This window comes from Myotis myotis, unplaced genomic scaffold (genome assembly GCF_014108235.1).
Source record: "Myotis myotis isolate mMyoMyo1 unplaced genomic scaffold, mMyoMyo1.p scaffold_m19_p_6, whole genome shotgun sequence".
NCBI lineage: Eukaryota > Metazoa > Chordata > Mammalia > Chiroptera > Vespertilionidae > Myotis > Myotis myotis.
Window position 1 is genome coordinate 21,636,378 of NW_023416368.1, and position 122,613 is coordinate 21,758,990.

Below are 122,613 nucleotides of genomic sequence, written 5' to 3' on the forward strand. Positions count from 1 at the left end.
TGACTTGGTGGGATTTCCTGGCTTGGGTGGCCCCACCTTTGGTGAGGAAAGGGCTGAGGTGGCAATGCTGGAGCTCCAGTGTCGGAGGTGGAAGGGCTCCTAGAGACATCTGGTCTACCCCATCTTTCTATTTGATAGGAGAAAAAAACCGCGTCCCACAGAGTGGAAGAGGCTATAGGCTCCCCATGTAGGGGTTTGAGGTGTCAAGGTAAATCAGTGCCCAGGTTCGCATGAGGATGGCTTACGTGCCCATTATTATGGAGGGCAGTGTGGGCAGTGGAGAGAGCACTGGTCTGGGGTTTAGGAGATCCACAGCCCACCCCCAGTTGCTTGTGGTTTGCGGTGTGTCCTTGAGCAATCTGCCAAATCTCTCTGGTCTCAGATTCCTTCACGGGGGTGATCTTAAGGGCCTTTTGTCTCTCTGGGAATTCCAAGGCTGGAAAGCAAAGCCTGGGCATAGAGGCAGTGGGCAATCTGCAGGCTGATATTTTCTTCCCGTGCCTGGCCTGCCTCCTCTGCTGAGGCAAAGCTACGATGGACCAAGATAGAGAGGAGGTTCTATAGGAGACGGGGGTAGATCATAGATGGGAATCTTCAGCTGTCCAAATTGGTTGGGTCCAGCCCCGCACTGGACACACTGAGGCCAGAGAGGACCTTCTGTTCAAGATCATGCTCAAGGTCATGTGGACAGTTGGGGCAGAACCAGGAAAGAACCCGGCCTTGGGCTTTTTCCTCTATAGGAAGTCTACCATCTGCAGCAGCTGGCAACTTTGGGGACCATCTGTGGCCAGGAAAGGGGCCTTTCGGAGCAGAGCAGACAGAACTCAAGATACACCTTCATCGTCTGAATACCTCTTGAAGACAGGCTGTCCTGGCAGGTCGCCCACCTCTCCTTGGCCCCCCTCCCTTGGCTGCAAGCACCTTACCATGGTCTCATCTCAGGCTGGAAGGGAGGAAAGAGGTGAAGAAGGATGCATAGGACAGGGCAGCCACTCTGGCAGTGTGGTCTCGGGCAAGTTTCCCCTTGTTAGCCTTGGGTTCTGCATCTGTAACACAAGGAGACGGCCTTGAAGATGCTCTTGACAGAGCCCTAACAGGACTGTCACAAAGTGAGGTTAGCACTCAACACCAGGGGAGGTTATGAAGCAGGCACTGTGTTCACCAGGTGGATGAGATGGATCTAGTCACTCTCCGTTGCTTTACAGTGCGTTGAGTCAGGGACCCAGTGCCCAGGGTTCCTGGTGGCCCCAATCCTCTGTCAACTCTGGGAGCCTGGACTGGCTCTCTGTCTCCAGCTTGAACCCAGAGCTCAGGTAGCTCTGGTCTTGAGTGTCCAGGAATGCTTGTTGGCCTGATCCGTGTTCATGCCCACTCCCCAGGACCCTGCCCAGGACTTTGCCCTTCCCTCCACCCTGTCCCACATAGCTGCCCACCTCCCCAGCCCCTGCCTGGCCCCCCCTCCCCATCTGCCCTGCATCTCCATCTCTCCATACGCGGTCTTTTTGTGACTCAATCCAAAGAGGAGGCTCGCTTTCCTCTTCCAGCCTCCTGTGACTGCCCCCCCCATCCCGACCCCCCACCTACTGCTGGGGGTAAGGAGGGACAGGAAAGAAAGGGGCCTAAAATAAAGCATCTTGTTCTAAGCTTCCCTGTGACCCTCCTGGAATTTCCATGTAAACTCTCTGGGGCGTGTGAACAGGGCTCTCAGGGACCCTGGTCCCCTCTGCCTCATTCCTGCTGGGTGGAAGGCCATCGGCTGAATGTCCCCCAGAGACCCAGTCTCACAACCAGGCTCCAGGTCTCCCTGGTGTTCCCTGGGAAGGGCAGAAGGCAGCAGTGTGGTGAAAGGAAGTGGGAGGGAAGGGAGTCCCTAGAGGCCCCCATGCGCAGCCAGGGCAGAATTGATGTCATGCCCAGCTGGGAATCTGACATTCAGGCAGGAGCGGGACTCAGCCCCATGAGACTGGCCCAAGGCAGCCAGGGCTGTGATGTGAAGTTACAGTCCAGTGGTGGGAAAAGCCTGAAGCCTCATGTTTGACTTCTCGCTACGGTGTCACTGCTAAGGTTGCATACCTCTGGTGATGGGGAGCTCACTGCTTTCCAATCACCTATCCCTCTTCGGATAGACTGTTGGAGATTCCTTCCCAATATCCTGACAACATCTGTCTCGCTGGGGATGCACCCCCGTCCTTCCCTGCTCCTCAGAAAGCTCTTCAGATGGTGACTGCAGCCCTGGGGCTTCCTACGCATTCTGATCCCACCCTAAGGTCTCCCGTTCCCTTGGTGACATCTCAGTCGCCAGCGCCCAGGTCTCTCCCCTGCATTGGTTGCCTCCTGGTGGTGCTTTGGGGACGGGGACAAACAGGCTACAGAAAGGGACAGATGCCAAGAAGGACCTGTCCCCTCCTGGGGCTTTGGCCTCTGGCTATCCAAGCCACTTCATCGCCAGGCCTTCCCCACTTTGCCAGCCTCAAACCTCACGGAGTTCCTAGACGTTCCCTCCGTCCCAACCAACCGGGCTTGTTCGCTCTCCCCTGAAAATGTCTTCCCAGCCCTGCCTCTGCCTTTGCGCACAGAGCTCCCCACCTGGAACGCACTCTCCTTTCTTCGCTGTCTGTCCAAGGTGTGCCCCCTGCTACTCTGACCCCTACACCAGGTTTTCCTCCCGAGAGTCTGAGCATCACTGTCATCCATGGGGTCAACAGAGCTGTCCCCCTTTTTTCCAAATCAAGCAACAGCACAGCCTGAAGAGCCCAGAGGGATGGAGGAACTTACCCGAGGGTGTGGCTGCAGAGCCAAGGCCAGAGTCTTAGCCTGGTTCTCTCCCTTCCTCCCCTTCTATTCAGCTTAGCTTGGCAGATGCCCTCAGACCCAATGCTCTTGTGGGGCCACCTGCCTGAGGTCTGGCAGGCTCGAGGCAGACTGACCAGTGGCCTCCGAGGGTCCAGCCAGGGGTGGTGCCATCAGAGGCACAGCCGCCTTCCCTCTGGACGCTTCTCCCGCCCCTGTTGCCCCGAAGCAGGAGGAGGAGGAGGGTCCCCTCTGCCTCCCTGCTGCTGGGTGGAAAGCCATCCGCTTCCAGTTTGGGGCTTTCCACCTCCTTCAGACCATGGCTTGGGTCAGAGGAGGGTCTTTGAGGAGGGGGCTCTTGGTATAGGCTCTTGGGGGGAGCCAGGGGGAGCCTGCTTCTTCCAGCCTTGGCCTAGCTGACTCCCTCTTCCTCTAATCTCCCATGGGCTGTGCGGGCTAAGGGGCAGCCTTGACCGCTGAGGCCCCCAGGGCACTCAGCCCCAGGGTACTCAGCCACTCCACGGGCTGCTCACTGGTGACGATTGTTTTGCCAGGGTGCATCTTTGCCCCCAGCAGGCATGGGGGTGGGTATGGGAGGCTGTCCCCTAGCACAACAGTGACTAATCCAGAAGGAAGCATGAGGCTTCAATGGCCCCTCCCCAAATGCCAAGAGTTGGGCCTATTAGGCAGGGTAGGACCGGAACGAGTTCTTTCTCACGAACTCACTGGGGTGGTGCTAGCGTGTAAGCACACGGTCTCTGGAGTCAGCCGTTCCTGGGGTTGAGCCCCAGCTTGGCTTCTTACAAGCTGTGTGACTCTGGGCAAATGACTAACCTTCCTGAGCTCCCAGGTTCCCCGAGGGATGATTCTTACCTCAGAGAGCGCTGGGCAAAGGATGTGGGCAGAGTTGATATGTGGCAATTGTTGGGTGTTTTTTGTTTTGTTGTTGTTGTTAATCCTCACCTGGGATATTTTTCCATTGATTTTTAGAGAGAGTGGAAAGGGGCGGGGGGCGGGGGGTGGAGAGACAGAGAGAGAGAAACATAGGTTGGTTGCCTCCCGCACACACCCCGACCAGGCTGGAGCCTGCAATCGAGGTGCCCTTGACCAGAATCGAACCCGGGACTCTTCAGTCCATGGGCTGATGCTCTCTATCCACTGAGCAAATCCGGCTAGGGCCAATTGTTATTTCGGAGGGAACAGTTTATCCCCTCCCCAGGTGGAAACAAGATTTCGAGCCCTGTACATCCCCCCTACCCCCCAAAAGCTGCCTTTGGTATTCACAGTTTTGCAATTACATTTTATTGGAACTTACTATATGCCAGTCACTGTTCTGAGGGCTGAATGAGTTTTAACTCACTTAATCAGACGGCTCAATAACCCAACGAGACAGGTATTCTTATCACGTCCAAGGCCATGCAGGTCCTACCAGGCAGATGTGGGATTCAAACCCAGGCAGTCTGACTTTCCTCTGGCACCTTTAACAACCAGCCTACCACACCTCAGTCCCACTCTAGCAGCGCTCTGACCCTCGCCTGGTCACCTCACCACCTGGGCACAGGGATTCACCCCACATCTGAAGCCTCCTGGCTCCTCACCGGAACAAAAACAGGCCCGAATTGATCTCCATGGGGCCATGAGAGCGGGTGATTCACGCTGTCCATTAAGGCATGCTGTGAATTGGAGAAAAGGTTTCTGGTGACAGAGCATTGCCACCAACAAGCCTCTTTTGCAAGAGGGAAGGGGGCGGGCTCTCGAAATGTGTGGTGAAGCCCCATGGGGCCTGTCTAGACAGGCCCTTAGGAGGTGGCAGCCACTGCGGGCTCCTCCACTCCCTGCCCCCCTCCACCCCCTCCTGAATTCCTGCTGACCGGCCCTAAGGCGACCTCTGATTGGACCACAGCCACTGCATACTGCTGGGCGGGGGAGGGCCCCTGGCAGTGCCCACTGCCAACCAGGGCCTGCAGGGTACTCTGCAGCTTGGTACATATGTAGGGCGATTTCTAGATGCCCATGTGGACAGGACATAGCAGCATTTTTGTTTCTTCCTTACATTCTTTATTACACAAATTTGATAGACACAAAATAAAGTGTAACATATATACTTCAAGAAATCTGATCATTTCAAGTGCTGTCAAGGAGGGGGCCACTCCTACACTGCTGGTGGGCACGTCACTTGGTTCAGCCACTTTGGAAAATCATGTGGTGTTTTCCTGTCATGCTGACAGGCATGTACCCCAGAACCCGGTAATCCTCTCTCGGTATAAACCCCAGAGAAACTCATGTGCACTAGGAGATGTGGACAAAAATGGTCATAACAATGATCGGAAAAAGGATTTTTCACCGATGTTTGCAGGACTCCATGGCCCTGAGCCCGGGGGACTGTTTAGTTGGAAATTGCATTTGAGGTGGCCCCAGGCACAGCCCAGAGGTGAAGACCTCAGCGACCATCTCCCCAGACCCCTCAAGGCTCACACGGGAGTCAGAGACAGCCCGGAGTTTCAGTGGTGGCTTCGGGCCTGGAACTTTCTAGTCCTCGGGGCTGTGTGTGTCAGCTCGTCCCAGAACTGGCCAGGCTGGGAAAGGGCTGACTTTGCCCAAAGACCTGCAGTGTGGCTCTTAGGGACCAGTGGCAAGAAGACTCCTTTCGGTCCTGGGGCACGGCAGGGCGGAGGGAGAGCAGTGCCCCAGAAGACTTGGGTTCAAGCTCCATGCAGCCACTCTCTGAGCCTCAGTCTCCTCTGTGAGGTGGGTGGGAGCCCTTGTCACTGCTCATCTGAGAGTCACCAGGAAGTTCTGGGGTGGGGTGGCCCAGGGGCAGGGCAGGAGGTGGGAAACCCCTGGGGAGAGAGCTTCTGGGGCAGCCAGAAATTATACAGTGTCCAGGCTTAACAATTCACTAGCTGTGTGACCTTAGGCATGCTACTTAACCTCTCTGTGTCTCAGTTTCCTCATCTGTACAGTGAGGATGAGGATAATAATTGCACCTACCGCACAAAGTTGTTGTGAGGTTTAGACGAATTAATTTGTGCAAAGGCCTTCATAATCGCAGTCTCACTTTCCTATCCGTACCACCTAGGGAGCCCGGGCTGGGCAGGGAGACGGGTCCATTCTAGCTCTGCCGTCAGCTCTCTGGGTCACCCAGAGTGGGGCTTTCTGTCTGTGGATTCTGTTGCCTCTTTGCCAGAGTCCCAGGCTGCTTGCCAGCACCGCGTTCTCAAATCTCCATGAGCACCGGAGCTCACAAAGCAGAATCCGGGGCCGTCTCAGATTCCCTGTGCCGGGTGAGTGTGCAGTGGCTAAGACACCACACTTTGGAACACATGGCCCATGGACGCCCTACTGAGGCTCAGAGAGGGTGAGTGGCCTGGCCAGGGTCACTTGTCCATAGTAAACAAGCCAGAACTGGACCCAGGCAAGGCCTCCTTTTGAACCACAATGGCCTTGGGTCTCATGCGACCAGAAGTGGGGAGGTGAGGGAGCGGCCAGGCTGGCGCTGGAGGACTGTGTCCATGTTGGGCCCCAGATGTGGCCAGAGCTTGTTCAGAAGTGCGTCTCCCAGTCCTGACCTCAGGCCTCTGTCTCTACCTAGCTCTGCCTCCCCGATGCCCATCGCACGTTGCCTGCTTTCCTCTGAGTCCCCACTTTACCCCCCTGAAGTCCTCTGCTGTCCCTCTGTCCCCATCCCACACTACTGTCCTGGAGATCAGCCCCTTCCCCACCAGAGGCTGCCTGGGGCCAAGCCTGCGGTTAGAGCCCCTTCCGCTCCTTTTAATCACTTGAGGCCCAAACTCCAAAAGTTCCCACAGGCTACGGGCATCTGCATGGACTCGAAGCAAGTGGTCAAAGGGCAGACTCCTCTCAGGGCTCCTGGGGAAATTCCCGGCACTGGCTGCCCTTTAGCTTGAATGGGGCTCAGAAGCCACATCCTGCGTGGAGACTGTGTTCCCCAACCGCTTCATGTACAGATAGGAGGGTGCAGGTCGGAGAGGATAGGGCGCCTGCCCAAGGCCACCAGGCCCAGCACTGAGAGGCAGAGCTGGGGCTGGTGCCAGGCCCCATCCCCATCCCCCAGCCAGCGTGCCCATCCCACTGCCCTGGCCCAGCCAGTACCCCGGCCTTCCCGCCTGTCTGCCTGTCTGCGGAGCCTGAGCTGATACGGCTTCTCCTCCAGTTTTGCTTTTTGAAACCATTCTTTGAAAAGTTTTCCTTGCCAGGAGCCCCGGGCCCTTGGAGCTGTGAAATCAAACCTCATGGAACACAGAAACACTGTCTACTGAGGAGCCAGGGAGATGGGCCCGGACTTGGTCACGGCGGGGAAGTGCAGCCGGCAAGACGGGAGCAGTGTCCACTCCCCCTGTTTCCACCCCCTGCCCCACTCCCCCATTTAATCACAGACAACAGGACCACAGATTCCGCACATCCGTCAGGGCAGGAGGGTGCTTAGAGATCATCAAGTCCAGCCCCTGTGCAGATGGGGAAACTGAGGCCCAGAGAGGCGGAAGGCACAGAGCAGGTTAGCAAGAGAGCGAAGACTAAATGCCCAACACAGCATTCTGGGGAGGATGCTGTCCCCCCGCCTCCCCATCTGCCACTGGTGCTTACCTCTCCTGTGCCTGGTCCAGGTGTGGCTCCTTGTGGCCCAGAGATGGGGGGCAGCCATTTGGGGGATCTTTGAGGATGTCACTGCTTCTCAACTAACTTCACTGGGACTCTGGAACCTCTCACTGCTGCAGGGGCACTAGGCCCCCAGCCCCTTGCTCTCTGCTCCCTGGCCAGAGGCCCTCTGCCTTTTACCTTATATGAGCTGAAGAGGCAAGCCCAGTGTTGGGGCAAGGCGGGTGCTGAGCCCTCCCGGGGCCCCTGATTGGCTCAGGCGCCCGCCACGTGACCGCCTCGCCTTGACCTGCCCCCGGTGCCGAATGTTGCTTTTACCCCCTAAGGAAGGAGTGGTTGACAATTTTCATATTTCTTCTAAATTTGGAGATTTCAGACAATGCTGGGAGGCTTGGTTCCAGCTGCCAGAGGCCCATGTGGAAGTCATTAAGCCCAAGAAGGGGGGCCAGGGGAGAGAGGGAGGCAGGGAGAGGAGGAGGAGGAAGGGGGTGGGGGCCAGAGTTCTGAGGGTTGCCAGTTGTCAGCCTGGGAACATGAGCAAAGCCCTGGGAGTAAGCTGTGTGTGTGAGAATTTCCTTCCTCTTCTCCGTCCCTGTGTCCCAGGCCTGGAGTGGGAGTGCTGAGATTTTCTGGGAACCTTAAGCCGGGAAGACATCAGTTCTGGCTCTTGGGGCCTAGAGGGTGGTGGTCATGGCAAGGGACTGGGGACCATGAGGAAGCAAACCCACTCTCCAGAAAGCGGGGGCCCTGACAGGCCAACCCCATCATTGTGCAAAGGAGGCCAGGGGCCCAGGAGGGACAGGCTTGCCCTCGTCATAGAGGCGCTGCCACAGGACAGGAGCTTGAGTCCGGACACCCCAGTCTCTCTTTTCCCCACCATTCTAGTTGTCGGAGACGCCCATCTCTTGCCATACTCCTCCTTTCTCACGCTTCAGCCCCACTGGCCTCCCGGAGCTATCTTAGCATTTCTTCCATGCCCCAGGGTCTTTGCACTTGCAGTTCTTTCTGCCAAAAGTGCCCTTTCCCCAGAGCTGGCTCCTCCTGATTCTGGTCTCAGTTCAAAAGTCACCTCTAGCCCTAACCGGTTTGGCTCAGTGGATAGAGCGTTGGCCTGCGGACTCAAGGGTCTCAGGTTCGAATCCTGTCAAGGGCATGTACCTTGGCTGCGGGCACATCCCCAGTAGGGGGCATGCAGGAGGCAGCTGATTGATGTGTCTCGCTCATCGATGTTTCTAAGTCTCTATCCCTCTCCCTTCCTCTCTGTAAAAAATCAATAAAATATATTAAAATAAAAAAGTCACCTCTAGATGAGGCCTGGTCTGGCTGCTGTATTATTACCCACCACTGCCCCTGCTCTTGCTCTCCGAGACTGCCCCACATATGCCCGTATTTCACATATCTCCTGGGTTAGTTGCTCAGTGTCTAGCTCTTCCAGGGAGCGTGACCCCCTGGGCAGGGTCTGTGTCCCCAGGCCTCCCACAGGGCTGGTGCAAGATGGCCAGAAAGACAGTTTATGGAGGGGCAGCCACCAGCATTGGAGCAGCTGCTCTGAGGCTGGAGGAGGGCTCCTCCCAGTGGCCAGCCGCACCCTGAGCCCTGAGCCCTGAGCTGAGGGCTGCTACCCCATCCCTGCCCTTTGTTGCTCAGAACTTCCCTTCTGTGGCCAGGGGGCTGGACCATAGCTATCTCCATTCATATTCTAATTCCCGGTCCCCTGGCTCCTGGCTGCCCCCTCCCTCTCCTCCCTCAGGGCCCGGATTCCCTCCAGCACAAGACCTTGTGCCATCCTGTGCGGGGCCAGTGGCCCCGAGGGTTGTGGGATGCTCAACCCGACACAGTCCCTGACCTCACAAGGCCCCGGTTTAGCAGGGCATCCTCACCGCTGCTTCCTCCCTCTGAGAAATAATCCTCCTGATGTGGGAGGCCTGTGAGCCTGTTACTGCCCTGTGCTTTCCAGCCAGTCAGCTGTTGCTCTGAGCCTTGCCTTCCTCCTCTGTGAAATGGGATAACAAGGCCTGCCTTGCAGCATTGCTCTGAGGGTCAGGTGGGGCGGCCCCTGCTGTCCTGGGGATGGGTCAGGCAGGGGCTCTGCTACTGCCCACGGGTAGAGGGGGGCCTTGGGAAAGTTACTTAATGACTGTGAACCCTATTTCCCCTTCTGCAGAATGGAGTGAGAAACAGCAGCCCCTTTCAGGATTGCTGTGACCAAGAGGTGAGACTGTGTTGACGAAGGGTTAGCCCAGGGCCCACTTCATCGTAGGTGCTCAGTGAGCGTCTGGTGTTGTTAAGTGTTGTGACTCGGAGCTGACACATAGCAGACTCACCATTCATGTCATCCCTTTCCTTCCTGAACCAAGGAGATGGATTCCATTCATACGGCTCCCCCCTCTTCCCCAAGCCCGGGGTGTAAGACCATGGGCAGGGAAGGCGTGGAACCCCGCTCCCCACCACGCTCAGGGGGCCAGGTTAACACTCCAGGCACCGCCAACAGATCCCGGGGCAAAGATGAAGCCCCCCAATAAAACCATCAAGATTATGGAAAGTTCACTCTGGAGATTGTGAAACTTATGCTTCTGTTAGTTCTGCTACTGTATGAGCATCAGAGAGTTTTCATCGAGATTGAAAGGAAAAACAGAAAAACTTCTAGTCTAAGTTGTGTTGAGAGCCACCGTTTCAATGCCCCAAAATCTGGACCTGGCTAAACCCCGCCAGGCTGTTATCAGAAAGTTCATTATCAGAGGTCAAGACTAGGAACTGAAGCCACCCAGAGACAGACCCCAGGACATCCTAGGAGAGGAGGTGTCCTGGCACCAAAGTATCTTAAAAGGCTAGCTTAATGGCAGCCATTTGTGACTCAGTGTCATAAATCTGTCTCAAACATTTCAAAGCCGTTTTTATTTCCTCCCCTACCCCCTCTTGGGAGTTATGAGTGCTTTAGGTTTATTAATCACTGTGTGAAGTGGCTTTTCTTTCCAGACTGTGGCAAGCAGCTTTGCAATCCCACCATTCCCAGAGGAAACAGGTCACTGATACTCCTCGTATGTGTGGGTAAGGCGTCTTGGGAGGCAAAGGGAGGGCTCTTCTTAGGAGCTGGGGATGAGAGTGTGTGTGGTGAGTTCTGTGTCTTCAGACAGTGTGTGCAGTCAGGGGCCAGGGGAACCCAAAGAGGAGGGGCCTGGAGAACAGGGGACTCATGGGGCCTGGGAGAGACGCCTCACTCCTGCAGGTGATCAAGGAAGAGCTTGCGTCGGGACAATTAGGACCGTTAAGAAGATGGAGTTCAGATCCACATGAGAAGGACTTTGAGGGTGGTGAGCACACAATGCAATACACAGATGTTGTATTATAGAATTGTATACCTGAAACTTATATGATGTTATTAACCAGTTACCTCAATAAATTCAATTAAATAAAAAAGAAATTGATAACTCTTTTTGAATTAAATTAAAAACTTTTATTTTAATTATTTTAAACTGTGTTTTTTATTGATTTCAGGGAGGAAGGGAGAGGGAGAGAGATAGAAACATCAATGATGAGAGAGAATCATTGACTGGCTGCCTCCTACATGCCCACTACTGGGGATCAAGCCCGAAACCTGGGCATGTACCCTGACCGGGAATTCAACTGTGACCTCCTGGTTCATAGGCTGACGCTCAACTACTGAGCCACACCGGCTGGGCAAAATTGGTAACTCTTAAAAATGAAAAAAGGACTTTGTAAGTCCGTGGAGCTACTCAAGGATGAAATGGACTAAAGGGCTGTCTTGATAAAGTTGTGCGCTCTCTGTTCCTGGAGGAATGCAAGCAGGGGCTGAATGACAACTTGCAAGTCCCTCCTAGTGCTGAGATCCTACGAACTTCAGTACACACTTCATGTTCTCACTCCCAACCTGTCCCCAACCACCAGCCCTGACTTCACACCGATTTGACCCAAAAGGCATAGCTCAGAGGTGACCAGTGGGAGACAGTTACGTATTGAAAAGGGCCATAAGCTCTGAGTTAAAATCAAGCTTCATGTGTTTTCTTTGATGAGCATAAGACTTTTGTTTCATTGATTTAATTTGATTCTGAGAGGCAATGGTCAGTTAGTGAAGACATTTATAATTTGTAATCAAACCAATTTCTCAAAACATCATTCCCCAAAACAAAACAAACAAAAAAAAACATCATTCCATAGAAAGCTATGCATAGCATATGAATGAGGTTAAAATCATGGTACAGAAGAAGATATATGGTATAATCCCATTTAAGTAAAATGATGTGTCTGTGAAATTACAATGAAATGTCACTACAATCCTATTAGGATGGCAATAATTCTATATAATAAAAGGCCAGACCATGAGTGTAATGACCAGAATGACTGCTCGGCCAGTCGCTAAGAGGTGGTGGGGCGGCGAGGGGAACCCGCTAGCTGGCGGTGGCGGCAGGGCGGGACAAGGGCCTGCAAGGGGAACTGGGTTGCTGGCGGTGGCAGCAGCGGCCAGGGACTGGCGAATGGGGAGAAAATGGCCCTAATCGCAGGCTAGGTCTAGGAACCCTACCCGTGCATGATTTCGTGCGCTGGGCCTCTAGTAATAATAATAATAATGGAAGAAAACCTCCTAGTTACTTAGATACTTGCACACTGATGTTCATAGCAGCATTATTTATAATAGCCAAAATGTGAAAATAATCCAAGTGTCCATCAATGAATGAATGGATAAACAAAATATATTATATATACACACACATATATATGTACAATGGAATGTTATTCAGCCATAAAAAGGATAAATTCTAGTACGTGCAAGAACATGTATAAACCTTGAAAACATGCTAAGTGAAATAAGTCAGACACAAAGGACAAATACTGTACGATTCCACTCATCTGAAGTGTCTAGAATAGACAAAATCACAAAGACAAAGGAGGATGATGGTTGCCAGGGGCTAGGGGGAGGGGAATAACGTTGCTATTTGGGATGTTGAAAAAGTTCTGGGAACGAATAGTGATGATGGCTGCACGACACTGCGAATGTACTTAATTGTACACTTAAAAATGGTTAAAATGGCCAATTTTATGTTGTGTCTTTTACCATAATTTAAGAAAAAAGATGTGTCTGTGTGGTGGGGATAAGTGTGGGTGAAGCCGGGTGCCCTGCTGGAAGCAGAGTTTGACCCTCAGTTTACGGCACAGACAGGCACTGCAGTCACTGTGGAGTGCCTGAAGGGAGTGACTCTGGGGAAGGCAGGGAGGGTGGGTCTCCCACTGTCTTGGGAAAAAGACGCAACAAACCTTTTCTCTGGCCAGTGGGGAAGAATGGCAGTGTGTGTGTCGGGGAGGCACAGTGGTGTGTACAGTCCAAATCCCTGTGACCCCTGGCATTCCGGTGCCGATAGGAAGAGGGACAGCTTGCGTTAAAGGGCCCTGGCTGGTTGGCTTGGAGCCCTTCCCCAGTCGAGGGAGAATATTAGCTTCCACCTCTGTGGCTGCCTTGGGAGTTGTGAACTTGACCCATAGCTTGGATATGACTCACCGAAGCCAGCTTCTGGTCAGACATCCATGACCTACCACAGTCAGCACAATGACACAACACCAGGGCACCAGATGGGACTGGACACCGCCCCCACCCGAGACCCTTGGATGCATAAGAGGAAGGTGGTGAGAGCCTTGCAGAGAGCGGCTGCACTGCAGGTCTCACCTCCTGCTGTAGCCAGCACAGGGGCCTTGAACATCTGAACTCTTGGGGCCACTGAGTCACACTAATGGCATCCTGAACCAGGCAAAGGAACACCCCAGTAACGTGTGTGTGCATAGGATTGCACATGTGTGTGAAAATGCAGTTAGATATTTGAAAGAATGTGGGAACTTGGGTAATTCTGGCTTATTCTATTATTGTTATCTGTACTTGATTTTTTCCCCTAATTCACATTGAGCATTTGTTGTGTTCGCTATCAGAAAAGAGGCAATTATCACATTTTAAAAAGGCACATAACAGGTCCTTGACAGTTTACTTTGTGTTAGAACTTCCATATGCCAAGTGTACAAAACTAAAAATTCAACACTGGCTGTTTGACAAGGAGGGGCCGGTCAAGGTTCAGTTGTAGGAAGCCATTCCTGTTAGTTTAAGCAGAAAGGGATTTCCGACAGGGAACTGGGCGCCTACAACTTGCTGGAAAGGCTGGGGGAAGCTCCAGGCAGGGCCCTGACAGGACTGGGTCGGCCACACCACTGAGCTGTCCCTCTAGAGCAGCTGCTGGGGTCAGAAAGGGCCCCTCGGCTACTGACTTCGAGAACCCATACTGTGCTGAGTGCAGGGGCCAGGAAGCCATTCTCGCCACGGCCATGTCTGTCCTTCGACACCCACAAAGCCAGCGATGGCTCTAAGTAGTGTCTTAGGGCTGCCATGCCAAAGTACCACAGACTCCATGACTCAAACAACAGCATGGACTGCCTGCCAGTTCTGGAAGCAAGAACTCCAGGATCGAGATGTGGCAGCCTCGGGTCTTTCTGAGGGCTGTGCGGGGGAAGCCGTCCCAGGCCTCTCTAGAAGCTTCTGGGGGTTTGCTGGCAGTCTCTGGCGTTCCTTGGCTTGTAAATGCATCAGCCTGCTGTCTGCTTTTATGTTTACATGGTTTCTCCCCATGTCTGTCTGTCTCTAAATCTCCCCCTTTTATAAGGACATCCATCATATTGTATTAAGTCCACCCTACTTCAGTATGACCTCATTGGAACTAATCATATCTGCAACTGCCCTATTTCCAAATTAGGGGGTTACAACGTCAACATATGAATTTGGGGGTGGGGGGGGGTGGACACAGTTCAGCTCATACATGAGTAATGGAACATTGCTGTGGAAAAACCCATATAGCAGTGCTTGATGTCAGCTACAACGATGAAGCAGGGATATGACCTTCATTCAGAACCAGAGAGAGTCTGGGAAATGTTTTTAGCTTATTAGGCTCTGCAGTAATGAAGGCATTCTAGGAGTAGGTTGGAATGGATGCTCTGTCAATCCACCAAACCGCCCTCCTAAATCCAACACCCTCTACCCACCATCCACCCCCGGTCATTTTGTGGCTGGCAAAGTGCACACCACCAAGCACATGAACTTGGGGTACTAGAACAGCACTGTCCTCAGAAACCAGGAGTTGGGAGTTGGAGCCCTGGCCTTTCCCTCAACTTGTAGGGTGACAGCCACGGCTAACCAACACCCACTGATTGGAAGTCCCACCATCCACAAGCCACTCAACAAGCACTGTGGTGCTCACTGTATGACCGCACGCTAGAACCTTGTGCCGCACGCTGGTAATTCACTCCATACATTTTCCCCCACAGGCTGTCCCACTCAACTGTGTTCTTTTAGTTTTTCTTGCTGCCTTAACATTTTTTTTAAAAAGATAACTGTCTTCTCCCAACCATGACCAACTGCCTGCCATCGCTTACTGGGGGACATTGGGTAACGGATTACCTCAAGCTGAGCCTCAGTTAGTACCACAGTGGGGTTGGACAACTGGTTACTGAGGAAGGGACGGAGAAAACAGCCACACACACTGGCCGTGGTTGCTTCTGCTTCGGAGGGGTGAGGCCTGACTCACTTCTAGGTGACTCTGTTGACTCATGAAGGTGAGACCTCTTGGGCCCAACCTAGAGAAAAGGAAAAGAGAGGGAATGCAATGATCTTCTTCATATAGTGACAGGCATTTATGTATTTATTTATTCATTTATTAATATCTATATAACTATCTATATCTATATATCTATTTTATTGATTTCAGAGAGGAAGGGAGAGGGGGAGGGAGATAGAAACATCAATGATGAGAGAGAAGCATTGATCGGCTGCCTCCTGCACATCCCCTACTAGGGATCGAGCCCACAACCTGGGTATGTGCCCTTGCCTGGAATCTAACCCTTCAGTCCGCTGGCCGACGCTCTATCCACTGAGCCAAACCAGCTAGGGCTAAAATATATTTTTATTGATTTTAGAGAGAGAGGAAGAGAGAGAGAAAAACATCACTGAGAGAAACACCAATTGATTGCCTCCTGCATGCCCCTTACAGGGGATGGAGCCCGAAACCTGGGCACGTGCCCGGACCAGAATCGGATCTCAATCTCTTGGTTCATGGGTTGATGCTCAACTCCTGAGCCACACCAGCCAGGGCCTTTCCTGTTAGTAACAATGCTGCAAAGCCTGTCGTGGTACCTGTGTCATTCTTATGTGTGTGTGTGTGTGTTGTTTTTTTGGGGGGGGGGCTCTTTCGGACAAAGGCCTGGAAGAGCAGTTGTTGGATCACAGGTCGCATGCATTTGTGATTCTGAGATATATTGTCCCCTGTCCCCACACAGAGGTTGTAACCAGTATGTCCTCCCACCAGCAATGGATGATCTCTCCAGGCAGCCTGGGGGAGAGGGGGGCGGAGGACAAGAACCTGGGAGGAGAATACATAGATTAAAAAATAGAAATTAGGAACCCGGCAGTGTATACATAGAACCTGGCAGTGAATACATAGATAAAAAATAGGAATTAGGAAAGATAGAAATAAAAAATAGAAGAACCTAATATTTTTCCTAAGCCTGGAACAATACCCCATATTGGAAACCATAGGCCTCACTTTAAGAAAGCATAGAGCTGGCTTGTCCAAGGGACTTAGAGGTGTGTGTGTGTGTGTGTGTGTGTGTGTGTGTGTGTGTGTGTGAAAGAGCACATGTACTAACTCAGGAATGGAGGTGCTGGGAGAATTGGGAGGCTTGGGACAAGGGAGGGCTTGGAAGGGATATTCTTGAGTGTCAGGGGTCTGGGCTGAGCTTGCATTGGAGCCCTGAGTGAGGAGGGGGCCGTGGCTGTGTAGTAGATGGGCTGGGCCTTAATTGTCTTGGCTTGGGAACAGCTTGGCAAGATCCCTGTACCCCAACTTTGGCTGAATGAGTTGGGGAGCCTTTCAGCTTCAAAATGACCTCATTCCTCATCCTTAGAGTCCCCTTAGATAAGTTCCTTACCACCTTAAATAATGAGCTTAACTATGGGGACGTAGTTATGTATTATCTATATATATAAAAGCCTAAGCAACTGTTACAACTGGACAACCAGCCAATAGCTATGATGCGCCCTGAACACCAGGGGGCAGCCGCTCAACACAGGAGTGCACTCCCACAGCCAACCTCCCATGGTCAGCCAACCTCCCGCGGTCCCTCCCCCCGGCCAGCCGGCCCCAATCGGCACTGGTTTCTGGCCAGGCCGAGGGACCTCACCTGTGCATGAATTTGTGCACTGGGCCTCTAGTAATTATATATAACATTAGAGACTTCTGTTTTTATTTCTATCTTTTCTAATTTCTATTTTGTGTATGTGTATTAAAGGAATATAATATATTAGCATAATAGTACTTTACAGAATTTGTAAAGAATTGTTTTTAAAAATAACCTACTTAAAATTTATTTATTTAAATAGACATGGATATCCAGTTAGCCCCTAGCCCATTTTTCAGGAGAGGGAAGATGGCTTGTGCTAACAATGACTGCTATTGCAAGGGGCTCAATTTGACAGGGAACCCAAGAGTAATGCGATCATTGCTTCACCTGCTCGCTGTAGAACAAATTCATATTCACTGCCTATGTGTGAGAGGGTTATGGTAACAGGGGAGTTATTGGAGACAATTTCCAATTATGAGCAACCTGGTTGGTGGGATTAGGGAAAATTACATTAACGTCCCCTCTAGGCCTGGGCTTAAGTTTTGCATGTTCATCTCTCCCCTCCGCTGCTGAGGCCCCCCCCCCCCCGCCCCCCCGCCTCCCCACCTTCCTGCCCCCACCCTACCCATGTCTTTCCATCTGACACTCTTCAGCCAGCCGTTGGGACTGCAGGCTGACTCCAAGCCTTCGTAAACCACCCAGGACTGTTAAACAAATCCTATAATTAGAAGCCAGGTTTCCTAAACGAAGTGAAAAATGTAACGCTACCCTCTGTTTGTTCACTGGATGCTCAACGCATGTCCCATGACCCAGAGGAGCTGTGACTTTGGGTTTCCAAGAAGCCTTAATAAGGTAATGTTTATAAAGTCCTTAACTTTACAACTCCGCTGGAATACAACTCCACGAAACAAGGAAAAGCCACAATTCCAAAGAGATACCCCTACCCCCACCCGCACCCCATCCTGTCCCAATAGTAAGGAGTGTTGTCCCTTATGGGGTATGTGGAGAGCCCCAAGACTTGGATTAAAGTAAGTGAGTTCTGGCCCCAAGTCTGACCCTGAATGGCTGTGTGACATTGTATCAGCCTCTTTCCCTCGCTGGACTTTATTTTTAAAAGTAAATCTTTATGAATTCAGTAAAGTACTATTCCAGCCTCCCTGCCTGGAAAAGAGAAGAGATGCTAAGACTTGCTTGTTCTAAAAGTCCCTTCAAACTCTGACATTCTGCAGTCTCATTCTGTGCCTCTCTGCCATTGGGTTTGTCTCAAGCAAGGATTCTTCTCCAAATTCGAACTCCCTTCTCTGGACTCTACAAAAGCCCTTGGTAATGGAACTTGAACTGGGTAAATCTAGTTTGGGGTTGGCAAGACCCATAGGTATACCTCGTCCTCCCTTGGCTTTGAACACCTAAGGGCCTCTCTCATGAGATAAAGTGCACAGGAAATAATGTGAAAATAACTTGTGGAAAATAAAACAACAAAAAGAACTCTAACTCTTGAAGGACTTCAAATTGGTCAATATGAGGAGCAAGGAAAAGCACAGGGCTGTGCTGTCTGGAGATGGTAGCGACTGTTAACTTCCTGCTTTAACATTATGTTAACAACATAATAGCTGACATTTATTGGGTTCTTTCTATGAACCAGACTCTGCTGAGGACTCACATCCACCCTCTCAGTTAACCTCACAGCAAATCTGGGAGGTAAGTTACTTTCTCATCCTCCTCATTGTATGGATAAGAAACGGACAGTTAAAGAGATGAAAGAATTTTCCCAAAGGAAATAAGTGGTTGGAATAGAGACTCCAGAACCCATTCTTGACTTCTATAAATCTGTTGCCTACAAACCTCTGATCCTTTGTGGAAGTCAATGTCATGATGAAGCTTCCATTACTCTGTGTCCCTGAGTGAGTCTGACAAACAGAGCATGCCCGGCAGCCAACTTGTGAGAAAGACACCTTCCCTAGGCTAAGCCTCCAAGATCTGGGGGCTGTTTGTTACTGCAGCCCAACATGGCCCCTCCTGACTGATACTCCTTGTCATAGGGCAGAGGGAACAGCTTTGTTCTGTGTATTTTCAAAGAGCAAATTTGTCACCAGCAGAGGAAAGGGAGGTAGACATTTAAAACAAGTAGAGACTAGTAAGAGATTCAGGAGCATTGAATAGGAGCATCATTGAGAAGCCAGAAAAATGACCAGTAAGGTCTCGTTGAGCCTGGGACTGTAAGAAATGGTCTAAAAATTGAGAAGATTTGGAAGTGATTCTGGAATGACGAGGTCAGAGCTAGCTCTGTGGTTGAGATAATGCGACAGAATGCAAGGGAATCCCAACCTGGAAGACAACAATTATAGACATAGATAGCTATGTGATCACCAGACTGAAGAGCCAAACCAGCCCAGCTTTTCCATGATACACACTACTGGAGAGAAAGAGATCGGAATCCCAACCCTTGAATTTTCTCTGGAACTGACTCAGAAAACATTCTCCCTGGCACCAGGCCCTCTTGCCAAACACATTTCCCTCCAATCTAGATTTATCCATAGAACACAGCGAGGCCATGTCAGAAATCATTTGGATGACCTTTGGCCCTCTGTGTACCCTGCCAAATGCCCCCCTGTAATTGCTGCTTGGCTTCAATGCTCCTTTCCTAAGCTGGGGCAAAGGTTAGCATGGGTGGTGGTCAAAAGTGGCCTCAGGGGTCCAGGCTTTCATCCTAAGCTCTGTCCCCTTTGCTGTGCTATATGACCATGGGCAGGGTATTTCCCTTCCCTGGGCCTCAATTTCCTCTTTTGTAAAATCATTATATTTACATGGGGTTGTTACACACAGTAAATAAAGTCAGATATAAAAGTGCTTTGTAAACTGTCGAGTGCTATACACACGCCAAGGGTATCGCTCTTACCACCAGGGCGATGATCGGCCATATCTGCCTGGTTCCTGGGGCTGGACCATTTCCGTCTCCCAGGACCAGAAAGCTTGAAACTGTCTTCCAACCTAAAAACAGTTATGGAGGCTTCTTTCCTTGGAACCAGACTTTGGAAATGGTCAGACTCCACATGAGCCATTTCTTCCTCTTTCCTCACAAATACAATATTTATGAGAACTGACCTTCCAATGGAAATTTGGCAAGCTATCACATTCTGGAGACATTGTACCTTCCTCCACACGCCCCGAGGGCTGAGGTCATGGGCTTCCCAGGAGATCCCGCGGTTCCCAAGGATGCAGGAGGTACAGGAGACTGAGAGGAGAGGGGCCCAGTAAGAGTCCCTATACCGACCATAGGCTGACCCTAACGTACCAGTACGGTGATGTCTGCCATCCTCTATAAGAGCATCAGCTCAGGACCTGTTTAGCTGTTCACTCTGTTTGCCTCCAGTAGATGCTCAAATACATATCTGTGTCCAATGAAGCGAATGAACCCTCCTCAAGGGTCCTCACTGCCTATACTTTGCAACTTACAGTTTCCCAGACAACTTACCTGGTTTCTCAAGATCATCTCTCAACAGGTTCAGGCCACAGAGACAAGCTTCTGCACGGAGGCCAGGGCTGGGATACACTGGAGGCCTCAGAGCCTGTATGTTTTTGAGGCTGTTTTCTGGGGGGAGGAAGGATGGGGATGGAGGCCTTGGCAATGTCATCAAGGATCCTTGCTGAAGTGCGATGTGATGCTGCCAGTCACCCCAAGGGGTGGGTTGTGAGTGGCTCTTCCCCTACCAAGACCTGCCCTGGTCACAGGTCCCCAAGACAGGCAGTGAGAAGCCCATGTTAGCTGCCTGTAAGACCTTCAAAACTATAACAAAACGAAGCACACACATACAAGACTCCGCCCCTGAATTTGCACCCATACAGATACACACCAAACAAGTGCAATAAAAACAGCACCGCTGCGGCAATGACGGAAGCTAACATGTAAGGCAGACTGATAAATACCATCCATTTTTAGCTTGGTTCCGGGGAGCAGGCCTTTGAACCCAAGCTGCAAAGGAAATCTCCTCTCCCCCTCCCAGGACTCCTTTCCTACAAACAGCCAGAAGACATGGACCCCCTTCTTCTCCCGTCCTCCACGCCCAGGCTTCTTCCTCCATCGGGGTCCACACTCTGGGGGTCTGAAGGGAACATTTCTCATGCTGTGCCCTCTTCCTGCTTCCGCTGGAGGATGGAGCCTCCCACCCAAAGTAGACACAGACCCACCCTCCAAGAGGGGGGGCTGACAGCTCTGGGGGGAAAGCCAGAACTCTGGATCTTGTAAGTCCAGATGTCCCGTAAACTCCGACCAGAGTATAAACATCCCCCGGGACTGAGGGGAGGATATGCCGGTGGGCAGGGGGGCCGGCGCCTCGTCTCTCCTGGGGACAGGCTGTTTATTCCATGTCCCTCACGAGCTCTCTTGGGCTCTTTCCTGCCCCAGGTCTGGGCAAGTCCAGGCAGAACAGCCCTATATAGGGGTCTGGGAACTTGAACTAAGACTTCAGCCTCTCAGGGCTGGAGAGGAACTATCTATTAAAGCTCTGCCGAAACCAGTTTGGCTCAGTGGATAGAGCGTCGGCCTGTGGACTGAGAGGTCCCAGGTTCGATTCCGGTCAAGGGCATGTACCAGGGTTGCGGGCACATCCCCAGAAGGAGATGTGCAGGAGGCAGCTGATCGATGTTTCTCTCTCATCGATGTTTCTAACTCTCTATCTCTCTCCCTTCCTCTCTGTAAAAAATCAATAAAATGTATATAAAAAAAAAAATAAAGCTCTATCAGTCCAACCCTTTCCTCTTCTTGAATCTCCCTCACAGCACCCCAGCCGGTCTTCTGGCCCCCGGTCTTTTTGGCTGACGGGGAGTTCACTCTTTCCCAGGGCAATCCATTCTACTATTGGGATTTGGCAGTTAGAAAATTCTAGAAAAGAGCTGACTAGAATTGTTCTGTGCAACCTGACTGAGCAGCGCTAAAAGCCACGGGTACAGCAAAATAGCAGCAGGGCCATTCGCTGAGCACCGCTCTGTGACAGGCACTTACCTCATGAAACCCCCTTCCTTCTGAGGAGGACACATGGGCTCAGAAAGGTTAGGTCACTTGCCCAAGGTAACCCAGCTGTTGTGTTCAATGTTTGTGCTTTAAACCTTAGTCTACACTGGGTCTTCCCAATCAAAACCAAAAATAGCTCATACACCCGCAAATCACCCTACAACAAATAGGCACACACGAAAACCAACCAAGTTACAAGGAAAACAGCCCAAACTTGCCAAGTATTAAATGCCAGGCAAGTCATAATTTTTATGACAAATCAATGTTAACCCTCTGGGGAAACTGAGGCTCACTGAGGTTAGAAGACATGGACATGGTCATGTAAGTAGGGGCGGGGCAAGGGCCCAGCCACCATTTCTGAAGTCTGCAGTCTCCCACGATACCACATCGCATCACGGGGCGTGGTGGGGGGACTTTAGCCTAATGGGAGAAAACGTTTATAATTATAATGATCATTCTCACTAACTAGAGCTTTAAAATATGGGGTGTACATCTTCGGAGAGAGACCACCTCCCTGTACTGAAGGCATCCAGCAAAGGTGCTTTGGAAGGGTTTCCCACTCTGGTGGGAGCTACACAAGATATCCCTGAGGTTCTATGGGCGGCGAGCATTAACAAGAGACTGGGCACAGCGCACAGTATGCAACCCAGAAGCAGCACAAAGTCAGTGTGCAACCCAGAAACAAACTCGGCATTTTCAAGAGTGGATGCTGGGCAGGAGGGAGGCCTCGGCCACCCAGTCCCCGAGCACAAGCCCACCTCTAAAATCCTGCTCCAGGTCACACTTCCTTGATTGGTCCCCGTGGGGGAGGAGGCATTGGCACGTGGCCTGGGCAGAGGGTCATGTGGATGTGGTGCCCCCTCTGTACATCCCCGGGGCCGCCCATTCACCGAGGCCTTTCCCTTTTTTGAGAACTGGGAGCTTGCTGGCTGGGTCTGTTCCCACCAACAGTGTTCCCGTCCAGGGATCTTAAAATAGTGCCTCTTGGCTGGGGCTCTGCAGTGAGCAGTGAGGCAGGCATTTGTGCAAATATGGGCCTGGGAGAAGGACTCCTACCAGGAGGGTGGAGGGTGGGGTGGGCAGCATGGCAGGAGAGCCAAGACCTCCTGTGGAGGATGCGCCCTCCTGGCCACAGCCCCCCTCCATCTTGCAGCGGAGGCGCCGGACAGTCTCCTCCTGCCTCCCCCAGCCTTACTGGGTCCACTTGGACTGGTCTTTAGACTGAATCCCATGGGCCCTCCTGGCCCAGGCCAGGTTCCCGGAGAAGCCCACTATGAACAGGGGCCTCTACGTTTTTCTGCTGGTTCTGTCCTTGACCCCACCTAACAATGGCCTTCCTACCTGGGAACACCCCAGAAATATCGCTGAAGGCCCAACTCCAAATTTGTTTTAACAATAACAGTGATACTTGCAGCTGCCATCCATTGAGTGCTTACTGTCGGCAAGCACGCTGCTGAGTGCTTTGACATGCATGATTTCATCCGAGCCTCACGACCATCCACTGGGAGCCAAGCTATTATTATCTCCACTGTGCAGAAGAAACGAAAGCTCAGAAAAGTCAAGTGAGTTTCCCAAGGCCACAGAGTTGTGAACTGGTCGAGGCAGCATTAAAACTCAGGCCTGTCAATCTCTGGAGTCTGAACTCTTAGCCCTTGGGCTGCACCTCCTCCACCGGCTCCCTGCTGCTCTGGCCTCCCGTTCTCCATCCCAGCGTGATCACCCCGTGTGACTTACCACCCGTGTGATTCAATGCATGAAACAGCCAATGCCTGCGACGTGTCGGGAACATTGCTGGGTGCCATGCCCATACGCTGGGAGTCCTCAGGTCCCCTTGGGGGACTCTTGTTTGGGCTTGGGCTCAGTGATCTCCCCAACACGCAGGGTCCAGTTTGTTTGAGAATATCAGGGTGAGGCTGAGGCAAGCACAGACTCCCCCTTGATGACCAAGAGACCAGCTGGACATCCCCCCTCCTGCCCTGGTTGCAATGCTCCTCTTCTTGTCCCACTGTACGGAACAGCATGTGCATGAATCAAACTTTGGCTCCTCGAGCGTCAGTTTCCCCATTCTATATTTGGGAAAAAGTTAGGGCCTCACCACAGGGTGGGTGGGAGGATTAAGTGAAACTGTGCATGAAGGGCTTAGCACAATGCCTGCCAGTCAGTAAGTAGATATTAAGCAACAGCTATTATTATTACTAGTTGCTATTTTCTGGAAATTACGATGTCCAGGTGTCAAATGGCTAGGGCCTAGCACATACTAGGTGCTCCAAGTGAAGGAAATCACTCACACAGCAGACAGAAGCCCCCTTGCTCATCCTTTCCCCTCCCACCCCACCCCCTCCTGCGGCTGTGTCATTCCTGCTCTAATGAGGAAGGTGTCCTGGGCACTGGTCATTAACAATAGGGTCACTCGGGCAGCCAGGGGCGGGCACAGGTCCCAAACCCACTCTCCCAGACCCTCATTTTCAGCTCCAGGGCCCATTCCAGAGAAAAGCGTTGGTGTGGAAGTTCCATCAGGCTTTGCCAGGGATGTCTGGTGGCGCCACCTGGTGGCGAGCACAGCACTCCTCCTGGTCAGGCCTGTAGCTCTAAGTGCCTCCCCGCTCCTGCTCTGCAGCCCATCTGCCCCTTCCCTCATTCACAAGTACCATGTACTGACCACCTCCCGTGTGTAAAGACTTAAGGACCCCAACTTTGCTGTGGGGCAGAAGCCCCTGAAGTCGAAGTCACTATGCCTCCCTCTCAGGCCTGGCTCTGACCACACTCTGCCAGAATCCACATCTGTGAAGGCAGATGACCCTCCAGTGGTTTCTAGAAGCCAAGGCTGGAGGAAGGGGCCTCCTTCCTGGCCTGAGCTGGCCAAGATGGTCACTGAGCCCATCCTTGACTCCCTGCTGCCCCATTCTTCGCCCTGTCCCTCTGGCTGTTTCTCTGGTTCAAAGGACAGTGGCAGAGGGGCTGGGACAGCCTGGGGTGGGAGTGGGGGCCCTGTTGCCTGAGGAGGTATTTTCAGAGTCCCCCTCCCTCTGGAGTTTCCAGCGATAGAATGGAGCCCTGTCTAGTATTTGACCAAATAAGGTGGTATCTCTCGATGAGCTCAAGCCTCAGCCAGCTTCTCAGTTATGCTGTGGAAACCTGCCCTGGACAGATTAATCTTGTGACATTCAGGAGCGCCTCGCACCCTGCGTTCTTGCCCTAGCCCATTCCTGTAAATGGCCAAGAGTGGCCCCTCCACAGGGCGCCGTGATCCTGGATGTCTGTTCACAGTGTCCCTCCCCTGCCCTCTTCACACTCCCCCCCACCCTGCATCCCGCCACCCTGGGGGGACTACTCCCTCACAGTTGGCTGGGCTGTTCACTTGCGTGAGAGAGCTTGACCAGCAGGACTGGTCAGTTCAGCATGTGATTCCAGGACACATAGACCCCGGGGTCACCTGAGCTCACAAAATTGTGGCCAGAGCCTGTGAAACCCAGAGCTCTCTCAGCCAGGAGGCTGGGCCCGGGGCAGGGGGGGTGGGAGGGTGGGGGTGGAAAGGAGACTCGGCTGAGCAATGCAAACTGTGCTAGCTCTAAGAACAGTTAATGTTTATAAAAACAATTATAAAATTATTTTATAATAATTTTCATAATAAACAGTTAAGTGTTTATTGAGAAGTTACTACGTGCCAGGCACTGTGCCAGATGGACTATTTCTTTTACTCCTTATAATAGCCTCCAAAGGTGGATGCTGTGATGATCCCTTTTCGAGAGATGTGGGAACTGAGCCTCAGAAAGGTTTCAGGGAGAAATGGGCCAGGCCTCTGTCAGTTCCTGGGCATGGCACTCATTTTACAGAGAAGGAAACTGAGGCCGAGAGAGAATCAAAGTCACAGACAATCACAGGGGGCCAGGTCCCTGGCATGGAGACCTTCTCTATGCAAGGGAAGGCCAGAACGACTGGCCATGAAGTCCTCATGGAGCTGAGACTTGGCTGGTGTGAGAACACAGATTCAGAAACACATTCCCAGCAGGCCAGAATTGCACAGAAAATGTCCCAAGAAAAACAGCCTGGGCTGGTGGATAGAGCCCTGCACAGGACCAGGTATGAACCTCAGCTCTGTCATCTGTAACTCACTGTGTCATCCTGCACAAGCCCCTTCCTGCTCCAGCCTCAGTTTCCCCGCCTGTGAACTAAGGAAACAAAACTCCCGTCACCCAAGGCTGTTGCGCTCACCTGAGACCGGGTGAGGCCAGAGTGCCTGCGTCTGTTTCCCTGGGAGATGGGGTCTGTGTCCTGCTCCTGGCCAGCACACTCTGAGAACATTTGCTCTCCTGACCAACGGACAGCCCGTCCCTCCTCTGCCCTCACCCCCTTGCCATCCCCAAAGCAAACGAAGCTGATTGTCTTAGCAGGCCCTGTGGGTGCTGGCCGGCTGGCCGGCCGCAGGCCACAAACGGAGGTGCCACCCGCCAGAACCCCACCAGACACACAGGGCATTGTCCCTTAGTCAACAGCCCCTGGGCACCTCGGCCGGTTCCTGGCCTGCCCCCACGCCCCTCACCGCCTGCCACTGCGCCAGGCCCAACCAGCTGGGGGCCCAAGCCGATGACGAGCCCACCCACCCCCAGCAGCCCCCTGATGAGCTATAATTGCTTCGCTCCATCCTGTTGCTGCCATTCTCTTGGAGGAGGCATCTGGGGTTCCAGGCGGGCGGCAGCTGCAGGCCGACCGCCTGGCTCGTCGGGATGGACTGGCTGTACAACCTGGTACGTGGCGCTTCCCCACCCCCACCCCTTTGAGGGCCTGAGTGTTTCCGTACTTCTTTCCTATTGATTAATGTCTGGCTCTGTTTGGCTTGGAATCTGCCGAGTTCTCCCTCTGCCCTCTCCCCCAGGGCTGGAGAGAAACAGACTGGTCTCACAGCCTGCAGCCATGGCCAGTAGCTCAGGCTCCTGAACTGGGCCCGTCCACACTGAAGCCCTTTCAGGCCAAAGGCACCTGGGGAGATCCTGGCAAACTCAGTTATCGGGGTTTTTCCAACGAGTCCTTGGGTGCTGAGAGCCAGACGGCGTGACCCAGGGCAAGCCCTTCCGTGTCTCTGTGTCCCACCTGCAACATGAGAGAAGGGGCCTCGGGGTCATCTGTTCCGTGTTCCTCTGCACGAAGAGCCAGAGTTTGAGGACACCGAGTGAGAGACGCAGATGCGATGAGAAAGCCTATGGTTAGGGAGACATCTTTCTGCATCAGGATCTAGGACCCAAAAGGAAGAATGTAGTGACTTGACTCTCTGTTGTGGATTTTGCTCCAGGAAATGGCTCTGCCAAGAGGGACTACGCTCAGACTTGTTTGCGAGGGTCAAGACTTGCTGGGTAGCCTGGAAAGGTCAGGCGCGGGCCATGTGAACCGTGGGGTGAGGGACACAGGGCAGGCAGGGGCCTGGCTAGATTCCGTGAGGAGATGAAACTCCCCCTGAGGGTTTCCCCCATCTGCCAGCCCTGGCCCTCCCCCAAGCCCTGGCCCTTCTCTCCCCGGCTTCCTGAGAAGTCTGGGTTCTGCTGGCCCCGCCCCGGGCCTCTCCTGTGTGAGCCAGGGCCTTTCCTGACACTCCCGGCTCTGAGGGCAGAAATGGACGGCAGGTGAGGGTGGAGAGGGGTGGGCGAGGGAGGACGAGGGGTGGGGCAGGCAGAGGGTTAGGGGTGGAGGAGGAGAGCACAGGTGCCATGGAGTCCAACGGAGATCCTGGGCCTCCACCTGCCCCCCTCCCCAACTTCATCTCATACCCCCTCTCTCCCCCCCCCTCCCCCCCCCCACACACTCTACTTCGGCCTCACTGTTTCCTTCCAGCAAAGCTCTTAACCAACTCAAACCTCCTCTCACAGTTTCCCATCTGCCTCCCTCTTATCCTTCAAGCTTCACCTGACATGCCTGCACCCCGGAAAGGCTTTGCGGGACCCCACACTGCCACCTGGCTAAGCGGGTGGCCCTGTTCTTCTCTAACCACGTGCTGCAGGGTCCCACCATCTCACGTATCTCTAGGGAGACTTAGGTGTTTGCTTTCTTGTTCACCATCTGTTCTTTCTCCCAGACTGTGAGCTACAGAAGGCAAGGATGGTGACAGCCATTCATTCACTCAGACACAGGGGCTAGAACAGTGTGAGGAAACTGGCGCAATGCCTGTCCTCATGGGGTCTGTGCTTAATGGGGGACGGGCATAGAAGAGAATCACACTCAGAGACTGTAAGACTGTAGTCATGCAAGAGGCATGTGGTGTTGAGAGCCCAAGAAGGCCCACCAAGGCCTCTGTAAGGAAGTGACACTAGAGAGGCATTTAGAGGGCGAGGAGAGAGGCCCTCTGCAGGTAGTAGCCTGTGCAAAGTCCCTGTGGCAGGAAGGAGCATGGTGAGAGGAAGGGAATGAGAGAAGGCCAGAGGCTGAGATGTGAGTGTGAGAGGAAGCTCAGGCCCAGGAAAGTGACTTTACTAGATTTGCATTTCAAATAGCTGTTCTTAGCCTAGATGTGGAGAATTGATTTGGAGGAGGGGAGAGGGTCTGTTGAGATGTTCAGGGAAGTGAGAACGCTGATGCAGATAGAGTGAAGTGGATAGGTGGGAGATTTTTTTCCCCCCCAAAAGAAGAAAAACAGACTTCATTTACAAGTAATGATATTTAGAAAAGACCCATCCTTGGCCCTTAAAAACCTCTCCATCAGTTCAAATCGGCAGGGAGATGTTTGAAGGGTGCAATAGATAAGACTTAGTGATGAGTGTGGTGCATGAAAGTGTTGGTACACAGGAGTGGTGGGCTGGTGGGACCAAGACAGGGCATGGCAGGTAAGAGTCACTCCTATAAGGACTTTCCTCTTTTTTTCCCTCCACTCCGAGCCCTGACTCTTGGCCCCGAGGAAGTCCTGGCTCTCTGACCTTTGACCCATGACCTTCCTCCTCAGCTATTTCTTCTTACCATCTCCATCTTCCTGGGGCTGGGCCAGCCCAGGAACCCCAAAAGCAAGAGGAAGGGGCAAGGGAGGCCTGGAACCGTGGCCCCTGGGCCTCATCAGGTGCCACTGGACCTGGTATCGAGGGCAAAACCATACGCCCGCATGGAGGAGTACGAGAGAAACCTCGGGGAGATGGTGGCCCAACTGAGGAACAGCTCTGAGCCAGTGAGGAGGAAGTGTGAGGTCAACCTGCAGCTGTGGCTGTCCAACAAGAGAAGCCTGTCTCCATGGGGCTACAGGTAGGCCAGGCTGGGTGGCCGTGGGCAAGCTGCATTGCATGTTGCGGGTTGCATGGGGAGGGGGGCACCTTGCCCACTGTCCCCATCATTGTAAGAGTTAAGACCTTGGATGCAGAGGCTGACGCCTGGGCTGGAATCCTGGCTCTGCTTCTTACTTGCTGTGGGGCTGTAGGCGAGTTGCGTAGCCTCTCAGTTTCCTCAATGGAGGTGATAGAAGTACCTACGTCATAGGTTTGTTATTAAATGAGATATCCATGCAGGACACTGCTGTTATTGCTCATAAAGTCCCCGCTAAAGTACCCGCAAGGCTTTCCCTGAACGTCACTTCCTCCAGCTCGGGGTGTCTTGTGTACATCCCTCAGTCACAGTTACAGCACTTCCGGGTGGTCTTGAGTTGACTGTGTCCATATCTGTCTCACGCTAGACTGGGACCTTCTACGGATTCTCATGCTCCATCTAATCCAAACCTCCAGGGCTGAGGCCCAGAAGGTGGGATTTTATACATCTCCACGTGATGAGGATGCACAGCTAGGTTTGGGAGTCACAACCTGCTGCCCCTAGAGCAGTGACGGCGAACCTTTTGAGCTCGGCGTGTCAGCATTTTGAAAAACCCTAACTTAACTCTGGTGCCGTGTCACATATAGAAATTTTTTGATATTTGCAACCATAGTAAAACAAAGATGTATATTTTTGATGTTTATTTTATATATTTAAATGCCATTTAACAAAGAAAAATCAACGAAAAAAATGAGTTCGTGTGTCACGTGTCATAGGTTTGCCATCACTGCCCTAGAGGGAAGGGGTGGTATCTTAGCTTGGTTGTAGCTCCACTTCCTAGCACAGCCCCTGGCACTCAGAAGCCACATGCATATGTGTTGAATGAATAATGATGAAACAGACTAACCCTGAAGGGTCCTCTCACAAACTCAGGCCACACAACCGATGTCCAGAATAGCATGTTCAATAGAACATTCTCTGATGATGTCAAGTCCAACCAGCCTCATGTGGCTCTCGAGCACCTGAAGTGTGGCTGGTGTGACTGGGGAGCTAATTTTGATTAATGTAAGTAGCCACATGTGGCTAGTGGCTACCATATCTGGAATGTGGCCATTGGAAGTGGCCATTAAGATCCTCCAAAAATAAAATAAAATAAAATAAAATAAAATAAAAATCCTCCAAAGCTGGGCCTCTCACTGTACTGTGCCCTTGACTTTTTGGAGATTTTATAAAAATGCAGGTTCTGATCAAAAGGGGGTAGGGGACTGGGCGGGGCACAAGATTCCACATTTCTAACAAGTTCGGAGGTGATCCTGACACTGCAGGTCCACAAGTCAAGTTCACCCCTCACATTTAGCAGACGAGGAAACTGAGACACAGTGAAGACAAGGTCACACATCAAGTCCCCATCCTCTCAGCTGTAGGAGGGAACTCCTCTGAGCTGTCCATCCCTGAACACCCTATGCCAAGGACAGACTCGTTCCCATGGGTGGAATATTTGTTACGTGAATAGAAATTAAGTCAGAATAGATCCCAGGCCTCCTGACTCCTCTTTTAGTGAGAATTAGGCCTAAATGTTCTCAAATATTAACTTCCCGTGGATTGAGTTTCTCAAGACTATAAGTAAGGGGGTGGGGAGGCAGAGGGTCCTTAGCTTCTTTGTGACCCCACAGCACCACGTAGTAGTAGGATAAGGATCTTGCTGGAGGAAAGAAGAAAACTGGGTGACTGGTGTCCTTGAACCTGGATAACCTTGGGTGCCTGACTTGCCTTCCATGGTTCCTTTTCTCACCGGGGACACGGAGTTGATTACTGTCCTTCCTATGGCGAAAACACAGGCTTGCCTGGGAATGAAAACACGGGGTTAGGAAAAGCAGAGGGTGGGGCGTGGGGGCCCATTTGCTGCCCCTCCCCCGTCCCAAACACACCACCCGCAGCAGCCCTGCGTTCTCTCCCGTTCTCCTGCAGCATCAACCACGACCCCGCCCGCATCCCGGCGGACCTGCCTGAGGCGCGGTGCCTGTGTCTGGGCTGCGTGAACCCCTTCACCATGCAGGAGGACCGCAGCATGGTGAGCGTGCCCGTGTTCAGCCAGGTGCCGGTGCGCCGCCGCCTCTGCCCGCTGCCCCCGCGCACCGGGCCCTGCCGCCAGCGCGCAGTCATGGAGACCATCGCCGTGGGCTGCACCTGCATCTTCTGAATGGCCCCGGCCCTGGCCCAGGACCTGTGGGCAGCTGGAGAGTGCCCTCCCTGCACCCCACACAAGGCCAATGAAAAGTAAACGCTGTCTTTCTAAAGCAAGACCTTGGGTTTGCTCCTTGTGGCTCTGAAGCCAAAACCAGGGTGGGGGTAGGAGGCTCCTGGGAGGTAGAGTTCAGATCAATATAAAGGAGGACTTCCCATCGCTCAGCCTTCTCCAACACTGAAATAGGTTATTAAAAAAAACACTGCATTTGCTTCCACCATTTCGGACAGTCACATACTTCCTTTAATTTGGGTTTATAAGGCTTATTTCAGTCATGTCATTGGAGCGTGGTTGCTATCAACGTCTGCAGGAGTGACCAAGCGCGAACTCTCCCTAGGTAAGTGCAGGACCATTGCAAACAATCTTTTCGGAAGCAGTGAGGCCCTGTCTCTGTGAGGGTCCAGCAAAGGCTGAGCCGCTCAAGAATATGGCAGAGCAGATTCCTGCTCTAGGAGGAATATGGTCGCCTTCAACTCGGATTCTCTGCAGGTTCAGCCTTAGACCCAGAGAGGAGCCTCCGGGCTGCCAAAGGGCAGGGGTTTTTACCCTGGGCCATCGAGCCCCTGAAATGGTTGTGTGGGAATGCACTTACTCTGGTCTGGGGATCTCCGGCTTTGCACAAACACTCGAGAGTTGAGAAGCATCAACACAGATCATGCCTTCCTCCAGCCGTATCCACAGGGGGATCTGGTGAGATGGTTTGCTGACAGCAGTGGTTCTGAAACGTTAGCTAGCGTGAGAATCACCCGGAGGGCTGGTTAAAGCGCAGATTGCTGGGCCCCACACGCAGTGGTTCTGAGATGATTTGGTAGGTACGACATGGGGGCTGAGCCTCACATTTCTAAGGCAGTGTTTCCTGCTGCTGGTCTGGGGACCACCCTTCGAGAACCACTGGTTTATATCAAAGCGCTTTACTGATAAAAAAGGCAGTGTGGGTCAACTTGCCCGAAAGCTCCCCCCAAGATGCTAATTCCCACCCACCCATCAGCCCCTTGCAACTCAATCCTCCCCCTGCCCTCCTAGCCCCTGCACCAAATCCTAAATCAGCTGCTCCCAGGTCTAAAAATACCTTCCTGCCCCCAGGACAGCTGAGGGGCTCAGGCTGTTTTCTGAGGGTAAGAATAGCTGGCTCTTTAGAGATCGTTTCAATAAGAGGGCCATCGGCCAGTATAGAAATACGCGGCTGCTCTAACTTCAATGCTTACAGCAGCTTTAGCTCTGAATGTATTAAGGCTCCATAATTCATGAAAGGGCACTGGTTAGGTTAGGTATGTGTCTGTCTGGGGTGGGAAGTAACTTACCTTTTTTGGTATCGTTCTAGAGTGGATACTGGTTAAAATTACCCCAGGAAGCTTCGGCCTGGCTCCAGACACATGGAAAATAGACTTCTTGTGCCAGCCCATGCTGATGCCTCCAGCAGCCATGTCTCCTCCCTGGGGGGTTGCTTGTCTCTGAGGCCCCCACAGCCTGCTCGTCAGGCCTTAAGACTTGAGCCACACATGAGGGACCCGGGGCCTCCAAGGCCTCTTTGTGGGGTGAGGGTGTGGGAAGATTTGAGAGGCAAGATGGTTGCTCTGGTCCTGGGAGGAGACCCCAGGTGCCCTGGGCATAGGGATTGGGTGGGGAAACTCCTCACCTGGTGGGACTCCTCCCAGAGCACCAGACACAGAGATCCTCAATGAACACCAGTTAGTTTATTAGTTTTATATAGAGGTTGGCATTTCCTCTTTGCAGGTGTCAGTTTTCTCATCTGGAGCGTGGTCTCGTGAGCCTGGGTGGGCAGCTGGCCTTGGTTTAAAGGCAGCAGCAGCAGGGAGCTCGGGACCTTTGCAGAACCGGGTCCACACTGTGCCCCCAACCTCCTTTGGTTGGAGTTTAAATGTGTCTCCTGCTTTCCACTCTCTGGTGAGAGTCCCCCAACTCCGTAAGAATAGGGGCCTCATCTGCCAACGTCAGTGCTGCATCCCCAGCACCTAGCACAGTGCCACATTCAAAATAGGGGTGCAGGGCTTGGTGAATGAATGCATGCATGCATTCATGCAAGGAGGCCTCAAGGGGAGCCCAAGATCTGCCCCTAGCTCCCTCTGTTGCTCCTTCAAAGGTGGGTCAGGAGCAAGGCACTCCTCCCTCCCCACTGTTCTTCACCCACCCCCAACTCTACCCTCCACAGCCTTCCTCCCACCGAAGAGCTGAAATCCTGCTTGAGCCACCTGCTCTAGGAGTGAAGTTCCTTTGAGGAGTTCTAAACGTATACTACACTGCCCCCAGGATGACTGAGAATGTGACCTCTTTCCTGTTTTATCTGGTAGATGATAGGACTCTTTGTCTTTGCAAAAGCTCTCTCTTCTCCCCGAGGGCTGTAGGTCCCTGGGGGCTCCTGGTAAGCCTGGGGGCAAAGGTTTCCCCCTGGTTCTCATGCTCCCTTACGGATCTCTGCCCTTTCCTTGTGGGTGGGAAGGTAGTGAGATGCAACTCTCAGGTTCGGGCCTGGGGAAGTGGGCAGCATGGGCATTTTGGCCCAGTTTGTTTCTGAGCTGTTCAGGCCTGCGTACCCAGACAAAGGAAGTTTCTGAAGAAGCAGCCAGCTCCACAGCACTCAAGCTGGGCATGGTGCCAAATGCCAGCTTCGGGGATCAACTGTAACTGCCCTGGTTTGCCTCTTTTGTACACATCCTTAGGGAGGCAACAGAGGGGTGGTTATCAGGGACAAATTTATTGGCCTTGGTCCTCTGGCCCAAAACCAATGATCATCGGTTACTCCATGATAGCCCGAGGCATCTCCATTTTAAATATAAACCATGAAAGAAAGGATGCTATTTCACACTGATTTCACTGGACTTGAGAAAAGGGAAAGGTCACAGCCCCATCCTACCTGTGGCAGACATTGTGCGTTTCTCCAACACCCTTTCTACCCCTAGGCCCTTGTAGTTTGGATGAGACCACCTCTGCTCCAGGGGTGGGGCCTGACTGTTCTAAGCCAATCAGCATGTGGCATTCACTTGGCCACAGGAATTGGTTCAGCAGGGGCCCAACTGGCCCAGAGCCCAGACTTTGGCTCAGGGGTCGTGGGAGAAGATGCTCTCGCTCTGGGAGCTGTTGGCAGCCGTCCTTGACCATGAGAGAAGTAATGGCGCTGGCCCTGCACAGTGCCCTGAGCTGGGACTGTTATGATAACCAATAAAACCCTTTTATTGCTTAAGGCAGTCTGAGTTTGGTTTTCTACTACGTCAACCAAAAGCATTCTTACCGACGTGTCAACTTCAGAATCCCTGTAGTAACCAAGGGCATGTTTCTCTAACGTTAAAGGCACCAACGCTTTAATGACCACTGCCAACACCTCCGCAGGGTAAAACTTCAGAGCCAGTTTGGCCTCTGCCTACTTGAAGGGGACTGTGCCCCATGCTGAACTCAATTCATTAGGAGAAGCTCCAGATTTTAACTCTGTGAACTCACCAAGAAACCTTGGGCAAATTACTTCCTCATTTGGGGCTTTTATCTCCATCTCTTCAAAAAAAGGGAAGTTAGCCCTAGCCAGTTTGGCTCAGTAGACAGTGAGTTGGCCTGCGGACTAAAGGGTCGCAGGTTTGATTCTGGCCAAGGGCATATGCCTGGGTCTCGGGCTTCATCCCCATAGGGGACTTGCAGGAGGCAGCCTATCAATGATTCTCTCTCATCACTGATGTTCCTATCTCTCTATCTCTCCCTTCCTCTCTAAAATCAATAAAAAAGTATATTTTTTAAAAAAGGGAAGTTAGCCACATTATGAGTGTCCCTTGGCAGTGTTGTGTCCTCCTGGGCCCAACCCCAGAGCCAGATTTAGCAGGTCTGGGTGGGACTTGGGCATCCTAATCATGTTAACCTCTGAACTGCACCCCAGCACCTTTTCTTTTTTTACTCTGCTGGGGTCAGTGCTTGGGGGTCAGGTATGACTGCCTTATGCCCGTCTAGGGACTTGTTTCCATGCAAGACAGGTCACTGTTACATTCCTCAACCCCTGCATAATGGACAGACGGGTCAATTCCTGCAGGCGCCAAGGAAGTTTTCCTCTTCCTACGGCCTGGAATGTTTCCCATTTCCCAGTGGTTGCCAGGAAGCTTGGAGCTACACTGGCTGTCCCTCGGGGGTAACCATCTCTTCCCTGGGTCCTACCACAGCCATCTCTCCAACAAATGGTATTGCTGAGGGGCTTGGATGATGTCTAGTAAGTTATTTTTTTTTTAAATTGATTTAAGAGAGAGGGGGGAAGGAGAGAGAGGGAAACATCGATTTGTTGTTCCACTTATTTATGCATTCATTGGTTGATTCTTATATGTGCCCTGACCAGGATCAAACCCACGACCCTGGCATATCGGGATGATGCTCTAACCAACTGAGCTTCCTGGCCAGGGCAATAAGTTCTTAACCAGACACCTCACATCCAACAAGCCCTCCGTAAATAGGAGCTATTACCATGTCTTCTGTTTCCTGATCTTCCCTTCTTCTTGATTTGTGACCATCTGGTTACTTGTGTCATTCCTGGTGTTGCCACAGGTACATTTTGGGAGAAGGCAGTGAAAAACAACAAAGAAACTGGATTCAGAGTTCTGTCTTCTATTCATTCCCATCATTATCTCTGTCTCCTACTTAGAAAAGCCAGTCAGAAGTAGCTGGAGAAGATGGACTTTTATTTCTTCCTTTAAAAAAATAAATAAAATGAATACACTGGTCTGAATTTCCTTCCCTTCTCTTACTCTCTCTCTTAAAAAGGAACAATCGCCCTGGCCGGTTTGGCTCAGTGGATGGAGCCTCGGCTTACGGACCAAAGGGTCCCAGGTTCGGTTCCGGTCAAGGGCATGTACCTGGGTTGCGGGCACATCCCCAGTGGGGGTGTGCAGGAGGCAGCTGATCGATGTTTCTCTCTCATTGATGTTTCTAACTCTCTATCCCTCTCCCTTCCTCTCTGTAAAAAATCAATAAAATATATTGAAAAACAAAAAAGGAACAATCACTCTGAGAATCCTTAAGATAGAGAGGCAGAGAGCAGGTCGCCTGGACCCACTGGAGAGATTTCACTCGACATGGGAGGGGTCAGAAGGAGGCTGGGCAGGCGAGTGTGGCTTGCGCAGCCTTGGCTGCTGTGGGGGGTGGTCCATCTTCAGCGGGGACGGACACTCCCAGGCTCGCCTGAGGCCTCAGAGTTCAGTCTTCACCTTGTGCATCAAGTCCTTTTGGTCAATTTTGTCTAGGTCCTGGTACCAGCGATTGTAAGCGAGCAGGGCCACGTTCTTGGCAGCTACAGCCATGACCTCCACGGAGCTGGCTGCCCACTCCAGGGCATTGAGGTGGAAGAGCTGGTCGTGGAGTGCGAACCGAGGGAGAGTGGTGCGGGAGCCGTGGATGGGGTGGGCCTGCCACTCGGCTGTCTGCACTGAATAATAGGAGCGGAAGAGGGTCTTTAGCTGGGACCGAAGGAGAGGCTTGGGGGACTGGACTCGCCAAACGGCTGCCTCCTGAGGCTGCTTCCGCCGGAAGCTGGTCGAGATGTTGACGGGACAGATATTGTCCAGGGCACAGAAGAAAGTGGGGAAATCTGTGGTAAGGATGCTGGCGAAGGGGAAAAGCTTAGGGTCAGGGAACCCGAAGTAGGAAGAGTTGAGGTAGCCGTGGACCAAGGAGACAACGGTGGGCTGGAAAGAGTCCTGGATGACGTCAATGGGCGGGTCGAAGCCTTCAAAGGCGATGGTGCTGCTGTTGTCCAGGTGCAGGGGGGTGGCGATGACCACGATGTCGTAGAAGTCGAAGCTAGTGCCCGCTTCATTCTCATACTCGACCAGGTACAAGGGTTTCCCTTCTGGAAGGAGAGAAGAGAGCACAAAAGTCAACTCATTTCTTGGCTTCTACCCATCGATCTCTCATCTGGGGCCCAGAATGGAGGGTGTGAGACCCCTGGGTGTGGCTGGGCTGTCCAGATGGTGGGGGTCGTCTTTCCATGCAGGTGTGGCTGCAGGGCAAGCACTGGACTGGGAGCCAGGAGACTCAAGCTCTGGCTCTGCTACCGCTGCTGACGGTGGTCAAATGAATAGAGCTAGATTGATGCGAATCTGTGTTCTGGCTTTGACATTGGAATTGGGACAACAGTGCCCTCTGGTGTCACTTGACAAGGCTGGGACTTCCCATTGGTTTTTTGGAATCCTCCCAGGCAGATCAAACTGGAGTTTGGGGACAGAAGAGGCCTAAGTGTTCACTGTCTAGGAGTGGGGTGGCCACGCCCCCTGCTGTCTGCTCACCTGTATGCTGCAGGGTCACAGAGGTCACTGTGGCATGGATCACGTTGGCCTTGGTGAGCTTCAGCAGACCGGAACAAACCAGCTTGTTGCCTCCCTCCACGGACCACAGGATGCCTTGGGCCCCCGCTAGTGCCATGGCTCCTGGGCAAAGGGGAAAGGGGGCAGAATCACTGGGCAGTAAGTAGGGCTGAAGAATCCCCTACCATCCTACCTGGCCTCCCTCCCAGGCCAAGACCCCCCACAACCATGGGCACAGAGAGACATAACACACAAAATTAAATGTAACAAAGGTACAATGCTATGAGGTGACAACACCATGCTCAATGCAAGAGCCAGCCACCTAAGAACACAGACTGTATGATTCTATTTATACAGACTATCCAGAATGGGCACATCCATAGAAACACTAGGTAGATTCGTGGTTGCCTAGAGCTGGAGAGCTGGGGGTATTGGGGAATTGATAGCTAAAGCTAAAGGTATGAGGTTTCCTTTGGGGGCAATGAAATGTTCAAAATGGTGGTGATGGATGCACAACTGTGAATATAGTCAAAACCACTCAATTGTAAACTTTAAATGGGTGAATTGTGTGGTATGTGAATTGTATTTTGAAGGATACACACAAAATACTAAAAAGGGAACAGGGAAGCTCCAGGAGGGGACACATAGCAGGATCTGAAGACTGGGAAGGAGCTTGTCAATTTCAAACCTTTTCATTCATTTATTCACCAAAAATGGGCTGAGTGCCTCCAATGGTCCAGGCACTTTCTAAGTGTTAGGGATACATTAGTAAACCAGGGAGACAGAGATTCCTGTCCTCAGAAAGCATAACTTCTAGTGGGAGAAAAATAAGTAAGTGTAATAGTCCACTAGAAGATGATGCTTGCGGGGGAGGGAGACTGAGGCTGCTGGGGGCAAGAGGCAGGGTAAGACAAGGAGGTGGGGTAGCTTCAAGAGAAGGCACCGCCTGCACAAAGACATGATGGGGGAGAGAGAGTTTAGCACCACTGCGTCTCGGGGAAGATTGTTCCAGGCAGAGGGATGATCACACAAAAGCCCTAAGGTGAGGAGCACACCTGGAGGCATGATGAGGAGGGCAGAGTGGCTGGACTGGGGTGAGCGGGTGGGGAGAGGCGGTGGGGCCTGGACCATGTAGGGCCTAGCAGCCGCTGAGAGGACTTTTGGGTTTCACTTGAAGGAAAACAGGAGCCCTGACTCAGTTTCACAGGCAGACCTGACACGACTCGTCTTTTGTTTTAAAAGGATCATCCAGCAGATGTGGTGAGAATAGCCTGCAAGGGGCGGGGGTGTGGGCGGACCTGGTGGGAGACTTGCAGTAATTCAGGTGAGGGATGATACTGCTTACACCAGGGAGGAAGCAGTGGTGGGAACCTGCTGGCTTCTGGATATAGAAGGAAATAAAGCAAATGAGATTTCTTGACATATCCTTGTGGAGGGTATGAGAGAAAGAAATGCATCAAGATTTGGGCAGGAGCGACCGTGAGGAGTCACTACCAACCCTGCTGGGAGAGGCAGGCTCCAGGAGGAAAGGTCGGGAGCTCAGGTTTGGCCATGCTGAGACATCCATTAAAAGTCCCAGTGGAGACATAAGGGTGGCAGCTGACATGTGAGACTGCAGTTCTGGAGAGAGGTCTGGGCTGGAGGTCATGCTTAGGAGGCAGGTGGGTGGAATTTAATGCCCCGAGACTGGCTGAGCTCCCCAAGGGCGCGTGAGAAGAGGACCAAGGACCGAGCCTGGGCCCTTCCATGTTATGAGGCCGGGAGGAGAGAAGGGCCCAGCCAAGGCTGGGAGGAGAGGCCAGCAAGTGCCTGTGCAACCTCTTGGCCTTAAATGCCCCAGCTCTCCGTCCTCTCACGGCCCCAGCAAAATCCTACCACATCTTCCAAGGCCAGAACGGTGGCCATGCCTGGGGGAAGACATGCCCAATGGCTCTGCAGGCAGATTTAGTTATGACCCCTCTTGTGGCCTGTGCTGGAGGACAGTGGGTTGTCATGAGCTGGGAAGATTAGGCGGGCTAATACGTAGATGAATACCCAGGGCCCAGGGGCCCACTGGGTAGTTACTAAAACTAACCTAGTCAGGAGTAGGAGACACACACTGGACCTGAGATCTGAGCCTCGCTTTTGCCATCTGTAAAGTGGGGTAGATACATCTCCTGCAAGCTCGCAGGACCGATGCCAGAATCAAATGGGGTCAGGGCCACTAAGTGCTCAGGCAGCCGTACTGAGCCAGGTAGACATGAGGTTGTTATGGGGAGCCAGCCCATGCTGGGCACTGTGGGGCAGGGAAGGGCAGGTGGGCAGGCCGAGGGCCACAGGCTCACCAGCAAAGGCGGGCATCGCTGCTGACTGGCCGTAGCTGGCCCGCAGGACGGCAGAGACGATGTCGTCGATAAAGCGCTGCGTGACGCCCACCTGGAGCAGGGACTCCGCCACAGAGCGCTGGGTCATGTTGATGAAGCTGGACTCCCCCAGCGAGTAGAGCAGCTCCTCCACGCCCGAGAAGGCATACCCGTGGGCCTGGTACTTATAGATCCTGGGAGAGATGCGGAGCTGGAGCCCTTACGCAGAAAGGCCTTTGGGCAGACCACCTGCTACTGGGCCACTGCTCCTGGGAGGCCCGGCAGGGACCCACCCTCCTCTGCATGGTTACATTCCCCTGGGTCTGTTCACTGGCTGTGGGGGGCCTGGCCCACCTAAAGGGACAGCGCAGGGTGAAGGGCAAATGCCTCGGAATCCCATCAGACTGGGCTTCACACGGTGGCTCTGCTGAATGACAGCTGCAAACATTCTCTGAGCCACTCCCTGTCAAGGGCACAGTCCTCCTCTCACGCAGCTGGGACTGCCAGGCACTAGGCCACCGCCCCACTGATGCATCCCCCTCTCTAGGACCACATGGGGCCCGATGGCAGCTGCCTCATGCCAATATTGTCACCCTCTCTGCCAGCCCAGCCTGTCCTCTCCTTTAGCTTGATCTAACAGGACTGCCACCTACTCCCCAAGCTCGCATCTTGCCCCTCCCTCCATAACTCCCCCAGTGGCAGGGAGCATGTGCTGATGGATTTCCGGGCGGGCTGGCCTTTGACATGCTGCCTCTGCTTGGGTTGCTGTGCAAACATGTTGAGTCTGGTTATTAACGGGATGCCCGGATGGAGGTGTCCAGTTAAACGTGGGTCTGGGACTAAAGGGGAAACAGGCTGACAGGGAGGAGTCCTCCACAAAAGGGAGGACTCAGCTTTGTATGTTTGCATACAGTGGACAAGGGAGAAAAACGTAAGGAAGAGTGGTGAGGATATGGCGTTTGGGGGCTACCTGGAGAATATGCGGAGGAGGTGCCATAAAAGGCACAGTCAGCGAAGTGGAGAGAGGGGGGAAGTGCCAGTGACAGGAAGGAGCGCCTCTGTACCTGGCCCAGGGGCAGGGGGACCCTTCGCGGGGGACTCTGAAGGAGAGCTGGGGGGCCAGTGTGGCAAGCAGGTGAACTGCAAGAAAGGGACAGAGTGACCACGGCCACTCGGCCTTGTTCTCTGGCAGTGATGGGGAGGGGCTGAGACCCAAGGAGGAGAGAAGGGTGAAGAAAGGTGTTAGTTCGAGGTGGGGAAACTGGGAGACAGCCCGCAGGCTGCACACGGCCGACAGCTATGTTTCCTTCGGCTAAGAAGAAGAATGGGTTGCATACACTGAAAAGCTGGGAGATTTCACATGTAACTCCAGATTTTCAGCTTCTTCTGAAAAAACTGGAAGAACTAGCCACATGAGGTGGGTATTCCCTCACGGCCGCACTTGGCCTAGCAGAGTGCCGGCTGCCCCCTCTGAAGGCCTTGCTCTTTAGGGTGCCCCACCCCACCCCCTCTCTCCCACCTGCTGCTGGATATCCCCTTTAGGTGCCTGAGTCTACCCCTGCTTAGCTTAGCAGAGATAAAGAGGATGCTATCGTGATAATACCAGAGACCATGCCTATACCAACTCCCACTGGGTGCTTGCTCGGGCCTGGACGGAATGGTGCTGGGTACCTTTTCCTTTTGGGCAATGTATAGTCAAGCCGGTTCCTTGCCCACCTCGTCCCCCTGTCCCTTGGGAAGCCCCACAGCTCCGCCCAGCCCTACCTCATGAACTTCTCCATGACCTCCTCCACCCACATCTGCAGCCGCAGGAAGCTGATGCCGTAGTGCCACCAGAGGCGGAAGAGGTTCAGCAGGTACCAGTCCGTCTCCTCCAGCACGAAGTTCTCCCCGCCGAAGATGGCGCTCCTGCCCACCACCTCTCGCCGGTGTTTCAGCCCTGAGGAGACAAGGAGGAGCCTCTCAGGTCCCCTTCAGAGGGCCCCCCAGGAGACCTAGCGGTGCCTGAAGCTGAAATTCGGGGCCTTTCCGAAGGATGCAAGTGGACTGGCTCCCTTCAAGGGAATGCGAACTCTATGGTTCGTCCATCTGTGCTGCTTGTTTAAGATAGTCAACCAATGCACGGGGGAAAGGTTGGAGCTGGTTAGTCAATTAGGAGATAAAGATTAAAATAATGTACTATTTTACTTTTTTTTTCCCCTCCAAAAGGGATCCACTCAGCCATGAGTGAAATTCAGGTGCCATCCTGAATATGAGGGGTGGACAGCTCTGGGATGGCAGCCCTGGGCACCAAGACCACACGGGAAGAGTCTCAGCTCCTTGTAGCCACCACGCCCTACAGCTTGCAGAGCACAGGCACGTGTGTATCTTACTCCATCCTCTCACGGTCCGGGAAGAGGCAGGACAGGTGTCAGAGATGTGGAAACCGAGGCTTACAGGTTAAAGGACCTGTCCCAAGTCACAGGTTTTTTTGCCTTCACCCTCCCATTCCTGTCTCTGAGTCACCAGCATCTTTGTTCAGCATCCTTCCAGAGACATTTCGTGCAAATACTCATAAATGTGTATATTTCTGAGTCTCCCCCCCCCCCCCCATACTATACACTGTTCTGTACTTTACCGACTTGCTGTCTTGGAGATTGTCCTATCCTGGACGTAAAGGACACCCTCATCTGGCTGACCAGTCTATATACTTAAACAATAATTATTTAATCTCAGATCCCAGTGGGTGGGCAGGTAGGATAGTTTCCACCTTTTGCTATTCTAAACAATGCTGTGATGATAATTGTATGTGTCTGCCTCTTTGCACATGTGCAATAATCACTTCTGAGAAGTGGAATTTCTGCATCGAACAGTATACGTTTTTGTGGTTTTGATCGATGCCACTGGGGTTAAATCCCAGCTCTCTCACTTATTAGCTGCATGGCCTTAGCCGAGGTGCATACATTTTCTGAGCTTCAATTTCCGCAGGAGGAGATATGACCCATCTTGCAGGCTGGTAGGGAGGATTATAGGTAATGTCTACGTGCCACCTACAAGGATGCCAGGTACCTGGCAAGCACACAGCAGGTGCAAGCCATCACGATTATGATTATGAAGAGGCAGCAAATTGGAAGGGAAAGAAACTGGCCTGGGAGTCAAACCTGAGTTGTAATCCCGGCTCTGCAACTAACTCACTGTGTAACCTCAGGCAAGTTCCTTCCCCTCTCTGGTCTCAGCTGCTCCATCTGTAAAATGAGGAGATTGGGCTACATGACCTTCTGGCCTTGACCATCAGGGGTGGGCAATATGGGAAGGGCCTGATGGCTGCTGCCAGCCCTGGGGGCTGGACGATGAGGCCCAGGGTGGTGCACTCACCCAGGTGCTTGACGAAGTCCTGCATGTGCAGGCTCAGGGAGTGGAAGGAGGCGGCCCCGCTCTCATAGTGCTGCTTGTTGACCGAGATGGTGGCCAAGCGGCCACCCACCGTCCCCTTCTCAAACACGTCGATCTGCACCCGGGGGCCGAAATGCTGCTGAAGGAAATGCGTCACGGCAGAGCCCCCAATTCCAGCTCCAACCACGGCTGCCAACAGGTCCGGGAGGCAGGCAAGGAGAGAGACAGAATATGGGCATGAGACTGCAGGACACACCTTCACGGCCGCCTGGGACAAGATTCCCAGGCACTTGCATAGAGTTAGAACACCTCAGAAAGGCAATCTGTGGACTAGTTGTTAGTAAAGCGAATACTCAAGAGCAAAGGACAATATGAAGACTGCCAACTACTGTAACTCTCATTTTGTAAAAGGAAACACACACACACACACACACACACACACACACACACACACACACACATTAGCAGCAAAAAAGCGGGGACCTCAAATTTCAGGATGATCATTTAAAGAGAATAAATTTAGTTTGATACAAAACGCATTACATTGTCCCTATTTTTATTTCACTATGAAAACCTGGTCATGCCCTGGCCGGTTTGGCTCAGTGGATAGAGCGTCAGCTTGTGGACTGAGGGGTCCTGGGTTTGATTCCGGTCAAGGGCATGTACCTTGGTTGCGGGCACAGCCCCAGTGGGGGGTGTGCAGGAGGCAGCTGATCGATGTATCTCTCTCATCTATGTTTCTAACTATCCCTCTCCCTTCCTTTCTGTAAAAAATCAATAAAATATATTTTTTAAAAAAAGAAAAGAAAACTTGGTCACTGACAGGTACTATTAGGTAGATCAGTATTTGGAAACCATTCTTTAACCCAAGGTTTGGCAAACTAGAGCTCATGGGTGAAATCTATGCAGATGCCTGTTTTTTTGCAAACAGTCTTATTGGAACGCAGCCTGTTCTTTAGCTTGTCTCTGGCTGCTTGCCTGTGAGGCAGAGTTGAGTAGTTGCAACAGAGACTATAAGGCCTGCAAAGTCTAAAATATTTACTCTCTGACCCTTTCCGGAAGAAGTCAGCCAACCCTTGGTCGAGTCCAACCTATTACTTGACACATCGTTTCTATATCTGTCTTGGCCAAGACGAGAAAGCACCCTGTGATGGGTTGCTCAGAAGCGTATAGGGCACTTTATTCCAGTTTAGGCTCTTGTTACAAAGTTTCAGCTCTTGGAGGTCTTTTTGGGTCCTATCATCCCTTGTGTTTCCTACACCTCTTCCCTTCGCAAACTTGGTTCACACGCCATCAGTATCTTATTCAAGTCACTGATAAAAAACGTCTCACCGCACAGGGCTGTGAGGTGCTACTAGAAACCACCATCTGGATAGATACGAATCTAGATACGAATCCAAAACAGGACTGTGAGAGGACAGTAAGGCAGCTCTGAAGCTACTGAACTGGCCTGACACCCGACCCACCATGTAGCTGATCCTCTCATCTGACAGTCCAGCTAGTAACTCTAGTCAAAAAGAAAATAAGATAAATCTGGTGTGATTTGTCCTTCCTAGACCTACGGTGGACCCTGAAACCACCAGCTCCTGTCCAGTAGGCAAAAATGCAAGGCTCTTTATCATCTGGCCTCCGCGTACTTATTCCAGTCCCCTGCCCCACCCTTGCAAACCCTTCTTATCTCTGTGGAGCATGTGACTGCATTGCTCCCTTTACCAGGAATGCGCCGTCACCTCTGCCTCTCTGGCTTCTAGGGCCCTCATGCCACTGCCTGGCTTGCCTGGCCCACCTGACGAGTCAGGCGTCCCTCCGGCATATTTCCGCATTACGCTGTCTGACCCCTGGCCAGGTCCTTGGCACGTTCTGCTCCAATGCTGTTTGAGGACTGACAGCAGGTCACTCCGCCCCCAGAGCCTGGCAGGCAGGAGAGTTCATTAAGTATTTGTTGTACCTTGAGAAAACAAACCAAACCACTTCCCCCTTCTTGGTATTGACAAAGCTACTTCCAAGAATGCCACCAACCGTTTCAAACCAGTGTCTCCCCTCCCCTCCATTTGCAACAGAGCCCCAAACTGGCCACTTTTCCAGAGAAACCGGTATCACCAGGCCTGGAAGCTGCCCAAGGGTCAGAGGGAAGCAGAACACCTGGATCACTCAACACTCATGAACTGACACCCACTCTCTGGGGCACACGATGAATCAGACAGGGCCTCTGTCCTGAGTCCAGGCAGAGAGGGGCAGACAGACTCATGCACAAGCAGCTACGACAATGTGTGACTAAGGGCGACAACAGGGTTCCAGGGAATCCTGAGGAGGAAGCAATGAGTCCTGCCCGGGGGTGGGGAGACACAGGTTTCACAGGAGGCGGGTCGCTTGGGTGGGACTCTGGAGGACAACCTGGAAGCCCGTGAGCAGAGACACTTTCTCCACAGAGAGAAGAGCGTGAGCAGGGCAGCGTGTGGAACTACGGAGGATTTCAAGGGTCCAACGCACACCGAGGGGTTCAGATGTGACCCTGCAGCAGTCTGAGGGTTAAGCCACGCTAACAGGAAGCTCCTCATTATGGTGTGAGTAGAGCTCAGACCACCAGGGTGGACGGAGGCTCCTGTCAGAGAGCTGAGGACAATCAGGAAGCCACGGGCAGCCGGGCATTGCCAAGTGTCCTGCTTTAGATGACCCCTGGGGCAAGGTAGGCAGGGCCAGCTGGAACGATGCAGGCAGCAAGCTTCGCATTGCCAGGAACAATAGTGCTGGGAGGAGGCCCTGAGCCTTCCCCAGTGGTCAGTGGGTGTCCTGCTCTGTTGTCCATTCCCCAGAGAAGGAAGATTGCCCAGCACCTCCAGATACTGCCTGCCTAACTCTTCCCCATCCTTCAGAGCCTGGCTCAAAACCCACCTTCTCCACAAGGTCTTCTTTGGCCATGCTGGCCCTCAAGAGTCTTTCTTTAGAAAATCCTAAACTCTCAGTCCCAAATTGATTTCTGACATGCTGCAGTCTGTCTTAACCCTTTGTGGCCTGAGCTGTGGCTTTGTAACCCAAGACGCCTTAGCACTGCGCTGACCCTAAGTGTGTGGTGCTCCCATGGGACATCCCTCCCTGCCAAGTGGGGCTCACAGAAGAGTGGAGTGGGGGCTCCTACTCCCCCACACCAGAAGCCCGCCACCTCTGCCAACCTATGGAAGTTTTCCATGAGGGACATGACAATCTTTTGAGTCATGTTGAGTTAAAATGACAATTAAGAGGAAAAAAAAACTTGTAAACAAATATGGGGAAGGCTAGTCAATGACATGCATGATGTAGTGCTTAGCAAAGCGTCCTGATGCCTGCAGTTTATTTTGAAATCCATTAACATGTCAGATGGGCGCATGGATGTGGACAGGTGTGTGAGAAGGCGAGTAGAGTAGCAGTCTGGTAATGGCAGGAACCAGGTGGTGGGTAGAGGGATGATCACTGTGAAATTCTTTCAACGTCAGTGGACATTCGAAATTTTTCAAAATAAAATAACGGGGGATGGGGGGAAACAGGCAAAACCCACAAAACACAACACACACAAATACTATAAAATGACTGCTATTAAAAAGTTCCCCAGTCTGCCACTCAGCAAATCTCCAGCAGACCTACCCTGGGCTCTGTCTCCACTAGGGCTGTCTCCTACTCTCCCAGAGGCCTGGTTTAGGTACTGCTTCCAGAAGCGCCCCAGGGCCCCCCCAGAGCCATCAGAGGCTGGCGTGAAGCGCCCTTCCTCTATAGCAGGGTACTCACAGCCTTAGCACTAACTTCCCGGTATTGTGCAGTCTTCTTCTGCAGGAACTAGGAGCGCCGTGCCTGCTACCCAGGCCTTCAATCAGCTTTGTGCGTGCCAGTCTCGCACACCCTGACCTCTGTTATCGGGGGCACTTGACAAAGAGCCTGGTCCATGACAGATGCTCACTGTTTCGTAATTTTTCGGTGAGATCACTGGCCAGTCCTGCCCAAGCCCCTTTTCCACCCCAGATAGCCTCGACACATGCCCATGCCACCCTCCGCAGCAGCACCTTGCTGCTGCGGTCCCCTCCCGCGCCCAGTCGCAATCCCTCGCCTCCTCCCCACCCAGCTCCTCTCCCGGGGACCCCTCCATCGCCCAGCTGCCTTCCCCATCCCCCACCCAGCTGCTGCCGGCTGAGAACCCTTTTCCCGCGCAGCCCTCCCCAGCTCAGCACCCCATCGCGTCCTTCCCGCACCGATTTTACTAGGCCCGGCGTCTCCGCCTGCAGCGGCGGCGGCGAGGAGCGCGGCCAGCGCGGCGAGGAAGCGAGCGGCGCGGGCCATGGCGGGCGGCGACGGGGGCAGCACGCCGGGGTCCGGTGCTCGCGCTGGTGCTGGGCTCACCGCCCCGCCCGGGAGCGACACGGGCCGTCCCGCCTTCCAGCCTCTCGGCTCACAGCCTCTCATTGGACGAGCAGCCGTCCCTCTCCGGCACAGGCTGCATCTCTCTCGGGCAGGCTCTGTCATTGGCAGCTTCCCCGTCCCGCCTCCTGGATCTGGGCTCGTCATTGGTTGGCTTATCCAGGTGTGCACTTTTCGGGTGCTCAGCATCAGGACCTGGGTCCTGCTGCAAGAAGATTGGTGGAAGAGGAAGAACTCAAGCTTAGACGACTTCGGTTCAAGTCCAGCCTCTGAGAGGTACTAGCTCTGTAAAGTGCCTCCTCTGTGTCTGTCAGTTTCCCTGCTCAACCTTCCTAGGGGGTTGTGATGATCACGTGACACAAGGAATGTGAAAATGCTTGGTATTGTCTGCAAATGCTGGAAATTGCTGACCAAGCATGCAGCCAGGGTTACCCTCTGTATATGCTTCTGATACTGCTGTTACGTTTACTTGCCGTTTCTACACAGTCAGTCACTAAGCCTCCTACTTAAAAACAAGACAAAACAAACTAAAGGGAAGGACGTCATCCACTCACAGTGAAGGAAGGTAAAAAGGAAGGGATAAACCTCCATTTTCACCCTCGAAGAAAACAGGACTAGTCAGTGTGGATAGTTTGCCACACTGAAAGACAGATTTCCTCTAGCAGGGAATAAAATTGGGGATAAATAAGTAAAATCCATATTGTTAGATTATGGCTAAGAGAAGAGATTGAAGGGATTCAGAGAATAGTAACGGAGCTTATAGCTGAGGTCCTAAACTAGCTTTGTGTCGTAAGAGGGCCAAACCGGATTACTAGTAAAGTGGTAGATGAATAAACAAACATTCCTAATATTATATATATATACACACACACACAAAACCCCACAAAAAAAAACAAAAAAACACCCCAAAACTTTGGCTATGTTTGTGTTAGAATGCAAAGTCTTTTAAGTTTACTTCCAAAGACTCAAAAAATTCCTTAAATTTTTTTTGAGCAAAGCTCTTTTCTGTGCTGACTTAATGGTGTAGGTTTTTTGTAGGGTAAATCATATTAATTTTAAAACAACTTCTTCGCTCTGCTTGTAATTTCAGGGTCCTTGAAAACTCTAGAATCTAGAGCTGTGTTTTCTTCTGTTAGGAAGTTCTTCCAATCCTAACATCACATTGGCAGTGTGAGCGCATCAAAGTTGTAGGACGAGTTCAAAAAAGCTGTACGAGGAAAGCAGAGGCATGATTCTAGAGGCAGCGGTGTTAAAACAACTAGTGAGACTGGGGATGAGGTTGGGTGACTCTACCAGTTATCTACTGCTGCATAACAAACTACCCCAAAACTTAGTGGCTAAAAGTAAGTTATTTGTCCCAAACCCGCACTTTGGGCGGGGCTGTGAGATCAGGTCATCTCTGTCCCACGTGGTGTCCGGTGAGGCTGAAGGACCCACTTTCAAGATGGCTGGCAAGATGGTGCTGCTGTCAGTTGGGTTGGGCCAGCTTAGGTAGGGCCCTCAGTTCTACCCCACAGGCTGCTTCAGCTTGCTCTTGGTTTGGTGGCTGGCTTCTAAGAGTGACCATCCAGAGACAGAAGGTTTGTGTCAAGAAACTGGCAGTGTCACTTCTACTGTATTCTATTGGTCAATCACAAAGTTCAAACTCAAGGAAATTTGGAGCCCGGTTTTCACATGTTTTAAAACCTCCACTGTGAAATTAAGAATGTGGACAAAGTCTGAGTACATAGGAATTAGAATTTACTTACCGACTAACACTGGGAATATGGGAAACAACAGATCCTGGAGTCAGGGTGTGCAGAAGAATGAAAATGAAAGGCCACACTGCAGGAAAGGCTGGCTCCAAAGAAAGCCACTCAGCCAGGAGGCTGGGTAGGTGGAAGTCAGCTGAGCAGAGGTAAAAACAAGGCCAGGCAGAGGTTGGGAAGGACAAGGTCACGTGTTAGTAATCTGGTTGAGGATGGTAAAACATCCAGCAGTTCAAGTTAAGTGTTTAGAGCAGACAAGACAATTAGAACCAAGAAGCAAGCACGAGAAAATAAGGCAATTCTAGAGAGGAAGGCAAAAACAGGAGTCTAGATCTAAAAAATACAAAGGAATCAGAAAGCAGCAGGTCAAGGAGCTATAAAAACAGACAAGACTTCAACACCAGGGGAGGGTGGGGAAGGCCTTCACTGCATCCATTTGGCTGGGCTGCTGTGAAATCTCAAGGTACTGCCACTGAGCACCAAACACGGTGGGTCACAGTCACTGAAGTGGCCACAGCATATCAATGAACAATATGAATTAGTCAAACAAAGACACTACACATGTGAATTGCAGTTATTTCAAGTTGGGTTTTATTCGTTATTTCTGAACATCATATATCATCCTTAGTTTTCCCTCTCTGATTTTGTTTTAGTGTTTAAGAGCCTTTCTTCACTTAGCAAATCCTTTGCCATGAAAGCACCAAAGAAGTTACATCAGTATTGTACTGACTGGTTTCTTTATGGCAGTGGGAAAAATCTGCTAGAATCCAAGTACCAAAACACCAAGACCCCTTCTTTACATGAGCCAAAGTTTCGTCCCATATCCACTGCAAGCCAATGTCTTTTCACATTACCATCAAGGTGAAAATGATTCAGAGCACCAACACAATTTTCTTGCTCAATCAGTCTAAATGTGGATTTCTTGCATTATGATTTAAAAAAAACAAACCCACACAAAACCAAACCCCAAAACAACCAGAAGCTGGAAGAAAAATACATCACTCTGATTAGCTTGTAAGTTTGAATAGTTAAGTACCTCTCAACCAGTATTCCCCTTTCCCTAGACTTTAGGCAGCTATAAAAACAGGAAAAACAATGTGTATAATAAAAAGCAATAAAAATAAATATTTGAGGGCCTACTAAAATAGGCAAGTTACACATTTCATTTAATCCTCACAATACTGTGAGAAGATTATAACCATTTTTACAAATAAGGAAGCAGGCTCAGAAGGGTGAGATGAATGGGGCCAAAGGTTATGACGACTGAGCTGGGATTTATGTTCAGGTATACACCTACCAAGCCTATGCTTGATTATGCTGCTCTAGCTCTCAAAAGCCCTTCAACTCGAGATTCGTACTGTCTAGCTCCATTTTCTAAATTTACACTTTTAAGTCCACAAAACTACTAAATAAGAAAAGAATTTAAAATTATTCTCAAACTACTAAAACAGGAGCTTGCAAGGAATATTAGAAAACTCTTCAAGTAATCAGAACATTCCATACCGAAAATTACGGTTATTTTAATTCACTGGTAATGATAGCCTGTAATCCAAGGGCACATGAATAAATATAATTGGCTTATTTTCTTATTGTCACCATCTGTCAATCTCAAAGGAACACAGGCCAAAACAAAGACAAATTCCTATTGTGAAATCTGAATGCTCATTAAATTTATACTATGCACTTAGCAGATGCTAAGAGGTTCTGGTTTTAAAATCTTACCACCAGTGTTTTGTTTGCATTTTAAGAGCATGCATTCTTTTTTAAAGTGTCTAAGTCTGATGGAGATGGTAGGGCTCATAGGCAGATGGCTCTATTGATCTAAGTCTGTGTAGTGTCCTAGAATTATGTATGTCTAAGAGGATAACTTTTACCACTCCACTGGAAGCAGTCACAGAGTTCCAGTAGAAATGGATTTATTTTATGGGTAATTAACTTAAACCTAAACCCACGCAATTAAAACAATGAAGGGAAAAAACAACAACCCTAAACCTATGCGATCTGAACAGCTAACACTTAGTTGTCCGCTGGGAACATTTTTGCATGTTCATTAAAGAGCTGTTAAAGTTATCTAGTTGTTCCTTATTTGAGTTCTCAGTGAAATTTAGTTCACTAGTTTTAGAGAATTTTTTTTTTTTTGTCCAATTCTAAAAACACTGTTTTCATATGCCAGAAAAAGTGGAAAGGGTGAAATTAGTTTATAATTAAGGCCTCTTCTAGCATTAAAATAGCCATAAGTGACCTCCTTTCTAAAGTCTGATGTATCATCCATTCACTAACTCATACATTGAACACATTTTATGGAACACCAGTTATAAGAAGTAAGACTGAAAGAATAACAAATAAACATATAGACTCATTAACTCTAGGAAGTCAATACATTAAAGGGGTGATACGTTTGCATACATGTGACATAAAGGGAATTGGGTATCTTAATTTCTCAATGTTCCCTGCCTTCCAAGTTTTGCCGAGGTCTTTAGCCCTTATAAATGGGAATCAGAAAAAGACAATGAGTGTGAATATAATGTCTACCTGGCAGGAACTTTAAGGACAAAAATGGCTTAAAGGAAAATAAAATTTAAAAAGGTAAAGTCTGAAAATCTATGTACATAAAAATTAACCCAAATGATCTAAATTCATACAACTATAAAGCTTTATCACCTAAGTACCCAAATGCTGAATCAATCCTTTTCCCCACAAAATACAAGATCCTATACAATTCCTGTTATGGGGACTATTAGAAAGGAATATTCAGTTGAAAATACGTAAACATATATTCATTTCCAACTTTTACAAAGATTTTGGATTGAAAGTCATCAGAGTACAAATGTAAAGATAATTTTCTTTAACATATTTTGATAAAGGCCATAGGAACACTTGTCACATTGTTCAAATGCCCAATGGCAAGACTCCTGATGAGACAGACCAAACAGGTCACAGTAAATCAACAGAGTGTCTTAGAAAGAAAGCCAATATGACTAAACCCAAAAAGATCACATGAAGTAGCTCATGTACAATACAAACCTAGTTTAATAAATAAAGGAAACACAAGTGGCTGCACTCTGAAGGACATTCAGTTCCTCACGGCCCATTCACAGTCTTCTCTGAGACTCCACTGCCACTTCCACCTGGGCAAGTCTAATGGTGCGGCCATGAAGCTTGTAGCCGTCTTGCCTTACTAATGCCACCGTGCCAGGCTGCACCCCAACACCAGCCGGCACATGACAGATGAGTTCATGCTCATGTGGGTCGTATTTGTCACCAATGGGGGTCATCTTCTCCAGGCCATGCTTGGCAAACACACTTTTCAGCTTTGCTTCTAAAAGCGACAATCCTCGGAAGATTTTCTGCAAGCTGAGCTTCTGGTCCCCAGGCTCTGTTTCCTCAGAAATGCTCTCTGTAGTCTTCTCCAAAATGTCTGCCAGCTCTACCAAGTCCTTACAGAAGCTCTGAATTCCTACCGAGAAACCAGACACTTTTAATGTTTATGAGGAAACCACTCTGCCTTTGGGGGTGGAGTCTGGGGAAGGCCCAGAGAGGTGACTAGTGTACTGGCCACACCAGGGAGTGGGAAGATTGCCACACAGGACTCAGGGATCATCATCAACCCAACTGACAAGCCAGTTTCTCTTGGAAGGCACATGACTAGGAAGCCTACTAGGATGGTAGGCAGATGTAGAACCCAAGAACTAGGAAAGACTATTTATAATGGGCTCAGGAATTGGTCCTTTAAAACCATTTTTATGCCTTGTATTTTTGTTGCTATTCATTTTTAGTACTGAGTTATGTAAATTTTGAAAATTTCTGCCTGTCTCAGTTATGTTGAGGCATGCATTCTCAATGGGGACAAGACATTAGCATTTCATGGGAGGCAATAATAAAAAATTAGTTGACAAAAGACCATGCTAAAGGTGAGTCAAAAGAATGGTTTATTTTGAGGATTGAATAGGAAAGAATAATAGCTTAGGGGTCAGGAGGTAATGAACTCGGTCTACATCTATCACAAGTTCACTTTTGTCATCTTATCTGTAAAAGAAGACTGGACCAGAGAGATCCAAGGGCCCTTCAGGCACTTCCTTCTATGTATAGTGAAAGTATAATGTTACCTAATAACTTGTGAGCACAGCAAATAGTCACAGATTTGCCCTTTACCTTTGAAGCCCTGTTACTCAACTAACACTGTTATGAACACATTTGGAACAAGATGCATGTAGAGAAAAATTTCTGAAAGACTTTGAAATGGACCAAAGAGAAATTAATGTGATCTAGCACAGCTCCCAGGGTTCTCTGCTTCCATATGGTCCAAGCTTTAGTCTCTGAGTTATTTTATAATTTAGCAAGTTGTAGAATACTGAGAATAATGCAAATAATTCTTGTCCACACTCGTAAATATAGTTTGGTGGAGATACAATTGATTATTGCACTGTATAGGCCAATTTTGCTGCTATGAAGCAAGTTTCAGCAGTCCTGATGGCCAATGTGTCTGTTTTATGGATTCTTCTCTGACCATCTTAATGATTCACTTGTTAATGAGTTAAACACAATTGTTTGTATGAGCACTAGAGTGTTAACTGTCATGCTTGAAAAGGAAATAACGAAGGTTTGGTCAAACTAAAGACAAGCGTTATTTTAGTAAATGGTTCACTTGACAACATTCCCCCAAAGCAGCATGAAAGCCTATGGTAATAATGGAAGGGTAGGGCAGGGATCAGTTAAGGACTCAGATGGGTTCTCACTATGTTCAGTTTGCAGAACTGTTGGTAAGTAGCCTTAAAGTTAAAGGTACTCTTTATTGTGAATAAATCTCTCACCAAATATCTTGGCATCTTCTACACATCTCTGGGTTCGCCTTCTTATGTTTTCACCATCAGCTAGAGCTCTCTGGTATCTCACCTGACCATGACAAGCAAAGTTAATATGATGAGAAAACACATGCTTTTTTGGTAGGAAAGAATATTTTTGCATACTTTACAAATTTTAGCCTTGTGACAGGTTTTTAATTAGAAAAAAGAAAAAAGAAAAGAAATTGTAGGAATCTTTTATCAGTTACTCCAAATGCCCAGTCAAAGCAGGAACCTACTCTTAAAAGAAGCCCTGAAAGGCTGTCATTTAGCCTGCTAGCTTGAACATATCAACAGTTTTCAAGCTCATCTTGAGAAAAAGCTTTCTTTTTCACATTCAGCCAACATTATCACTGTCCAACTTTTGTTCACTGAATTGAACTCTAAGACAAACAAAAGTACATTTAAAAAATGTGTCATCTATTTGAAGGCAGTTACTTTAGTCTCTTTAGTCTTTGTCTCTTTCATTTTTATAATCCCTGGTTCCTTTAAATGCTGTCATAGAACATGCCTTCCAACCTCCTTACCATATGTTGGTCTTGCTTTGCAATTACTCTAATATCTATCTTCACCAAAGTGTGTTTGTCAACCCAGTACTGGGAGCAGTATGCCAAATGTAGTATGATCAGCAGAGTATAATGATAAATAACCTGTCATTCAACAAATATTTATTGTCAATCACATGCCAGGCCTTGTACCTCCTCTGAAGCTTCCAAAATATAAAATATCTAAATACTGTAACAAAATAGGGAATTGAAAGAGATTGCTATCCTTAGTCAGTGATAATTGACATAAAAAACTTTACTTGGATATTTAACCAGAGAGAGAATGTGAAGAGCACATAATATAAAATCTACTCACGGTCAAATCCTGGACTTCCTTCTCCAGTCTAACAGCTTTTAGCTTTAAGGCTCTTTCTGCAAGAGAGGGCCCAAGCTCATCAGGAGGGTCCTCAGAGCTGCAGTCCTCACCCGCAGTTCTCTGGGTGGCAGTGCTGAAAGGATGCAGGCAGCCCCTGAAGTAGGAGGGAGACAGCGCATAATGAAGAAATGCCATCATAAACAGTCAACAGTTACAACGGAGTTCGGAGACTGGAAGTTTCCAGACTGAACTCAAGACAAGTGTTTTCAGTCACAGTAACAATATGAACAATTATAAAATGCTTACTAAGCACTACAGACTGTTTTCAAGATTTTACTTAAATCATCTTTTCATTTCATAACAATGCGTGAGATAAGTACTATGATCATTCCTATTGTACAGATGAGAAAACTGAGGCTCAGCGAGGCTTAAGACTTGTTCAGGATCACATAGCTAGTATTCTATGGAGCCAGGATACTGGCACCAGGCAGTAGAAATAGCCAGAAATGGGGACACAAAAATTATCAAGAAGAATCCAAGTTCTGATACTTAGATTCAGTGGGGGCATTTATCAGTTGGGGGAATTCAAAATACAAAGCCATAAAGCTGGTTCAATCCTTGATTTTATAGTTGGGGAAAATAAAGCCCAGTACAGGGACTTTATCAAACTGAAGTTAGATCTAGAATTCTAAATCTTCTTGATTGTAAACTGTAAGGCTTTTAGAGAAGAGAACCTGTGCTGAATAAGAAAAATTCTGAGATGGAAACTCACCTATATGCAAAATCAAGTCAACTAAATATGCATAAAACACTATATGTAATGGACTGTGAATTATAAACAAGTGAGTAAGGAAGATCTTTGTATTTAATTATACGTATAACCTACAATTTTATACAGCGAAAATGTTTGCCATCGGGTTCAGTTTATGAGGAGGAAATGTGGAGTTGGGGCTAGTTTGTAGATCTTGGATTGCAGCACCTCTGACCTTTTCTTCAATGAGGTTTCCAATACACCTCCTGGATCCTCGTCATTTGATGGTAAGTAAAATTATCAAGAAAATCAATCTGTGAGTACAAAAAAGCTCTTTAAAAATGGTTTACTCACATAAACTGGCCTAGACTGAGGAGTGCTCATTGAGGTGACATCCGAGCAAAGGTTCAAAGAGGGTAAAGGAGTTTTGCTTCAAGAAAGGGAAGAGGGAACAGCCAGTATAAAGTGTCGGCAAGACTTTCATATTCCCAGACTTTCCAGGCCAGGCCCGAGTCCACTGGTGTCAGATTATACACATGAAATAGCTTCTTCTTCGTAAACCCCTAATAAACCATACTTATTCAACAGAGAGGAGGTGGCCGGACCTCAAGTCCTGGAAGAGAGGGGAGTGTGGCAATCCCTTCAGAACTGGAGTGGGGGTGCATTTGATCAGGAGGAGCCATTTTTCTCCTGGTCACTTCCCCACACCACAAACTGCCACAAAGACTTTGAAAAAGGCCCGAATGCAACCTCTCACCCAGGTGTTAGGGCGGGGTGCTTGCCGGGGCAGGTGTGTGAAGATGAAAAAGATGACAAATAGCTTTGCAGACAGTAAATTTTCGGATTCCCCCGCGGATTAATTTACATTTCAGAGGTCCAACCTGACCCACCCACATACTCAGCCATTTCCTTCATTCCGAGGAAGAAGTAGCCCACAGGGAGTTGTTCCTGAGAATAATTAACGTCGCTTCCTAATTACAAGCGCCGATTCTGGGGCCCCGGATGGTTTCCCGTCTGGAATAGTATTCCGAGAAGTTACTCAACTTTTCCAAACCTCAGTTTCCTCAATTAAACCGGGACTAATACAAAAAATTGCCCATAGTTCTTCCATCGGCATAAGTGATCGATAAAAACGGCCGCAGCCCATAGATAAAAACAGCAACTGGAACTTCACAGACCCCCCAAAGGCAGGGGAAAGGGCGATTGGGGGGGACACCAATGCCAGGCCCTCCTTTTCCTGAAGGTGAAGCGAAGCCCGGAACACGGGGAAGGGGCGGCCGGAGTCACACAGGAGTCGGGAAGAGGGTCCCATCTACCCACAGACACCACAGCCGCGGGGAAGCGGCCGGGAGAGGTACCTGCCCAGTTCAACCCATGTTCGGGGCTGAAGAGATCACCCGCCTCCGAGGACGTGACCTCGGGTTTTCCCACCTGCTCCGCCGGGCAGTGAAGCGCGGCTGTGGGCCTCAGTTTGCTGCTCTGTAAAATGGGGCGGCGAGCGCCTGATCGGAGTGGCCGAGAGGCTTGGTGAGTCCTTTTGTCCACAACTGGCCCTGCGACTCGCTCATCCCGCATTGTCCTCACGTCCCCGACCCACGGCCTGCTCCGCTGGCTTACCTGCCATCGGACGCGGCAGTGGAGGCCAAGAGGTGCTGCACCCGCCGCCGGAACGCCCACAAGGACCGCGCGGCCATGTTCCCGACCTAGGCCGACAGAGGCAGCGCACGCGCACTGGTTCCAAGTGACGAGACGCGCTCACTCCAAAAACCACGCTTCCCGGCAGCCTTCGCGGGCGATTCCCTCTCCCGGATGCCGGAAGCAAACGTTCATTTCCGGTGCGCCAGTCTGTTACCGCGCCGGGGGCGCAACACTTCCGGTCCTCGGTGGGTTCTGCACGTTGTATGTGTTTCTGTTTCAACGGCGTAGGCGCGGTGCTAGCCGCGGGTTCCACGGGGATCCCAGATGTGCTCCTTTGGAGCTTATGTGAAATTATAAACAAACAAATGCAAACGCGATATAAAGTCAAAATAGGACCGAAGTTTAAAGGTGAGGGTTATGGTGTTGCGGAAGACTAATACATTATGGCCGAATGTGGGGAGTTTTCCTAAAGGAAATAGTATTTGAATTGAAAGCTGTGGAGTGAGATGAAAGAGCAGGAAAGTAGTTCAGGTAGTAGTAAGCAGCTTCTGCAATAGTCCGGTGGAGAGGAAGAGTACTGCGAGAAAGACTGAAATGCTGGAGGAAGGGGTGGTGACAACGTAAGACGTAAGGTTAGGCATTGACCGATGGGTTTAATATACAGGATCCAGCCCGGCAGGTGTGGCTCAGTGGTTCGATTCCCGTCAGAGCACATGCCTGGGTTGTGCGGTCATTCCCCAGTGTGGGGCATGCAGGAGGCAGCTGATTAATGATTCGCCCTCTCCCTCTCTGAAATCAATAACAATATATGTTGAAAATAAAATAAAATATTGGGTCCTGACACCCCTCCTTCCTCCATCACTGTTCCCTGCTTTTCTTCCTCCAATTTTCTCACCCCTCCGCCCCCACCCCCCCGCCCCCACACCACTAAAATGTGAGTTCCGTTAGGGTAGAGATTTCTTTTTGGTCTGTGAACAGTACCCTGATGTAGTTCAAAAATTTTTGAATGAGTCTTATTTTGATTGCAATGGGAACATGCTACAAAGCCTGTACATGTTTAAAGGAGTCACTTTGCTGTAGGGTGGAGATTTCAGGATGTGAGAAACAGGTAGGGAGACAAGCTGTTGGAATAGTCCATGCAAGGGTTCTAGGGTCACCTCAACAAAGACATTATCTAAAATAGCTACTATTTTAGGTGTGTCCAGCACATTTTTGTTTCCATATTAGTATTTTATTTGCTTTGTTTTCTTTTTGCTTGTTCTCCTAATGAGTATGAGCTTCATGAAGCTGTTTTGTTCAGAGCTGTGATTTCTGACGTCTAGTACAATAGATGCTCAATAAATATTTGTTGACTGAATTGATGAAATTTGATGGAATGAGTAGAGATAGGAAGAAGTGGATGTATTTTCGAGAGATTTAGTATGGAAAGCTGAAAGGATGTGACTGGTGGTTGGGATTGAGGGCATATCCAGACTAGTTACTGGATAGTCCCTAAGGTTTTAAAAAGGTATTTTTTAAAGGATGAGAAGTGTGCCTTCCTTATTTGAGTGCATGCACAAGAACATGGGTTACTTGTACCTGTTTGGGCCAGATTTTCTCTGTTTGTCTGTGAATTCCATGAGGACAGAACTGGAGTCTTTTGCATGTTTATATTCTATCCAAGGCCCAACTCAGACGTGTTGAAGCTAACACCTTATGTTTTCTTTTGGCCTTAGTGGCAGAGCAACACGACTTAAAAAGGGATTATGATCCCCTTTTACATATAAGAAAATTGAGGCTCAGAGAGGTTGGTGAACCTGCCCAAGGTCCCCGCTAAGAATCTGACACTAGAAGTTTGATAGTCCCAACATCTGGGAGTGTTGGGAAGGTTGGAGCTTCAAGTCCACCTCAGATCCATGAGCCTATACTTTGAAAAACAACCAAACAAAGCATTTAACAAGCAAGAACTGGCATCTATGCTTTAGCCATTTTCTTTTTTTAAAAAATGTATTTTTATTGATTTCAGAGAGGAAGGGAGAGGGAGAGATAGATAGAAACATTAATGATGAGAGAATCATTGATCGGCTGCCTCCTGCACGTCCCCTACTGGGGACTGAGCCCGAAATCCGGGCACATGCCCTTGCAGGGAATCAAACCCGGGACCCTTCAGTCTGCAGGCTGACACTCTATTCACTGAGCCAACCTGGCTAGGGCTAGCCATTTTCTTTACACTTCTCTTAGTTGCTCAACTTAGACCAAATGTGCTGCATACATTCATTCATCTATTTATTAAATGCTACTGTGCTTCTGAATGCTGCAATGCAAGGGGAGGGGGAGAAATGAATGAAATAGAGCCTTTATCCGTTTGGAACTGAGAAGGCCTCTAGGGTCAGATCTTGCATTCACGTGCTAGCTCCACTACTTCCTAACTGTGGACTTTGGCCAATTATCTAACCTTTCTGGTTTCCATTTCCTGAACTGTGAAAACTTGGATAACAGTATCTATGTCACGGGCTTTTAGTGAAGACTAAAGGGATAAGTTAGAAAAGTGATTAGTTAGCACCAGGACTGCCTACATAATTTAAAGCAGTGATCGCCAACCTTTCGGACCTCACGGACCACCAGTGGGTGACACTGATTTAAAGGACAAAAGGAATATGTGGAACCTCTTGTTCTGAACTTATTAAGAGGGCAACAGCAGAGCAATCAACCAAGCACAGAACCCTGCTAAGCCTGACCGCACAGGTTGCATGCCTGTGAAGCTGGCTCTGGCTAACATAGTGCCTGATGCATGGTAGTATTCAATGTTAATTAGCCCAGCTGGGTGTGGCTCTGTGGTTGAGCATTGGCCCAGGAACCAAGAGCTCACCAGTTCAATTCCCTGCCCAGGTTTCTATCCCCACTAGGGGGCGTGCAGGAGGCAGCCAATCAATGATTCTCTCCCATCATTGATGTTTCTATCTCACCCTCTCCCTCTCTGAAATCAATAAAAATATATTTAAATAAATAAATAAAAATTCTTTTCAAAATGTTAATTATTAATTTTCTAGGGTCCACCTCTCAGTCTTAAGATTTATTGGTGGAAAAAGACACGTAGTCTCAAAATAACTACATGGGAAACAATGACACAATTGGGTTGTCAGGTGACATTTCAGATTCACATTTTAAAAAGCATATTGACAATCCAGAGTATGTGAGTGCCTGCTATTGAAGATACTCAGGTGGAATCTGGATGAAAACTCAGTTACAGATTGTTGCCTTATAGCTTTTGGTGGTTGTAATTACCATGTAAAAGTCAATAATAAGAACCACTATTGACTAGATGTTTACTATTACTTGGATACTGTGTAAGATGCTTCCCATGTATTATCTCACTTAATTCCCCCAACAGTCTTGGGAGGGACGTACTATTGTTAACCTGGTTTTGATAGGCAAGGAAAACAAGAATGAGAGAGGTCAAGTGACTTTCCCGAAGTCAAAGCTGTTAAGTGGCATAGGCAGGGCTCAAACCCAGCCCTGTCTGGATACAGACAGGCTCTATAGGCCCTAAAACTTAGGCTCCATCACTGGCCAGCTGGGTGCTTTGGGTCAGGTTATTTTTCTTGCTCTGGTCTCCAGCTACCTCAGAGGGTGGAAACGTTTGGATGAGGCCTCAAGTATGTAAAGCCTTAGGCAGGGTCAAGTATGTGAAGCCTCTAGCAGAGTGTCCAGAGGTTATTATGGGATTTCCCTTCTCTCCCCTTGAGCTAACCTCTGAGCTCCTACAGCTCAATGGTTTTATCTTTATTGGAGGGAAATGTAGACTTATAAAATGCCCACAGTGTTGAGAAAGTCGTTAGTGGCACAGCAAGGAGACTGTACAGGACTTGAGGCCCTTGCTCCTCTATAAAAATATCAAGTGCTTGTAAAAGGCACTCATGTGGCAGAAATGGGCCACTGTCCTCTTGGTTCTCCCTGACAGTTTTACTTGATGGCAGATATGGAAGAGCAGACAGGTGGGCCTCTTGAGTGCAAGATGAGGATAAACATGTTAAGAGTGTCTCCTGCATTTCTAACCATAACTCCTGGAGCCAGAGCGTCATATAAAATAGGGAAAGGACTTGACTGACAGCAAATGACCCCACCCTACAAAGCTCGATACTTGTTGTGGACATTAGCAATCCATGCTCCTGTCGCTGAGCATCACTCAGAGCTTAACATAGGTCAGCAACTGAACCTCTCCTTGCCTGCTGCTTACTTAGATCTCCGACTTGAAACAACTCAAATCTGGAGTTCTGGTCACTGCATCTGCCTAAAGCAGATGAGGAATGATTGTAGAATTTGCGTGTTCTCTATAGCTTTTGTGCACCTTTATGCAGGCAGGGATAGTTCTATTGATTTTTCAGCCTATTTATCTTGCCCAAAGGTTGTCAATAATGCCCAACACAAATGTGATTGGATGATCAAGTCGCCTCTCTCTATTGCATCACTGATACTTGAGCACTGCCTTCCTTTGCCCTAGGGACTGGGAATGGGATGCTGTGAGTGGGATGGAATGGCTTATTCACACGTGCTTTCATTTCTTCAGAAGGGAAGGCAAAGACATTCAACAAAACCTTTACAACTGGGCAGATGTCTGTCTCCCTCCACCCCCATTTCCCACCCTCTGTAAAGTAATATAGGGATGCCCTTCATTTCCCTCTTCCCTTCTACTTCTTCCCTCCCTATACCCTTTTTGATCATGCAGACATAAAGGCTGGTCTTTTGGGTGCCCCAGAGAGTGGGGGCTACTTTCAGTCTTCTGGTAGCTCCTTGTGAAAAAAGCATTTCCGCCTTAGATGGACAAGCTGGTATTTCCTTTGGATAGAATTCTCCTCCTCTTTCTAGGTCTTCTTCATTTCCCATTCCTGAAAGACAAGACAGATCAATCTGTTGACTAGTCTAGTGTGACTTGTAGGATAAACATTTCATTGCACATCGATTGGTTGCCTTTTGCATGTACCCTGACTGGGGCTGGGGATCGAGCCTGCAACTGAAGTACCAGTATGTGCCCTTGACCAGAATCAAACCCACGACGACGCTCTTAGCACTGAGGAAAACCACCTAGGGCCGTACCTTGGCTTTCTGCAGCACCCGTCCTTGGTTGGAGGTTACGATGGATGGGCTCCTCTTCCTCAGCTCAGAAACACAGTTGACAGGGAGAGGCTGCTCTGGAGGATTGTTCTGGGGTTTATTTGCAGTTTCCTGTTGATGACAAGAAATAATTACATAGGTGAAGTCTAGTGCTGTCTACCTCACCCAGCCTGCCCTCCAAAGGATGCATATAAAAGGCACTATACACATATACTAGCATCAAACAGGATGAGGGAGGAAGGCACTCGAAGGCCTTGGAATAAGCTAATGACAGCTGAAATGACTGAACCCTCACTATATACTAGGCATTGTGCGGATTAGTTTATTGAGCCTTTTTAAGCCTAGGAAGTAGGTACTATTAGTCATCTTATTGTAAAGATAAGAAAAGTAGGAAGGTCAAGTCACTGCTCAAGGTCACATGTCTGGGGAGTGGGAGAGCTAGGTTTCCTACCCTACTGTTCTTCCTATATCTTTCTCTCCTGTATTCCTTCTAATTTTCTACAGTACCCTGACATTTTTCAGGTGATTGCTTAGTACCTTACTGGATGTAGTTCCTTACATGGGACATATTAACAGCTTAGCTTGCAGGGAATTTAGAGAAAACTATCTCTAAAGGTCATAGAAAGAGTCAAAAGTGGAGGGAAAGTCTTTTTGGAATGTGAACATCAGGGCCTCCTGGTGGGAGGAAGCAGCTGGGATGAGTTAACCACTTCTTGTCTGTCCACCAGCCCTCTGTGACTCTGTCCCTGGCCTTTAAGCTCTTAATTTTTAAAAATCTTTATTGTTGAGATGATTACAGATGTCGCTCTTTTTCCCCCTCCATTGCCCCACTCCACCTGGTCCCTGCCCCACCCCAGGCCTTCGTCACCCTATTGTCTGTGTCCATAGGTAATGCATATATGCATATAAGATCTTTGTTTAATCTCTTCCCATCCCCCACCTTCCTTCCCTCTGAGAATCGTCCGTCTGTTCCATTTCCATGCCTCTGATTCTATCTTACTCACCAGTTTATTGTGTCCATTAGATTTCTTACTCATTTATTTTGATTTTTAGATTCAATTGTTGATAGGTATGTATTTGTTGCCATTTTGTTGTTTATATTTTTGATCTTTTTCTTCTTCTTCCTCTTTTTAAAGAATACCCTTCCACATTTCATGTAATACTGGTTTGGTTGTGATGAACTCCTTTAGCTTTTTCTTGTTTGTGAAGTTCTTTATGTGATCTTCAATTCTAAATGATAGTTTTGCTGGGTAGAGTAATCTTGGTTGTATATTATCCTTTATTTCAGTCAATGTATGCTTTATTTCTGACTGGTCCTTTTCCATTTTTTTTGGAGGTTTCTAGAAGATTCTTGAGTAACCTTATGACTGTGGTTTTGAACTCTAACTCCAGTACTTTGCTTTCTTCCCTTTCTTTCATTTGTGACATGTTTCTTTGTCTCCGCATTTTGGCTGCTTCCCTTTCTATGTGTTGGGTAGAGCTGCTATGTCTCCTTTTTTTTTTTTTTTTTTTTTTTTTTCAGAAGAGGGTAAAGAAATAGATCCATTCATTCTAATTTAATCATTCAAGAATCCAGACATTCCACTGCGATGTTTAAAAGGAGAAAGAGATTTTGCCACAAATTCTGGAGGAAATTATTGGTAAAGAATGTAATAAAGGACGGAAGATGGCGGCGGTATAGGCAGACGCGTCCCAGGTCGTGTCCCGGAGCAAATGGAATGAGCAGCTGAAACTAGTAACATCCACCCCGAATTGGCGAAATTGCTCAGCTGGTGAGACGGTTTGCAGCCGGGAAGAGCAGAACTCCCCTGTGCTGAAGAGAGGAAGAGGGTGCGGAGGAGTGGAATCTGGGGAGAGACTGAGGAGAGAAGGGGGGCCGGGAGAGGTGGCAACGAATTGAGTGCTGAGACCTGCTATGTCTCCTTGAGTTGGTAGAGTGGCCTTGTGTAGTAGGTGTTCTATAGGGCCCAGTGGCTCAGCCTCCCCAGTCACCTGAGCTGGGAGCTCCAGGTGCACCCCTTTGTGGGCTGTGAGCACAGTCTTGTTGTACTTGAGACTTGATTGCTGTTAGTATCACTGGGAGGAACTGATCTCCAGGCCATTTGGCTGTGAGGACCAGCTGCAACCACAGTGGGAGAGTTGCTGTGCAGGAGACAACTCTATGGAGCAGGACTTGCTTCAGTGGGGCTTTGTTGCTCACTGAGTCTGCCCCTTGAGTGTGTTGCTTATGGATGTGTAGAGTTGTAATGTGGTATGGTCTGACAGTGACCACTGGGTGCACTGGCTTTTGAGTCTCTAGGGAGGTGCAAAGTCAGCCACTGCCTGGGGCCACCCAGCAGGAGGTACAGAGAGATCTGCACATTCTTCCTCTTTGTATTGGGTTTGGAAGTGCCCAGACAAGGCCCAGCTGTGAAGCAAGTCAGGCTGGTCCTGTTGCTGGGTCTTGGGCCTTTTATTGATAGGTTTGGTGCTACCTAACCCAGCTCTAGCTTGTTTGAGAGAATTTAGCCTGAACAAGGACAGGCAATTCATATGCAAAACCTGCTGCACACAGATTGGGTGGGATTGTAAATTGGATGAGGCGGGGTCTTAGGGAATCACCAGGGCGGAGCAAACAGACATGGCGCCAGTCAGCCCTGGGATCTACTGGGGAGGTCCCAGCATAGGAACAGTGGTCCTCTGCGAGCACCTCCATCTGGGGGAAAGCCACCCCTGAGTTCCTGCCATGATGCCAGACAATCCACTTCCTCCTCGTATGTGTCTGTGTTCCCCGGAGCCTTGCCCTGGTACTGGAGCTCAGAGGAAGCAGGACCTTGTAAGTTCATTTCCTGGTGCTGGCCTTTCAAGAGGAATAGTTGGGTCTCCAGCAGCCTCTGTGTTACTGAGCCCCAATCTGCACTGGTTTTTACAGCCTATATTTCTTACTGCCTGTAGGGACTTCTTTTCCCAGCTCTGGGACCCTGGGCTAGGGTTCTGGTGTGGGGTTGGGACCCCTGCTCCTCTGGGAAGACTCCACCGAGGTGATCTCCCTCCTGATTAAAAAAGCAGCACACGTGGGTGCCCGACCAGCCCGTTCCGTGCCTCTGCACCTCTTACGAGTCTCAGTGTGCTTTCTTCTTCTCTAGTTGTAGGACTTCCATTCAGCCAGCTTTCCAGCAATTCTGGATGATGGTGGTTCTGTATTTTAGTTGCAATTTTGATGTGGTTGTGGAGGCGGTGAGTACAGGTGTCTACCTCTGCCGTCATCTTCTGGAAATCCTCCTAAGCTCTTAATTTTTAAGTAAGGTTGGAAATGCCCCATGGAGAGGAAATGTAGGGTGGGAGAAACAGCCCTAACTTCCTAGTCATAGGGTGTGGTCTGACCAGGCAGCTGTTATCTTGGACAATAATAAGATGAAAGTTCTCAATGATAACTTGCACTTATCAGACAAATTACTTCATTTCTCTGAGTCTTAATTTCCTTGTCTGAAAGCAAGTAGAACATTTATTCATTTGAAACATTTATTGCACTCCTACTATTTTTCAGACTATGTAAAGGGGTAGGGCTATTATGATAAAAAAATACAGTTCAATTCTTTTTATTTTATTTTTAATATTTTTTAAAAATTGACTTCAGATTGGAAGGGAGAGATAGAAACATCAATGATGAGAGAGAATCATTGATTGGCTGCCTCCTGCATGCCCCTACTGGGGCTTGAGCCTGTAACCCAAGCATGCGCCTGACCTGGAATGGAACTGTGACCTGGTTCATAGGTCGATGCCCAATCACTGAGCCACGCCAGCTGGGCCATACAGTCCAATTCTTAATAAAAATCCCAGTTTCCTTGTCTGTCAAATGGGGTGAATACGCATAGTACTATCTCATAGGACTGCTGTGAAGACTACGTGAGATAATACAGGTTAAGATGGTGTGGTAATTGGTTAAAACAAGTTTGTTATTCCTATTCAACGTACGGTAGTTATTATCAGTAACCTTAAGGCCACTTCTAAGACTGCATTCAGGATACAAAGTCAAATAAATGGCAGTGCGTCAGTGGAGAGAACACAGGCCAGAGAACTTGCTGCAAGAGTCCCCTTCCTAGCTGTGCCACCAATGGCTTGTCCCTTAGGGCCTCCTTTGTTATCTGTAAGTGAGCATAACTCTTAGCCCCAAAGGATGAGCAAGATCTGTAGCATGTGAGGGCATTAGGAGCAGCTACCCCTGGTGTAGTAGGGAGTGGACTCACCGCACTCTTGTTCTTGCTGCCTATGGAGAGTCCCAGGGCTGGGCCCCCTGCCAGAGACCTCTGTAAGCGCTCCTTCACAGCCACCAGCTTCAGTTCCAGGTCGATCCGGTGCTCTTCCTTCGCCCGACACTGAGCTTCCAGTGTGGCCACGGCCTCCTGCAGAACCTTTAACTTTGCTCCTGTTTCCAAAGACATTGATGAGAAACAGCTGAGCCTGGCCTGAAGCATCAAGCAGTTTGGCAGGGCCTCAGGCCCAAGTCTGCCCCTCCAGAGGACCTTTCCTATCCTCAGTCCTGGTTAAGAGGTGGACTTTGGGCCTGGGGTAGTGTGTTTTTTACCTTCCCAATACCCATTTCCCCATCTTCTAGATACAGAACCCGGCTTTTCCCCCTGGGAAACCACATTTCCTCCATTATTATTTACTAGAGGCCCAGTGCACAAAATTCGTGCACTTGGGGGGTCCCTCAGCCTGGCCTATGCCCTCTCACAGTCTGGGACACCTCGGGGGATGTTCGCCTGCCGGGACCGAGCCGAAGCTGGCAGTCAGATATCCCTCTCACAGTCTGGGGCTCTCGCACTCCAGGACCCCTCGCTCCTTACTGCCTGCCTGCAGTGGAGGTGGCAGGAGAGGCCATGAGCCCGGCTTCTGGTGGAGTGGCACTCCCCCTATGGGAGCACACTGACCATCGAGGACAGCTCCTGCGTTGAGCATCTGCCCCCTGGTGGTCAGTACACATAATACAGACCCGTCGTTCCACCGTTCGGCCTATTTTCATATTAAGGTTTTATTATATAGGATAGTTTGGATGGGTGTTACTCAATCCTAGTTCAAGGGGTTGGCACATAACTTAATCCTGGCCCATAATCCTATCTCAATCAGGGATCAAAGTTGGTCAGAGTGAAGTGTTTGTGGGGGCCACTAGGAAGAGAAGTTTTCTCTGCTGGGGTGGCTGAGAGGATTAGGTGAGGGCTGGAGAGAATGAAACCAATGTAGAGGAAGGCCAAAGCAAGAGTTGGAGAAATGTACTTCCTGGTGACATCATTTAAGTCCTTTGACCTTGATATACCTGATTGTTCAGTTTTTCAAGTGCATTTTTCTTTTTTTCATTACTACGCCAGTTTAACTTTGGTTTCTGTTCCTTGTAACCAAGAGTCATAGAGCTTTACATTAACCAGTTCCTACTAGGATTTTGCTGCTTATTCAGTTTAACCCAACATATCTATATTAGAGCCTTCTTGGTACGAAGAGCTGTCTATGTTGGGCCTTACTATGTTTAAAAATTAGTCCATGTTTGCCCTGAGGGAGGCTGCACTGGAGGGTTTTCTAGTAATGGTGGGTTCTTTTCATTCACTCAGTTGTTCATTCAGTAAATACATATTGCATGCTCGCTATGTACTAGGTGCTGTCCATCATCCCCAGCACCTGGACCTATGCTCAAATAGCCATGCTCAGCACCCCTCTGTGAATGAATGAGTTAATGTGAGGTTCAAAATGATCTTTTATTTCTCTAATTCTAAGGGACATGGTGTTTGTCACATTTTAACGTTTCTAAAATCAGATTGCATCTTACATTAAGTGTACACATTTTTGTGATGCTTTTTTATCCCTTTACCCCTAAAGCAGTTATCAAATAGGTGGCCTTCCATTAGTCAGGAGGATGATGATGACGGTGGTGGTGGTGGTGGTGGTGGTGGCGGCGGCGGCGGCGGAGGTAGTGGTGGTAGCGATGATGATGATGATGAAAAGGAGGGAGGGAGAAGCTCACCTGTCTTGGGTAAGAAACCAGGTGATCTGTTCTAGGGAAAGGCCAAGCCCTCCAAGAGCGCTCAGGACCACACCATGTAGGTACCTGGATTGTTCCGAATGGCATCCTTTAGCGCCCTCTTTTCTTGCCGCAGTGCCATCAGCTCTGTCCGGATTGTCTCTTTTTCTTTCTCCAGCTTCTCTTTTTCTACCAGGTACCTCCGGGCATCCTCCTCAGCTCGGTTCTTACCGTACTTGTATTGATTGGCACCTGCAGAGTTAGGAGGCAGGAAAAGGGCCTCAGTTCTGACCTCTGAGAGGGCATTTGGGTGGTGTTAGCGTCTCTTTCAGCCTCCACTTCTCCATCTATAAAAATGGGGACATTCAGAGCGATAACCCTCGATATAATTAATGTGGCTGCTCTAAGGAAGCAAGGAGCAAAAGGGAGGTAGTAGAGCTCAGGGGCAAGGAGCAAGGGCTTTGGAACCAGACAAAGGTTTGCATTCTCTTTTTCCCTTTATTGATTGTGTGACATCAGGCAAAAGAGAATAGTGATGTTTTTGTGTCTTTCCCTCAGCTATAGTTTCCTCATTTGTAAATGTGGATATTGATCAAATTTATCTCTTAGCATTGTGGTAGGTTTAAAATGAGATAATTCATGAAAAGTACTTAGTGTAGTACCTGTCAAATAATAAGTGCTTAGTAAAGGTTAAATAATAATAATAATAATAATAATAATAATAATAATAATAATAATGTAAAACAAATTTTGTGATGTATAACACACTTTGGTTTTAAAAGGGCATATTTTATAGTCAACTCTCAGGTATGTGTAAGACAAGGAGGCTGGTAGATATAACTCTGATCCATAGAGAATCAAGACCTTGGGGCTAAAGTCAGGCATTGCCCATTTTATTACTAGGAAATGGGTGGGGGTAGAGAGGGACCTAGTAGTCTACTAGGGCTCTACACTATGATGATGGACAAAGACAACAAATAGCTCGGTTGCATGGCTCAGTGGTTGAGCGTTGACCTATGAACTGGGAGATCACAGTTTAATTCCCTGTCAGGGCACATGCTGAGTTTGCGGGCTAGATCCCCAGTAGGGGGCGTGCAGAAGGCAGCTGATCAGTGATTCTTTCATCATTGATGTTTCTATCTCTCTCTCCCTCTCCCTTCCTCTCTGAAATAAATTAAAAAATATAAAAACAAATAAATATAGCCAAAGTTTATTGAGAATTTACTTAGTACTGGGCCACTTACATGCATTTCCATTTCCTTCTCATAAAAACTGACTATTGCCCTAACCGGTTTGGCTCAGTGGATAGAGCGTCAGCCTGTGGACTGAAAGGTCCCAGGTTCGATTCCGGTCAAGGGCATGTACCTTGGTTGCGGGCACATCCCCAGTAGGAGGTGTGCAGGAGGCAGCTGATCGATGTTCCTCTCTCATCGATGTTTCTAACTCTCTATCCCTCTCCCTTCCTCTCTGTGAAAAATCAATAAAATATATTTAAAAAACAAACAAACAAACAAACAAACAAACAAACAAAACTCCCAACTGACTATTATTAGCTCTATTTTGTTGTTGAGGAAACAGGCACAGAGAGGTTAGATCTTACTGTTAATGATGGCAGAACCTAGGTTTGAACCCATGTACACCTAACTCCAGGGTCCATGCCAGGTAATACTGCTCTAGCTGGGGCAAGGCCATAGTCAAACCTCTCAGGGAAGTTTTATCTACTAGTATGTTGTTGCTACAGTCAGCCACACAAGGTCCTTTGTAAGTTGGTGGGGTGTGGAGCGATTCCCATGATTTACTGATAATTGTGTGGGTCTTGTCTGTCCAGTTCTTGTAGAGATTGCAGTGATTGCCCAATGACTCATGCAAAAATCAGTTCCTGCCACAACTACCCTGCAAGTCAAACCAGATCATAAATAAAGCATGGAGGGCAGAGAAGGGGACCCCTACTCCCTCCAACTTTCCGGATAGACAATGGCATATCAGGGGAGCTGGCTCCCAGACTTTTGAATTTTATAGACTGGTAAAATCAAGAAAATGGGCAGACCAACAAAGGGTTGTTGACATAACAGAAAAGGCCCTTAAAAATCCCAACTACCATCTAATTATTCCAAACATTTTATGAAATAAATAATATTGTAACATCCCCAGAGTTGGGAGAACACAAATGCAGAATAAAGTAGTCATTGACATGGAATAGATTTAGATTTATGGAAAACGTCCCGCACTGTGCTTATTTTTATCATTTCAATTGCACATGAGGGAAATCTTCCTTAGGGTCTGAACCAGTGAGTGGACTCACTCTTGGGAGTCCTGCCCTGGTCTGCCTTACTATGTTGACTCCAGGGAGAATAGCTTATCTCATGCCCAACTCTGTAATCCTTGAGTCACTCAAATGGTGGTGAAGAAGCAAACTAGATTGTTGCAAGGAGCTATAATTCTGTGGGCCTCCTAGTAGTGGTGATAAAGTATTTGCCTCAGAACTGCCCAAGTATCTTCCAGAAAAATCCGGGTTTCCATAGTGGAGGGGAAAATAAGGAATGTTTAATGTCCAAGTTACTAGTATAACTAATGCACTAATGTAGTATGTATCAGTGCTTCTTTCCTTTTTATTGCTGAATAGTATTCCAGGTGATTTTTTAAAAAAAAATTAAATATATTTTTATTGATTTCAGAGACGGAGAGGGAGAGAGAGATAGAAACATCAATGATGAGAGAGGATCATCGATTGACTGCCTTCTGCATGCCCCTACTGGGGACTGAATCTGCAACCCAGGCATGTGCCCTGACCAAGAATTGAACCCAGTGACCTCCTGGTTCCTGGGTCGATGCTCAACCACTGAGCCACACCCGGCTGGGCCCAGGTGATCTTAAGAGGAAAGCCTCAGCCCTGACCGGTTTGGCTCAGTGGATAGAGCGTTGGCCTGCGGACTGAAGGGTCCCAGGTTTGATTCCAGTCAAGGGCATGTACCTTGGTTGCGGGCACATCCCCAGTAGGGGGTGTGCAGGAGGCAGCTGACCAATGTTTCTCTCTCATCGATGTTTCTAACTCTCTATCCCTCTCCCTTCCTCTCTGTAAAAAAGCAATAAAATATATATTTTTTTTTTTAAAAAAGAGGAAAGCCTCTGTTGTTTCTGATATGTCAGCTGCTAATCTTATTGGGGATCCTTTGTAAGTGACAAGTAGATTTCTCTTCTACTTTCAAGGTTTTCTCCTTTTGGCTTTAGCATTTTGACCATGATGTGTCCTTTGTGGATCTCTTTGCTTTTATTTTCCTTAGACTTCACTGGTACCCTGGATATATCAGTAATGTTTTTCAATAAACTTGGCAAGTCTTCAGCCATTATTTCTTTTAATATGTGTGTGTGTGTGTATATTTATGTTTCTTTCTCTCCTCTCTTTTTAGTACTTTCTTTATGCGTACATAGATTTCATATAAAGTCTAGATTTCTGGTCTCTCTTGAATAATTGGCACTGCTGTGTGGGGGCTATTGGCTGGAGCTTAGCGGCCACTCCTGAACACTCCAGTTTCCTACAGTCTCTCCTACCCCACTCCTTGTTGTTTCTCCTCTGAGGCCACATGCTAGCTGCCCTTCATCACTGTACTTATGATGTGGTTTTCCTTATGGTAGAGTATTTTCTTACACCTCAATTCACTCATTTATTTACCTGCCTGATCCCTGGAGGAAAATGATTTTGAGACTCCCTCCACTCATGGGCTGCTCCTCCCCCCTTCCCCTCCCCCACAGAACTCACTGGAGGCATGGCGCTTGACTTTGACCTGCGGATCCACTCGATGGGACTTCTCACTGCAGGAGGAGGCGTGGCGTTTCACGTGGGCACCAGGGGGACGTTCAGGCTCCTCATCCTGGGAGGGAGATGGAGGAAGAAGATGAAGTGCAGGTAGGCCCAGAGTCATCAATATGGGTGTATTCTGGTCCGTGCTCGGTGGGTGAGTGCCATGGGAACTCTGAGATCTTGGCTTTACATTTTTAAACTTGTGCGGCACTCAACACTTTATAAACCACCTTCACTAGCAGTATATTATTGGATCCTCCTACCATTCTGTGGGGTGGGGGCAGCAGAAGATAGCCCTAAATTGGAATATGTGCAGAGAGGAAAATTAAGTCTGAAAAGATTTATTTGGTTTATCATAGATATTTTTGATTTATCATAGATATTTGTGACATATTTGACTTATCATAGATATTTTGTCCTCTTCTTATTTCAAAGTATCGTTAAGGTTTTCTGAATTGTTAAAAAAAAAGTCATGGATGACATCCACCAATGATAGAAGTTACATAGATTGACTATACATTTGTGCATGAAGAGTATTAAGAACACTCAGAATCTGTCAAAGCTCAGGAACCACGAGTGGAATATGATAATAATCTATAATAATAAAAGCGTAATATGCTAATTAGACTGGACGTCCTTCTGGATGTCCTTCTGGGATGAAGCCGGGGCTGCAGCTGTGGGATTGAGTGAGCCGCAGCTGCGAAGGCCTACTCTTGCACGAATTTCATGCATTGGGCCTCTAGTGTAATATAATAGCGATTTCAGTAACCACAGTGCGGTTTACTTTTCTGTGTAAGAACTTCCTGTCCAGGCCCTGTGCTAAGTTCTTTCCTTAAAATATTTCAATTAGCTCTTGCAATAGTCCAGACAGTTAGGTTTTATCGTATCCGTGTGAAGCCCAGAAGTGAAGCCCAGAGAAGTAAAGCCCAAGGTAACTCAGATTGAACCCTCAGTCCAAAGTTTGCTCCTTTAAGTATTAAGCTCTTGCTCCTAAACTCTGCAACTGAGAAAGATCTCAAGCTGCATCCATTGGTTCATCTGTGTCAGAAAGACCATGCAAAGGGAGTCCTAGAGGCGTGACCTCAGAGTGTGACCTAGCACTGCCCAAGGCAGGGGTCCCGATGCGCGTCTGCTTTCCTTGGCAGCTTGGTTCCCCCCTCTCCCCTCGCTGTGGGGCCTGACCCATCACCAGCATCTGACAGAATGTAGGTTTCTGGCTCTCTATGGAGGCTGCTCTATAGAAGGAGCAGTCTGGGTTGTGTGATGGCCACAGAGGCCTCACTGTAATTAGTGAGCTGATATCTCCTCGGTTAGTGAGCGAGACAGGAGACTTGGTCCTGGGAGCTGAAACCCGGACTGTGGATGCCACCAGGTGAAGGCCTACAGGTGTGGCCACCCAGTTATTGCCTCTGCCTCCAGACACCACTGAATCAGCAGCCTTAGTTCACAGAGTGTTAAAGGGCGGAGAGCCCAACACCTGGCTCAAACTGGAATCGTGCTTTCCAGTGTCCAGAGCCCTTCCTCGTCTTGATCTGGGAGCTTTTCACTGTACCACCCGGCCTCCTTTCCAGGGATTCCTCATCCTGCGCCTCATCCCTCCCCTTCCAGCTGCTGGCTAAATGAAAACAATCTCTCTGAGGCAAAGGAAAAAAGGAGCACCATCATGTGCCGCATGATGATGTTTCTGACGAAGCATATACAATGGTGGTCCCATAAGGTGATAATGGAGCTGAAAATGGACTGATGCCCAGTGACATCATAGCCGCCCTAACATTGCAATGCACTGCTCAGTGTTTGTGGGGATGCTGGTATAAAGAAACCTCCTGTGCTGCCAGTCTTGTAAAAGTATAGCACAGCCCTAGCCGGTCTGGCTCAGTGGATAGAGCAGTCGGCCTGTGGACCAAAGGGTCCTGGGTTCAAGTTCAGGCAAGGGCACCTACCTTGGTTGTAGGCACCTCCCCAGGGCACATGCAGGAGGCAGTCAATCAATGCATTTCTCTCACGTCGATGTTTCTCTCTATCTTTCCTTCTCTCTTCCACTCTCTCTAAAGCAGTGGTTCTCAACCTTCCTAATGCCGCAACCCTTCATGTTGTGGTGACCCCCAATTTCATTGTTATAAATTGAACATAATTAAAGCATAGTGATTAATCACAAAAACAATATGTAATTATATATGTGTTTTCTGATGGTCTTAGGCGACCCCTGTGAATGGGTCGTTCGACCCCCAAAGGGGTCGCGACCCACAGGTTGAGAACCGCTGCTCTAAAGGATCAATGGAAAAATATCCTTGGGTGAGGATTAACCAAAAAAAAAAAAAAAAAAAAAGTATAGCATGTACAGTTATGTACAGTACATAGTACTTGATGACAACAAATAACTATGGCACTTGTTTATGTATTTACTATACTTTAAAAAAATTTATTATACTTTTAAATGTTCTTTTAGGGTGTACTCTTCCTACTTATAAAAAAGTGTGCTGTAAAACGGTATACCGTGTTACACCTGCAGCAAGCAGCCTCATACATCTTGTGTTTGCCGTCTCTTGATTGCATCATTTTCTCTTGTGCTTCACTGATTTCATGTTGTTTTGTACAGTAACATGCTGTACAGACTTGTAGCCTAGGAATAGTAGGCTACACCATGTAGCCTAGGTGTGTAGCTGGACCGTCTAGGTTTGTGATAAGTTCACTCTATGATGTTCGCACAAGGTCGAAATTGCCTAAGGACACATTTCTCAGGATGTATCCCTGACACTAAGCGGCGCACGACTGCAGTGAGGGAAAGAGAGAGGGAGAGCTAAGAAGTGGCCTTTGCCATGTTGCTGGGCAGCCCCAAGGGATCGTACCTGCATCTTTTCGTAAGGGACATCGTCGTAGACACGGGGCTCAGGCCACTGATCCTGGCAGGATCTTGCATATCTAGAAGATACAAGGTCTGATGGTGACAGCACTCTGCAGCTTCCAGTGCTTTCCCGTCCCCTCTCTCATTTGATTCTGGCAGCAGCTCATAGTGGGTAATGGAAGGTTAGTGATACAACCATTCCAGGCAGCACTGGGCCATTGCTGTGTTCAGGGCTTTCTAGGCAGAGACCCACAGTGCTTCTCATAACCCAGGAAATAAGTAATGCGTCACCTCCATTATATAAGCGAGAAAACAGAGGGCCCAGACCGGCAAGGAACCAGCCGAGCTGATGACTGTGATAGAGCTGAGATGCGAGCCTAGCTCTTCTAGCACCGAACTCCACGTAGCAGCCCCGTGCCTGCCCGCCCAGAGGCTTGAGGGTGTGAGAGCCTGAGGTTCCAGCATGCGAGCAGAGCCCATGTCACTATAGAAAAGGACTTCTCCACTTTTGCTCACTCCATCCAAGGCTCCCCCGACCCTGGGCCGCCTCCTTTAGCCCGCTCACTCCTGCTGCTGGAAGAGGAACGCACCCACTCTGACTTCCCAAGGGAACAGAGCCCTCCTCAGCCCTCCCGCCCAGTGCCCAGGGCTGGACTCCAAGCCTCTGAGAGGGAGCCGAGACGGGAAAGGTCCTGGGCGGCTGTGGGCTGTGGGGTGCCGGCTCTTACAGGAAGGAGTTGCGCCCGGCGCTGACGATGCTGGTCAAGGTCTCCACGTCCACGTAGTCGTAGTGCAGGGCCTCGGGAGTGACTTTGGAGCCCATCTCCACCAGCAGCAGCCCCAGCCAGCGGCCCATGTCCTCTGAGCAGCTTGCCTGAAGGAGAGGAGGAAAGCTGAGTTCACTTTGGCTGCTGCTCACGTCACTCAACCCCATATTTATACGGTACCTGTTATGTACCCCAAACTTGGGGATCCGAGAAGAACAAGGTTAGAACACATCCAGGAATCCAAATAGCCGCCCCCCTCCCCTCAGTTCAGGTCTCTGCTCATTATCCTCAGAGCCCTACTGACCATTTAGATATGAGAATGTTTGAGTCTTCCTGAATCTTCTTAAAAAAATACTTACTTTTCACTAGAGGAAGCTATTTCTTACATAACCCAATTATATTATTTCTTGTATCATAATCGCCAATTATTTACAGGAAGAACGGCAAGAAATTGCTGGTCAACTAAATGCATACTTATGTTAGTTTTCATTGAAAGAGCATTATTATAAAATCAGCTTAGCCCATACATGCTACATTTGAATGAAGAAAGAACGCTTTTTTTTTGCCAGAGAGCTCTGTGTATAATTTAACAGGAATAAGAGACCCATCTTAAACTATCAAAAATAAAAGTGAGTTACTGAAGTAATATTTCTTGAACTTAAGAACCAAGAGAGGCAGTGGGTACTGGGCAAAGAAAACAAGACCAAGGGGCTGGTTTTAGTTCTAGGATGAGACCAAGAGGCCACTGACCCTCGGTGGAGCCTTGGACAAAGCACTTGGCTGCCCTGGCCTCATTTTCCTTATCTGTAACGTGAGGGGGTAGTTGTTAACATCTTCCTCCAGTGTTAACATTTTAAAATCTAAATAGCCAAAAGATTGACACAAAGAAGAGAGGCCCAAGATAAAAGCCAGCACCCAGGCCATTGCTCCCTTTACTCCCCCCACCAGGGGCCTCTGGACTCTCTTCTCTCACCTCCAGGATGGCCACCTCCTGCCGGTTGCGCAGGATCCTGAAGGCGAATGGGTGTCTGGGCCCAAAGCCTGGGGCTACCTCACAGCCCCCGAGGGCAATGGCATTCACGTGGGTCTGGAGGTCTGTGCGGTCCTTGTGGAAATACAGAGTGTTGCACTTCAGGCGGCACCAGCGTTCCTTCCAGCCGTGGTTCACCATCACGTTCAGGTAGCCTGGGAGGGGAGAGCGCAGTGTGGTGGAGGGTGCCCCAGGGCCACAGCGCCTGGACAGCCCTTGTGCTCTAGTTAGAAGAAGGCCTTCCGATCAGCTCTCTCCTGGCCTGTGATCTCGGGCATCCTCTTCCCTTTCTGAGTTTCAGTTTCCTGTCTGCGAAATGGGGACTGCTAATCATATCTGCACTTCTCCGCACAGCCTTTGGACCACCCCAAGCTTGACGAAAAGGGCAGGGACTGCTATATACAATGAACAAGAGACACAACTCTCTCTCTTGCCTTTCCTCTCCCTAAAATAATGGATCATGCTGACCCCTAGTGGCAGCATGTGGGAGTAAAAGCATCTAACCAAGATAAAGAATTATAAAAGGAGGGCGGTACAGTCCTGTGACCCATGGGTTTAGAAATCCCTCTGCTTACAGAATATTTCTGTAGAGCCAGGCGCCTTTATACTGTTCTTCCAGGGTTAGAGTATTATTGTATATATAAAATATACGATTTTTCTATTGAATTCCAGCACATGGAACACTGCATTTAAATGAGCAGAATAATACGCTTTCCCTCTCAAACCACTTTTAACTCACATTGAATGCATTTAGAATGAAAAGTACTTAAATATTTTTTATACACCTCGTATGTTATATGCTGGGAGATAAGATACTCTCCTCTCGTCATAGTCTGAGACCTAGAGACAGATAATAACTGGAATTAAGGTCACAGAAATATGGGAGTCAGTTGGCTTTTCCTTCTGCTGAGTGTCAGGTCCTCATGGGAGAGTAGAGATGGGAGGACATGGAAAACCGATGGGGTGGGGGTTAGCTATCCAGTGGCAGGATTCTCTCCTCTGTCCTGGGGGCAAGGTGGATGAAGCCTGGAGGGTCTCTTGGCTTGGCCCCAGGGGCCTGGTCAACTGGGTCTGAATTCCCCAGTGAATGCCTAGTATGCCCAGTACCCACCACAGCACGGAACCGCCTCTTCGGTGGAGGACATCGGCAGGTCATCGGCCAGCGCCTTCCTCTTGGAGAAGCTGATGATGCGGGTGATCTTGCGGCCTGCAGCCCTGCTCATCGAACCCTTCAGCTCTGCCAGGCTGCTCTTCTTCCCTTTGCCTGTTGCTGCAGAGATGGGTCAGGGGAGGGGAGGGAGACCCATGTCCCTGGTCTACCCACCCCTCGCCTTCCCAGAGGCCTCGCCCACAGCTCCAGATGTGGGCAGGCCAGGTCACCTCACCCAGGTCTCCAGAGTGGTCAGGCCTGCTCTGCACTGCGTGCGTGTGGCAAGCCCCCTGCCCCTCCCGGCTCTGGCATCCCCACACGATCCCCCACAGGCTCCTACCATGTTCGCAGGCCTCTCTGCGGCCAAGGGTGGAACAGTTATCGCTCATGCCCAGGCTGTCGGAGTCTGAGGTCTGCTTCTCTTGGGATAACCTCTGGAGAAGGACACAGACAGCCCCACATCAGAGGGCCCCTTGTTGGTTCAGTCTCCCCCAGACTCCAGCTCAGGAGGATTAGCTAACAAATATTGGTCAGCAACAATTATGTACTTGATGCCATACCAGGTATGGGGGTGGACCATGATGACTTAGAATAGTTGTATCTTTGAGATTCTCACAGTCTATTTGAGGAGCAAGGAAACTAATTATAACACATTGAGATACATGTCCTAGGAGTTTGGACCAGGTGACGAAGATCTGGGAAGATATTTAAGTGGGAGACTCATGTACTGGTAATGCAACCAGATTAGCAAGTTGGCTCCAGTGGCATCATGGGGGATGTGATAAGAGGGAGCAAGACTGGAAGCTGAAGAGCTACTTAAGAGAGTGTCATTCTGGGCAAGGTGAGACTGGGTAACAGGATGAACCAAGATGACAGTGAGGATGGAGAAAAATAGATGAATTGGCATTTTAAAAAGTCATGACAGGTCAATTAAGTGCCTACTGGGTACAGGCTCCCTATCTGAAAGTGTAACTCATCGAAGAGTGGTAGTAGAAATTAAAGTGGGTCATACATGCAAAGCATTTAGAACAATGCCGGCCCCACAGTCACATTCTATAACTGCTAGCCTGTATTACATCATGCCAGACCCTTGCATGTGGGTCTTAAACCTTCCCCTAGGATTTGGGGCTGAGTCCCTTTATCACCCAGAGTACTGGGCAGAGAGTAGACACTAGCACGTTTTTTCCAATGGTCCGACCAACTACTAAGTGAGTGCTTCACTCATGTCTCAATGGGGCACACTCTGACAGACAAATACAATTTTGTCATGGCTCCTCCATTCGAACGTAACCACTCCTGTCCTGGCAGAGTTAGTCACTCCGTCCTCTGGCTTGTGCTGCACCTTGGATAGAGGCATTCACTCATTGGTTAGAAATTTATCGAGTGCTTACTGTGGGGCCAGCTCTGTACTGGGCACTCCTGGCTTGTGTGACACCACTGTGGGTACCTGCTTCACCACCAGCCCAAGTGTCGACCCCTCCCCCCCCCCCCCCCCCGGGGAAGAGCCTGTGCTGAGCCCCCACTGCCTGGCCCAGAGGAGACTCGTGGAGACAGCTGTACCTTGTCCAGGTCCAGTTTGCACAGGAGGACTGGGGATCTGGGCATGTCTGCCCCCTCGGCCCCTGTGATGGGCTTGCTCACCTCTCGGATGACCTGTGGGGAGGACACACAGCTGTGAGCAGGTGGGCAGGGATGCTGTGGAAGCAAAAGGAAGAATGAGGTCTGTGTGGCCAGGGCTACTGAGCAGAGAGGTTGGGACCACTGGACAGAAGAGACAGGTTGATGCAGCTTCCTGCCACATGTGTGGGCACATCAGGGTTTAAAGAAGCTTTCTCCTGTATCTGTCCCTCGAGTTGAAAAGGTATGGGGCTGGGAACCAAGAGGCTTGGCTTCTAGACCTTGCTCCATTGCTAATGAGTGTGTGGCCTTGAGAAAGCCACTTGTCTGGGCCCCAGTTTCCTCATCTGTTACATGGGTTATAACTTCATTACGTTGTCTGAGGACCAGCAAGATGACGGGTGTGAAGGGCCATGTGAACTGGGCTGCCCTGCACAAGGGTGAGAGACTCACTTCTGTTGACTGTGTTGGACATTTACAACAGCCTGGGGGGCAGCCAGGGTTATTGCTTCTATTTCAAAGATACGGACACTCCAGACGCCAAGGCATTTGCCTCCTCATCCAAGGTCACACAGCATAAGCATCCAGATCATGTAACACAGGTCACCATTTGTGGTTTACAAAGTCAGGTGACTTTGCATGGAATAGCCCATTGTATCCCCTCAGCAGCCCTGTGGGGCAGGGACCACTGTGGTCTCTAAGTTACTGATTAGGATGATGAGGCGCCAAGAGGCGGAGCCATGGTTGCCTGCCCTTAACCTCTGGGCCAATGGCCTCCCAAACCGGAGGTTAAGACAGGCCTCTGAACTCCCAGTCTAGGGCTTCTTTCTCTGACCCACCTGCCCCGTGAGGGCAAAGGCTCCACTAGCAGTCAGGTTCTCCCCTCCTTTCCTTCCTGAGACAAAGGCAGTAAAGAGAAACACTAAACATGGAGGGGGGTGGGGGGTGGGAGAGCTGGTTATCACAGGAAGGAAGGGAGAATGGGGAGGGAGGGGTTTGGTTTCTTTGTTCCAACAGGAAGATCACAGTTGGAGAGAAAAAGGTGTCAGAGTGAAATGGAGGGAGGGTGCAGGGTTGGAGGGCCCCGTGAAAGGGACTGGGGGTGCCGCCTTCATCATCATGGCACAGTAATCACTGATAATTACTGAGCACATATGCCTGGCAGATACTATGTCAGATGCTCTCTAGGATTCTTACAAGAACCATTAATCAGAGGAGGAAACAGAGGCGAAGTCATTTGCAGGTCACACAGCCACTTAGGCCTGGGACTTGAACTCAGGTTTGTGTGTCACCCAAGGCCTCCCTCATCGTCACTATGCCACCCTACCGATGGCCTTTGGTGTAGATTTCCCTGTTAGCTTCTAATCCTGGCCCCAACCACTTGGCTGTGTGGTCTTTGGCAAGTCACATAATTTCTCTGTGCTTCAGTTTCCTCATCTGTAAAATGGAAACAATAATAGTTCCATTGCAAAGAGTAAATGCGGTCATGTGTGTAAAGCTCTTAGGACAATAGATGGCACACAGTAGGCCCAGGACATGCTAACTCTAATGGTTCTGTGCAGCTGCAAGATGCAGAAGCTGGGCCACAGTGGACGTTTCAAGGATCCACATTTCACCTAAGACAAGGATGGAGTTTTCCTTTTTTAAAAGAAAAAAAGGATTAGCTTATCTAGTGGTCAAATCAGCTTCCTTCATAGATATTAAGCTCCCCATTCCAGGAGGTGCATCAGTGCAGGCTGGACAAGCCCTCAGTAGGGACGTGAGGGTGGTGATTCAGATGATGAGAAGAAACACAGGCCTCCTGAGGTCTGCCTCCTGGAGATGCCCGAGGCCCATTTCCACACAGAGGCCCTCGCCATGCACAGGCATCGGCCCCCTCCCTGGAGCAAAGCCTGCTCTTCCAGGGGCAGGGGCCCACCCCACTGAGAGCTGGTCCTGGGAAAGAGAGGGAGGAAGGGAGGGCAGGTAGGGCAGGTGGAAGGGCGGCACAGCTCCCTGTACCTTCAGCCACTCCTCGGCCTGCTCCCGGCTCTGCAGTGCTAGCACCAAGATCTCCGTAGCTCCCTGAGAGAAGCGCAGCTCATGCCTCTTGTGCCGGCTGTCCTTGGGCACGTAGATGACATTGCAGGCATCCAGTGCCAGCCTCAGATGTGGCTGCCGGTCCTTCGAGCTTTTATAACACTGGACAGGGAGAGAAGAGGTCGGGGTCTCCTGGAGTGGAGGGTAGAGGAGGGAGACACCCTTGCACAAAGGGGAGCTCTACCTACCCCACAGATATCTCCCCTCCCCACCCAGCCCAACTGTGGGTGCTACGTGAAGACAGGGGCTGGGGCTGTTCACCCCCGAGAAGAGAGGGGGTATCTTTGGGCAATCTTCAGATATCAAGGGCTACCGAAGGGCCTGGGGGGCACAACTACTTATTAGGAAGAGATGAATTTTAGCACAATACTAGGAAGACCGTTCTAGTCTAAAGAACTTCTCTAAAGAGAAGGAACAGGCTGGCTGGGGAGGAAGTTAGCTCCTTGCTACTAATGGGCTACATGGTAGGAATGTGGGGGAGGGAATTCTAGCAGAGATAGAGGGTTGGGTTTGGGAAGTCAATAGTTTATCAATAATGATGATCACTTCCCAGTTCTTATTATGAGGCCAGCATAACCTTGATAGCAGAACCTGGCAATGACATTACAAAAAAGGAAATTTATAGGCTAATCTCTCTCAAAGCAGTTGCAAAATATTAGCAAAGAGAATCCAGACATGTATAGAAAGCATACTGGGTCAAGACCAAGTAGGGTTTATTCTAGGAACGCAAGAGTGGTTAACATTAAAAACCCAACCATATCATTCATCATACTAACAGGGAAAAGGAGATCCACCACTTATCTCAATAGAAGCAGAAAAAGTGTTTCACCAAATTCTGCACCTTTTTATAACTCAACTCCAATACGAGGAATAGAAGGGAACTTCCTTAATGTGATAATAAGGAACATCTACAAACAACCCACAGCAAAGAGCCTTGATGGTGAATTACCGAAACTTTTCCTTTGACATGTGGACTGAGACAAGGACACCCACTCTCACCACTTCTTTTCACATTGTGCTAGAAGGCCTAGCTAGTGCAGTAAGTCAAGACAAATAGAGGGCATGCGGGGAGGAAAGAGTAAGTCGTGACTCTCGACTGATTCTGGACTGGGATTAGCTTTTCACTGCTCCAGGGTGAGAAAAGGTCATGTTAAGATGAATGTATGTTAGGCAAGGTTTGTCAACAGACTTGGGTAGAAAGCTATTTTTTTTTTCTGAAGTTATGTCTGTCCAATCTTATACTTTGGACTTAAGGGCACATTTTCTATTATGACATAATAGGGATGAGAGATGGCAAACTAAAAAAAACTAAGCAAGTGCTGCATGGATTCAGTTTTGGAAAAAAATGATGTATGAAAATGAGGGTGGAAATATGTATATTGAAACTTAGGCCCAGCTGGTGTGGCTCAGTGGTTGAGCATCGATCTGTGAACCAGGAAGTCACAGTTTGATTCCCGGTCAGGGCACATGCCCGGGTTGTAAGCTTGATCCCCAGTGTAGGGTGTGCAGGAGGCAGCCGATCGATGATTCTCTCTCATCATTGATATTTCTATCCCTCTCTCCCTCTCCCTTCCTCTCTGAAATCAATAAAAACATATAAAAAACCCCTGCAACTTAACAGGCTTGCCCTCTTTGGGACATGTCCACTCGAATCTTCTTTTTCAGTGAATTTTCTTTCTCCTAAACTCTAAGGGTTCCCATGAGACTTGCAACCAGGGTTGCAATGGGCAGCTTGTCCTGGGCAACCCCCCTGAACCTGTCTCCAAGGCCCCCTTTTCTCTGACTCCGCAGTGAGCCAACAGCAGCCCCACCTGGGCTCACTTCCTTCCCCTAACGTTTCTGGAAGGTGAAAGCAGCCACCCAGGCTCTCCTGTTGCTTCTTCTGTCCTAGGCCTTCCTTGTTTCACTGTCCCAGCTTTAATAAACGTACTCTAAAATAAAATAAAAATCCCCAAAATTTAATAGTGGCTCTTGGTCAATGGGATTATAGATGGTGTTTTTAAAAATCATTTTCCACATTGTTTTGCTCTAGCTTTATAAACACTTTACTTGCATAATGAAAACATTGTTTTAAAGCGATAAAAAAAGTTTGTCTTTGGCAAAACCAACTCTTGGTAAAGTCTTTGTCAGGTCTTCTAGTGTTTTTGTGTGTGTGTGTGTGTGTGTGTGTGTGTGTGTGTGTGTGTGTCTGTGTTTTAAATTCTACTCCAGTGGCAGAGCACTGATCTTCAAAGCACCAGGCCTTGAGCCTCTGTGCACAAAGAAAGCCCGGGGTAACTGAGGCAGACATGCCCGCACACACACAGATACACACGCGTGCACAAGTCCACGAGAGGCCGAGAGGAACACGTCCGTGCCCACTCACCAGGAGCTGGTCCTCCTTGATGACGGTCAGCTGCTTGGCCCACTGCCCAAAGCGCTTCTTCCGCAGCAGGAAGGCACATATCCTGCAGTCCCTCACCAGGTGCATGGAGGCCTCCTCGGAGGGCCACTGGTGCGTGGGCTGCAGCCCCTTCCCGTCTTCCTCCTCCTCATCGTAGGACTCGTAGGAGCTGCTCATTGCGTCAGAGTCGTTGTCTGCAGGTGCCATGGGAAAGGACCTGCCACTGTGCCATCAGCTGGGTGGCACCTCCCTACCCCTTCGAAGGCATCCCCGCTCTGGGGCCCCAGGACCACGAAGGGGTGGTTGTGAGGTGTGGTTCTGGTAATGGCTAAACACCGCATGGGTGCTGTGCTTTACCTTTGCCACTAGCTTTGTGGCCTTGGCGACTTCACTTCTCAGAGCTTCAGTTTCCTCATCAGTAAAACCGTCACAGTGAACAACAGTATCATAGTGTCTGCCCGTTTGGGCTGTTGCGAGAGTCAGTGAATGTGGAGTGTTTGGCTGAGTGCCTAGCAGTGAGTGAGTGCTCAGTAAACATCAGCGACTGTCACTACCCCATCATCATTGCATCCACTGTCTCAAGTCATTCTCACGACACTCCAGCAACTCCCCATTTTATACATAACGAAACTGGAGGCTCAAAGAGAATGAATGACTTGTCTAAGGTCGGTCACCAAGAGTCAGGGCAAGGGCTCCATCAGGGGCTCCTGACTCCTGTGCTGGTGATCTTTCCCCTGAATCCCAAGGTCATTGAGGACAAGGGCTTTGGGGCCTCCGTGGGGACACTAATGGGGTCAGGAGGTTGGGCACATGCATGCCAAGGGTCAGGTCAAGGGGACAGAACCCTCCTGAAGGCCCGCCTGGTACTTACAGGAGCTCTTCATTTCTCCGTTCATCCTGGTCGAGGGGTAGCTGCTGTCTGCGTCCTCGTAGTAGCCATCCACAATGGAGTGGGCTGGGCTGCAGCCATCTGTGGGGTTGGCAGAAGGAGCCGCACTTTGGAAAAATGCAGGCAGACTCCAGGGGCCAGGGCTGGGGAAGACCCTGGATACCATTGCCCACTCAGGGGAGAGAGTGGCCCTCCCTGCAGCCCTCCCGGCCAGGGTGTGGCCTCCCCAATGTGTCTCATCTACTGCAGCTCCCCACATGCCCTCTGTGCTCCTGTCACCAGGAACTGTCCTGGTGGGCCTTGTCACACCTCCAGGCCTCGTTCATGCTACTCCTGTGCTCTGTCATTTTCTCTCGGAGAACTCCTACTCACCCTTCAAGACCCAGCGACGTTCTTCTCTCTGACCTTCGCAGGCAGAGCGTGGTCAGCCCCTCCTCACTGACCCCAGAGCACTGGTGTGTGTGGACGTGAGTCTTGGTCCATGTACTACACGGAGTGGTATCCCAGCCCCCTTCCTGTGCCGCCTTTGCCGAATTCTCTGCCACCTCAGCCCTTCTGCTCACTTCCTGATACATCCCCCTCTTTGTATCAAAGCAATTCTCCTTCTAAGCCTCTGTGACTACAAAGGAGGAAATGGACTAGACGAGGTAATACTAATGCATGTCAGAGTGAATACAGCAGCTGCCTGTGCTGGACTTTCACAGCACAATCCCACTCAGGGGTGCAGCACAGTACAGGGGTGGGGTTATCTCACAGTTTGTTCTATTCAGAATTACCAGGTGTCTTTTTAAATTGCCGATCCTTGGGTTGTATCCCCAGAACTTCAGACTCACTGGTGTGGACGGGGCTGAGGACTCTGCACTTTAAAATCCCCCAACTATTTAATAGGACATTTTAAAACATATGTAAAAATAGAAACTATATTGAACTCCAAGGAGTTGGATTTGAAAAAATAAAAGGTTATTTTGATGTAGACCGTCTCTGGAGCACACTCGGAAGTTCAGTGGGTTAAGGGCGTATGTGTTGGGATTGATCAGATTTCAGTTTAAATCTGCCTCCATCATTTGCTGAGTGACCTTGGAAAGAAAACGGTTTTATCTGCGTTTCACCTTCTTCATCTTAAAGCGACACGCACAGTTTCCCCCACGGATTAGCGATATCAGGCATGTAAACTCTCAGCACAGTGCATGGCACATGGTCTTATGGTCCTTCCAGTTCCCAGGCTGCAGGGAGGTAGGAATCAGCCCATTTTACAGACGAGGAAACTGAGCTACACGCATTCTGCTAGTGACAGAGCCTGGATGAGACCAAGGCTGCCAGCTTAGGGGACAGCGGCACATCCCCCCTTCAGAAAGCCTTCCTTCACCCAGTCCAGCTCGCTCTCGCACCACACTGTTCTTCCGAGCACTGCTCTGGGCTCCCAGACCCTGCTGTCCATCTGTTTCCGGAGGATGGCCGTGCTCGAGTTCTCAGCGACTGGGACAGCCAGTTCTGTCTCCCAAGTGTGGCTCAGAGCCTGCCTTTCCCAGCAGGCACTCTGAGGCCTCACGTGCTGGTGGCATGCCCTGTGAGGTGGACTGGGAGGGTCAGGACCAGGGGTGTGGGGGTGGGGGAGGAAGAGGTGTGAGGGAGAAGAGGGAGGGACAGCCTGGCCAAAGTGCTCAGACACCTGGGGCTGGATACTGTGTGAAAGGAAGGATACTCCCTGATGGGCTTGGCACTCTTTCCCTGGACAAGCTCCCTGGCCCTTCCTGAGGCCCTCCCTTCCCTACTGCCCCAGGATGCCTGCTGCTTTCAGAGGCGGCTTCTCCGTGCCAGCTGAGAGGGGGGTGAACTCTGTGGGGAGGTGGAGGAGCCTCATCTGAGGGGCTCAACCTGGGATCAGGGCACAGAGCACTTCATTCCCCTCCCCCGGCCCCCCCTCTTTTCCAGTGGAGAAAATAAAAGTCACCTGCTCCACAGACAAATAGCTGCTAACAGTGACAGTAGACCCCACGGCTATGAAGGCTGGAGAAAGCCACTGATCACCTGTCCAATCTCACTGTTTCACTTTGTTTGAACTAGTTAGCAATCATAAAAATACTATGCCACAGTGGCCCAAAGCGGAAACAACCCAAATGTCCATCTGATGGATGAATAAACAAAATGTGGAATATTATTTGGCCAGAAAAAGGAAGGAAGTACTGATATATGCAATGCCATGGATGGACCTTGAAAACGTTATGCTAAGTGAAATAAGCGAGAATCGAAAGGCCACACATTGTATGATTCTATTATATGAAGTATCCAGAAAAGGCAAATCCATAGAGAAAGCAGATTGGCGATTGGCAGGGGCTTGGGGGAGGGGAGGGGAGGGGAATAGGGAGTGATTGCTTAATGGGTATGGCGTTTCCTTCTGCAGTGATGATGGCTGCACAGCACTGTGATAGTGGTGATGGCTGCACAACACTGTGAATGCATTAAATGCCATTGGTTGGACACTTTAAAGTGGTTGAAATGGTCAATTTCCTGTTATGTGTGTTTTACTACAATAAAAAATATATATGCCCATGGTGAAAAGCATAATCAGTACCAAAGAATTTGAGGGGGAATATATATTCCCTTCACCCAGTTTTCTATTCATTTCCCATAGGAAAGGATTGTTGAGTCTCTTGCATATCCTAGAAAAATTGTTAAAATGAATGCATGTGCATATATACTGTTAAAAATAAGTGGAATCATGTCATCTGCAGTATTATGTGTTTGATTTTTTTTTAAAATATATTTTTTATTGATTTCTGAGATGAAGGGAGAGAGAGGGGGAGAGATAGAAACAACAATGTGAGATAATCATTAATCGGCTGCCTCTGGCTTGCCCCCTGTTAGGGATTGAGCCTGCAACCCGGGCATGTACCTTGACTGGGAATTGAACCCGGGACCTCTTGGTCTATGGGACAATGCTCAATCCACGGAGCCACCACAGCCAGGCTGTGTTTGATTTTTCTCAGTGAATGTATCTTGGAATTCTTTTCTGATCAGCACAGGAGACCTATTTTATTTACTTAAAAAAAAATCCTCACCTGAGGATATGGTTCCCGTGATTTCCAGAGAGAATGGGAGGGAGGATGGGGGAGAGAGAGAGAGAAACATTGATGCAAGAGAGACACATCAATTGATTGCCTCCTACACATGCCCTGACCTGGGCCAAGGATCGAGCCTGCAACCCTTTGGTCCTTGGGCCAACGCTCTAACTACTGAGCCAAATCAGTTAGGGCTATTTACTTTTTTTGTGGTTGGAAAATATTCCAGCACACAAACATTTTCATATACATGTTCAAATACTATGCTGGGTCATCCAAAAACCATCATGTTCTCTCTTTCTCTCTCTCTCTCTCTTCCTTCCTTCCTTCCTTCCTTCCTTCCTTCCTTCCTTCCTTCCTTTCTTTCTGGTGTAGAGGATTTTATTTCAATGTACATCATAGTACATTGTGGCACTCCACCTAAATTGCTGTTCCTTTCCATCATTTCTTAGCACTTGAGATGAAAGCCCCTTCTGGGCCTCACTATGACTTTTCTTAATCTATGACTTGACAGCACAAAAGTAATTACAATGACATCCTATGACAGTCCTTTCCCTGAATTCCATCTCACCAACCTACTATCCATGTCAGGCTATTGTTCTCCCAAGTTACCAGGAGAACCAGATGTGATCTTGGCAACTGAACATCATGTACTTTCTTGTATGGATTGCTAAGTCCCCACACCCAAGCCAGTGACTTATCTGATCCTCAAAGGAACAGCCACCTGTTGTAACACTGGAGGAGACTGATTGAGAACAAGTCAAAACCAGACACTCTCCTTTTGTGGTCAACTTAAGAGATTTTTTAGTTTTTAAATATATTTTTATTGATTTTAGAGAGGAAGGGAGAGGGAGAGAGAGATGGAAACATCAATGATAAGAGGGAATCATTGACTGGCTGCCTCCTGCATGCTCCACACTGGGGGTCAAGCCCGAAACCCGGGCATGTGCCCTGACTGGGAATTGAACCGTGACCTCCTGGTTCATAGGTCAATGCTCAACCACTGAGCTATGATGGCCAGGCTAAGAGATTTTTCAAAGATAATTTGTACTAGTGCCCTCTAAATTATTTTATTGTGCTCACCTACCGGTAAAAATATAATCATGAACTATAATTATATTTATGTATAAATTACACATGCATAAATAATTATTATGTATGTCTATATTATATATGTATATATACATAATTATATTTAAACTAATTAGAAGCTTCATGCTATTATTAGCTAATCTATAATAATAAAAGCATAATGTGCTTATGATCTTCCAGACAAAGCCAGGGCTGTGAGGGCCAAGCCCCTTGCACGAATTTCGTGCATTGGGCCTCTAGTAAATTCTATAAAACATTCACATAGGAATTTTTAAAAGAGCTATTGATCTAAATGTAAATGATACTTCTGATACTTCTCCCACAAAATCTCATAAATCCCCTGGGTGCCCACACTCTCCGCTGAAGACCTCTGATTTTGACCATGTGCTTTTTTATCATATGCTTTGACTTCGGAGCCTACATAACCTAATCCACCTGTAATCTGTGATTCTGCTGAAACATGCATTAGTTCACCAGTCCACTGAGGAGGAGCACTGAGGTTAGCACCAGCTTCAGTGCTAGGCAAAGGTTGTAGTGGTCGTCTGTGCATCTCCACCCTAGTGCATTTACATGCATGTATCTACCCCTCTTTCTTATTTTAAGGGTAAGGGAACAGAGGCCCAAAGAGAGGAAGGGGATTGCCTAAGGCCATACAGAACTGGGACTAGAGCCCAAACTCCTGACCCCTGGGTCCACACCCACTGATGTACCCAGGACGTCATTAAAGAGGCCATGTGCTCAGGCAGCTACTCCTCAGGAGGTGGGCATGGCTGGTGGGTGTCAGGCTTGGAGCTTCAGGAGAGGAGCCTCCTATTCTCCTTGCCCTCTACTCCCAAGGGGACCAGAACTTACTGTGAGAGCTGATGTACTCAGGGGACTTGCCTGGCCCCAGGGGAAGGGCCTCCTCATAGTAGTCTTCAGGCGGAGGCCTGTTTGGGAGCGGTGGAGGCAGGTCTGCTGCCTGGAGGGAGAAGGAGGAGGCATGTGAGACTAAGAAGGCCAGGAGAGCAGAGGGGAGCAACAGAATGACAGTCTGGAGGCTGGGAGAGGGAGGCAGGCGCTCCTGTAAGGCAAGATCTGACTGAGTAGCTATAATATCTGATAGACTTTCAGAAGGGCAAAGCTGGGAAACCTTAAGAGTGTTTGGTTGGTCCAAGTTATTTATCCAAGTTTTATCCAAGTTTTTATCCAAGTTATTTAAGTAGCAGGGCTTCTGTAATGTCTGAAAGTTTTGTGGACTGTCACATAGAAGGAGTTACACGCTTGAGTGAGCACATGCAGAATTACCAAAAGCTACTGTGAGTTCTGCAGTGCCCTATAAGCACCTCTACACATACATGAGGAGCAGCGGGACAAGTAAATGTGAGATGTCATTTAGTGAGGCAGTGTCGCCTCGTGGCCAAGAGTGTAGGCTCTGGGGGCCAGGCAACCCTGGCTTTACAGCCACACTCTGTGACTTTCTAGTTGTGGGACATCAGCATGTCACTTACTCTCTCTGAGCCTCAGTTTCCTTTCCTGTAAAATGCGGAGAACCTCTCTCCGTTGCTGTGCGCATGTAGAGGACACAGTAAGTTGTCAACAGTTGGAACGGCTGATGCTGATGATAGTGAGTTATGCAGTTGAGACACAATGCTTGATGTGATTATGGGTCCCTTGACCTAACTCTCTGGCCCCAAGGCTGGGAACCCGAGATATGATCCAAACCTTCATTTTGTAGGTGAAAAGCTCAGGCTCAGAGGCCACACAGCAGGAGGGAAGAGGGTAAAGGCCACTCAGTTTCTGGCCCAGAGCTTTCCCTATCACTCCATCTGTGTTACTGCAAGCACAAGTCATGACAGACCCTTTGGGCCATCCTTTGGGCCTAAAGGGACATTATCCCTGCTCATCAGGGGCACAGTAAGCATGAGTCAGTTTCTGCCCTTAACTACCACACGGAAGAGAGAACAGGGCCCTGCACATCCAGGAGCGTCCCCAACATCAGGGGGGCCGCTTCCCTTGCCCCCCTCCAGAGGAGCAAAGGGCCTGAGGGTGTGGGAAGCCAGCCCATGACTCACATGTTTCAGAGACGGGCTCTTGGCTGGCTCAGGGCTGGCTCCTTTGCCGGGCTCCCCATCGTCCTCCGGCATATCCCGAAGTTCACTCAGGTCACAGTCTATGAAGCGTCAGGCCGTTGGGCAGAGAAAGCCGAGGATGAGCAAGGCAGAGCAGGAAGAGGGCTGGATTTGGGGTCAGAAGGCCTCCAATACCAACTCCATTAGTAACCCTAACGACCGATGACTTCATCGCTCTGAGACTCGGTCTTCTCATCTGTAAACCGGCCTTGTCTATCTCTCAGAGTTATGGAGAAGATGGAATGAGATAACGTTTGGTACAGTGCTGTGCAAATTTGTCAGGGTTATGTCATGAAAGCAATGTCTTCCCTAAGTCTGTCAGCCCCTAACACTCTCTCACTTGACCCATAGCTTTCTCCCTGTGTTGAGCCTCCTCTTGAGATAAAACACTCATTACACACACACACACACACACACACACACACACACACACACACACACACACACGGCACCAGCCCAGCGTGGCTGCTCCCAGGCCCATGGTGCCACTGCACTGTTCAACCCAGGGTCCCAGCGGCCACTGCTCGTGAATGCGAGGTAGCAGGCAAGACAATGCCCCATGTGCCAGACCTTCCTTGCCTGCACGTTCATCCTTTCCTGTGCTCAAAATTTGGGGGTGATTTCCTATTACCGGACATTGACTAGATTTTCAGATGTGGCAGGGCCCAGAGAGGCTTGGGGACTTGGCTAAAGTGACCATTGTTGTCATGTTGGAGCCAGGCCCAGGTGCAGGTATCTCCCGGCCCAGTTAGGGGCCCTTCCAGAGACTGAGGTCGGGAGAGGTCACTTACCAAATTCTTCAAAGAGGGACTCCACGAAGCTGGGCCCGGAGTGGAGGTCGGCTGTGTTCACATACAGATAGGAGACTTCTTTTTCTGGGAGGAAGGAGAACACACCAACAGTGAGGAGGACGGGAAACGCGGATGCTGACTCTGAGGAGGGGCCAGGTCTCCCCGCTGCACAGGCTACAAGATTCAGTTTGCAAAGCATGTGCACAACCAAAATGATTTCTTTAGTTTTCAAACCTTGTTTTCATTTTTACATTGTTACTGAGGATCTCCTCCAAGTGAAAGATGCTTGGAGCCCAGAATAGAAAACAGAATCCAGGGACCGCCCTGGAGTGGCTGGGGGCAGGGGCTCCAGCCAGCTCAATGACAATTGCCCTCTTCCTCCACCCAGTCCTGTGAAGGCAGCCAGTGACTTCGACCTGCTTTGTCACGGGGAAGTGAGGCTCAGAGAATCACTGAGCAGTGACCTCCCAGCGTGTCACTCAGGTGCCTTCAGTAGTGCGGGACACGGGGCCAGCACATCAGGGCTCACTGAGCTCTGGATGTACACATATCATCTTGGGGGCTGATGGGTGTAGAGAAAAGGCTGGAACAGGCGAGGAGGCCTTGCTGCCGGGAAGACAGGCAGAGAAGCTGTGGGAAGCAGAGGGTGGGGAATGAATAACAGTGTGGGGCCAACGCATAAAGGTGGTGTGTGTCAGTGTGCGTCTGTGTACAGGAGTGGGTGATGTGTATGTGTTTGTTGTGTGTGAGAGCATGTGGGGTGTGAGAGATGTGTCATGTGTGCTGTGAATGTGAGTGTATGGTGTTGGTGAGAGCGTGGTATGTGTCACATGTAGTGTATATTTGTTACGATGTGCTGTGCATGTGAGGTGTATGTGAGAACGTGGTGTACATGTGAGTGTGGTTTGTGGTGTGTATCTGTGTGTGGCATGTGCGTTGTGTGTGTGAATTTGTAGTGCGGTGGGGGTGGAGAAGCACAGACAGTACAGGCAGGGTTGTGGTGGAGAAGGGCCGAAGTGGATGAGGACATTGGCCAGACCACACAAAGTGTTGAATGCTATACTGTGAGGCTTGGGCTCCCTCCTGCCAGCAGCCCTGGGGAGCTGCTGAGGGTCCTGGGGGGCTCTGGGCAGAGTGCTGACGTCTGACCTGGGAGAGGCTGCAGGCTCTGCAGGATGGAGGCCACGGCCATCTTCTTCTCCAGAGTGGTGTCGCTGAGATACTCGTGGTCCAGGAGGCTGAGCAGTCCCGTGAGCTCGGGGAGCAGCTGCTCCAGCACTGCAGAGGAAGCATGGTCACAGCCCTGCTCCCACCCCCTAGAGGCCAGGGGAACAGGGGACAGAGGGCGAGGCTGGGTGCAACAGGGAGACCTCAGAGGCCTTCAAACAGCTGTCCCAGTGCTGGCCACCCTTGGGAGAGCCCTGCTCAGTTAACTGTGACATTCCTCTGGGCTTCTCCACTCTGCCTCAGACCTCATGTGGCCTTAGCCTGAGGACTGAACCTCCCAGGCTTATTCGGCAACTCTGAGTCCAGGTGGCCCGAGAAGAGGCACTTAGGCCTCCCTTTGTCCCAGCATGCCCTCTGCTTTGCAGGCCCGGGGCCCTTCCTCACCACAGCCCGAGGCTCAGTGCGGGCCCCAGGCTGGAGTCCTGGCAGTCCAGGACACAGGCAGGAAGGGAGCCTTCCTGTCCCATCAGTCCATACACTTCAATCTCTAGAACCTTCTGTTTCCGGTGCCTTGGCAGGAGCCAAACTAAATATTAACCCTTCCCATCCCAGGCCAAAATCTACCATTACCATTCTTTCTTTCCATGCGACACCAGTGTTTTTTAAACTTGAGTGTGTATAGGAATTAGCTGGGGATCTTGTCAAAATGCAGATTCTGACTCGGGAGGCCTGGTTGGGACCTGAGAGTCTGCATTGTTGACACGCTCCCAGCTGCTGCTGCTGCTGGTTGAGACCACATGGAGTTGCAAAATCCTAGGGCACAGACTCCTTTCAAAGCTGGAGCGTGCCAAGACCATGATGTCATTGATGTCTCCCTGTCCCGAATAGTAACAGGAACTTGGTTTGCCTTAGAGCTAAAGACCAGCCTCATTACAGTACTAGTATTGTCCTGCTTTGCAACTGGCCAGTCCCTTGTGCATAACAACAGCTAACCTGTGCTGAGCTGCCTAAGCCCTTTCAGACTTGCAGTCTTGTTTAAATCTCCTATCAAGTGTTTTATTATCTCCATTATATGGAGGATGAAGCTAAGGCTCGGAGCGGTTAAATAACTTCCCCAGTCACAGCCAGCCCGGCCTTGGCTGGACCTGGTTCCCCATAGCACCATATTGCTTTGCAGTATTTTATAGAATCCCACCAACAAGTTTGGGGATAGGTCCCATGATCACCCTAACGTTTTGGATGAAGAAATCAAGGCTCAGGGAAGATAAATAACTTGCTTAAATTACACAGACGCAAGCGGAAGAGCCAGGTCTTCAACTCTAGTCTCTTGACTTTCAACTCCATGCGCTTCTCCCCAGCCTGGGCCCTCCTGGGGAAGTGGTGAGACTGACCTGTAGCTACAGGGTCTGGATGGCTAAGAGGGGCTAGTAGAACATCCTGCTTAAGAGAGCTGACCCTGGAGCCAGACTGCCTGGGTTCAAGTTCAGGCTCCATCATCCATTAGCTGTGGGACCTTTGACAAGTTACTTAGCCTATGACTCAGTTTCCTCCTCTGTAAAGGGGGTAATGACAGCACCTGCCTCTCAGGGTCCCTGTGAAGATGGGGTATGTCAGGCAGGAAAAATGCTGTGCCCATACATAGTAAATGCTCACAAGGGAGGCCATGCTGAGAGCCACAGGGGAGGCCCTCTGGGGCACCATGGGAGCTTTCTGTGGCCTGCAGGCAGGGTTCGTAGTTGAAAACCCACGACACTGTCCCGCTGTCAGGCAGGAATGCTACGATTATGGGGTGCAGTAGCAGTTTCTCTCTCAACACGTGGATTTGAAATGTTTTGGCCTCAGGATTCCTTTACACTTTAAAAAATTATCAAGTACCCCAATGAGCTTTTGTTTTATGTGCGTTATATCTGTCAACATTGGCTGTATTAAGAACTAAGACCGAGAGAAATTTAAAACACAAGACTACAGAGGCACACATGCCATTAGCCTTCAGAGCTACCATGTCATCACATGTCATGGAACCTCTGGAAAAACTCCACTGCACACCCACGAGACAATGGGAGTGAAAAGGCCATGTAAGGCCTTAGTACTGCATAATAATAGTTTTGACCTTAATAATAGTTTTGACCTCTGAAAACATCTTGGGGACCTCCTAGATGCGCCCCCACCACACCTTCTAGAGAATTACTGTCCTTCAATGAATGACATCAAACTTTTTGGACTACTTTTTTTTAAAAAGAATGTATTTATTGGTTCTCGTTATATTCGCAGAGTTGTGAGACCATCACCACAATCAATTTTAGAATAATTTCATTACTCCCAACATCCTCAGCCCTGAGAGTCACTAATCTATTTATTGTCCTTACGGACTTGTCTATTCTGACCGTTGCATATCAGTTAAAGGAAACAAACACACACTATGTGGCCTTCTGCCACTGGTTTCTTGCAGGCAGCATAAAGTTTCCAAAGTTCGTCTAAGTGACTCGGCATTTTATTCCTTTTAATTGATGATAATATTCCAACCAGTTGTCCCCTCTGTCCCTTCTTTTCTCTCCCCCTTCCCTCCCTTTTTCCCCATCGTCTCTTTCTCTTGGCTGTGAGTTTTCAAGGGTTTCTTCTTGCTGCTCTCAGCAAGCGCCTATGTGTGGCAGCATTCCTGCTGCCCAGGGTCTCCTGCCTCTCACTTAAGGTGTGTCGTGACTGTTTCTAAAGCAATGCCAACTAGGTTGTGAGTGAGTTCTCTGCATTTAAAAACATGAGCTATAGTATTCAGGCTTTGTAACACTTTTTGTTTGTTTTTCTCCGGGTCCTTGATGAGGTTCCTAACATGGAACCTTGACTTCTAAGTGTTTTTCGTTTAACTGAGATGTGACCGTAAAAGTCCAAATAATGCGAAGGAGACTGAGGGGACTGAGTGAACCTGGGCGAAGCAGAGGGGGCGTGAGGAGCTCCCAGGGCTGGTCCTGCAGCCTGGCAGGCGCTGGCAGGCAGCAGGTGGCAGAGGGAGCATCGTGTAGCATTTCTAAAGCGCAGCTGCCCAGGAGCATGAGGGTGGGGGTGGGGGTGGGGGCTTCCGCTTGCAGGCAGGGAGCGGGTAAGAACCCTTCCCTAGAACTGAGCCGTTATCGTGTGCTGGGAGTTAGCCTGCGTCATCTCATTTAATCCTCATAAACCACGCAAGAGGTATGCTTATTGCCGTCTGTACCCTACAAGGCAGGAAACAGGGGCTTGGAGGAATGAGATCATCCAGCCAGTAAACAGTAAGGCCGGGCCTTAAGCCCAGGTCTGTCCGACTTCAAAGCCTGCCCCCCCCCCCGCCCCCCCGCTCCTGAATCCACCATCAGCAGACTTTGGCTCGGAGCAGCAGAGGCCAGGCTGGGGTGGGGAGCAGGCGGGCAGCCCCTCAAAGCCCTCCCGCTGAGGGCTCTGGGCTATGACTTCACTGGGGCCCCTGACCTGGGGGTCCCCTCAGTGGGTGGGTGAGAGCCCCTGACTGTGGGTCTGGAATTCCTGCGCAGTGAGCCTCTCCCCACTGGCCCTTTGAACTTCAGAGCCCTGACTATGAATATCTCCCAGAAGAAAAACAAGTCACGCAAAGCACACACCTGACTTAACAGTGGGATCTCATCCCAGAGAGAACCTTATCTTCGTGCAGGAAAGCTTTCAGCCAGGACTCGGGTTTTCAGGGACAACACGGAACTCCCCGGCAAGCTGACTGTCAGGTGCAGCGAACACAGAGGTGCCTCTCAGGGCAGCTTTGTCTTTAAGGCCAGATAATTCAAGCCGCAGGGATTTAAACCACAGGGAACTGAATTTGGAGAAAAATCATATAATGCATATGACAGACGGTGCTGCCAGGGCTCATCCACACCCAGGGCTCACATTTTAGCAAGACTAAGACTCTCCCAGAAGGTTAGTTGGAAATGCAGATTCCCAGACCTCCTATCAGGAGAGTTGGATTCAGTAGACCCTGTACGGGGACCCGGGAATCTGCACTTGAATGAGCACCCCAGGTGATTCTGATGCAGGCAGCCCAAGGTTCAATCTCTGAAAATGACTCCACCACAAAACACATACTACGGGGAATGTCTGTGACCACAGGGAACGAGGGAAGAACTCTCTCATTCCTTAAACACGTATCAGGAGACACCCCGTCCTGAAATGACGGAGAGTCAGGTGGGAAGAAGAGCCCCTACAGAAAAGGATAACTAGCTGGGCGTGGAGCCTCGCTTAGAAGAGCACAGTGAGTGGGCTCTAGGGTCAGACCTGCGCAAGTCGGAATTCCTGTGCTGCCATTTCCAAGCTGTACAGATCGGGCATGTTAGAGATCTCCGAGCCCAGCTTTTCTCACCTGTAAGACGAGAATAATAGGACCCCGACCGCCTAGGCGGGGAGAACTAGGCCAGGTCGTGCTTGCAAGCACCCAGGATGGTGCTGTGCCTGAGCCAGCAACTCGCTTCGCGAGGGCCGTGGTACTGTTGCTGCTGCTGTTCTTAAACTCCCCACAGTGACGCAGACCCCACAGTATTGATCAGAGAGTACTCAGCGACAGGTCCGCTGCAGCTGCTGTGACAAGTTCCACGAGGACGGGGACTGTGCCTCAGCCATAGTAGATGCCCAGGGAGCATTTATTCAGTGAACATGGTTCTAACTCTTAGTTTAACGAGGTGGAAAGTGAGGGTCGAGGAGGTTATTTGACTTAGTTATGGTCACACAACCAGTTGAAAATGAAAGTACCTGGTGTTACCTCCGCACCAAGCTTGAAGCTTAGAAGAGTCATAGAGGAGCAACGCTGGGCACCACCTGGGCCCCTTCCCAGCTCTGCCGCTTCCCAGAACAGTGTGGGCCTCTGGGGAAACGCCTTAACATTACTAAGGTTCCAATTCTTTGCCTGCAAACAGTGTGGGCAGTAACAGTAGCTGCTTCCCACGGCCATCGTGGGGACGGGATGAAGCGATGCTTGTGGCGTTCAGGGCACCCAGCAGGTGCTCTGTTCATCCATATGTGGCTCCGGCAGCCTCAGGTGCAGTGGTAGGCACGGGGAGGGGGGAGCTGGGGCAAGAGGACATCGGGGGACTCTGCCAGCCCTGGGCCCGACACTGAGCTTGGGGTGCCTATGGCAGTGGATCCACTTCCCTCAGTGCTCACTTTCTGAGGACCCCTCCATGTCAGGTGAGGGGACTGCATCTTCCAGTTGGAGGGACAGTAACGCAACCCAGAAATCTGTTCCTGCCGTCCCGCCAGGAAAGATCTCCTTCACCAACCCCTAATCCACGCCTCCCGTCGCTCCTGGCACAGATCACTTCTGCTTTCTGAGTGCAGGCGGGGGCATCAAGGACAGGGCTGTCTTTTATGTCTGAAGTTTATTTAGAGCCACGAATAAATTTCATTGATCTTGTTTGGTTTAGTTGAGCCTTGGGGAGATACAGTGAATCCCAATGAGGAAAAAACACAGGAAGAAATGGTTTAATCATTGTTTATAAGTCTTCAGTCTTTCACTATGTGGGACAGGCCAGCACAGAAACCCAAGATGGGCGATAATAGTTCTCTGGGATGCAAAAAAGTTCGCCAAATAAAATTAGAAACGTATTTAAAAATACATCTAAGATTAGGCCACAAAGTGCTTATTGTTCCTGGTGAATACCCAACCAAGGCTAACACCAGTTTTCTCTTTGCTTCTTCACCCTCCCTACGTAACTGAAATCAAAAGGTATAGAGCAGAAATTAAGCCACAGGCAGGAAAGCACTCTCCCTTGCTGCCAGGACCGCATCCCCAGCCCACACCCCTGATGCGGCCTGAGAGTGAAACCCTCAAGCCAGAGGCTCCTCACTGCCAGTGCAGATCCAGTGCAGGGAAAGCGGATTCATTTAGAGAACCCAAAGGTAATGAGTGTAATTTGCATGACAAGAGAGAAGTGAATAAATTAAACGTCAGCAAACCACAGAATAACAACCTTTGTTTTGCTTCCTACTAGGTAGGCTCAGAGAGCACTCTGACTTCAGATTCCACCCTGGTCACCTTTTAGCCTGGAATTTACAGAAATGCTTGGAAAAGCTTTCAAGTTAGGATTTCAGTCACTGCAAAGCAGTAGGAGGAATCACAATTTCTCCTTTCCCCACCTCACGACTTGGCAAGCATCTTTAGGACAAAGATAACTCATCCTTCTTTGTTCTCATAATCAGAGGAAAGGCAAGCAGCATGGTTTAAAGCTGGAAACTAGGAAGAGTTGTCAGAATGTGGTTTTATGCAGGGCCTACAATTTTTCTTTTGGTTTATTTAATTTTCCTTTCTCATTTCCAAACAGCAAAGCAAAATAACCCAATTTCCATCTCATAAAGGCTCCTGCCCCGGAGAAAGAACTAGTGCACTACTTAAGACATTTTTGAACATGACTTTAGAGATGACCCTCTGTGTGCTGCGTGTTAACGACCTAGCACATCAATGAGGTATGACCCATGACAGCAGTGGAGGGCGAGTCGCCCTGGAAAGGAAAGCAGCACACTCAGCAGGTGTGACCTCCATGCTTGGTGGGGGAAGGAAAGGCAGAGGAACCTCTCCTGGGCCTGCCAACCCTGCAGCCCTTCCAAAGAGACCTCCCTCAAGGCTGCCTTCATGCTCTGCCCCTCAGCCTCCTAACCCAGGACTTTTGTATATGCTATTCCCTCTGCCTGTCAGAACTCCCTTCTCCTGAAACCAGTACTACCCCCCTTCGGCTCTCAATTAATTTCTGACTTCCTAAGGGAAACTTTCCCTGTCCTCCGGACCACAACCGCTCCCCTACACTTATGCTATCGTAGCATCATTCTACCGTGGTACTTTTCATGGTGAAATGCTATATTTACTTACGTCTTTCTTCGATTAATGTCCGTTTCCCCTACATGAGCCTGAACTCCCTGAGGGCAGGAATAGTGCCTGCTTTCGCTAGTGTCTGACACGGAGAAGTGCTTAAGTATTTGTGGAATGAATGAATTCTGGAAGCAAACTTTTCTTCAGAGCTGATAAAGTATAATGACTAGTTAATGTGATTTGAAAACCATGCCTGTCCTCACAGTGGCTCAGCATAGTAAAAAGATGCTCAGAAAAAGAAAAAAGAAGAATCAAGAGCCCTGGGTAACAAAAGGAACCAGAAGCCCAACTAACTGGCTAAGCTCCCCAAACCCTGTTTTGGTTGAACCTGTATCCCTCGTGTGGGTATGGCTGCCCATTATTTAGCGATGCCCATTTTGTAGTTGGTGGATTTTAATCTTAACATATAAATTAGGAAATTAAAACTAACATACACTGAGCGACCCAAACTACTCGAGTTCAAGTCCTGTTTCCACATTTCCTAGCTGTGTACCTTTGGGACACTCACAAAACCGCCCCATTCCTCATGTACATCATCGGTGACCTGTGAATATACCACCTCATCAGTGTGAGTGGGCCCTAATACATGAGCATGTGCCTAGAACAGTGTCTGGCACATACTAAGTACTCAATACATGTTAGCTATTTACATTACTCTTCCATAATTATCATGTAGGTCATATTCTGCTTTAAGAGAGTTACATGTATTATTTACATAATTTTATTCTTTTAAAAAAATAGTTTATTGATTTTTAGAGAGAGTGAGAGAAACATCAATGTGAGAGCACAAAATCAATTGGCTGCCTCCTGCACACCCTGAACTGGGGATCGAGCCTGAAACCCAGACATGGGCCCTAGACCAGGAATCAAACTGGCAACCTCCTGGTGCACGGGACTGCACCAAGCTAACTGAGCCACACTGGCCAGAGCGATAATTTCATTCTTATGGCAAGGTGGGCTAGCCCATTTTGTAGGTGTGGGAACTGAGGATTGCAGAATGGGAAGAATATTGAGGAGCTATTAAGGGATGCCTCCCCCCATGCTCCTTCAGGAGGCTACTTTTGTCTATGTCCAGCTCTGGGTAAAGCAGCCGAGAAGCCCCAGCCATACAGGCGAGGCCAGTAGAATTGCCCCTTCACCTCAGGGGTGCAGAAATCTCTCCTTCCCCTGCCCACGGTCTCTTCCAAGTTGCTGCAGATCTACCCATCTGGAGCCACGGGGACATCCCACTTCCTTCCTTTGAATTTACAAGCACTTCTCTAAGCCCAAGAGAAGGCCATTGGAGGGGACCACACTGGTTGGACTAGCATTGTTGATCACAAAAACAAACACTTCCTGTTGTCTCAGAGTATACAGGGGAGACACTGGTTCATGGGGCTGGAGGAGAATGAAAAAAGAGTAGCAAAGAAATCCCAGCTGCAAAGCCAATGCCTCAGTGCCGACTGCTTTCCAGGAGTTAAATATAGCGCTGGTGTGAGGGAGGGCAAGGGGGAGCCAGGTCACCTTGGAAGACTTTTGTGTGTGTTAATTAAAGCCCTGGCAGGAAACTGAATATCCTTTATGCTGAAGAGAATAGTACAAGTTTGACTCCATGGGACAGAAACAAAATCCCAAGGAAGGGAGGTGGTAAAGAAAAGTTGGAAGATTTGGGATTTGGCATAAGGATCTGGTTTGGGTTCTAACTCCTGCCACTTACTAGTGTCGAATTTGGGATCCGTCAGTAGCTCCTCTAAGTGTCATTTTCCTCTTCTGTAATGAGGGGTGTAGAATCCCCATGTGTAGGTCTGTGCCAGGGGGCATTGGGAATGGCTAGGAAAGAGTTTGTCAACCGTGGGGATTATAATTAGGGATAGTAGAGTAGTACAGTTCTCTCACCTACTGGAAGACAGGGAGGTCACAGGTCAGTGGGGCAGCAGGTGGTGGTGCAGGGTGACAGGGTCAGTGAAAGCCCTGCATCTTAGTGGCCTTTCTAGCTCTGCCTCGCTCCTGTCATCCACCAGCAGCGCCCTCACTCCGGGCACCTGGTTTCTCAGGCCTGGGCACCAGGAATCCTAGCTCCCTCTTCAAGGAGCATTTTTAGACAGGAGGGGGTGGGGCAAGCCACTGACCTCTAAGGAAATAACTTTAGGCTGTGGGACTGGGCTCTCCCAGAATTGTTCCTTTGTCTGTGGATTCCTCCCTGTTTAGTTGACAAAGGAAATGGTTCCAGGAGGAAGTGGAAAACTGTGACACACACATTCACCCCCCACACAACATGGCAGCTGTTTCCACTTTCAGCGTCTGCACCACCTCCCTCACCGAAGCTGGGAAACAAGCAGTCCCAGGAGTGGCCTGGGAGACCCAGTGATGAAGCAGGTAGTGCTTTTGAGATCGTAAGTGATGTTCCAGATGTTGTGCTAAACATTTTGTGTTGATTACCTCATTTAATCCTGGTAATGACCTTGTGAAGTAGATACTGCTTTTGCCCTGTTTTACACAGGAACCAAGTGAGGCTCTGAGATCTAAAGCCACATAGATAACAGGACCAAGATTCAAACGCAGACCTAACTCTAGCGCCTAAGCTTCCTATGGTTGCATTATAATCCCTGTGGCCTTCTTCTCCTAACAGGGATTCCCAACCCCCACAGCTTGCTGAACCCAAGAGTGAGCACCTCATGACCGCTCCCCATGGTGTCCGCTCACAGGACAGGCACCTGGCCTGAGGCCTACCTGGGGCTGGGCTTTCTGTTTCTGAGAAGTTTGAGTTTGAGGACCCATCTGACCAATAGCCTGGGGCAGACATCAAGAACAGCTGGCCAGGGGTATGCAGATACTGCGCATAATAATGATATCCAAGAACGACAGAGGACATTTATTGAACACTGGGCACCGTTTCTGACCCTTTTATTTCTTTTTATAAATAGGATTTCACGTAGACAAAAATTGGGTTAATCCTAATTCTTGCTTTATGAGACACTGTCATTATTACTCCTTTTTACATATGGTTATTTATTTACTTCGTTATTTTTGCTAATGTGGTAAACCACCCATGAACCTACTATTCAAAGCAAAAGCCACTATCTGGACGGTATCTTACATCCCACTGTGATCCCACACTTCTGCGTTCCCCACCAACCTAGCTGCCATCTTAAATGCTGTATTCTTCACACTCCTGCCTTCCCTTGTCTATTGTGTCATTGCAACAGACGTATCTGTAAACATTTTTAATTGTTCTTCCCTTTTTAAAAGGGCATAATGTTGTAGGTAACCTTTTGTGACCTTTTTCTTTACTATTACTATACTAAGAGTTATCCAGTTGTTGCCTGTCATTGCATTTACTTACTGTTTTGCGTGACATTCCATGGTGGGAACATGCTCCGTGCCTAATCTTCTGTGCCTACTACTTCATTTAATCTTTGTGGCAATCCATAGGAGCTCTTCTCATCTCAGTTTTACTGACAAGCAACTGAAGCCTAGTGAGCTAAGGAGCTTTCTGGCGGTCATAGGGACCAGGTTTGAATCTTTCTGGCTCCCACTGTACACCTTGTTTTGGTGTAGAGGACAGAACACAGGAGCTACAGTCAAAAGCCCAGGCTCCAGCAGCAGCTCCACACTTACTGGTTGTGTGGCCTTGGGCAAATGGCTTCATGTCTCTGTGTCTCAGTTTCCTTCACATTAAAGTGGGTGATGATAGCTGCCCTGCCTACCTTTCAGGCCTATTGTGATACTCAAATCTGTGAAAAGTGAGAGCACACTGTACCGTGAAGTTTTGTAAATTGGTAAATTGTGGTTAATAGTATATTGTGCTATCTGCTCCCCTCTCTGTAGTCAAACAATAGAACCTGTGTAGGATTCAGGAGATGAGAATAAACAGAATCCCTGTTCTGAAAGGAAAAGTTAGGTTGATGATCAGCCCATAGAAACCTCAGTGTTATAAAGAACCAGAAAATCATCAATAGATACTTCAGGGAACATAGTATATATTTATCTTCATTATGTTTGATGGGTCTTTTTAAAAATTATGACTTTTTAATTTCTTACCTATTTTCAATATCTGAGACCCCACCTACCCCATTGTTCTTTTTCACAATATTTCCTCTGCATGGTTTTCAGCTGCTATCCACTACTAGCTTGGGCAAGTTACTTAATTTCTCTGTGTCTCCTCATCTGCAAAATGGGGTTAGTAATAACTACACACTTTATAGAGTTGTCATGTGGACCCAGTAAGGTAATATATAGAGTGCTTAGAGCAGTTTCGGATACATACCAAGTTGATTATTGTTATTTAAATTTTCTCCTACTCCCAACTCATCCTTGGGAGTTGGTTTAGATACCACTTCCCCCAGGTCAGTGATTCCCAACCACTTTTTGGCCATGCCCCACCTAAGCATCTCTAAAATCCTGATGCCTCCTCCCCACCCCCGTGACATAATTATTCAAAAAGTGAACTCCTATTCATGTGGAGGAAGCCTAAAAGGCCATTAACTTGGTCTAAATAAGCTTCCAAAAAACATGGCATCTATGAAAGAGAAAAATAAAAGAACAAAAGGACAGTTGAAGTACTGAGGAAGAAATCGCTAAGAAAATCTTAATAATCCTATATAATAAAAGGGTAATATGCAAATTGACCCTAACAGCAGAACGACTGGGAATGACTGGTCACTATGACACACACTGACCACCAGGGGGCAGACGCCAGTACAGTGGTTGTGGTGGGAGCCTCTCCAGCCTCCTCAGCAGCGCTAAGGATGTCTGACTGCAGCTTAGGTCTGCTCCCCGCTGGCAAGTGGAAATCCCCTGAGGGCTTCCGGGCTGCCAGAGGGATGTCTGACTTCCCGCTTAGGCCCGATCCCTCCGGAGAGCGGGCCTAAGCCAGTAGGTGGACATCCCCTGAGGGGTCCCAGACTGCGAGGGGGCACAGGCCGGGCTGAGGGACCCTCCCGAGTGCACAAATTTCTGTGCACCGGGCCTCTAGTAATAATATGAAGTGATATGAAAAAATAGCAAATAAAGTTTCAAAACATATACTAGTAATAGAGACTGAAATACATAAGTATGTCCCAATATATATTTATATACTGTATATGAGGCCCCTAGAACCATAAGAAATGCAAAAAATTCACTGTTAATAACTCATTCTCGAATTGCCCCCCTTAAAAATCAAATTGCCCCTCTGTGGGGCATTGGGGACCACTGCTCCAGGTGGTCCATCTTGCTTTCCTGGACAGGTGAGGTCATCCTGTTACACCCTTCAGAGCAGATGACTTGTTCTCCTCCATTAAACTGTGAACCCATGGGGGCAGAGATGATGCCTGATTTAATATCTGCCACTGCTACCCAGTGCCCTGCACAGTATATAATAGGTGACTGGGGAGGGATTAATTGACAACCCAAAATTCAGAGAAAGGATCGCAGACTAGGGAGAGGGCTGTAAATCCTGCCTATGACAACTGTCTCCAAGAGCAGAAGGGCTCATGTGTGTAGGGGGTGGAGGGGGAGGGTGGAGCACTAGGCCACCGGGGGCACTGGAGGGCAGAAATCTGAACCAAGAAGAAGCAGATGTCCCTTCCAAGAGTTTAATCAGAACAGTGGGTAGTTAAAACACTGGGTGACTGGGTGAAAAACACCCAGAATCAAACCTGGGACTTGCCCTCCCTAGCCCAGTGACCCCAGGCAGGTGATGTCACCTCATTTTAACATGAGAATTGTGATAATGAGAGCACTGACCTCAGAAGGCTGAGGTGAGCAGAAGGGGAGATAATGTACGGAGTGTTAGGCATTGTGCCGAGCACAAGAGTCCATCTGTAAAGTTTGGCTGTTACTATTGATGTTGTTGGCAGTCACAGGGGATTCAAGCATCACCCAGGGTTAGCCTAAATGTTCCAGGTGGGAGGCTAAAGGTCAGATTCAGAATGGCCACCTTGACTGCTGCCCAGGTAAGAAGTCCCTCTCTCCCTCCTCTCCCCTCACCTGCCAAAGCCTCTCATTGCTAACCCTGGATTTGGTTCTGGGCCAGGAAGCCAGGAATCCAGTTCCTAGGGAGCCCAGCCATCCTGGGGCGAATCCTGCCTCCAGGACTAGGGATGGGGATCAAGAAAATGATGGTTGAAGGTCCTAGGAATGAATGTCTTGAGTCTTGAAGAGCCCCAGACAAATGCCTTCATTAGACCAACCATTCTCCACAGTGAACGCGGTTAAAAATGGACAGTTTGAAGTTTTCTCTCTCCTGTTCTTAACTGAAACATGAAGGCCAGTTAATCTTGTATAGTCTGCTGCTCACCTGCAATATTTACTGAAGCTCCTAACTGGTCGCCTCTTTCCAAGCTCCCCCTTTCTACTCTGAGGTGAGCTCACTGCTGGCTTCAATTATTTCCCCAAATGGCAACACTCAGCATAACCCCCACCTGCTCACACCTCAGCAAGAACTCCCCAGGGCCAGACATCATTTCCCGCTCTGACACAGGTGAAGAAAGTTCCATGCGTGCGATCCCTGTGGTTTATCCCCAACTCCTTTGTAATCCCATCCTTTGGATGGGCCGTCCAGGAGAAGCCAGAAGCCGAGGGAAAGTGTTACCGAGAGAACTTGGATTCCGTTCTAATTCCGTAAGAAAGGCGATCATTGACAAAGCTGTATTTTAAGCATCAGCTTTTTTTTTTTTTAATGCTTCCTAGTGCTGAGCGCTTTCCTTGCATGAATCCAGTTACTCGCCCTCGGTAGGCAGGAGATTATCATCTCCATTTTTAGTTGAAGAAACTCAGACTCAGGATTAAGTGGAAGGAGAACTGTGATTCAAACCCGGGCAACCTGACACCAGAGCCACAGCACTCAGCTCCCACATTATGCTGTCTCTATTATTAGTTACAAACCAAGCGACCACAGGCTCTCAGGGCCGGGGGCACACCCAGTCAAGGACCTGGAGGATAAGGCCCCTCTCTTGGGAAGGACTTCAGAGCTTCCATTTAACCTGTCCCTGCTTCCCCGGGCTGTAGGTACGCTGACCCGGCTTGCACCCTCAGCACGTTTCCGGGACTTTCTTCCAGTCTGCCATTCCTCCACCTGCAATGCCACCTCTCCAGTGCTTCTGAGGCTCCTGGCTAGAAAGTGTCCCTTGAGCCCTCTGGTATTTTTATATATTCTCTTTGATGGACAATGACCAGGTATGAGTTCATGCCATAGACACTAGTGACCAAGTCTTACTTTCTCTGCCTCACTAGGAGGTCCCAGGGTACAGGGACCCTGAGTTTCTCCTCTATAACCCCTCAGAGCTGCACCTGGTTGCTGGTGAGAGGTGAGGAAATGTGACCCGCCTCTGGCTTCCCAGCACACTCCTAGATCCGTTTTCTTCTTGGTTCAAGTGGAGCTAAAAAAAAAAAAACCCCTTGGTTTCTTATCAGCTGGATCTGCTCTCAGCAAACCCTTCAACAAGAATGGGCAGGAAGAATAAATATTTATTCTACAAATGAATAAATCTGATTCCATCTTCAAAAGAAAGCTTTAGCATAAATTATCATAATTTCTCCATTCTAAGATGCCACTGGTTTTAAGATGTTTTATCTACTGAAAAACAGCTTTTTGGGAAAAAACACACAGAAAGAGGAACAAATCAATGTATCATTTATAAGCTATGTTCTGATTTTTCAAATTATAAGCGAAAGTTTATTTAGAAAATTATAGAGGTGGTAGGGGTGAGTCAGCTGGGCTGCACAGGCTCTGGAAACAAGTTACAGAAGCAAAAGAAGCTTAGGAGGGAGAAGGCAAAGGCGAGGCGCCTGGGGGTAACAAGAGGGGGAAGAGAAAGGCCCCAGCATGCTCCTGAGAGGGAAAGCGCCAGAGATATTCAGATTTTTAAAAAACATGTCTTGGTATCAATGAAATTAAAAAAATATGGTCCAATTCAATTTTTATTTTTTTGGCTCTGTTGGTCCTCAGATAAAAGGCTCCCAAACCTTGACCAAACCACTGTGAAGCATGAGCAGGTATCGGCAATGTGTCCTGGTCAAGCCCCAGCCCTGAACCCCTGTGGGCTGCTGGGTCAGTGAGGGCATGTCATGGCCACCCATGCACTAGAGCAGCAGTTCTGGACCTGTGGGTCGCGACCCCTTTGGGGGTCGAACGACCCTTTCACAGGGGTCGCCTAAGACCATTGGAAAACACATATATAATTACATATTGTTTTTGTGATTAATCACCATGCTTTAATTATGTTCAATTTGTAACAATGAAATTGCGGGTCACCACAACATGAGGAACTGTATTAAAGGGTCGCGGCATTAGGAAGGTTGAGAACCACTGCACTAGAGGCAGCTCTGAGCCCGCAAATCAGTGGACAGGTTTTTTCTCCACAACAGAGATATGTCTGTGCTCTACTGATACCTTATGACCGACCACATTAGTGGTGCCGTGGGAAGCCAACTGGGAGCTGATCATGTGACCTTAGGCAACATGCTGCCCATTGGGCCTCCGTTTCCCCAGTTGTAAAATGAGGGGCCTAGGATGAGATAGGTGGTTTTCAAATGCTGTTCTGATGAAGCTAGGGCATCTGTGTAGCTTCCTTAGGGGCTGCCTTGGGAGTAGGAGGGATGCAGTGGGCTGTACTCAGAGTTCTCATTTCTACTTCACCCAAAGCAGCTCTATTGCTTAAGATTTTGTTTGCAAAAGGATTCTGGGGCTAAAAGTTGTTCAAAAAGCACTGGTAAATGGCCTTCTGCCAACGCTGCTCTTGAATACAAACTTTTGTAATGTCTAAGGACAATGCTTCATTCCTCAGTCTGAACACACCCTCAGAATCCTACTCACCACGGTGCTCCACACAGACACGCCCAACTCTACATTCTAATCCAGGGACTGGCAGACTTTTCCTTAAAGGGCTAGACAGCACATATTTTAGGCTTTGCAGGCCAAACATGACCACTATTACAACTATTCAACTTTGCCATTGTAGTGAGAAAGTAGCCATAGACAATGCATACTGAATGGGCATGGCTGTGTTCCAATAAAACTTTATTTACAAAAAGAGGTGGCAGGCTGGAGTCAGTCCATGGCCTGAGGTGTGCAGATCCCTGCACTATAATACTTCGACCTGACAGGTGAAGAAACTGAAGCACAAGGAAGGGATTCAAGGAACTGGTTAGGTTGGGATCCCCGTCTCCTGGGCAGTGAGTGCAGGTTCACTCCCTCGCCCCTGCATTGCTCACTTAGCCGTGACCCCCACCCTGGGACTACACAGCTGAGGGAATGGTGCCTGGAAAAGGCACGCGCCCACCTCTCCCTCTCAGGAGATCAGCTTTCCCTGGTTCCTAGAGGGCTATAAAAAGCCCGAGCTCGCCTCCTGCGGGACCTGCTGTCAGAGCTGGAATGACTGCAGTGCTGCCACATTCTGCCCCCACCACAGCCTGACAACTGTGTCAGGGAGAAGAGTCCTGCCGGGCTGGCTCTGCACCTCCACCTTGACCTGGGTGCGGCTGGGATTCCCGAATGGAATTTTAGATGGAGCACAAACCCTGCCTGGGCCCTTTGGAGGCAGCCTCTTTGTTAATTCCAGGAGGCTCAGAGCTTCTTGAATTCTAAATACCAGAACTCCTACGGCCAGAGCAGTAATGTGAAGGCTAAGAAATCAGATCTCACTGGCAGCTGCCTGGCCCTATTGTTCAGATCGCTTTTCTCTCCCCTGTTTCTTGGCAGCCTCCCTGCCCCTACTTTGAAATATTTACCTGATAGGTCCTTGCAGTTTCTCTAACAAGCCCTTCATATAACTGACCTGGGAATGACTCTCCAACATTCATGGGGAAGCAATAGAAAGCAATGGTAAAGGACTTAGGTTTGGAGGTAGGCAGGGTGGGTAAATAAACCTTTCTAACCTTCTTCATCTGTAAAATGGGGACACTGAATATATATATACTAGAGGCCCAGCGCGCACAAAATTGTGCGTGAGTAGCTCACTTCCGCTTGCCTCAGCTGGCCGCCCTGCCCATTGCCGCTCGTAGCTCACGCCCTACCCTGCCCGCTGTGAGAGCCGCTGCTCTCATGCACCAGCTTCCCTCTGGCACCCAGGACCTGGGCTTCCCTCCGGCAAAAAGTATAATATACTAATTAGACCAGACTTCCTTCTGGACAACCTTCCAGATGAAGCCAGGGCTGCGAGGGAAGCTCGGATCCCGGGTGCCAGAGGGAAGCTCGGATCCCGGGTGCCAGAGGGAAGCTGGTGCTGGCAGCCGGGGAAAGAAGGTCCACTCTTGCATGAATTTTGTGCATCGGTCCTCTAGTGGATAATAAAAGCCTAATATGCAAATCGACTGAATGGCAGAATGATGGGTGTATGACCAGTCGCTATGATGTGTACTGACCATCAGGGGGCAGATGCTCAATGCAGGAGGTGCCTCCAACCTGCAAGGCCCCAGGCCAGCCAAGGCAGGTGCCAGCGGCCACCCCCCCAGATTGTCTCGCCCATCACCCTGCAGAGGGAGGTGACCGGCGGTGGCAGTGGTAGGAGGCAGGGCTGGCCAGCGAGCAGGCCAGCGCCTCCCCCCCTCCTCCCGATCGCCCTGCCAGTTGCCTCCTGCAGAGAGAGGCGACCTGTGGCAGCGGCAGGGGGCAGGGCTGGCAAGTGGGCGGTGCCAGACCTGCCAAGGCAGGTGCCAGCAGGGGGCCCCCCCGGCCCCCCTGCCAGTCACCCCACAGATTGGCCATGATTGCCGGCCAGGCCTAGGGACTCTACCCATGCATGAATTCTGTGCACCAGGCCTCTAGTATATTGATAATTCATACGCACGCCCTATCTGTCATTTTAGAAAATAGAAGCTACACACTGTACAGACACTCAGAACTCATAGCTGTACACAGCATTTTTGGATGGAATTTATCCTGCAATAAAATTAATGGCATGTTTTATGGACATAAGGCTAAACTGTCTCGACTTCATGCTTGTTGAGAGGATTAAATGGCTTGACATACACATGTAAACTGCCTGAGTCATGGTGGACACTCATTGGCTATTATTATTAAACATCTGCTCTGTATTAGACACTGGAAATGACATGAAAAGATAGTTTAAGACCATAGGACTTATATATACATGGAGGAGGAATTTCAGTTAGTGCAGTGAAATCTTCTAAAAGAGGGTGGAGTGCCCAGCTGTTGTGGCTCAGTGGTTGAGTGTCGACCTATGAACCAGGAGATCAAGGTTCGATTCCTGGTCTAGGCACATGCCAGGGTTGTGGACTTGGTCCCGGGTGGGGTGTGTGCAGGAGACAGTTGATCAATGATTCTCTCTCATCATTGATGTTTCTGTTTCTCTTTCCCTCTCCCTTCCTCTCTGAAATCAATAAAAATATAGTAAAACAACAACAACAAAGACGGTGGAGGTAACCCAAAGTCGGAGAGGAGGTGAAAGCGGGGACGTGGCAGGGAGTTTTCACAGGGGAGTCTCTTTCAGGGAGGGAGGGTAGCAGAGTCATCTTCTGAAACCTCGTTTTTTACACCTGTCCAATGGGAAGAATGTTTCAGCTGTCCACTCCCCGGGGCTTTTGCCAGAGTTGAGAGAAGCCACAGGAGAGAAGCACAGGGCTGGAAGGTTCCCCAGAGAAAGGGTTTTAGTGGTCAGTTCTGTGTGAATTCCTCTTATCGCCCAGGTTCCTTCTTACTCATAGCACCCCCCGCCCCCTCAGTGAATGACTGCTGAGTGAGAGCATGTGTGATCTCCAGAGGCTGCCAGGCTCTGAACGAAGCATGCTATGATGCTCAGCGCCCCTGACACTAGCTGAAATGGGAAGAACTGGCAAATGTGAAAATGCTTCTAAAAGTTAAAAGCTTCATGAAAATGTATGTTCTCATATTGCAGACGTGCATGGATGAGCCAGGACTAAGATGTGGGATTTCTGCTTCCATGTCCTGATCCATTTCTGGCACTGTGTGCTGGGACATTTGTTGGGGGGTTTGTCTTCTCGGGCTAGAGTTCATATAAGCCATGGCAGAGGCAGGGCGGGTAGGGAAGCAGAAGCCTCTGGAGGAACACAGTGCATCTCTGGAGGAACACTGCACAAAGATTTTTGGGGTGGGAGTGTGTTCAGATATACAGGGTATCCCCCAAAATGTATACACACTTTAGCAGCTGATGGCTCAATTTTGAAGATGAAATGTATTTTAATAAACACTGCCTTTATAATTATTCAAAATGTGCACATTCATCTTTTGGGGACACCCTATATTATGAACTACAGTAGAAAATTCGCTTGGCTTTTTAAAGATAAAGTGAGACATTTCAGAAGGCTACTTTGGGTAGCAGACCCAGACCCCAGAGTCCCACGTGGTAGAAAAGGGTGAAAGGCAGTGCTGGAGTGAGCAGTAGGTGTAGGAGCAGGTTCAAGGGTCACGGTACAAGCAGCGCATTAGAACAGTAAGGACATCAGACTCACCCAGGAGCTTTGCAAAAAGTGCACATTCCCAAACCTCGCTCCATTGGTCAGACCCATTGTGGGATATATTTTCAGTAGGCTCTGAGCCCAGCTGGATTTGAGAACCGCTGCTGTAGACAAATTAGTAGTAGTCCCGAAGGCAGGCTGGAGAAGGCGAGAGTAGAAAGAGGAAGCTCCTATAGGAGATGACAGTATATAGGAGAAGACACCATCCAAGGTGTTTTTCAATAGAAGTCAGTAGGACTCAGAGTCTTATTGTAGAAAGGATGAAGGCAAAGGAAATGATGAATAATGATTAAGTTTATGTGTCTGTCCCTAAAATGAGAATCATTGAAATGGAGAATCCTGGAGCTTAAAGGGGCCATATCCAATTCCATTCGGTGAATTTTGTTTCTCCCCTTGTTTCATTTATTCATCATCTCATCAGACATTTTTTGGGTACCTACTATGTGCCAAGCACTAAACTAGGTGCTGGAGAGAGCTGTGGACAGGTCAGAAGGGCCCTGCTCTCACAGAGCTCACATTAACAGCTAACTCAATCCCACAATTAATTGTGATTGTGAAAATGGCAACCAATGAGAAAAATAGGGTTCTAAGAGTACCTTAAAAGGGAAATGTAGCTTTGGAGACTGGGAAAGATTGCCTTGAGGAAGTAATGTTTGAGCAGATTGCTAAGGATAAATGGGAGCTAACCAGGTGAAGGTACAAAGGCCAGTGTGAGGAGAGCCCGCAGTAAGAGATGGACAGGGGCCCAAAATAAGTTTGTGACAGCCAGGAAAGGACCTTGAGGGCCACCACAAGGATTGTAACCTATTTCCTAAGAACATTGGGAAACTAATGAAGGGTTTAAGCATGATCAGATCTATAGTTTTAAATAACTGTCTTTAATTGCATCAGTCCCTCTTCCCAAATTCCATCCACAAGCAGAGATAATTCCTAAATCCATTAAAATCTCTGTTATAAGGTATCCTATATAATAAAAGGGTAATATGCAAATTGATCAAACAGCAGAATGACTGGCCCCTATGACGTGCACTGACCACCAGGCGCAGATGCTTAACTCAGGAGCTGCCCCATGGTGGTCAGTGTGCTCCCACAGGGGTAGCACCGCTCAGCCACAAGCCAGGCTGAGGGCTGGCGAGCGCAGTGGGGTGGCGGGAGCTTCTCCTGCCTCCGTGGCAGTAATAAGGGTGTCCAACTGAGGGCTCCGGGACTGAGAAAGGGCTCAGGCGGGGCTGAGGGACCCTGCGCCCCACCTCCACCCCAGTGCACGAATGTCGTGCACCGGCTTCTAGTATTTAAATAAAAGATAAATGCTTTAGGTTGAAGTATACACTCCTCGAAATCCTATTCTCTATAATTTGCAAAAGGGCCATCTCTATGGAAACACTGTGAACATTAAGTGACAGGTATTCTTGACCTATATATTACTGTGGTCCCACAGGAGCCATTCTATGGCTTCTCTGATTTGTGGCCATTCAACCTCTGCTTCATGATGTCCCTGAACAACTCCAGTTCTGTTATTGATAACTCTTCATTTGCCTGCTTCTCCTAGATTTAGCCCAAATTAAGCCTCTGTTTTACTTCTTGAATAGCTTTCTGAAGTCTATTACCTCTCTACAGGACTGATCCCAGATCCCCCCTTCAATTTTAGTCTCATTCACAAACAACTCCATTTCCTTCAGTAGCTGCTCACGTGGTGGTGTTGTTAGCAGAAAAAGAGAAACAGGAAGGGTCATCTGATTTGGTGGTGAATAAAATGAGTTCAAAATTGGGTCACTGGGAGGTTGAGTTGGGACCTCCGAATGGAAATGTACCACAAGCAGGAGGTAATGCAGGAGTAACTCATGGCTGAAGGTGGACATTGAGAGTCCCCTCTTAGAGGGCTTGGTTTTCTACAGGTAGAGAGTGGGCTGAGGTGGTGGGGGGATAAGAGGAGAGAGAGGGGCAAGAGTCATCAAAGAAGAAAAAGCAAGTGAGCCAGAGGGAAATATGGGACATAACAATTAGTAAGCACCCAGCATGGGCCAGGTGCTGGGCAAATATTACCACATCTCAGTCTCTTAGTGCTGGGTGTCATTCTTGCTGCTTTACAGACTAAGGAACAAGACTTAGTTGGGTCACTTCACTTGCCTTAGGGCAGGAGAGGCAGAGGCCATGAGCACGTATAACCCTGGGATTGGGGGATGGGAGAGGCAGAAAAGGCTTCCTGGAGGGATGCAGCAGTAGTTATTTAACCTAGACTTATTTGATTCCCAAATCCATGCTTTTCCCATCTCTTTAAAGTTGGAGAATACATTTAGAGAAAAGTAGAGGGTCAACGGAGCTACAGAGAAATCCAGGAGAGAAGACTTCGAATAGGTGAAGGTTAGACAAAATAGAAATCATTTGTAGCCCTTAAGAGTGGGCTTTCAGCAGAAGGTGTGATTAGCTATGAGACTGTAGGGAATGAAAGGGAGTGTGGGAAGGAACAGGAAGCCATGAGTGATCATTTATTTGAGAAATTTGGCCAGGAAAGGAAGCAGGAAAATGCTTAGGGGTGGCGGGGGTATGTGTGTGTGTGGGATTGATTTTTTGTGTAGTTGCAAGTTTGTTTTGTTTTTTTTTTAAGGGTAAGAAGGGTATGAGAAGCTGATGGTATCCAAAAACAAGATTGTTTTTCCAAACCAAAGATCAGAATGGAATAATGATATGCTTTTGGCAGAGAGTGGGGAGGGAAGAACTTATTTGGCAGGGTGCTCACCCACGTGAGAAGGGGGGCTTGAAACTGATATTTGAGGGAGAGGCAGAAAAAAAATCCTGACTAAAATGGAGAAGTCAAACACTAGGAAGAATGACTGGGACAAGGAAATGGAAGTGGTGCCCAGTGACCAGCAGAAGCCTCTACAGGGAAGAGAGTGAGCTTAAATACCATATGACCACATGCATCCATTGCACAGTGTGGCTAAAATCCAAGTAATTATATTTGATAAATATAACATCTATCATTTATTGAATATTTCACAAGTGCTAGCTTTCCCCATGACACTCCAAATGCAAGGGAACTGGAGTTCATAGAAATTAAGTAATTTACCCAATTCATACAAGATCACACGGTCAAAAGTTGCAGTCACACTCAAACCCCACTTTGTCCATTCTCTGACCCACTCAGTTCTGAGTTGCCAGGCTGTTAAAGGTGACCTCACAGATGTTTGGATGGAAAAGATAAGTATGGATGAGTATGCCTTTCAGAAGGACAGTAACTGATAGAAGTGGTGGAGAGAATGAACTCGGATGTCAGGGAAGAGGTATGGGGATTCATAGCCATGGGGGCAGGCTCATCATACAGTAGCTACAGGCTAGTTGGTCAGTGGAAGCTATGGATAGGGAAGGTGTGGCTTTCCTAATCACCTCAAAGCTGATCCAACAGAGGGCAAGACACAGAATGGGTTCCTCTATCATCTCTTGAACAATAACAATTTCACTTAGTGAAAAGCAGAGCTTCAAATTATTTCTTGAATTGCTCAGTAGACACCATGATGTCCAAAAGAATATAGAATGCAGCAAAAAAACCTCCCATCTTGGGTTGAATTTGATTAATTGAAATATAACTAGGTGGGAAGTGAAAAGGAAAAGAATATTGGGGAAATTAATGACTTCATATGAGCCAGGCAGATCAGAAATAATCTTGGACATTAAGAAGGAAAATCCAAGAAAATTTAGAACAAAGAACTTAAAGAGAAGATGGCTTGAGAAGACTGGAAAGTTCACAAAAGCAAAATTGTGAAGAAACAACCACAGTCAGTAGGCATGAATGTGTAGAATAAATAAGAGAAAATGGACACTGAGAAATGTCAGTTGGATAGTGGTCCAGTTATTGAACTCGGATTTCCAAGAGACAAGCACCCAGGGGCTCCAGGATACAGAGAAGATCATGACTTGAACCCTGTCTCTGAGTTGTACAAAAGCTGACCAAAGTAAGAACTCAGAAAGTGTCATCAGAGTCAGACCAGTGTATGGAGGATCCAAGTAAAACAATTTTATTATGTTAAATTTGATTTTAAAAGATTGTAATTATCATAATAGCCAGCATTTATTGAGTGGGTCCCATGTTCTTTCTAGGCATTGTTTGAAGTATTTCCCATGCACTTAATATCTACAACAACCCCAAGATATAGGTATTATCAGTAATCATATTTTATTCTCATATAAGGATAAGTGAATTACTTGTCCCATAGAAGGTGGTGTATTAGTCTATAGCAGGGGTGGGGACCGTCCAGCCTGCGGACCCCTAAGGCCCAAGAAATCATTTGGTCTGGCCCTACCAACGCATTAGAGTTGAGTTAATTAAATGTTTGATCAAATATAGCAGGCAGAATTTTAAGTTGATAATTTTGTATGGCCCTCGAATGATGTTATAAATATCCAAATGGCACTTGGCAGAAAAAAGGTTCCCCACCCCTGGTGTGTGCAGAGAAGAGGCCATGTGAGGACACAGTGAGAAGGCAGATTGTCTACAAGCTCAGAAAAAAGGTCTCACCAGAAATCAACCCTGGTAGTATCCTGATCTTGGACTTCTAGCCTCCTGAACTGTGAGAAAATACTTTTTTGCTGTCTAAGCCAGCCAACCTGTGGCATTTTGTTATGGCAACCCTAGCTGTCCAATATACCTGCCAAGCCTGCTTTCCTATGACGTGGGGAATAGTGATTAGTGCCTGATCAAACCCCCTGTCCCACCACTTGTTCCAAGAGTAGCCATGTAAAAAGCTGAGCGTGGTGCCTGGTGCATAGTAAGAGCTTGATGATTTCAGTTGATATTGCTATTAATGCAGAAGTGTGGTTTCCTCCACAATATCCTGGCCATGACAGTCCACCTCCCCACATGGTAGGTATGGGGTTGAAACTCGACCTGCACTTCTGAAACCTTTATTGACAATGGAAGAGTATGCACACACCCTCTTGGGGACAGAGGCACAAGGAATGTCTGCTGGAATGATTTTTCAAGTCTCATGTTTTATCTTAAAAGCACATACAGATTTTGCATTCTAATTAATACTTAGTCATGTTTTGCTAATAAAGTGCAATAATTTACCATGGTAGACAATTACAAGCAAGGATCTAGACCAGGGGTGGGCAAACTTTTTGACTCGAGGGCCACAATGGGTTCTTAAACTGGACGAGAGGGCCGGAACAAAAGCATGGATGGAGTGTTGGTGTGAACTAATATAAATTCAAAGTAAACATCATTACATAAAAGGGTACGGTCTTTTTTTTTCAATAGTTTTATTCATTTCAAACGGCGGCCCGCGGGCCGTAGTTTGCCCACGGCTGATCTAGACAGATAACTGGTCCTGTGTGCCCCATCTACTTTGCTGGCATTTTGAGAAAGCCTTTACAAGTCACAAAGAACTGTTCTGATGTGAGGACTTAGTAACATCCTCTTTTTAAAAAAAAAATCAGCATTACGGTTAACCTGAGGTGCACTGTAAAAAGTATGTTTCATATAACTGAACCGCTGTTAGTGAGCTCCTACTGTGTGCCAGGCATTGTCTCATCCACTTCTAGCCTTCCAGAAGCTCACAGTGGGGCAGGGCAGGCAGATGCTAACAGGTCGTTGGATAACTTAGTTATGGCCCACTGTGATGAGAACGGGGAAGGAGAAGGAACGTGGCCTTGGAAAGCCTGCAGTGGGGGAGAGGGTCAGAGCCCTGGAACATTCCGAGTCCTAACAGATTCCCAGGAAGTCCAGCTCCTGGGGAGAGTGCTCCGGAGCCTTCTGAAGTGAAGCGAGGCTTATTAAGTACTTACACTTGATCTCAGCCCAAAGGCCGAGAAGCGATTGTTTATTAAGCATTAAAAATAAGTGAATTATTGTCACCCTTGGGGTGTCTGAGGAAGACATAGTCTGCTTTCCATAATTCTGGATTTTTGTACTGGGGCCTGACAGGGTGGAATTTGACCATTTGTGGGGGTAACTGGGTGGGGGAGCGGTGCTCTGCTTTAGATGTGGGCGGTGGGAGGTGGGGACAGAGGAATGAGGGACATCAGAGGTGCGTCTTTTCTCTTTCTCGTTTTCCTCCCCGGCAAGTGTGGATACTCTTTGCAGACCGACTGGTGAGAACTGCTTTATAAATCTTGCACTGGGAGCCAGGGGTCCTCTGCAGCCCTCTGAACTCTGGCTTTATCTGCGAGTGCAGGGGAGGCTGCCCGGACGCTTGCTCATGCACAGGTCCCTGCCCCCAGTGCCCTCCTAATTGCTTCCACACTCCTGGTCGCTCCCCCCCCCCACCCCCCCTCGCCTCAGCACAGCGCACAGGCAGAGGAGGAAGTGTGTAAGATGATTGTAGGGAGGGGGAAGAATTTTCCATTTCACCATAATAATAATAATAATAATAATAATGCCCCACACTCACTAGTTTATCAAGTGTATTCACACCGGTGGTCTCTTTGGATCCCAGAGGTGGGGGTTTAGGACCTTGGTGTCCCAGCCTTGGACACAGTCCCCATGTCCAAGCAGGCCCCCTCTTTACAGCCGCATGCTCCTCGAGATGTCCAGGCCTTTTCTTAAGCACAGCCCCCTCCTCTCTTTTCTCAAGTCCGGTCTAATTTCTGCGAGCCCCCACCACTTCTGCGAAAATTCTATCAAATACACTCATCCCCCGAGAGTTCAAGCAGGAAGGGGTCTGGGAGACTACGGCACTAGCCCAGAGAGCAGAAGGGACCGGGCTAAGGCCACACAGCGTGTCAGGAACAGAGCCAGGGCTCAGCCCCCCCAGCGCCTGCCCTCTCTCCTCCCAGTGCCCTGGGCAGCTGCGGGCTCCCGTCTCCCCGGGCCGACCCCCAGGCGCACAGTGGGGTGTGTCTGGACTGTAACCTGTCAACCTTAGTGTACCCTTCGGAGGGAAAAAGCCTGCCGGACTCGGGGATCTTGGGGGGATTCTTTTATGAAGTTAAGACTGAGTGTATGAAACGCTGGTTTTACACACAGGAGACCCTTCAGCTCCAGGACCGACAGACGCCGGGCTGCCTGGGGCAGCAGGAGGCACCTGCACAAGCAGCACCGGACCTTCCACTCCCCGCCCCGCCGCCCCACGGTGCCTCCCCCCCCTCCTCTCTCGCCTCCTGTTCGCCCGGTTCTCCCTTCCCCGCCCCGTGCAGCAAGGGCGGCCTTTGCGGCTCCTCTTACCCCGGCCTCGGTCCATGGCGCCGATGATCGCAGCCGGGGCGGTCGGCGCGGGTTGCGGTGGCTCCGGCGGGGCTGGCGGCGGGGGGCGGGCTGCACTCTCCAGTCCGCCCGCGGGGAGCGCCCTCCGTGCGTCCCCTCCCCCAGACAGGATGCCCGCTGGCACCCCCGCCCGCCCCTCCACGCCGCTCCGGAATAGACCCGGAGCTCGCCTCCCCCTGGGCCGCCGGCAGTGTCCCCTGTCCCGCACACGCCCGTGCCACGCCCTCCCTTCCGCACGCCCCTCCCGCTCGGCCGCAGGACTCATTTTCCGGTTGCCGCGCTTTCTTCCGCGCCGCTGTCCCGGACCAAGGTGGTGCTTGTTCTCCATTAGTGATGGGGGGCTCGCTATGGTACCTCCCACCCAGGCCATCTTCAGATTGCCGAGGCGTTAGCATGCCTCCCCCGCCCCCTCCCCCCCACCATGGAATCAAAACCTCTCTCTCTGCAGCTGCCACCCAGTTCCTGGCTTTGGGGTTATCATCTTCAGTGGACAAGTCTTTCCTGAGCAGCTTCTAGTGCCAGACAGTGGAGCAGGTGCTATGCCAGTGTCAATAAGGGTGAGAAAGAGGAGTGAAGTAATAATAATGAAAAACAATACCTTGTGCAAAGGCAGAGAGATGAGGAAGGGCCTGAGAAAGAGCATCCTGCCCTTTCCTGGACTGGGGATTTTTTTCTTCATTGCTTTCATGGGTAGGTTGAAATGAATGTTGGCTTTGCAAAATTGCCTGGGCAGTTTGTTTAGCGAGCACTTGGAGGAAATGTGGTGCAGTGAAAAACAACAACGGAATTCAAGTCTGAAACTTGTGTGTGAGGTCTTACTCTGCTGCTTTTTAAATGTGTAGTATTCAGCCTTTGAGGCTTGCTTGCTCGTCTGTGCTGCGGGAAACCTCATACTGGCCTCACAAGACTGTTCGCAGGGCAAATGAAATGATGATATAAACCCACTTTCTAAACCATAAATAGCTATAAAAATGTGAACATTATTAGTTTCCAACTTCCTCTTTGTTCCTGCCCACTTTTCCAATTTGAAAAGGTCAGTTTAAATTCTAAAGCAGACAACCAACAATTTACAAGTGGATGAAGTTCCAAAAGTTCCCTGCTTGAACTCTGAAACACTTGGAATTAAGGTTATAAATTGTAGTTAAGTTCCAAGGCTAGCCCGTTAATACTTTAAAAACATAATATTTATTTCACTTGAAATAATTTTATAATAGAGACCATAACTATTGCAAAAACAGATGGAGGCTTGGGTAGATTAATTCTCAGAAACTTTCAGAGACTTTGGAGGTTTATCAGAGAATTGGAAAGAAAAGTCAGAGGGCTAAGAAGGATTTATATGTATCTGTAGAAGAATCTATATGATGGATTAACTGAACTCTGGTCTGGAAAAGATGTAAAAAAACGGGAGAACATGGTCTGCGCACAGTTCTAAGGATTAAAAAGAAGGTGTAGTCTGGTTTAGATAATTACCCATAATGTCCACTTGGTGGCACTGTTGACTAAATTGACTACAGCTTGGTTGTGGTCAGGAAAATGGAATGAGATGGGTGAGGAGGCTGCTTGTGGGTTTTGGCAAGGAATAATTATATATATATATATATATTTTCTGTACTTTTCCTTTAATGAAGTTTATAGTTACCCTAAAAGCTATACCCACTTATCGTCAGTTCACTTAAGAATGTTTATTGCACTCTGTGTAAGTTTCTATTGGGAGAACTAACACTAAGTAGGAATAATCTCAAGTAATCTACAATCTAGGAAATAAATATGTACAAAACAATTTAATTACAAATTATTATGTGAAAATTGCCTGAGTAGCATAGAGTGCTTTTTAAAAATGATGTTCTTATAATTGATTTTCAGAGAGAGGAAGGGAGAGGGAGATAGAAACATCAATGATGAGAATCTTTTTTTTTTTTAATTTTTTTTTAATTTTTTTTATTGCTTAAAGTATTACAAAGAGTATTACATATGTCTCCTCCCCCCCCCCCCCACCCTTGACAATCCCCAGGAGGGGGGTGGGTAAGAGTTCAACCAAAGGAGTTGTATGCATGCATATAAGCATAACCAATGGACATAAGACACTGGGGGGTAGGGGAGGCCAGGGGATTGTCAAGGGCGGGGGGGGGGGGGGAAAGGAGACAATGATGAGGATCTTTGATTGGCTGCCTCCTGCACACCCCACACTGGGGACCGAGTCCACCACCAGGGCATGTGCCTTGACTTGGAATTGAACTGTGACCTCCTGGTTCATGGGTCGATGCTTAACCACTTAGCCACACAGGCTGGGCAGAGATAAAGTGTTTTTTAGTTAATTAAAACAAAGCAAGAATTTCTTACTGATCATGGTGACAGTACTGGAAGACAGACATTTGGGTGAGTCTACATTGAGGAGATAACATTACAAGCAGAGAAAACATAAGAGCAAAGACACAGAGATAGAAGACTGCAGGATATATCTGCAAAACCATTTGGTTTGGCTGGACTGTGGGGTGTCAGGTGGGAAGCACTGGGGAGAGTGGAGAGGGGGGCCGTGGGTGCCTGGTTTTCTCCTCCCCTTCACGTTTCCCTATTAAGAGTACAACTACCTGGAAAGGGTTTTTAGGATCTGCCTCATGTCTTCCCTTTCGTTCTTGCTCAGTATCAAGTCTTCCAGGTTTGCCCGGTGCTGTCTAAAGCAGTGATGGCAGACCTATGACATGCGTGTCAGAGGTGACACGCGAACTCATTTTTTTTGGTTGATTTTTCTTTGTTAAATGGCATTTAAATATATAAAATAAATATCAAAAATATAAGTCTTTGTTTTGCTATGGTTGCAAATACCAAAAAATGTCTATATGTGACACGGCACCAGAGTTAAGTTAGGGTTTTTCAAAATGCTGACACGCCGAGCTCAAAAGGTTCGCCATCACTGTTCTAAAGAATTCTGGGTGAAGAGCTTCAGCTCTGTAGAAAACGATATTAAATTCAGTCCTGGGCCGAAGCTGGTTTGGCTCAGTGGATAGAGCGTCGGCCTGCGGACTGAAGGGTCTCGGGTTCGATTCCGGTCAAGGGCTTGT

General features: G+C 49.1%; 4 protein-coding genes and 1 long non-coding RNA gene across 14 annotated transcripts in view; 1 reads left to right on the plus strand and 4 right to left on the minus strand.

Moving 5' to 3' along the window:
- The window catches only part of LOC118658760, a 13,767-nt gene extending 6,182 nt beyond the window's left edge, over positions 1-7,585 (minus strand). Inside the window, exons 1-2 of the long non-coding RNA XR_004968362.1 lie at positions 7,396-7,585; positions 927-1,046 (exon numbers count right to left, since the gene is read on the minus strand). This is a non-coding gene — a long non-coding RNA (uncharacterized LOC118658760). The remainder of the gene's footprint in view (positions 1-926; positions 1,047-7,395) is intronic.
- An 18,719-nt stretch (positions 7,586-26,304) lies between these two features.
- On the plus strand, positions 26,305-31,405 carry IL17B (interleukin 17B). The gene is made up of 3 exons (XM_036312557.1): positions 26,305-26,325; positions 28,506-28,795; positions 30,761-31,405. The coding sequence occupies exons 1-3, from the start codon at positions 26,305-26,307 to the stop codon at positions 30,990-30,992; spliced, it is 543 nt and encodes a 180-aa protein (XP_036168450.1). The 3' UTR covers positions 30,993-31,405.
- Positions 31,406-35,919: 4,514 nt separating this feature from the next.
- On the minus strand, positions 35,920-47,425 carry PCYOX1L (prenylcysteine oxidase 1 like). Of its 2 annotated transcripts, none has more exons than XM_036315055.1 (6): positions 47,253-47,425; positions 43,018-43,224; positions 41,428-41,602; positions 39,646-39,857; positions 37,304-37,444; positions 35,920-36,867 (listed from the first exon to the last, which is right to left on the minus strand). In XM_036315055.1, exons 1-6 carry the CDS (start codon positions 47,338-47,340, stop codon positions 36,209-36,211), a joined length of 1,482 nt encoding a protein of 493 aa, XP_036170948.1. In that variant the 5' UTR covers positions 47,341-47,425; the 3' UTR covers positions 35,920-36,208. The 2 variants fall into 2 exon arrangements, with proteins under 2 accessions (XP_036170948.1, XP_036170949.1); XM_036315056.1 differs by lacking the exon at positions 47,253-47,425 and adding an exon at positions 44,766-47,023.
- Positions 47,426-49,734: 2,309 nt separating this feature from the next.
- GRPEL2 (GrpE like 2, mitochondrial) lies at positions 49,735-57,446 on the minus strand. 2 transcript variants are annotated; one of them, XM_036313207.1, is made up of 4 exons: positions 57,237-57,446; positions 54,869-55,022; positions 53,978-54,059; positions 49,735-52,623 (listed from the first exon to the last, which is right to left on the minus strand). In XM_036313207.1, the coding sequence occupies exons 1-4, from the start codon at positions 57,311-57,313 to the stop codon at positions 52,259-52,261; spliced, it is 678 nt and encodes a 225-aa protein (XP_036169100.1). In that variant the 5' UTR covers positions 57,314-57,446; the 3' UTR covers positions 49,735-52,258. The 2 variants fall into 2 exon arrangements, with proteins under 2 accessions (XP_036169100.1, XP_036169101.1); XM_036313208.1 differs by lacking the exon at positions 57,237-57,446 and adding an exon at positions 55,974-57,040.
- A 2,850-nt stretch (positions 57,447-60,296) lies between these two features.
- On the minus strand, positions 60,297-119,735 carry AFAP1L1 (actin filament associated protein 1 like 1). Of its 8 annotated transcripts, none has more exons than XM_036313205.1 (19): positions 119,516-119,735; positions 93,096-93,224; positions 91,947-92,030; positions 91,099-91,196; positions 89,897-90,005; positions 84,876-84,974; positions 83,987-84,198; positions 81,544-81,723; positions 79,567-79,578; positions 78,266-78,359; positions 77,887-78,045; positions 76,719-76,930; positions 75,707-75,852; positions 74,983-75,055; positions 72,095-72,206; positions 68,425-68,589; positions 66,575-66,753; positions 62,331-62,459; positions 60,297-62,122 (listed from the first exon to the last, which is right to left on the minus strand). In XM_036313205.1, the coding sequence occupies exons 1-19, from the start codon at positions 119,529-119,531 to the stop codon at positions 62,099-62,101; spliced, it is 2,232 nt and encodes a 743-aa protein (XP_036169098.1). In that variant the 5' UTR covers positions 119,532-119,735; the 3' UTR covers positions 60,297-62,098. The 8 variants fall into 8 exon arrangements, 7 of the variants coding, with proteins under 7 accessions (XP_036169098.1, XP_036169096.1, XP_036169095.1 ...); XM_036313203.1 differs by having other exon boundaries at positions 77,887-78,039; positions 79,486-79,578; XM_036313202.1 differs by having other exon boundaries at positions 79,486-79,578.
- Between the last annotated feature and the right edge of the window lie 2,878 nt (positions 119,736-122,613).

What these genes read in the sequence shown, in the direction of transcription:
- IL17B (XM_036312557.1), top strand. Translation starts at nt 26,305, where the DNA reads ATGGACTGGCTGTACAACCTG. An exon ending in TGGACTGGCTGTACAACCTG is followed by an intron (nt 26,326 to 28,505) that starts GTACGTGGCGCT and finishes CTTCCTCCTCAG; the next exon opens with CTATTTCTTCTTACCATCTC. An exon ending in CTGTCTCCATGGGGCTACAG is followed by an intron (nt 28,796 to 30,760) that starts GTAGGCCAGGCT and finishes GTTCTCCTGCAG; the next exon opens with CATCAACCACGACCCCGCCC.
- PCYOX1L (XM_036315055.1), bottom strand. Translation starts at nt 47,340, where the DNA reads ATGGCCCGCGCCGCTCGCTTCCTCGCCGCGCTGGCCGCGCTCCTCGCC. An exon ending in GGACTTCGTCAAGCACCTGG is followed by an intron (nt 41,603 to 43,017) that starts GTGAGTGCACCA and finishes TTGTCTCCTCAG; the next exon opens with GGCTGAAACACCGGCGAGAG. An exon ending in TGTGACCCTGCAGCATACAG is followed by an intron (nt 36,868 to 37,303) that starts GTGAGCAGACAG and finishes CTCTCCTTCCAG; the next exon opens with AAGGGAAACCCTTGTACCTG.
- GRPEL2 (XM_036313207.1), bottom strand. Translation starts at nt 57,313, where the DNA reads ATGGCCGCGCGGTCCTTGTGGGCGTTCCGGCGGCGGGTGCAGCACCTC. An exon ending in ACTGCCGCGTCCGATGGCAG is followed by an intron (nt 55,023 to 57,236) that starts GTAAGCCAGCGG and finishes CTCCTACTTCAG; the next exon opens with GGGCTGCCTGCATCCTTTCA. An exon ending in AGAAGATGCCAAGATATTTG is followed by an intron (nt 52,624 to 53,977) that starts GTGAGAGATTTA and finishes GTTTCTCGGTAG; the next exon opens with GAATTCAGAGCTTCTGTAAG.
- AFAP1L1 (XM_036313199.1), bottom strand. An exon ending in AGGCCGAGGAGTGGCTGAAG is followed by an intron (nt 79,621 to 81,543) that starts GTACAGGGAGCT and finishes TTGCTTCCACAG; the next exon opens with CATCCCTGCCCACCTGCTCA. An exon ending in GCCGGGCGCAACTCCTTCCT is followed by an intron (nt 75,056 to 75,706) that starts GTAAGAGCCGGC and finishes TGTATCTTCTAG; the next exon opens with ATATGCAAGATCCTGCCAGG.